General features: G+C 45.9%; 1 protein-coding gene across 1 annotated transcript; it reads left to right on the top strand.

The window, feature by feature from the left end:
- Nucleotides 1-14,422: 14,422 nt before the first annotated feature.
- On the top strand, nucleotides 14,423-83,675 carry LOC142297322 (alpha-1,4-N-acetylglucosaminyltransferase-like). Its single transcript, XM_075341558.1, has 2 exons — nucleotides 14,423-14,941; nucleotides 83,058-83,675. The coding sequence occupies exons 1-2, from the start codon at nucleotides 14,423-14,425 to the stop codon at nucleotides 83,673-83,675; spliced, it is 1,137 nt and encodes a 378-aa protein (XP_075197673.1).
- Nucleotides 83,676-144,179: the final 60,504 nt, after the last annotated feature.

The raw sequence follows: 144,179 nt of genomic DNA on the forward strand, positions 1-144,179 counted from the left end.
CACTCTCTGGGTCCACCTGTTTAACTGCTTTCAGGGCCTCCTGCAAGTTTAAGGCATAGTCCCTTATGCTGTCTGTGGCCCGTTGCTTGCACCCAAAGAATCTCATCTTTATCTCTGCTGCGGTGCGGGTGTCAAAAGTACTTTTTAGCTTGGCCAATATCTGGGTTACTGTCCCTTTATCTGTATCAGGCCAGGACTTCACTTCACGCTGGGCTGCGCCGGCTAGCTGTCCCATTAATATGCCCACCTTCTGGCTCTCAGTCAGAGGATACACCCGGAACAAGCTGTGCAGGCTTTCCCTGAAGTCACTCAAGGTATGGGACTCCCCGGAGTACTGCGGTAGCCATTCTGCTCCCGGGATGTACGGCATTGTGATCGGCATTACCGGCGCTGCAGCGGGGGCTGGGGCGACGGCGACTGGGATTGCTTCGGCTGGTGCTGCGGCGTCTCGGGCTATGGCAGCCACCTGCTCTCCCTCTGAGTCGGACATCTTCTTCCCCCTTAGTGAACCTTACCAGGCTCCGTTCACTTTTCAAATTTCCTTCTGGGTCGCGCGGGGTTAACAGCGCTCTGCTCTGATGGCGCGCTCCCTTCGCGCTCTTTGTCAGGCACGCCCCCCTTCTTCCTGCGCTCAGCGAGGCTAATGGCGGCGGCAGTTTTCAAACAATGAAACATGTAGTAACACAGTCTTTTAAGCGCAATTCTTCAGGCGCACAGTACCCGGTGGGACCGGGCACGAAATCCTGTTCGTGACGCCAAAGTTGACTCGCCCACCCCAGGGCTATGGGACACCCGGTGCCGGGCCGGACTAGTCCGGTGGTAGTCAGTGGTGGCTGGGCCCGGCTCCGTGGCCCTGGTGGGTGTCAGTAGAATATGTGGCTGATGACTTTAAGTTTGTGTTCGTGACGCCACCTGTGGTATGCGGCTATTAAGCCGCCGCTGCTGTGTAAGGCCTCCGGGGTGATGACGTGGCAGCAATGGTGGTACTGCTCCCCACAGGTGGAGCGGTGCCCCGGGACACAGTTGGTGCTTGTGGAAGTCTATGGTGTTGTGTGGATAACACGGTGCAGGGCCGACAAGCAATGAAAGAAACAGGCACAAACAGTAGTCTCTTTACCTTCTCCTCTTTTACTCGGCAGAAGTTTAGTCCAGGGAGACCGTCACAGATGGTAAAGATGATCCGGCCGGCCTGGAAGTGCCTGGGGTGATCTTTGGCCAGTTGAGTATGAGGCCTACTCCTTAATCTTTCTTTGCTGTTTTAGGACACTGCACTTTGGGTTAGCAATTGCCCTCCTGCTGCTGGGACTGGTGGTTCGTCCCTTTTTTCTGTGGGGTAGACTGCGCAGGCCCTCTCTGGTGCTTCTCTGCTGGAGTCCACACCAGGCCCTTGGGATGCAGCTGTACCCTCAGTTTGCTTCTGGGCCAGGGGGCTTGCAGCTCTCCTGCCCTCCGGATTCAGCTACCAGGGATGGATTTTATGCCCTGGCAACTACAGACTCCGATGTCCGAGTCTCTGCTGTGCCTCACTGCTCCCCTTGCTTCACTGGGCCAAGCTATCCCAGCTCTAGGCCCCAGTTTCACAAGGCAGCACTACTCTCAGTCTGTCCTCTTTCACTCCTGTCTCCAGACTCACTACCACTTCCTCCCTTCAGCCAGACTTAAGGAATGCTCCCTGAAGTTCCAGGTTCAGAGCTCCCTCTGCTGGCCGGAGGGAGAACTGTGTTGGGTGTTAACTTACTGGCCAATAGATCTCCCAATTACCTCCAGGCTCAGCATTAACCCTTTGGGAGGGCAATGCTGTTGTGGCGACCAGGTCCTGGGGCGCCACAGGAGCATCACAATCTGAACCCTTTTTTTGTGCAACCAATATAAAATCTGACTTCTTTTTTTGGGTATATTTAATCCCGGGCATTATAGGTACAAAAGGTTAGGGCATCCATGTGGAGCACACGAGGGACCCAGAAAGAGACTGAAAAAAAGAGATAGACAGAAAGTAAAAGCAGGAAAAAAGGATAGCCAAGAAGAACGAACGCTCTTTGAGATAGAGGAAAGTATATCCTCCCTAAATACTTCCATCTAGGGCAGCAACTGTGCTGCAGTTCGTACTGGGGGGAACGAGGAAACACCAGAATGGGACAGAGTCCCATACATCCCGACTGTACCCGATCAGAGCCTACCAGCTCTTACTATCCAAAAACTCTATGCAACAAATAACATATATTGCATTAGATTAACAAATAACAACGCTCATAACTGGGGATATTATGTATGCGCAGGAGATATCGCTACGTGCCCTCAGGCACTTCCTAGGCACACAGAAAAATTAGTCTCACTGAGGGCCACAACTGACCATTAATTCTCATTCATACAGCTGGGAACAACGCCTCTCCTACTTATGGACCAAATGTCCAGGAGGCAACATCTGAATATAATAAGTGATCACAGTCCTGCAGAGGTGGTCAGGTTGTGGGGATAGCAGGAGGGCCTCAATTCCTTCCATCCTCTTGCGGGTAGGTTGCCAAGTTTCTCTAGGTGGTAAGGGAGCCAAGCGGCAAGATGGTGGCCAGTCCGGTAGCTCCAAAATGGGTAACTCGAAGGTCCCCGGGAATTTTGGGAGATTTCCCCAGGAAGCAGGATAGCCGATTTCTCATCTTTTCTGGTGATAAGTTGGAATGGGTAACCCCATCTATAAAGGATGTCTCTGGATCTGAGAATCTTCAGAAGTGGTTTAAGGGCTTTTTGGAGCTGCAGGGTCCTACGAGCTGAGAGGGGGACCTTAGTACGAGCAGGGGCGTTTATCCCTGTATTTCCTCAAGATTGCATCTTTCTTCTTGTAGAAATTAACCCTGCAGATGGGCGTTTAGGGTCAGTGGATTGGGGGCCCAGGGCTCAACGAATCCTATCCAATTCAATGTGTGATCGTGGTTTAGACTAGATCAAGTCCCCAAAAAACTTCTGAGCCCATGCCTCAAGCTATACTGTTTCCACCTCGTAAGTCAAGCCTCTGATCCGCAGATTATTCTGCCTGTGTCGGTTTTCAATGTCGTCAAGATGCTTCAGAATGTCCCCCAGCTGGATGGAATGTGCCTGCAAGGCCTGCTGGTGGTCTTTTAGATAATAATAATAATAATTTTATTCATTTATATAGCGCTATTAATTCCACAGCGCTTTACATACATTGGCATGATAGAATATTTGCTCCTGTGTTGACTCAACAGCTTCTATGTGTCAGCCAATGTGCTGTATTTCCCCGTTAAGTGCAGAAATGTCCTGTTTATTATGTGATGACTCCATTCTGCCCAAGAGGAGATCCATCTCCTGCTTAGTAGGTATGGCCCTTATGTGTGCCTTCCAGTCCCAGTCTTCATCAGCGCTTTGATGTGGCCCCCTCACCCCCGCCTCCAGCCTCCCTCACCTCCTGGCTCGCAGTCTGTGTGTTGATTTGAGGAGGAGAGTGCCTGCTTCTTGGGGAGTTCTGGTGAGAGAGTGGGGGGGAACACAGATGTTGTGAGGAACTTACAGACCTCTGCCCGCAGTCCGCTGGCTTGCACAGGTCCTGCTTGTGATCTGTAGCGTGGGCCGCAGCCTTCACCACTATCTGCACTGCAGCCGCAGGATGCTGTAGCACCATCTTGGATCCTGCACCAGCACCCGGGCCTGGAGATTCAAAAAAGCAGGTGATATCGTCTCCCTCACCCTGTGCAGTTGCCCCCTCACCCTCCTGCTTCTTCTTGCAGACCATCACTGGAAAATTGCAGGTAAGGTAGCCTTTGATGGTGGTATTGCCCGTTGGGATGCAGGAGCTCAGAGCTTCTTCTTCCTACCGGGCCATGCGCAAGCCAACAGTAGCATTTAAATGGTTAACAGCTGCGGTCATAGCACGTTGCTGGCCATGACTGTTAGAGTCAAATACTGTCTATTTAATATAGCCAGTATCTGCTGCATGAGGAAGGAGCTCCTGAGCCCCCGTCACAGGTGAGGACCCCTTCACAGGATGTTAACATTTCCATTTAGTGGAAAAAAGAATAATTTCCAGACCATGATAAAGTACCGTACATCAATTTTATATTTCAATCTCGACTCATGCGATCCTCTTATTACATACAAGTGCATCTCAATAAATTAGAATATCATCAAAAAGTTTATTTCAGTAATTCAATACAAGACAAAACAATCACTGATCTCGGGGAGACCAGCGAGAGTGTTTTCTCTTGCTGGTCTCACCGAGATCAGTGATTGTTTTGTCTGGTTACTAGTTTCTGAATCGAGACGCCTAACAGAGGCTCCACAGACTTTTTTGATTTGCATATTTCCCAGGGGGCAATGCACCTAGGATTTCACTGAGTTGAGTGTCCTTTTTGGCTGCCGACATTGTTTTTTCTGGATGGTCTCCCTGAGATCAGTGATTGTTTTGTCTTGTTAATGATGAGGGGCAATACCCCGAAACAGCTGTCTGTGGATGGATACCTGGCCTTGGTATTTCCCTTGTCATATCTTTAAACTTGTCAAAGAGTTGGATATTGACTAAAAGGGCCACTTAATATGGTGGTTATGGTGGTCTCCTAAAAAGAGCCATTCCTTGGCTGGGTCCTTCCTGGAGGGATATCTGGCTAGTTTCTGTGTCGAGATTCCTAACAGAGGCTCTACTGACTTTTTTGATTTGCAGTAATTCAATACAAAAAGGGAAACATATTGTATAGAGTCATTAGAAACAAAGTGATTTATTTCAAGTGGGTTTTTTTCTGTTAATGTTGATGATTATGGCTTACAGCCAATGAAAACACAAAAGTCATTATCTCTGAAAATTAGAATATTATGTAAGGCCAAATAAAAAAAATATTTTACAATTTATTTTATTATTTTAAATGTTGGCCTACTGAAAAGTCTGTACAGTAAATGCACTCAATAGTTGGTCGGGGCTTTTTTTGCATGAATTACTGCATCAATGTGGCGTGGCATGTAGGCGATCAGCCTGTGGCACTGCTGAGGTGTTATGGAAGCCCAGGTTGCTTTGATAGCAGCCTTCAGCTCATCTGCATTGTTGGGTCTGGTGTTTCATCTTGCTCTTGACCATACCCCATAGATTCTTTATGGGGTTTAGGTCAAGCAAGTTTCCCTGCCAATCAAGCACAGCGATGGTATGGTTATTAAACCAGGTATTGGTACTTTTGGCAGTGTGGACAGGTGCCAAGTTCTGTGGGAAAATGAAATTTCCATCTCCAAAAATCTTGTTGGAAGAGGGAAGCAGGAAGTGCTCTAAAATTTCCTGGTAGATGACTGCACTGACTTTGGTTTTGATATAACAAAGTGGACTTACACCAGCAGATGACATGGTTCCCCAAACCATCACTGATTGTGGAAATTTCACACTAGATATCAAGCAGCTTGGATTGTGGCCTCTCCACCCTTCCTCCAGTTTCCGGGACCTTGATTTCCAAATAAAATGCAAAATTTTCTTTCATCTGGAAACAACACCTTGGACCACTAAGCAACAGTCCAGTTCTTTTTCTCTTTGGCTCAGATAAGACACTTCTGGCAATGTCTATTGGTCATGAGTGGCTTGACATAAGTGTAGCTCCCCTGAGAGACTCAGGGCACTACAGGGAACTGCATCCTCTTGGAGACGCAGGACCTACCCCCTGAGACCTGGAGTACCAGTGCCAATACTACCAAAGCACACCCAAAATCCTAGTTCTCCACTCCACACTGGGCATAGAGGGTTAACCTTGTAAAGGGATGGTTGCCATGGGATTGAGTCCCGGGGTTAGACAGCCTAGTGAGAGGGGTCAGCAGTCAGTTAGGAGAGTATGGCACACATAAGAGGTGTGCGGACGTGCCTGAGCTGGGTCTGTGCAACGGTGACCCCGGGGGCACGGGAGAGAGGTTGCCAGAACAGTTACCGGAGCACGAACTGGGCACAGGGCCCTAGATCAGGTGCCAGTTTTACACGGCTTGATAAATACCTGCCCGGTGAGGACAGCTTCATGGACTTCACCGAACCAAATAATCCGGGGGAATCAGCAGTAAACTAGGATCGGGGTTCGGACACTTACCTCCCCACAGGGTCCACACTGCCCGCCATATGGAGGAGGTTGTAGCCCAAAAGGGACAGTCGGGCCCCAAACTTTCCACACTATGGGGACCCAACCAACAGAGTGCCGGGGACAGAGCAACTAGGGTCACTACATTGGCACTGATACTCCTAGGACCTGAACCAGCAATCCCTGGGTCTGAGTGAGTAAAGACTGTTCATTACAACCTGTGTGGTCTCCATTATACCCCGTTACATCTCCCAGGCACGGCCCTCCCTGCGGAGGGCCTAATACCATTGATGAAATCACCACCACCTCTGGGAGTACTCACATTCAGCAGCGGCGGTTGTCCATCCTTAACCGCAACCCGCAGGTGGCGTCACATGACAATAACTCTTATCACCCCTGTAAATATTAGGCATTACAAAAGGGACCCAGGGCACGGGACCGGGCAATGGCCACCAGAGTGACATTCCCATTTGCAACCGCCCGGGACCAAGTAATTCCTTCCCTGGGCGACACACAAGGAATGCAACATTTGTAGCTCATGTTCTAGATACATCTGTGTGGTGACTCTTGAAGCACTGACACCAGCAGCCGTCCACTCCTTGTGAATCTCCCCCTTATTTTTGAATGGCCTTTTCTTAACAAAGCTATAAAGGCTGCAGTTGCTTATGCACCTTTTTCTACCACACCTTTTCCTTCCACTCAACTTTCCATTATTATGCTTGGATACACCACTCTGTGAACAGAGGCTTACCCTCCTTGTGGAGTGTGTCAATGACTGCCTTCTAGACATCTGTGAAGTCAGCAATCTTTTTCATGATTGTGTAGCCTACAGAACCAAACTAAGAGACCATTTAAAACACTTAGGAAACCTTTGCAGGTGTTTTGTGGTAATTATTCTAATTTTCTGAGATAATGACTTTTATGTTTTAATTGGCTATAAACCTTAATCAGCAACATTAACAGAAATAAACACTTGAAATAGATCACTCGGTGTATAATGACTCTATATTATATACCGTATTTTTCGGACTATAAGACGCACCGGACTATAAGACGCACCCTTGTTTTAGAGGAGGAAAAAATAGAAAAAAATAAAATAAAATTAAAGTAAAAGAATGTGGTCATGACACACTGTTATTTTACTGCTGACAGTGTTATTGAGGTAATAATATCCCCAAATTCTGTCCTAATATCCCCCATTCTGGGTACCTTCCAGGTATATATGGCCCCCATCGTGGAATATGTATGTTCCCCATCATTATATGTGTGATCCTCCAACCTGGTGTGTGTGTGTGTGTGTGTGTGTATATAGTTATACTGTGTGTGTGTGTGTATATAGTTATACTGTGTATGTGTGTGTATATATATATATATAGTTATATACTGTCTGTGTGTGTGTGTATATAGTTATATTGTGTGTGTGTGTATATAGAGTTATATACTGTCTGTGTGTGTATATAGTTATATTGTGTGTGTGTGTGTGTGTGTGTGTATATATATAGAGTTATATACTGTGTGTGTGTGTGTGTGTGTGTGTGTGTGTGTGTGTGTGTGTGTGAGTTATACACTGTCTGTGTGTGTGTGTGTGTGTGTGTGTGTGTATATAGTTCTAAACTGTGTGTGTGTGTGTGTGTGTGTGTGTGTGTGTATAAATCTAATATATAAAGCTGAATGTGTGTATGTGTGTATGTATGTATGTATGTCCTGGATTGGCATCTGCACCGTCGCAGCTACAGCCACAAAATTTTGCACACTCACACTTCTGGACCCCAAGAGTGTCATAGGCTATGTTTTTAGGGGAAATTGTAACCCCGCGCTTTACAGTTATTCACCAAAAAACCTGCCTCCATTAAAGTGAATGGAGCTGGGAGCCACAGTGCAGCCAGAACTACAGAAAAATGCGCAGCCACTCCCTTATATGGAATGTTGGTGTGTCACAATGCAGCCAGGGAAAGAGACAGACACAGACAGGGAAAGAGGCAGACACAGACAGGGTAAGAGACAGACTCAAAGAGACAGACACAGACAAAGAGACAGACTGACAGGGAAAGAGACAGACAGGGAAAGAGAGAGAAATAGAGAGACAGGTTAAGAGACAGACACAGACAGGTAAAGAGACAGACAAAGACAAATAAACAGAGACAGACAAAGGGAAACAGACAGACAGGGAAAGAGGGAAAGCGACAGACAGGGTAAGAGACAGACAAAGACAGGTAAAGAGACAGACACAGGGAAAGAGACAGAGGGAAAGAGAGGGAAAGAGACAGATAGGGAAAGAGAGGGAAAGACAGACAGGGAAAGAGACAGACAGGGAAAGTGACAAATATAGATAGACAGACAGGGAAAGAGATAGATAGACAGATAGGGAAAGAGATTGAGACAGACGGAGAAAGAGACAGAGACAGACAGGGAAAGAGACAGACAAAGAGATAGAGAGACAGAGAGATATATACAGAGGGGGAGACAGACAGAGAATGGGAGAGAAACAGAGAGACAGTTACTATCCCGGGCTGCGCCAGGTGCTATGTTGTGAGGCGAAATTTTAACCCAGCGCGTTCCAATTTACCAATCAATTTTGCCCCTATCTACATAATGGGGAAAAAGTGAAATGAAAAGTGTTGGGGGCAAATTGACAGCTGCCAGATGTGAACAAGAGGGACTTAAAGAATGAGAGCGATGGCGCCAAAGAGTATATACCGTACAGTTGCTAAGGTGGGGCCCCGACATGGGATACTCACCACACTCGGGGATATGAACACACACACAAAATGCGCCACACACTACCACGTGCTTGAACACATATACCACCCTCAGCACAAATTTCACCACACATACACCAACCTCGCCACATAATCGCCCTAAAACACACACAAGTCTGGTATTATCCTTCAAAAATAAAAATCTGATTAATAAGCAGCCAAACTACAAGAACAACAAATGTACCATATAGGAAATACGGCAGTTGTCAGTCACATGATCTGTCTATTATGTGCATGTGTGAGCTAATATATACTATCAGGGGGAAGGCTTTCTGTTGCCTGGAGATTTATCAGGGTGGCAATAGCAACCAATCACAGCTTAGCTTCTATTTTGCTACAGTTAATTAATCTGAACTCTGATTGGTTAATATAGGCAACAATTTAATAATTACATTTCTATCTATTTGTTTTGTGGCTTTTGTGTGCAGAATACATTTTTGTTAATACATTCTATTTTGTTAACAGTAGTTATTAACCCGGGCGAAGCCGGGTAGTACAGCTAGTATATATATATATATGATCCAACCCCATCCAGGTGTACAGTTGTAAGGGGTGGGCAGACCCCTTACAATGAGGTACAGTTTCCCCGGAATGTTAATGTGATTTAATAAAAATGTTTTATTGTTAAATGCTTTTACTGTTTTAGGGGATCCCTAGTGGCCGGGTGGGACGGCTGTCACCACAGAAACAGGGCAGAGGAAAGGAGGAGCCGGCAGCAGAAAGGGGAGGGAGAAGGAGAGTGGAAAAGGAAAAAAGTAGATCCAGAAGGGAGTTGTGTCTGGGACGGGAGAGAAGAAGCAGAGAAGGGGCAGAGTGTGGGAGCTGGGTGTATAGGAAAGCCGGAGAGAAGAGGAGAAGGCGGAACCTCAAGTGCGAAGCAGTACCGGTGTGGGCCCGGTCTGTGGGTAGCCGTAGTGGGAGCCAGGTGAAGCGGATTAGCCGGGCACATCCCCACTGGAGGAGACGTCAGGACAGGTTTTCCCCCAGCTAAAGGAAGTGTGAAGTCATCTGTAACTGCTGGTTGTGTGAAGAACTGTGTAATAAAGAATGCCTTTTGATTGCACCGAATCATGCCTGGAAAGTGTTTGTACGTCGGACGACATCTGCACCACCACACTCTGCCCCACCAAGTCATCTCCTGTCCCGATAGTGACGGCGGAGCCAGGGGTAAGCCTGAGAGAAAAAGGGGCCATGACTACAACCCCCGAGGCACCCCTGGCACCCCGTTACACAGTAATGCCTTATGACTATATTATTTATTGCCTTACTTTTACAGATGTGCTGCTCACCATGCTTCAGTTTGGTCCTGGCATTACAAAGTCTCCCATATCTCAAGGACCTGCAGTGATGTAATGAAGAGGTGGGCACTGTGCTGTTCTGGCCCACCCCTCTGCATTACATCACTGCAGGTCCTGCTGTTACGAGAGACTTAAGCTGGTGTCACACACAGCGACAACGACAACGACGTCGCTGCTACGTCACCATTTTCTGTGACGTTGCAGCGACGTCCCGTCGCTGTCGCTGTGTGTGACATCCAGCAACGACCTGGCCCCTGCTGTGAGGTCGCCGGTCGTTGCTGAATGTCCAGCTTCATTTTTTGGTCGTCACTCTCCCGCTGTGACACACACATCGCTGTGTGTGACAGCGAGAGAGCGACGAAATGAAGCGATCAGGAGCCGGCACTGGCAGCTGCGGTAAGCTGTAACCAGCGTAAACATCGGGTAACCAAGGGAAGACCTTTCCCTGGTTACCCGATGTTTACGCTGGTTACCAGCCTCCGCCCTTGCTGCCAGTGCCGGCTCCTGCACTGTGACATGTGGCTGCAGTATGCATCGGTTAATTAACCCGATGTATACTGTAGCAAGGAGAGCAGGGAGCCAGCGCTAAGCAGTGCGCGCGGCTCCCTGCTCTCTGAACTGTGACATGTAGCTGCAGCACACATCGGGTTAATTAACCCGATGTGTGCTGCAGGAGAGCAAGGAGCCAGCGCTAAGCAGTGCACGCGGCTCCCTGCTCTCTGCACTGTGACATGTAGCTGCAGCACACATCGGGTTAATTAACCCGATGTGTGCTGCAGGAGAGCAAGGAGCCAGCGCTAAGCGCGGCTCCCTGCTCTCTGCACATGTAGCACAGCGACGTTATGATCGCTGCTTCTGCTGTGTTTGACAGCTAAGCAGCGATCATAACAGCGACTTACAAGGTCGCTGTTACGTCACCGAAAATGGTGACGTAACAGCGACGTCGTTGTCGCTGTCGTTTAGTGTGAACCCAGCTCTAGTTTCTAGTGCAGAGGCAGGAGCAAAGTGAAAGCAATGTGAGCCCTCAGCACAGAGACTGCGGGCTGTGCTGTGAAGGCATGCCATGCTCTGGCCCGGACACTGCAGTGATCTGCACTTCCCCCGGGCCAGACATGACAGCAGCGGCACCCTGCTCCTGCCTAATAAACAGCGGACACACAGTCTCCGCAGCCGCTGCATGAAGCCGGCGTCTGGAGCTCCCACGTGTCTACTGTTTACATTAAACAAGTATTCATTAGCTGCTCCTCACACCCGCTGACTGCAGAGAGAGGTGGGCGGGGAGCAGCTAATGAATATTCCTTTACTTTAAGCAGCGGGCACACGTGGTTTCTCCAGCCGCCGGCTTCCTGCAGCAGCGACCCTCCCTGCCTCCTGTGATCCCACTACATAGCGCAGACTCCCCACAGCTCCCTACCCCACAGCTTCAGACCATAAGACGCACCCCACACTTTCTTGCCAAATTTGGAGGAAAAAAAGTGCGTCTTATGGTCCGAAAAATACGGTATGCGTTTTCTTTTTTGTCTTGAATAACTGAAATAAATTAACTTTTTGATAATATTCTAATTTATTGAGATGTACCTGTAGCATTGATTTGGTCCCTCTCCTCTCCCAGCCTGTTTCCACCTCCCTGACCAAGACAAATGTTATAATTCTGACCGCTGTCAATTTATGTGGTAATATTTGAGTAACGCTTCAACATATCTCGGTCAATTTTCTGAATGTTTTTTCATGACATTGTACTTCATGTTACTGGTAAATTGTTGTCGATATGATTTGCCTTTAATTATGAAAATGTCAAAGATTTTACAAAAAAAATGTTAAACATTCACAATATTTCAACTTTGAGGTTTTTATGGCCTTAAACCACATCTACCCCACAAAAAAGTTATTAAATAACATTTGTCACATGTCTACTTTTCACCAGCACTATTTCTGAAACCTAATTTTTTTTTGTTAGTAAGTTAGAAGGGAGAAGAGATTATTAGCATTTTTTTTACAACAAAAATTACAAAAACAACTTTTTTAAGGAAACATCACATGTGACAAGAAATATCTAAACTTGAAACCATTATAAAACCAATCACCTCTCAAACTGCTCAAAATTAAAGATGAGCGAACCCGAGGTTTTGTTTTTCGAACTGAAGACTGACTTAAAAAACAGAATTCAGGTTCGGAGTTGGGATGCTTGGTGTTCAGACCTGTGCAAGCCTCTTGCAGCGTTTGAATAACTCATACTGGAGGTAACAATAGTGTAAATAGGTGTAGTGTGCAACAACAAAAAAATAATAATAATAATTGGAAAAGCCTACCCACCCTCCCCTGGAAGGAATCTGCTTATGGCTGGATACATGTGGGCGGAGAGGTAATCTGCCAATCAGTGATTTCAAACCGGGCTTGGGCCAAGTTTGCACCAGTAGAGATTTGGTTCGACGACAGTCAGCGAACCGAACCTTCAAAAATTCGCTCATCTCTACTCAAAATCACATTCAAAAAGTTTATTTACCCTTCACAGTAATTGAAGAAATGTGGAAGGAGAATATGAAAAGTTTCCTTTTCATAGGAATTGTATTGACTCCACATGTATTTATACATACAGTGGGTACGCAAAGTATTCAGACCCCTTTACATTTTTCTCTCTTTGTTTAATTGCAGCCATTTGGTAAATTCAAAAAAGTTCATTTTTTTTCTCATTAATCTACACTCTGCATCCCATCTTGACAGAAAAAAAACAGAAATGTAGAAATTTTTGCAAATTTATTAAACAAGAAAAACTGAAATATCACATGGTCATAAGCATTCAGATTCTTTGCTTAGACACCCATATATAAGTCACATGCTATCCATTTCCTTGTATGTAAAGCGCTGTGGAATTAATAGCGCTATATAAATGAATAAAATTATTATTAATTATTATTATTATCCTCCTTGAGATGGTTCTACTCCTTCATTGGAGGCCAGCTGTGTTTTATTATACTGATAAGACTTGATTTCTAAAGGCATACAATTATTTATATAAGACCTCACAGCTCATGGTGCATGTCAAACTAAATGGGAATTATGAGATCAAAGGAACTGCCCAAGGAGCTCAGAGACAGAATTGTGGCAAGGCACAGGATCTGGCCAAGGTTACAAAATAATTCCTGCAGTACTCAAGGTTCCTAAGAGCACAGTGGCCTCCATAATCCTTAAATGGAAGAAGTTTGTAACCACCAGAACTTTTCGTAAACCTGGCCGTCCAGCCAAACTGAGCAATTGTGGGAAAAGAGACTTGGTGAGAGAGGTAAAGAAGAACCCCAAGATCACTGTGGCTGAGCTCCAGAGATGCAGTAGGGGGATGGGAGAAAGTTCCACAAAGTCAGCTATCACTGCAGACCTCCACCAGTTGGGCCTTTATGGCAGAGTGGCCCTACTGAAGCCTCTCCTTAGTACAAGACATATGAAAGCCCATATAGAGTTAACAAAAAAACACATGAAGGACTCCCAGACTATGAGAAATGTGATTCTCTGGTCTGATGGGTTGAAGATAGAAATTTTTGCTAATAATTCTAAGCGGTATGTGTGGAGAAAACCAGGCAATCCTCATCATCTGCCCAATAAAATCCCAACAGTGAAACATGGTGGTGGCAGTATCATGCTATGGGGGTGTTTTTCAGGTGTAGGGAAAGGATGACTGGTTGCAATTGAAGGAAAGATCAATGCTGCGAAGTACAGAGATATGCTGGAAGAAAACCTCTTCCAGAGTGCTCTGGAACGCAGACTTGGCCAGAGGTTCATCTTCCAACAAGACAATGACCCTAACCACACAGCTAAAATAACAAAGGAGCGGCTTCAGAACAACTCGTGACCATTCTTGACTGGATCAGCCAGAGCCCTGACCTAAATCCATTTGAGCATCTCTGGAGAAAACTGAAAATGGCTGTCCACCAATGTTCACCATTCAACCTGACAGAACTAGAGAGGATCTGCAAGGAAGACTAGCAGAGGATCACCAAATCCAGGTGTGGTCCCCAATTCTCACAGTACATATCCTTGTGGTCCCCACTGCTGACTTTAAAGAATCTACTATTAACAACAACTCTGTGTTTTCTAAGAGCAGACTCCTCTCTAGCAGCCTAATTTTTGCCATATGTAACATATTTCTAGATTTCTTTTTGTTTGCAAATATAAAAAAAGTCAAGTTGGGTTTTTTTAAAATAATTTGCTTTTGTTATGTCATTTGTTGCATTCCTGTATGTGTTGTATGGTTTTTAACTGAAACATTTTTTTAATTACTTTATTTTGTGATTTCTTTTTGTTTTGCAGTCCGACCACATATGCTTCAGTAATGCTAAAGATATTGAGGATAGTAGTGCTTTTTCTTCTAGTGTTATCCATCGGCTTCTTTTATGGAATCAACAGAAAGTATATTTCTACGTATATGTCTTTTATCTCTCGAGCTAAAATATTAAATAAAATTGAATCATTTCTTCAAATGAGTAAAGGATCCATTCCCTTAAATGGTTGTTCAAATAAAACTGAACTGGAGACCGCCAATACACCATCCAGCACAATTACTCTCAGGTCTCCATCTGAAGTATTAAAAAATGGTGATGGGATCATATTAGTGGAAACATCAGATCGAATGCAACCCCCTTCATTAGTGTTATGTGCTATAGAATCAGCAGCTCGTGTGTATAAGAACCGACCAGTGGCCTTCTTCATGAAGGGATTAAATAACTCCAATATTGAAGAAACAGTGAGGAGACATTTCTCAGTGCTCTCATCCTTGAAGAACGTTTACTTCTTTCCTCTGGTTTTCGAGGACGTGTATGCTGGCACACCACTTCAATCCTGGTATCTGAAGGTAAAGTGCTCAGCATCTGATTTTTACTAACAGTGAAATGTAAACTAGTCTACTACTGTATCTGTCTATGGCAAACCATGGAGGCACACAACCTGTGCATGGAATATGTCAGTTGCCTCTTCTGAAGGTGTCTCTTCAGAAGAGTTCACAAGAGTTCACAACTTATCCAGCTAAACATAAACAAATTCCATAAACCCCCTGTATACCTTTAATTGCTGAAGCCTCACAGAGAAGGCAGATGGAAAAAGTGGGAAGGCAAACCACACAGCTCAGCTTCACAGTCCTGGAAATTATATAGCGCAACAGTCAATACAAACGTGTGGCGCTGTCCCTTTAAGGTTTTAAATGTAACTGTAAACTGACACAGCAGAGGCGGCAAGTCTTATTGTGTGTGTCTAAAGCAGGCCTAACCAGGACAGATAGGTGTTTTGATACCAAAACAAAGTGTAGTATGCACGCAGTCCTGGGCCCAGCCTACCGTACCTGGGTACTATGATGTCCAGCTACCATAATAAAAGACTTGCAGTTCCTCTCACGGTGAACCACTATAGCTAGCAACTGCAGAATGGTGATTTCCGCCATAGGATGCTACTCACAGGTGTCGCAGTCCTCTTGGCTAAACTCGAACACCAATCTTCTTCCAATTCACTTAAATATTTCTGCGGCGGCTACTCAGCCCTCGAAGTCTAGTGAAATCATCAGTTGAGCTTTTGCTATAGTAACCAAATTGTTGAATGCAGATGCAAAGCAGCAGCCTCTTGTGGCTGGTCAGTACCAATGCATACAATGAACAGTAAATAAGTGTTTTGCAGCATTTCACAGTGGATAAAGGTCACTAAAGCCAGCTTTACACCTTACAATTAGGGATGCGATCTCGTATGCGATGTGACACGCCCAGGTCGCATATGCGATCTAATGAGATTGCACGTAGGTCGTTCATTTGCTGTCACACGTGCGTTAGTAGCCTATGTTAAATTGGTCAATTTTGTGTGCGATCCTTTAGATCATGTGTTCTGTGACGTATGCATTGGGCACCCTTTTTTTTTTTATTTATTGTCTTGACAAGCGTGTGTAATGTGTAGGGATGCGGTTTCACTATGTCATCTGCCGTTCAGCTCTGCTACATGGCCGCTGACAGCAGACACAGACAGCCATGTAGCAGAGCTGAATGGTAGTTCACAGCAGACACAGACAGAGCCGCACTGTCAGAATGAACTCGGGTGAACCTCACCCGACTTCACGGTCATGCTGCGGCTCTGTCTGTGTCGTGTCCTGATTAGCGGTCACCAGTGAAGACTCACCGGTGACCGCTAAACTCCTGAGTAAGTGAATTGAGCAGCCCTCTCTCATACTCACCGATCCCCGGCGCTGCACGGCGTTCACACTGCTCCGGCGGCTTTTACTGTTTTGAAAAAGCCGGCCGCCCATTAAACAATCTCCTATTCCCTGCTTTCCCCGCCCACCGGCGCCTATGATTGGTTACAGTGAGACACGCCCCCACGCTGAGTGACAGGTGTCACACTGCACCCAATCACAGCAGCCGGTGGGCGTGTCTATACTGTGTAGTGAAATAAATAATTAAATAATTAAAAAAAACGGCGTGCGGTCCCCCCCAATTTTAAAACCAGCCAGATAAAGCCATACGGCTGAAGGCTGGTATTCTCAGGATGGGGAGCTCCACGTTATGGGGAGCCCCCCACCCTAACAATATCAGCCAACAGCCGCCCAGAATTGCCGCATACATTATATGCGACAGTTCTGGGACTGTACCCGGCTCTTCCCGATTTGCCCTGGTGCGTTGGCAAATCGGGGTAATAAGGAGTTATTGGCAGCCCATAGCTGCCAATAAGTCCTAGATTAATCATGTCAGGCGTCTATGAGACACCCTCCATGATTAATCTGTAAATTACAGTAAATAAACACAGACACGCCCGAAAAAATCCTTTATTAGAAATAAAACACACACACACATTCCCTGGTTCACCACTTTAATCTGCCCCAAAAAGCCCTCCATGTCCGGCGTACTCCAGGATGGTCCAGCGTCGCTTCCAGCGCTGCTGCATGGAGGTGACCGGAGCTGCAGCAGACACAGCCGCTCCGGTCACCTCCACGCAGCTAATGAAGACAGCCGCGCTATCGGCTGAGCTGTCAGTGAGGTTACCCGCTGTCACTGGATCGCAGCGGTGGCCGCGGGTAACCTCAGTGACAGCTCAGCTGATCGCGCTACTCACCGCCGCTCCGGTCAGCAACTGAGGTGAGTAGCGCGATCAGCTGAGCTGTCACTGAGGTTACCCGCGGCCACCGCTGCATCCACCGCTGGATCCAGTGACAGCGGGTAACCTCACTGACAGCAGCTGATCGCCGGCTGTCTTCATTACCTGCGTGGAGGTGACCGGAGCGGCGGTGTCTTCTGCAGCTCCGGACACCTCCATGCAGCAGCGCTGGATGCGACGCTGGACCATCCTGGAGTACGCCGGACATGGAGGGCTTTTTGGGGCAGATTAAAGTGGTGAACCAGGGTATATGTGTGTGTTTTTATTTCTAATAAAGGATTTTTCGGGTGTGTGTGTTTATTTACTGTAATTTACAGATTAATCATGGAGGGTGTCTCATAGACGCCTGACATGATTAATCTAGGACTTATTGGCAGCTATGGGCTGCCAATAACTCCTTATTACCCCGATTTGCCAACGCACCAGGGCAAATCGGGAAGAGCCGGGTACAGTCCCAGAACTGTCGCATATAATGTATGCGGCAATTCTGGGCGGCTGTTGGCTGATATTGTTAGGGTGGGGGGCTCCCCATAACGTGGAGCTCCCCATCCTGAGAATACCAGCCTTCAGCCGTATGGCTTTATCTGGCTGGTTTTAAAATTGGGGGGGACTGCACGCCGTTTTTTTTAATTATTTAATTATTTATTTCACTACACAGTATAGACACGCCCACCGGCTGCTGTGATTGGGTGCAGTGTGACACCTGTCACTCAGTGTGGGGGCGTGTCTCACTGCAACCAATCATAGGCGCCGGTGGGCGGGGAAAGCAGGGAATAGGAGATTGTTTAATGGGCGGCCGGCTTTTTCAAAACAGTAAAAGCCGCCGGAGCAGTGTGAATGCCGTGCAGCGCCGGGGATCGGGGATCGGTGAGTATATGAGAGAGGGGGATAGACTGACATGGACAGAGAGAGAGAGGACAGAGATAGTGACGGACTGACAGAGATTAGTGCATGACAGACATTGTGAGGCGCTTCAGATCGCAGCTTTTCAGCTGCGCTCTGAAGCAGACCTTTGTTAAGCTGCGGTGCAGAGCGCACACCTGCGCTCATAGCATCAGACACCGAAATCGTATGAGGGATGTCACACGTTACAATTCACTAGTTTCGTACAACAAAACGTCCAATGTATGAGGAATAAACGACGTGTACGCGATCACCGTATTTTCGTTCAATATCGATCGCATGTAGGTTTCACACACAAATATATCACGAACGATGCCGGATGTGCGTCACTTACAACTTGACCCCGACGACGGATTGAAAGATCTATTGAAGTGTGTAAAGCAGGCTTAATACACTCTCGCAGGGCACAAAAATCATATTCCACAATGTTGCAGCCCTTACAAGGTAATGTTGCTCCTAATGAAGCCCCCTTCATGTTTCCATGCACTAGGGTACCACACTCATGGTCCCCATGAAGTATGATGTCAACTTAATTGCCCCTCATACACAAGAAGATATAATGATTTCCTCCTCAGTATCATCCACAGGCACAGTATGCTGACCCTACAGGACACCCCTGCAAAGTAAAATACCCTCACAGTGATCCAGCACAGAATAACAGCTGGACTCAGCCCTTCACACAATATGGGGGCCCCTACACAATATGATTGCCCCACATATTTCATACAGTATAATGGTCTTCCATACAGAATAATAGCCCTCCATACAGCAGTGGCCCTCCATCTAATATATAAAGCTGAATGTGTGTATGTATGTGTGTATGTCCGGGATTGGCCTCTGCACCGTCGCAGCTACAGCCATAAAATTTTGCACACTCACACGTCTGGACCCCGAGAGCGTCATAGGTTATGTTGCGAGGCGAAATTTTAAGCCCGTGCGTACCAAGTGAAATGAAAAGTGTATCCGCACCGTCGCATTTACAATCACGAAATTTTGCACAGACACCTCATGTGACCCAGGGAACGTCGTAGACTATGTTTTAACAGGAAAATGTAACCCCGTGCTTTACAGTTACTCTCCAAAAAACATGCCTCCATTAAAGTAAATGGAGCCTGGAACTACAGGTTATTAGTAGGAGCTGTGATTGGTTACTATAGGAACAAAAGACATTCATAGAATAAGAAGCTTATATGTGAGGTAAGAAGATGTTAGTGGGGAGACGGATAGAGACTAGAGATGAGCGAACCGGTCCCGGTTCGGCTCGAGGTCGGTTCGCCGAACGGAGGTCCCGTTCGAGTTCGGCTCGTCGAACGTTCGACGAACCGAACTCGAACTGCATAGGAAACAATGGCAGGCAATCACAAACACATAAAAACACCTAGAAAACACCCTCAAAGGTGTCCAAAAGGTGACAAACAACTCACAACACAAACACATGGGAAAGTGACAAGGACATATACTCATGCGAAAACAAAAGAGCTGGACAAGGAAAAAGAGGAGGACACACAGATATAGGCATGGCACGCCCTTCTAAAATCATGTAAAACACCGCAAGGTGACTCCAAGCGTAGTCTCCCTTTTTTTCCAAAAATTGGGCTCCACACACACCCACCCATTCAGTGGCAGCACTTGTGCCCTAGTTGTACACTTCACAGCTAGATTTGCATCAAGCACATTCAAAAATACGCCATACTTAACCGTCCCCAGGATGACTCCGGGGTAGGTAGCAAAGTCTTTGCTGAACCATGACTTGTTCATCTTGGCTCCTTTTAAAAAACACAGCAAGCAAGGGTTACTCCAAGCGGAGTCTCCCTTTTTTTCCAAAAATTGTGCCCCACACACACCCACCCATTCAGTGGCAGCACTTGTGCCCTAGTTGTACACTTCACAGCTAGATTTGCATCAAGCACATTCAAAAATACGCCATTCTTATCCGTCCCCAGGATGACACCGGGGTAGGTAGCAAAGTCTTTCCTGACCCCAGCTCTGTTCATCTTGGATCATTTTTAAAAAACACAGCAAGCAAGGGTTACTCCAAGTGGAGTCTCCCTTTTTTCCAAAAATTGGGCCCCACACACACCCACCCCTTCAGTGGCAGCAGTTGTGCCCCAGTTGTACAATTCACAGCTAGATTTGCATCAAGCACATTCAAAAATACGCCATAATTAACCGTCCCCAGGATGACACCAGGGTAGGTAGCAAAGTCTTTCCTGATCCCAGCTCTGTTCATCTTGGCTTCTTTTAAAAACAATGTAAGCAAGGGTTACTCCAAGCGGAGTCTCCCTTTTTTCCAAAAATTGGGCCCCACACACACCCACCCCTTCAGTGGCAGCAGTTGTGCCCCAGTTGTACACTTCACAGCTAGATTTGCATCAAGCACATTCAAAAATACGCTATTCTTAACCGTCCCCAGGATGACACCAGGGTAGGTAGCAAAGTCTTTCCTGATCCAAGCTCTGTTCATCTTGGCTTCTTTTAAAAACAATGTAAGCAAGGGTTACTCCAAGCGGAGTCTTTCTTTTTTCCAAAAATTGGGCCCCACACACACCCACCCATTCAGTGGCAGCAGTTGTGCCCTAGTTGTACACTTCACAGCTAGATTTGCATCAAGCACATTCAAAAATACGCCATTCTTATCCGTCCCAGGATGACACCGGGGTAGGTAGCAAAGTCTTTCCTGATCCCAGCTCTGTTCATCTTGGCTTCTTTTAAAAACAATGTAAGCAAGGGTTACTCCAAGCGGAGTCTCCCTTTTTTCCAAAAATTGGGCCACACAGACACCCCATCAGTGGCAGCACTTGTGCCCTAGTTGCAAACATGATGTTTTGATTTGCATCAAGCACATTCAAAAATACGGCCTAATTAACCGTCCCCAGGATGACACCGGGGTAGGTAGCAAAGTCTTTCCTGATCCCAGCTCTGTTCATCTTGGCTTCTTTTAAAAACACAGCAAGCAAGGGTTACTCCAAGCGGAGTCTCCCTTTTTTCCAAAAATTGGGCCACACAGACACCCCATCAGTGGCAGCACTTGTGCCCTAGTTGCAAACATGATGTTTTGATTTGCATCAAGCACATTCAAAAATACGCCATTCTTATCCGTCCCCAGGATGACACCGGGGTAGGTAGCAAAGTCTTTCCTGACCCCAGCTCTGTTCATCTTGGATCATTTTTAAAAAACACAGCAAGCAAGGGTTACTCCAAGCGGAGTCTCCCTTTTTTCCAAAAATTGGGCCCCACACACACCCACCCCTTCAGTGGCAGCAGTTGTGCCCCAGTTGTACAATTCACAGCTAGATTTGCATCAAGCACATTCAAAAATACGCCATAATTAACCGTCCCCAGGATGACACCAGGGTAGGTAGCAAAGTCTTTCCTGATCCCAGCTCTGTTCATATTGGCTTCTTTTAAAAACAATGTAAGCAAGGGTTACTCCAAGCGGAGTCTCCCTTTTTTCCAAAAATTGGGCCACACAGACACCCCATCAGTGGCAGCACATGTGCCCTAGTTGCAAACATGATGTTTTGATTTGCATCAAGCACATTCAAAAATACGGCCTAATTAACCGTCCCCAGGATGACACCAGGGTAGGTAGCAAAGTCTTTCCTGATCCCAGCTCTGTTCATCTTGGCTTCTTTTAAAAACACAGCAAGCAAGGGTTACTCCAAGCGGAGTCTCCCTTTTTTCCAAAAATTGGGCCCCACACACACCCACCCCTTCAGTGGCAGCAGTTGTGCCCCAGTTGTACACTTCACAGCTAGATTTGCATCAAGCACATTTAAAAATACGCCATTCTTATCCGTCCCCAGGATGACACCGGGGTAGGTAGCAAAGTCTTTCCTGATCCCAGCTCTGTTCATCTTGGCTTCTTTTAAAAACAATGTAAGCAAGGGTTTCTCCAAGCGGAGTCTCCCTTTTTTCCAAAAATTGGGCCCCACACACACCCACCCATTCAGTGGCAGCACTTGTGCCCTAGTTGTACACTTCACAGCTAGATTTGCATCAAGCACATTCCAAATCCACAAGCATTTACTCTCCCCAGGATGACACAGGGGTAGTAAATTCCTTCTGGATCCATGACTTGTTCATTTTGATGAACGTCAGTCTGTCCACATTGTCACTGGACAGACGCGTGCGCTTATCTGTCAGCACACACCGAGCAGCACTGAAGACACGTTCAGAGACAACGCTGGCAGCTGGACACGACAAAATCTCCAAGGCGTAACTGGATAGCTCTGGCCATTTTTCTAGATTTGAAGCCCAAAAGGAGCAAGGCTCCATTTGCAAAGTCATGGCATCGATGTTCATTTGGAGATACTCCTGTATCATCCTCTCCAGCCGTTGACTATGTGTCAGACTTGTTGTCTCTGGTGGCCTTGCAAAGGAGGGTCTAAAAAAATTATGAAAAGATTCCATAAAATTGCTGTTACCAGCACCAGATACGGTCCTACTGGTACGGGTAGACTGTTGAAGATGACGAGACCGTCCCATGTTTGTCAAGTTACAACTGGGAGATTCACTCCCTGCACCTGCATGGTTGTTTGGTGGAAAAGCCGATCTAAGATCGAGTAACATTTTCTGTTGATACTCCTGCATACGTGCGTCCCTTTCTATGGCTGGAATTATGTCACAAAATTTGGACTTGTACCGGGGATCTAATAGTGTGGCAAGCCAGTAGTCATCATCACTTCTAATTTTGACAATACGAGGGTCATGTTGGAGGTAGTGCAACAAGAAGGCACTCATGTGTCTTGCGCAGCCATGCGGACCAAGTCCACGCTGTGTTTGTGGCATAGAGGTGCTAACCGTTCTTTCTTCCTCTGACATCTCCCCCCAACCTCTTTCAACTGAAATTTGACCAAGGTCTCCCTCATCTGCTGAGTCTTCCATGTCCATGGACAGTTCGTCCTCCATTTCTTCATGTTCTCCTGCACCTTGTTCAACATCTCGCCTGCTACCATGCGCCCTTGTTGATCCCTGTCCCCCATGGTCCCATGCCTGGCGCCTTGGTGATGATGAACGTCTGGACCTTGGTGATGTTGTTGTGTCTTGCGCATATGAATCCTCCTGTAGTTCATCCCCTTCCTGTTGTCCCACCCCCTGACTCCGAATAGTGTTTAGCGTGTGCTCCAGCATGTAAATGACTGGAATCGTCATGCTGATAATGGCATTGTCAGCGCTAAACATATTCGTCGCCATGTCGAAACTGTGCAGAAGGGTGCATAGGTCCTTGATCTGAGACCACTCCATCAGGGTGATCTGCCCCACCTCTGCATCTCGTTGGCCCAGGCTATACGTCATGACGTATTGCACCAGGGCTCGGCGGTGCTGCCACAGTCGCTGTAACATGTGGAGAGTTGAATTCCAGCGTGTCGCCACATCGCATTTCCGGCGATGAACCGGCAAGCCAAAAGACTTCTGGAGCGATGCAAGTCGCTCAGCTGCGGCGCTTAAACGGCGGAAGTGAGCAGACAGTTTTCATGCCCTGTTCAGAAGGCCATCTAGGCCGGGATACTGTGTTAAAAATTGCTGGACGACAAGGTTCAACACGTGAGCCATACAAGGTACGTGTGTCACCTTGCCCAGGCGAAGGGCCATACCCAGGTTTGCAGCATTGTCGCACACGGCCTTACCAGGCTGCAGGTTGAGTGGAGACAACCATTTAATAAACTCGGACCGCAGAGCTGACCACAACTCCTCAGCTGTGTGACTCTTATTCCCAAGACATGTCAAGCTAAAGACCGCCTGATGCCGTTGCGCTCTGCTGCCAGCATAGTAATGAGGGGTGCGTGATTCCTTCTGTGCAGTGAGAACGCTGGTGGCCTGACCAGGCAGGCTTGGGGCGGAGGTGGAGGACCCAGATGAGGTGGAGGAGGCAGAAGCAGTGGCGGAACTTGGACAGACAGAGGATTGACACACAAGTCGTGGGGACGGCAAGACTTGTGCAGCAGACCCTTCACCATCTATCACCATAGTTACCCAGTGCCCAGTCAGCGACATGTAACGTCCCTGTCCATGCTTACTGGTCCAAGTATCGGTGGTGAAATGCACCCGTTCACACACAGAGTTTCTCAAGGAAGCGGTGATGTTGTGTGCGACATGCTGGTGTAGCGCGGGCACACCTTTCTTAGAGAAGTAGTGGCGACTAGGCATCTGGTACTGGGGCACAGCGACAGACATAAGGTCTCTAAAATCCTGTGTGTCCACTAGGCGGAAAGGCAGCATTTCGGTAGCCAACAGCTTACAGAGGGATAGAGTCAACCTCTTAGCTTTGTCATGGGTCGCAGGAAGTGGCCTTTTATTTGACCACATCTGAGGGACAGAGATCTGGCTGCTGTGTGTAGACGGTGTTGAGTAGGGTGTCCCTGGAAAAATGCAGGTTTGTGAGGAAAGTGCAGGCGGAGACATGATGTTGCCTTCATCCAACGTTGGTGCTATCGATGTCTGAGAGAGCTGTACACACTCACTTGTTTCTCCTTCCAAACCAACTGACGACCTACCAAGCAAACTGCCTGTTGCGGTTACAGTGGTGGAAGTTGTGGGTGGAAAAACAGGTGTGACAGCTGTCCCCACAGTCCTAGAAGATGACGAGTGCGCAAGGATGCACTGGAAGGGGCAGGCGGTGGATGGTTCGCTCCGCTAGGCCGCATTGCAGCACGGTGAGCTTCCCACTGGGCCATATGATATTTATTCATGTGACGATTCATGGAAGAAGTTGTCAAACTGCTGAGGTTTTGACCTCTACTAAGAGAACCATGACAAATTTTACAGATCACATAATTTGGGCGATCTTTTTCTATGTCAAAAAAGGACCAGGCTAGGCAAGGCTTAGAGGCCATGCGACCTGTTGATCCACCCCGAATAATGCTCAGAGGCAGAGTGGTGGCTGAGGATGCAGTTGTAGACGTGCTACCAGTACTCCGACTGTGTCCAGGAAGGCGCAAGGTAACTTCGTCATCAGTTGCATCCTCCTCCACCACCTCGGTTGACCTCCTCAAGTGCCTGACTGTGGGTTGACAGTAGGTGGGATCTAGAACTTCATCATCAATTGTTGTGTTTGCACTCCCCTCTCCCTCAGACCGAGCCTCTTCTTGCCCTGACCGAATATTTAAGTTGTCATCCCAATCGGGTATCTGCGTCTCATCTTCATCAGTATGTTCCTCATTGTCTATAACCACAGGTGTTACAGTTTGTGACAAAGGGTCAACATTATGCTCAGAAACTTGGTCCTCACGGCCTGAATCAGAGTCACAAAGGTTCTGGGCATCACTGCAGACCATTTCCTGTTCTGTACTCACTGTAGCTTGGGAGCAGACCTCTGATTCACAGGCTATAGTGTGACTGAACAGCTCTGCAGACTCAGCCATCTCAGTTCCACCATACTGTGCAGGGCTGATGGAGACTTCAGAGCTGGGAGAAAGCAAGTTTGATTGGGATGACAACTCAGAGGACTGGTGTTTTTTGGATGCGGTACTTGAGAGGGCACTGAGGGCACTTGTTGGACCACTTGAGATCCATTCAAGCATTTTCCTTTTTTGGCCATCATCTACCTTTGTTCCTGTTGTTCGTGTCCTTAAAAAAGGGAGCACATCGGATTGTCCACGGTAAGTAGTAGACATCTTACTTTTGCTGGTAGATGGTCTATCTTCAGCAGATGATAATGGAGCTTTGCCACCTTCCCCACGGACAAAACCTTTTTTGCCTTTTCCACCACGCTTCTTCCCCTTTCCACCAGCATCTGTCATTTTGCCACTCATGTTGATTGCGACAAGATTGTGCACTGAAAATGTGGTAGTAAAAATTGAGAGGTTGGTGTAGATTGCAGTGGTGGTCTAGCTTTATTAACAGCAGAATAATAAAGAATAAATATCCCTGACAATTCAACTACGGCCCTTAAACTGGCAGCAAAAATTGCTAGTATAATGGCTTAGTTATAATGAGTTGGAGTGTGCAATGCAGGTAGAGGTGCTGCAAATGTCTTTGCACTAGTGTGACTAGACAAAAGTCCAATAGCCACGTTTAGGATGCCACTAGGTACACTGAGTGTTTGCTAGTATAATGGCTTAGTTATAATGAGTTGGAGTGTGCAATGCAGGCAGAGGTGCTGCAAATGTCTTTGCACTAGTGGGACTATAGCAAAGTCCAATAGCCACGTTTAGGATGCCACTAGGTACACTGAGTGTTTGCTAGTATAATGGCTTAGTTATAATGAGTTGGAGTGTGCAATGCAGGCAGAGGTGCTGCAAATGTCTTTGCACTAGTGGGACTATAGCAAAGTCCAATAGCCACGTTTAGGATGCCACTAGGTACACTGAGTGTTTGCTAGTATAATGGCTTAGTTATAATGAGTTGGAGTGTGCAATGCAGGTAGAGGTGCTGCAAATGTCTTTGCACTAGTGTGACTAGACAAAAGTCCAATAGCCACGTTTAGGATGCCACTAGGTACACTGAGTGTTTGCTAGTATAATGGCTTAGTTATAATGAGTTGGAGTGTGCAATGCAGGTAGAGGTGCTGCAAATGTCTTTGCACTAGTGTGACTAGACAAAAGTCCAATAGCCACGTTTAGGATGCCACTAGGTACACTGAGTGTTTGCTAGTATAATGGCTTAGTTATAATGAGTTGGAGTGTGCAATGCAGGCAGAGGTGCTGCAAATGTCTTTGCACTAGTGGGACTATAGCAAAGTCGAATAGCCACGTTTAGGATGCCACTAGGTACACTGAGTGTTTGCTAGTATAATGGCTTAGTTATAATGAGTTGGAGTGTGCAATGCAGGCAGAGGTGCTGCAAATGTCTTTGCACTAGTGGGACTATAGCAAAGTCCAATAGCCACGTTTAGGATGCCACTAGGTACACTGAGTGTTTGCTAGTATAATGGCTTAGTTATAATGAGTTGGAGTGTGCAATGCAGGCAGAGGTGCTGCAAATGTCTTTGCACTAGTGGGACTATAGCAAAGTCCAATAGCCACGTTTAGGATGCCACTAGGTACACTGAGTGTTTGCTAGTATAATGGCTTAGTTATAATGAGTTGGAGTGTGCAATGCAGGCAGAGGTGCTGCAAATGTCTTTGCACTAGTGGGACTATAGCAAAGTCCAATAGCCACGTTTAGGATGCCACTAGGTACACTGAGTGTTTGCTAGTATAATGTCTTAGTTATAATGAGTTGGAGTGTGCAATGCAGGTAGAGGTGCTGCAAATGTCTTTGCACTAGTGGGACTATAGCAAAGTCCAATAGCCACGTTTAGGATGCCACTAGGTACACTGAGTGTTTGCTAGTATAATGGCTTAGTTATAATGAGTTGGAGTGTGCAATGCAGGTAGAGGTGCTGCAAATGTCTTTGCACTAGTGTGATTAGACAAAAGTCCAATAGCCACGTTTAGGATGCCACTAGGTACACTGAGTGTTTGCTAGTATAATGGCTTAGTTATAATGAGTTGGAGTGTGCAATGCAGGCAGAGGTGCTGCAAATATCTTTGCACTAGTGTGACTAGACAAAAGTCCAATAGCCACGTTTAGGATGCCACTAGGTACACTGAGTGTTTGCTAGTATAATGGCTTAGTTATAATGAGTTGGAGTGTGCAGAGGACAGGAGGGTACAGTGCCAGGATTGTGGGGCTCTGGGTAGAGGAATGGAAGCCTGCCTTTCTATAACCCTCCTAATGGGGAAATGCAGCGACGAAATCCCTGACCTTAGCTACACAGACGCTGTCGCTGTTTTCAGGACCTGTCACCTATGGCTCTGACCCTGTCGGTACGAGCCCTTAAAAGGACTGATGGAAAGTGCTCTCCCTATGCTGTCCAGCGCTGTGTATGAAGCGCATACAGCTGTATCAGCGATAGGACTCAGGACGGAGCTGCGCCAGTGATGTCTGACACCAAGGACGCAGAAGAGATAATGGCGTCCTGGAGGAAAATGTCCGGTTTTATAATGCAGGGACATGTGACATGGACATCCTATCACACATGCCGTTGCTTCTCTGGCCAAAAGTCCACTTAGCTGTGTGTGTCTGGGATTGGCTGACATGCTGGCCCGCCCCACAAGACGCGCGCGCTTAGGGAAGGAAGACAAGGAAAAAAAAAAAAAATGGCGATCGCCATTATACAAACAGCAGTGATCTGAAGGCGCTGTTCATGCACACTATACACTGAAATGTCATAATAGTGTGAGTCACAGAGTGACTTACACTATTACAGCGGAAAGCCAGCTAGGAATTAGCTGTTTTTTTGCTGCTAGAACCGTTCTCGAACGTTTCTAGAACTATCGAGCTTTTGCAAAAAGCTCGAGTTCTAGTTCGATCTAGAACAGGCCCCAAAATCACTCGAGCCTAGAACTGGAGAACCTCGAACCGCGAACCGCGCTCAACTCTAATAGAGACAGACAGACAGAGACAGACAGAGAGACAGACAGGGGAATATACAGAGAGATAGAGACAGACAGGGAAAGAGACAGAGACAAACGGTGAAAGAGACAGACAGAGAAAGACGGTGAAAGAGACAGAGACAGACGGTGAAAGAGACAGACAGCAACAGATGGTGAAAGAGACAGACAGAGACAGACGGGGAAAGAGACTGACCTGGAAAGAGACTGACCTGGAAAGAGACAGATAGGGAAAGAGACAGACAGACATGCAGACAGGGACAGAGACAGGCAGACAGGGAAGGAGGAGACAGCCAGAGAGACAGACAAAGATAGATAGGGAAAGACACAGACCTTGATAGAGACAGACAAGGAAAGAGACAGACAGAGACAGGCAGACAGGGAAAGAGACAGACAGGAAAAGACACAGATAAAGAGATGGGGAGACAGACGGGGAAAGAGACAGACCTGGGAAAGACACAGACCTAGAAAGAGACAGATGGGGAAAGAAACAGAGAGATAGAGACAGACAAAAAAGAGACAGATACAGGCAGACAGGGCAAGAGACAGACAGGAAAAGAAACAGACGGGGAAAGAGACAGACCTGGAAAGAGACAGACGGAGTACATTACTTGGCCAATTTAGTTAAATCTGTGTGGAATATCTGTGATGTTGAAATATATGTTGTGAAATGCTTCTATTAGCTTAGTTTTTGCCTTTTAATAATTACATTTCTATCTATTTGTTTTGTGTTTTTTTCTGTGCAGAATACATTTTTGTTAATACAGTCTATTTTGTTAACAACAGTTATTAACCTGGGCGAAGCTGGGTAGTACAGCAAGTATAGTATAGTGGCCCTGAATATGGTATAATTGTCCCTCACATAGTCCTTAAAACACTATAATGACCCCCACACAGCCCTACAAACAGGATAATGTCCCCACACATCCAACAAAACATTATAATGGTCTTCACAGGCATTCAAACGGTAAAATTGGCCCACACACAGCCCTTTAAACAGTATAATGGTCCCCAAGTAGTCCTCTAAATAGTATAAAGGCCTCTACATAGCCCTCCAAATACAACAAATAGAGAAAAAACGAGTGTATATGCAGAAATTTATTTATTCAAAAAAAGACAAGCAAAACAGCAATAGAGCAAGGATTAAAAACAACTACCACAAAATCAAGGGGGGCATACATGGTGAAGAAAAATACAGTATGTAGGCCGCAGTAGTCGTGGGAGAGATGAACGTGTGGTAATGTTGTACAAAGAGATACCAAGTTGGTTGGAAAATAGTAATACAATCAAATGTTCATCATCCCTATTAGCCGTGGGAAAAATAGGTGGTCAAAAGAAAAAATACAGTCAACCAGTAATTGGCAATATATAGCCGTGGTCAAGAGGAAATGCAAATTATAGTATCGTTCTCTAGTCGTGACCCAGGCGTATGAAAATTAATGCATATACATAATAACCAAAGGCTTAATACAGTGAGGCTACTTTCACACATCCGGTTTGAGCCGTGCGGCTCAATCCGGCTGTGAAGCCTATGCAACGGATGCGGTGAAAACACCGCATCCTTTGCATAAGTTTTTTACATGCGGCCGGTCCGGTTTTTGTCGCTTGCGGCATGCTACTGAGCATGCGCAGTGGCAAAAACCGCATGCGGCGGCCGGATGCGGTTTTTGCCGCATCGTGCCGCATCCGGCATCCATAGGGATGCATTGGGAAAAGCGCCGCATCGGCCGGATGCGGCGCGATGCGGTTTTTTTTGCCGGAGCAAAAAACGTAGCAGGGAACGTTCCATCCGGCCGCCGCATCGGCTAAATCTGCCGCATGCGGCAAAAACCGGACCGAACGCAAGCCCATGCGGCACAATGCGGCACTAATTAAAGTCTATGCAGGAAAAACGCAACCGGCAGCAAAAAAAAACGGTTGCGGTTTTCCTGCAAAGTGCCGGATTGTGCCGCATTGCAAAAGCCGGAGGTGTGAAAGTAGCCTGAACAGTAATTAATAATATATAGCCGTGGTCAAGAGGAATGCAAAGTCTAGTATCTTTCTCTAGTCATGGCCAGGGCGTATGGAAATTAATGCATACACATAATGACCAAAGGCAATGGATTACCAAAAACATCTTTTTGTGAACATATTATCAAAATTATAAAGTGCAAGTGCACTTACCATTCACAATATCATATGACTCAAGTGTGGTAAAGTACCGCATGACCACAAAAAAAAAAAAAAAAAAATTTTTTTTTGGACTACTGGCAATAGGCGTATACAGGAATCATCACATAATGCACATACCCAAATAGAAGAAAAAAGGGATCACCACCAACGCGCGTTTCACGAGGTTTTGTTGCTTCTTCAAGGAGGAGGAGGGTCTCCTCCTTGAAGAAGCAACAACACCTCGTGAAACGCGCGTTGGTGGTGATCCCTTTTTTCTTCTATTTGGGTATGTGCATTATGTGATGATTCCTGTATACGCCTATTGGCAGTAGTCCCAAAAAAATTTTTTTTTGTGGTCATGCGGTTAATTACCCAATGTCTACTCCAGCTATGTGAGCAGGGAGCCGGCACTGGCAGCGTGAGAGCACTCCGCTTAGCGCTGGCTCCCTGCACACGTAGCCGGAGCACACATCGGGTAGTTAACCTGATGTGTACCTTGGCTAGGAGAGCAGGGTGCCAGCGCTAAGCGTGTGCACTGGTAACCAAGGCAAATATCGGGTAATGGTTACCCGATATTTACCTTAGTTACCAAGTGCAGCATGGTTTCCACTGCGACACGTGTCGTTATGATCGCTGCTGCGTCTGCTGTGTTTGACAGCTAAGCAGCGATCATAACAGCGACTTACTAGGTCGCTGTTGCGTCACAGAAAATGGTGACATAACAGCGACTTCGTTGTCGCTGTCGCTCTGTGTGAACCCAGCTTTACCCACTTTAACTTGCTCTAGCAGCAGCAACATGTTAGTCCTTGCTATCATCTTAATAGGCTTTGCATTGTATTTCCCAGCAGTAACCAGATAACTATAGCCCAGTTTGTCTACTATTATCTGACTCCATCTGATTTGTGGGGTGATTGTCTGTATAGGAGCTTTCTGTTGTCTGCCTCTTGGTACAAGGACTAATGGTATCTGAATTGAGCATTTATTATGTGGCGCCCCTGACCTGGTCAGGCACCACTGAGTACTGCACCCATGCTGGGGACAGTACAATACAGGTAATCCAGATGGCTGACAGGGGTGTGGAACACAGGCGCATAGTGACCAGGTCTCACACATGTACCCATGAGAGGACCCCTGGGGATCCCAGGAGGGGGCAAGCCTTCACCTTCACTGGAATAGTGGAGGGGGTAGAGCCTCCATCTCCTCTCAAGGGGTGTGGTGGAGAGTCTGGTTGCTAGGTGGCGTAGGCAAGAACAGGAGAGGAGGAGCAGTGAGCCAGTGCAGTGTAGAGTCCAGGGAGCTCAAGTGAGGAGCAGATCCCTGGAGCTGTGCAATCTGACAGCGTCCGCGCAGTGGCTATTGACGGGGGAGAACGGTCAACTAGGAGTGCTGCCTGAAAGCCAGCTTCAGCTAGGGAGTGCAACGGAGTGGGAAGTAAGGAGACTGCTAGAGAGCACCAGGCCCAACCGGGCGGCAGATCCCGAAGCGGGGATAGATTCAACTTTCTTCTGCTAAACCTGCCGGTGTGGGGCTCTTAAAGCCCACACCACAACACTACAAAAGCCGCAGCCACGTAACCACAAGTTAGGGCCCATAGGTCATAGGAGGCAAGAGGCTGGAGTGGCCTGGTCCGGGGAACAAGCACACGGCAAAACAAGAAGGGGAGAGAGGCTTGGAGCATCTTCCCTGGGTGACCCCCATAGGGACTCAAAGTCGGGGTTACCCCAAACCACCAAGGGCTAAGGAAGGCGAGTCAGTAGTCACCCTCATAAAGTCAGCCTGAAGGATACCTGGTTCCACCTGGTTCGTCCCAGCTACGCCCGGGTTACTCACCCTGCCATCAAATGTGAGTAAAAACCCTGAAAGACACTCTGCCTGTGTGGTCATTCTGCGACTTGTAGTACTACGCATCTACACCGGGCCCTGGGGCTTGCCTCACTCTCAGGAGGCTATTCCAACTAACTGCACACACCATCATCCCCAGGCGACCCTCAACCTGCAGTGGCGGTCCCTACTGGCCGCAATACTGAGAGTGGCGTCACGATCAAAACCGAAGATTCCCTACCTGTGACCAGCACCAGCTACGTGGAGTCCCTGAAGGTATGCACCGACACAACACCGGTGGGGCTTCACATCTGGCGTCACGAACAGGATAAGGACTAGACCTGTTCAGACAGGTGACCATGTGCCTGGGCGGTCCGCTTGAAAAATTGGAAGCGCCGCCATATTGCCACCATGAAAAGCGCGCTGAAAAACAACAGCAGCCCGCGCTGGAAGAAGTTACCGCCCACGAAGAGGTGTGGCTACCCAGAGATCCCCTGCAGAGTTCTGGCCTTGCCAGCTATGAGAGCGGAGGTGTCCAGAAACGGCGAGAGAGAAGGGAAGCCGCAAACCTGCTGCTGCGGAGAGCAGAAATGGAATCCAGACGCGGATACCCAGAACCAGGCTCTGCTGCCTGGTGGTGCCGGGAGCTTGCCCTCTTCTGTGATCAGCTGGAGGCCAGGATTATGCGACGGCTCTATGAGGAACGCAAGGAGCTTCTAGAGAAGGCTGCAGCGGTCCGGACCTATGAGGAGAGAGCCGCGCGGAGCCTGCCGGATCGAGCGGCGACGACGATTCAGACCCCGATGGGTGAGTCCGGTGTTGCCCCGGCTAGAACAAGAGCCCCGACCCTAGCTGCTACGACCGCGGTCCCAGAGGAGGCGCCCGGTGCGGCGACGCTGAGTGAGGCCGCAGCCACGCTAGGTGCGGCCCGCCAAGCCCAGGCCGCTGCAGCGATGCCCCGCCTGTCCCGCAGGGCTCCGACCACCACGGCAGTGCTCATCCGTGCTGCAGGTGTGACGCTGACCCAGGCTGCCACCCTGCTGAACCCGGTCCGCCAAGACCCCAACGCAGCAGCGACGCTCGTCCGCGCCGCAAGTGATATGCTGAACCAGGCCGCAGCCCCGCCGGGTGCGGCCCGCCAAGCTCCGATCACTGCAGCGACGCCCGGCTCAGCCTGCACGGACCCCATCGAGGCTGCGACGCCAAGTGAGACCGCGGCTGCAGTGTCCAGTCCGGCCCGCCAGGAACCGGCCGCGACAGAAACGCCAATTCAGGCCGCCGCCATACAGGGCGCGGCCCGCCAAGACCAGGCCGCCGCCATACAAGGCGCGGCCCGCCAAGACAAGACAGACGTACCATTTACCCCGGCCTGCGAGGCCAGAGCTGACGCCGCTCCCCAGTCCACGGAGGTCCCTGACAGGAAGCCCATGATAGGAGAGGAGCCCGACTACTGGCGGCTGAAGGCTGACATGGAGGCCAAGTTTCCCCAGTGGTTGGTGGATCTGTGCCTGCGCCCTCCACGCACCTCCAAGGAGATTCAGGCAATCCCTGCAGCCGCGCCAAAGAGTCCCCCACCTGGGCCTGCCGAAGAGCATCCCTCCCCGGCGCTGCCACCGACGGAGTGCCAAGAAGAACTAAGGGGGAGGGGAGGCCAGGAAGCAGAAGGGCTGACTCCGACGCCAACCGCAGCAGACCCCTACCCAGAGCCGGAGATGCTGCCCTATTCCCGCTGGGAGGAGGAAGACTTGACACCGTCAGCAGATGAAGATCAACCCAAAGACCTCACCTGGGAGCCCACAGGCATGAATCCAGCCCGCAAGACACGGCACAGCAGAACACAGGTTGCTCCAGCACCACAATCCCCAGAGCAGAGAGAAGTCACGGTCAGAGACCTGGAGGAGAAAAGGTGCCTAAGAAGGTCCAAAGCCCAGGCCAGAGGACCCTTGTGTTATGGCGTAGTGGAAGATTTCAATCTGAGAAGTGGTTATGGATTCATTGTAGCCCCTGGCATCAAGGAGGGGATATTTGTTAACAGGAGAGATGTAAGCGCTCATCTGCCTAGAGGACACCCTGGCAGAAATCTAAAGATGGGAGACTCAGTTCAATTCACCATGCATCAAGGCGAAAGGGGATTGTATGCCCTGGACGTAGCGCTATGTCCCAGCAAACCTTACAGCCATCCCATGCTACAGGAAAGACAAGAAAGACAAGAAAGAAAAGACAGAGATAAAGAACCAGATGTAGAAACAGACGAAGACCAAGAAAGGAAAGATAAAGAACCTACAGATGAAACAACCACAGACAAAGATCCTACAGATGAAACAACCACGGACGACGACGGAGAGCAAGAAAGTCACAGGTGCCGGTGCCCTACATGCCCACGCCCTGGTGAAATGGAGGAGTAGAGTAGAGAGAAGTAAAGAAATACAGCAAGTTACCAGTTGAAGTTTTGACAAGTTTTGTTTGCAACGTTTAAGAAATGCGCCCACAAAAACTATTGTGAGAAATAAACTTTAAGGCTATGAACTTGCTATAGCCACAAACTCTCGCAGTGTAAATAGTTACACCAGTGGCACCACCACCAGGGCCAGCCTGTTTAGGGGCTTGGCTCGTCTGCAACCAGGGGGCCCGTCCGTAGAAAAGGGCCTTGGCTCACCTGCGACCAGAGAGCACGCCTGTTTATGGGGCCTTGGCTCACCACCACAAAGAGGGTACCTGGTCAGCACCACCTGTGGAGGCCGCCTCTGCATCCTGCCAGAAGAGGCTGAAGGCGCGGATCCACCAGGCCAGGTAGACCCTGAAACCACCAGCCCATGAAAGCCGCCTCTACATCCTGCCAGAAGTGGCTGAAGGCGCGGCCAACGGGAGAGGAAGATTGGAGGAAAGGTCTGGGGAAGTGGATGGCCCAGACCTGGTTACCAACAGGACCGGTGACCTGCCTCCTGAGAGGGTTTGGGTGGGTTAACGGACTTGTGGGTGGAGGGTGGTGATGTCTGATACCTGGTGGTTTTAAAAATGTTTTATATGTTTTAATGTTTTATGCATTTTAAAATGTTGTCTTGCAGCCCGAGGACGTGCTGGTGATAACTAAGGGGGAATGTGGCGCCCCTGACCTGGTCAGGCACCACTGAGTACTGCACCCATGCTGGGGACAGTACAATACAGGTAATCCAGATGGCTGACAGGGGTGTGGAACACAGGCGCATAGTGACCAGGTCTCACACATGTACCCATGAGAGGACCCCTGGGGATCCCAGGAGGGGGCAAGCCTTCACCTTCACTGGAATAGTGGAGGGGGTAGAGCCTCCATCTCCTCTCAAGGGGTGTGGTGGAGAGTCTGGTTGCTAGGTGGCGTAGGCAAGAACAGGAGAGGAGGAGCAGTGAGCCAGTGCAGTGTAGAGTCCAGGGAGCTCAAGTGAGGAGCAGATCCCTGGAGCTGTGCAATCTGACAGCGTCCGCGCAGTGGCTATTGACGGGGGAGAACGGTCAACTAGGAGTGCTGCCTGAAAGCCAGCTTCAGCTAGGGAGTGCAACGGAGTGGGAAGTAAGGAGACTGCTAGAGAGCACCAGGCCCAACCGGGCGGCAGATCCCGAAGCGGGGATAGATTCAACTTTCTTCTGCTAAACCTGCCGGTGTGGGGCTCTTAAAGCCCACACCACAACACTACAAAAGCCGCAGCCACGTAACCACAAGTTAGGGCCCATAGGTCATAGGAGGCAAGAGGCTGGAGTGGCCTGGTCCGGGGAACAAGCACACGGCAAAACAAGAAGGGGAGAGAGGCTTGGAGCATCTTCCCTGGGTGACCCCCATAGGGACTCAAAGTCGGGGTTACCCCAAACCACCAAGGGCTAAGGAAGGCGAGTCAGTAGTCACCCTCATAAAGTCAGCCTGAAGGATACCTGGTTCCACCTGGTTCGTCCCAGCTACGCCCGGGTTACTCACCCTGCCATCAAATGTGAGTAAAAACCCTGAAAGACACTCTGCCTGTGTGGTCATTCTGCGACTTGTAGTACTACGCATCTACACCGGGCCCTGGGGCTTGCCTCACTCTCAGGAGGCTATTCCAACTAACTGCACACACCATCATCCCCAGGCGACCCTCAACCTGCAGTGGCGGTCCCTACTGGCCGCAATACTGAGAGTGGCGTCACGATCAAAACCGAAGATTCCCTACCTGTGACCAGCACCAGCTACGTGGAGTCCCTGAAGGTATGCACCGACACAACACCGGTGGGGCTTCACAATTACATGAATTATAAATAAATCTACACTGTCCTTGTTACCGGAGGGGGGGGGGGGCAGACAGAATACTAAACCCCATAGGCAATTGCATGTGGATTTTTTAACCACATGGGTATATATCATCCAAACAGACTTTTTGCATTGTTTCAGCATTATTTTATTAATTACAACCTAGTCTATTTTCTATTATCTGACTCCATTTGATTTGCGGGTTAATTTTGGTATGGGAGCCTTTTGTTGTCTATCTTTTGGTACAGGGAAAAAAGGTGTTTGAATTGAGCATCTATTATATGAATTATAAACAAATTTACACTGTCCTTGTTACCAGCAGGCAGACAGCATACTAAGCCCCATAGGCAGCTGTATATAGCTTTATCAATCATATGGGAATATGTATGTGATATTTATCCTGAGGCTAATAAATCTATAGATCTTTGTAACGGATATTACGTATGATTGTTGTGGATATTATCCTGGGATCATGTGCTCTACTTTGTGGGTTCTTCCTGTTTTTACTGTTTTGAATTAATATTAATAAAGTTTCTACTTTTATAAAAAACATATGTATACGCTTTCACCTGTGAGACATGTCTGCTCCTTTCCTCTCATGCTGGGCAACTCCCTAAATGTTGTGTTGGCTCCTGACTCCCCCTGCTGGCTGCACCTCCCCCCTTCCAGGTTCTAAGCTAGTGAGACTGGAATCCCTGTATGAGGACATCCTGTAAATGCCACTCTGTAATCAACCCCTTTATTACCCGACCCTAGCCCAGTCCTCAGTGGGCACAGGGCAACCTAGTGCGTATTTGAGTGTGTAAGTTGTGAAACCGGGACTGAACTCCTCAGGATCGGAGTTCAGCATTACTCCCAAATTTGGGTGCAATACTCTGTGGCGACTGAAGCCTCAGGGGTGCCACACAATAAAATTGAATATCATCAAAAAGTTAATTTATTTCAGTAATTCAATACAAAAAGGAAGCACATATATTCTATATAGTCATTACACACAGAGTTATCTATTTCAAGTGTTTATTGTTGTTAATGTTGATGATTATGCCTTACAGCCAATGCAAACTCAAAAGTCATTATCTCCAAATATTAGAATATTATATAAGACCAAGTGAAAAAATGATTTTACACTCAGAAATGTGGCCTACTGAAAAGTTTGTATAGTAAATGGACTCAATACTTGGTTGGGGCTCGTTTTACATGAATTACTGTATCAATGCGACATTGCATGGAGGCAATCAGCCTGTGGGACTGCTGAGGTGTTATGGAAGCCCATGGTGCTTTGATAGCAGCCTTCAGCTCATCTGCACTGTTGGTTCTGGTATCTCTAATCTTCCTCTTGACAATACCCCATAGATTCTCAATGGGGTTTAGGTCAGGCGAGTTTGCTGGCCAATCAAGCACAGTGATACTGTGGTTATTAAACCAGGTATTGGTACTTTTGGCATTGTGGACAGTAGAAATGAGCCACGCCCTTGGAGTTCGAGTTCGGTTCAGTTCGACGAACGGTGCCCCGTTCGACGAGCCGTTCGACGAACCTCTCGAACCCAATCCAAAACAATGGGAAGCAATCACAAACACCTAAAAACACCTTGAAAACACCCTCAAAGTTGTCCAAAAGGTGCCAAACAACTCCCAAGACAACACAAACACATGGGAAAGTAACAAGGACAAATACCCATGCGAAAACTAAACAGCTGGACGAGGAAAAACAGGAGGAGACACAGATATAGGCATGAAAAACTGTGATGGTCTGGCTCACTGTTTAGGCGGTGCTCAGGAGAACACTATGAATAGATTATCAAAAAACTCCGGCACTCGTTTATGATGAAAAGAATTAATTGTTCTTTATTGCATATCATCATATTGATATGCAATAAAGAACAATTAATTCTTTTCATCATAAACGAGTGCCGGAGTTTTTTGATAATCTCTACAGATATAGGCATGGCATGCCCTTCTAAAGTCTTGTAAAACACAGCAAGGGGACTCCAAGCAGACTCTCCCTTTTTTCCAAAAATTGGGCCCCACAGACACCCCTTTAGTGGCAGCACTTAAGCCCCAGTTGCAAACTGTATCTGCTGATTAGCATCAAGCACATTCCAAAATACGCCAGCCTTAACTGTCCCCAGGATGACACCGGGATAGGTAGCAAAGTCTTTGCTGAACCATGACTTGTTCATCTTGGCTCATTTTTAAAAACACAGCAAGGGTTACTCCAAGCGGAGTCTCCCTTTTTTCCAAAAATTGGGTCCCACAGACGCCCCTTCAGTGGCAGCACTTGTGCCCCAGTTGCAAACTTGACAGGTACATTTGCATCAAGCACATTCCAAATCCACAAGCATTTACTCTCCCCAGGATGACACAGGGGTAGTAAAGTCCTTGTGGATCCATGACTTGTTCATTTTGATGAACGTTAGTCTGTCCACATTGTCACTGGACAGACGCGTGCGCTTATCTGTCAGCACACACCCAGCAGCACTGAAGACATGTTCAGAGACAACGCTGACAGGTGGACACGGCAATATCTCCAAGGCTTAAGTGGCGAGCTCAGGCCATTTTTCAAGATTTGAAGCCCAAAATGAGCAAGGCTCCAGTTGCAAAGTCATGGCATCGATGTTCATTTGGAGATACTCCTGTATCATCCTCTGCAGCCGTTGACTATGTGTCAGACTTCTTGTCTCTGTTGGCCTTGCAAAGGATGGTCTAAAAAAATTATGAAACGATTCAATAAAATTGCTGTTACTAGCACCAGATACGTTTCTGCTGGTACGGTTAGACTGTTGATGACGAGAACGTCCCATGTTTGTCAAGTTACAACTGGGAGATTCACTCCGTGCACCACTGGGGTTTGGTGGAAAAGCCGAGCTAAAATTGAGTAACAGCTTCTGCTTATACTCCTGAATACATGCGTCCCTTTCTATGGCTGGAATTATTCACAAAATTTGGACTTGTACCGGGGATATAATAGTGTGGCAACCCAGTAGTCATCATCACTTCTAATTTTGACAATCTGAGGGTCATGTTGGAGGTAGTGCAGCAAGAAGGCGCTCATGTGTCTTGCGCATAAATGAGGACCAAGTCCTTGCTGTGTTTGTGGCATAGAGGTGCTAACCGTTCTTTCTTCCTCTGACATCTCCCCCCAACCTCTTTCAATTGAAATGTGACCAAGGTCTCCCTCATCTGCTGAGTCTTCCATGTCCATTGACAGTTCGTCCTCCATTTCTTCATGTTCTCCTGCACCTTCCTCAACAATTTGCCTGCTACCATGCGCCCTTGTTAATCCCTCTCCCCCACCGTCCCATGCCTGCTGCCTTGGTGATGATGAACGTCTGTACCTTGGTGACGTTGTTATCCCTTGCGCATATGAATCCTCAATTACTTCCTCCCCTTCCTGTTGAACCACCCCCTGACGCCGAATAGTGTTTAGCGTGTGCTCCAGCATGAAAATGACTGGAATTGTTGCCTGCTACCATGCGCCCTTGTTAATCCCTCTCCCCCACCGTCCCATGCCTGCTGCCTTGGTGATGATGAACGTCTGTACCTTGGTGACGTTGTTATCCCTTGCGCATATGAATCCTCAATTACTTCCTCCCCTTCCTGTTGAACCACCCCCTGACGCCGAATAGTGTTTAGCGTGTGCTCCAGCATGAAAATGACTGGAATTGTCATGCTAATAATGGCATTGTCAGCGCTAAACATATTCATCGCCATGTCGAAACTGTGCAGAAGGGTGCATAGGTCCTTGATCTGAGACCACTCCATCAGGGTGATCTACCCCACCTCTGCATCTCGTTGGCCCAGGCTATACGTCATGACGTATTGCACCAGTGCTCGGTGGTGCTGCCACAGTCGCTATAACATGTGGAGAGTCGAATTCCAGCGTGTCGGCACATCGCATTTCAGGCGATCAACCGGCAGGCCGAAAGACTTCTGGAGTGATGCAAGTCGATCTGCTGCGGCGGTTGAACGGCGGAAGTGAGCAGACAGTTCTCGTGCCCTGTGCAGAAGGCCATCTAGGCCGGGATAGTGTGTTAAAAATTGCTGGACAACAAGGTTCAACACGTGAGCCATACAAGGCACGTGTGTCACCTTGCCCAGGTGAAGGGCTGCACCCAGGTTTGCAGCATTATCGCACACGACCTTACCTGGCTGCAGGTTCAGTGGAGACAACCATTTATGAAACTCAGACAGCAGAGCTGCCCACAACTCAGCCGCTGTGTGACTCATATTTCCAAGACATTTCAAGCTAAAGACCGCCTGATGTCGTTGCGCTCTGCTGCCAGCATAGTAAGGAGGTGTGCGTGATTCCTTGTGCGCAGTTACAACGCTGGTGGCCTGACCAGGCAGGCTTGGGGCGGAGGTGGAGGACCTAGACGAGGTTGAGGAGGCAGAAGCGTTGGAGGAACTTATACATACAGAGGATTGACGCACAAGTCGTGGGGACAGCAAGACTTGTTCAGCAGACCCTTCTCCATCTATCACCATAGTTACCCAGTACCCAGTCAGTGACATGTAACGCCCCTGTCCATGCTTACTGGTCCAAGTATCGGTGGTGAAATGCACCCGTTCACACACAGAGTTTCTCAAGGAAGCGGTGATGTTGTGTGCGACATGCTGGTGTAGAGCAGGCACACCTTTCTTGGAGAAGTAGTGGTGACTGGGTATCTGGTACTGGGGCACTGCGACAGACATAAGGTCTCAAAAATCCTCTGTGTCCAACAGGCGGAAAGGCAGCATTTCGGTAGCCAAGAGCTTACAGAGGGATAAAGTCAACCTCTTAGCTTTGTCATGGGTCAGAGGAAATGGCCTTTTATTTGTCCACATCTGAGGGACAAAGATCTGGCTGCTGTGTGTAGACAGTGGTGAGTAGGGTGTCCCTGGAAAAATGCAGGTTTGTGAGAAAAGTGCAGGCGTAGACATGATGTTGCCTTCATCCAACGTTGGTGCTATCGATGTCTGAGAGAGCTATACACCCGCACTTGTTTCCCCTTCCAAACCAACTGACGACCTACCAAGCAAACTGCCTGTTGCGGTTACAGTGGTGAAAGGTGTGCGGGGAAAACCAGGTGTGACAGCTGTCCCGACAATAAAAGAAGATGAAGAGTGCGCGGATGAAGGGGCAGGCGGTGGTTGGCCTGCTATGCTAGGCCACATTGCAGCACAGTGAGCTTCCCACTGGGAATTATGCTTGGTATTCATGTGACGATTCATGGAAGAAGTTGTCAAACTGGGGAGCTTTTTTTTTGCCTCTACTTATAAATTCCCGACAAATTTTACAGATCACATGATTTGGGAGATCCTTTGCAAGGTCAAAAAAGGACCAGGCTAGGCAAGGCTTAGAGGGCATGCGACCTGCAGAGCCACCCCGACTTGTGCTCAGAGGCAGAGTGCTGGCTGAGGATGCAGTTGTAGACGTGCTACCAGTACTCCGACTCTGTCCAGGAAGGCGCAAGGTAACTTCGTCGTCAGTTGCATCCTCCTCCACCGCCTCTGTTGACCTCCTCAAGTGCCTGACTGTGGGTTGGCAGTAAGTGGGATCTAGAACTTCATCATCAAGCGTTGTGTTTGCACTTCCCTCGCCCTCAGACCTAGCCTCTTCCTGCCCTGAATGAATATTTAAGTTGTCATCCCAATCTGGTATCTGCGTCTCATCGTCATCAGTATGTTCCTCATTGCCTCCACCAACAGGTGTTAAACTTTGTGAATAAGGGTCAACATTATGCTCAGAAACTTGGTCATCACGGCCTGAATCTGAGTCACAAAGGTTCTGGGCATCACTGCAGAACATTTCCTGGTCTGTACTCACTGTAGCTTGGGAGCAGACCTCTGATTCCCAGGCTATAGTGTGACTGAACAGCTCTGCAGACTCAGCAATCTCTGGTACACCATACTGTGCAGGGCGGATGGAGACTTGATAGCTGGGAGAAAGCAATTGTGATTGGGATGACAACTCAGGGACTGTTTTTTTTATATGGTAGTTGAGGTGGAGGAGAGGGCACTTGTTGGAGCACTTGAGATCCATTCAAGCATGTTCTTTTTTGTGCATCATCTACCTTTCTTACAGTTGTTCGGGTCCGTAAAAAAGGGAGCGGATTGTCCATGGAAAGTAGTAGACATCTTACTTTTGCTGGAAGATGGCTTATCTTCAGCAGATGTTAATGTAGCTTTGCCACCTTCCCCACGGGCACAAACTTTTTTTTCCTTTTCCAACATGCCTGTTCCCCTTTCCACCAGCATCTGTCCTTTTGCCACTCATTTTGTTAGCAACAAGATTAGTCACTTAAAATGTGGTAGCAAAAATTGAGAGGTGGTGTAGATTTCAGAGGTGGTCTAACTTTAATGACAGCTGAAGAACCAACACTGACTATCCCTGACAATGCAACTATTGCCCTAAAATGGCAGCACTGTTTGCTATAAAAAATAGCATAGCAAAATGTGCATGAGGGTTGAATGCAGAGGTGCTGGAAATTGCTTAGCACCAGTGGGACAACAATGGGGTATCGCAGCGACTTTTTGGATGCCACTTATGTCCAGCACTGTTTGCTATAAAAATAGCGTAGGAAAATGTGCATCACGGTTTATTGCAGAGGTGCTGGGACTTGCTTGGTACAAGTGGGACACAAAATTAGTATAGCAGCCACTGTTTGGATGCCACTTATGTTCAGCACTGTTTGCTATAAAAATAGCGTAACAAAATGTGCATGAGGGTTGAATACAGAGGTGCTAAAAATTGCTTGGCACCAGTGGGACAACAATGGAGTATAGCAGCCACTTTTTGGATGCACTTATATTCAGCACTGTATGCTATAAAAATAGCGTAGCAAAATGTGCATGAGGGTTGAATGCAGAGGTGCTGGGACTTGCTTGGCACAAGTCGGACACAAAATTAGTTTAGCAGCCACATTTTGGATGCCACTTATGTTCAGCACTGTTTGCTATAAAAATAGCGTAGAAAAATGTGCATGAGGGTTGAATTCAGAGGTGCTGGAAATTGCTTGGCACCAGTGGGACAACAATGGAGTATAGCAGCCACTATTTGGATGCCACTTATGTCCAGCACTGTTTGCTATAAAAATAGCGTAGCAAAATGTACATGAGGGTTGAATGCAGAGGTTCTGGAAATTACTTGGCACAAGTGAGACACAAAATTAATATAGCAGCCACTTTTAGGATGCCACTTATGTCCAGCACTGTTTGCTATAAAAATAGCGTAGCAAAATGTGCATCAGTGTTTAATGCAGAGGTGCTGGAAAATGCTTGGCACCGGTGGGACACAAAATTAGTATAGCAGCCACTTTTGGATGCCACTTATGTCCAGCACTGTTTGCTATAAAAATAGCGTGGCAAAAGTGGGCAGGTGGGAACAGTGGCCGGGTTCTCTGGTACAGTGGAAATGAAAGGATGCCTCACTTTCTATCTCTTCTAATGGTGAAATGCAGCAAGGAATTCCCTGAGCTTAGGTACACAGACGCTGTTATCTGAAGCTGTATACAGCGTTTCCACGGACCTGACTGTTACCTATGGCTCTGAGCCCGAGAAAATGAGCCCTGAAAAGGACTGAAATAAACTTCTGTCCCTAATCAGTAAAGCGCTGTGTGTATAGCGTACACAGCCAGAGCGGCGCCAGGAGCTGCTTCAGCGGTGACTGTCACCTACACGCAGAAAGCAGATAATGGTGCCGTGAGAGAAAATGCCTGTATTTATAATGCAAGGACATGTGACATGCACAACCTATGACACATGCCCTTGCTTGTCTGGCAAAAAAGACCACTTACCTGTGTGTGTGTCTGGGATTGTCTGACATGCTGGCCCGCCCCACTGCACGCGAGCTTAGGTAAAAAAAAAAATGTCGATCGCCATTATCCTAGCAGCACTGATCTAAACGAGCCGCCCCCGCACACTATACGCTGAAATTAGATAATAGTGTGAATCACAGAGTGACTCACACTATTACAGTGAAAAGCCAGCTAATAACTAGCTAGGCTTTTTGCTGATCGAACCGTTCTCGAACGTAATTCGAGCTATCGAGCTTTTAGCATAAAGCTCGCGTTCGCGTTTGATCTCAAGTTCCCCCAAAATCACTCGAACATGAAATTGGCGAACCTCGAACATCGCTCAACTCTAGTGGACAGGTGTCAAGTCCTGCTGGAAAATGAAATTTTCATCTCCAAAAAGCTTGTCAGCAGAGGGAAGCAGGAAGTGCTCTAACATTTCCTGGTAGATGGCTGCGTTGACTTTGGTCTTGATAAAACACAGCGGACCTACACCAGCAGATGACGAGGCTCTCCAAACGTCACACTAGACCTCAAGCAGCTTCAATTGTAGTAACTCCACTCTTCCTCCAGACTCTGGGACCTTGATTGCCAAATGAAATGCAAAATTTACTTTCATCTGAAAACAATATCTTGGACCACTGAGCAACAGTCCAGTTCTTTTTCTCCTTGGCCCAGTTAAGACACTTCTGGCGTTGTCTATTGGTCATGAGTGGCTTGACACAAGGAATGTGACAATTGTAGCCCATGTCCTTGATACGTCTGTGTGTGATGGCTCTTTAAGCACTGACTACAGCAGCAGTCCGCTCCATGTGAATCTCCCCCAAATGTTTGAATGGTCTTTTCTTAACAATCCTATCAAGTCTGCGGTTATCCCAACTGCTTGCACAACTTTTTCTACCACACCTTTTCAATCCACTCACCTTTCTAATAATATGCTTGGATATAGCACTCTGTGAACAGCCAGCTTCTTTAGCAATGACCTTTTGTGGCTTACCCTCCCTGTGGAGTGTGTCAATGACTTCTGGACATATGTCAAGTCAGCAATCTTCCTCATCATTGTGTAGCCTACTGAACCAGTCTAAGGGGTACTTCTCAAATAGCGAGATCGCTAGCAAGATCGCTGTTGAACCACGGTTTTTGTGACATACCAGTGACTTCATTAGCGATCTCGCTGTGTGTGACACTAAGCAGTGACCTGGCCCCTGCTGTGAAATTGCTGATCGTTACACACAGTGCTGGTTCATTTTTTGCTCGTTGCTCTCCCGCTGTGAAGCACACATCGCTGTGTTTGACAGCGAGAGAGCAACGATCTGAATGTGCAGGGAGCCGGTGTCTGGAAGCTGCGGACACTGGTAACCAAGGTACACATCAGGTAACAAAGTGAAGCGCTTTGCTTGGTTACCCAATATTTACCTTGGTTACTAGCGTACGTCGATCTCAGGCTGCCAGTGCTGGCTCCCTGCTCCCTGCACACGTAGCCAGAGTACACATCGGGTAACTAAGCGAAGCGCTTTGCTTAGTAACCCGATGTGTACCCTGGCTACTAGTGCAGGGAGCCAGCGCTAAGCGGTGTGCGCTGGTAACCAGTGTAAATATCGGGTAACCAACCAAAGCATTTTGCTTAGTTACCCGATATTTACCTTGGTTACCAAGTGCAGCATCGTTTCCACGAGTTGCTGCGGGCTGGTGGCTGGTCACTAGTCGCTGGTGAGATCTGCCTGATTGACAACTCACCAGCGACCATGTAGCGACGCACCAGCGATCCTGACCAGGTCATATCGTGGTCGAAATCGCTGGTACGTCGTTTAGTGAGACGGTACCCTAAGGATCATTTTAAATCCTTAGGAAGCCTTTGCAGGTGCTTTGTGGTAATTATTCTAATTTTCTGAGATCATGAATTTTGGGTTTTCATTGACTGTAAGCCATAATCATCAACATTAACAGAAATAAACACTTGAAATTGATCACTCTGTTTGTAATGACTCTATATAATATATGTGTTTCTCTTTTTGTATTAAATTATTAAAATAAATTAACGTTTTGACGATATTCTAGTTTATTGAGATACACTTGTATTTGATAAACAGTCACTGAATCAATATTATTGTCCACTGAGGAAAAATAAAAGTAAATCAGCCAAGTGTCCACTAGATGGCAGGAGACTTCACAACTTTATCAAATAGGTAAAAGAAGAGAACCTTGCTAAACAAATCACATGATAAGACAGAAAAAGGGAATCCCAGTCAAAAGAGACTTAAGGCCACGTCTCACTAAGCAACATCGCTAGCAACATCGCTGCTGAGGCACGACTTTTGTGACGCAACAGCGATGTTGCTAGCGATGTTGCTGTGTGTGACATCCAGCAACAACCTGGCCCCTGCTGTGAGGTCGTTGGTTGTTGCTGAATGTCCTGGACCATTTTTTAGTTGTTGCTGTCCTGCTGTGAAGCACACATCGCTGTGTGTGACCGCGAGAGAGCAACAACTGAATGTGCAGTGAGCAGGGAGCCGGCTTCTGCGGACGCTGGTAACAAAGGTAAATATTGGGTAACCAAGAAGCTCTTTCCTTTGTTACCCGATATTTAACTTCGTTACCAGCGTCTGCCGCTCTCACGCTGTCAGTGCCGGCTCCCTGCTCCCTGCACACATAGCCAGACTACACATCGGGTAATTAACCAGATGTGTACTCTGGCTAGGAGTGCAGGGAGCCAGTGCAGCATCGTTTCCACGCGTCGCTGCTGGCTGGGGCCTGGTCACTGGTTGCTGGTGAGATCTGCCTGTGTGACAGCTCACCAGCAACCCGTGTAGCGATGCTCCAGCGATCCCTGCCAGGTCAGGTTGCTGGTGGGATCGTTGGAGCGTCGCTTAGTGTGACGGTACCTTTATGATAAGATACAGTACAATTGTGTAAACAACCTGAGGTCTGAGGGCCCCCATGCAGGCATTTCACACAGGGACTCACACAGTCATCCTACCTCTATTCATGAATTTGTCACGAAACAGCTCTCTGATGCCCCCTTATCGTCAGAACAATTACAGAATTGACACACAATAGGTAAACTAAACCGCTTCTTTTAATGCTTTAAGGCCTAAGCCACACGGCGAGAAAATCGGTGCGAGTGGAGTGTGATAAAACATCGCATTCCACTCGGATCAATATTGGCCTGTGTGTCAGCGCACATGAGCGATTATTTTCTCAGCACTAATCGGACTTAGAAAACAATCGCAGCATGCTGCGATTGTAATGCGAGACTCTTTTCTCTCGCACCCATTCAAGTCTATGGGGCGAGAGAAAAATTGCACTGCACTTGCGGTACACCGGTGTACCGCGCAAGCAGAGCGAGAATTGCTATAGCCGGCCAGGGAGGAGAGAGGGAGAAAAATCCCTCCCTCCCCTCCTCCGTGCTGGCCCGCCCCTCCGCAGCGCCGGCCTGCCCCCCGCAGCTGGGATCCACTCGCACAGTTGGACCTCACGGATACTAGCATGACACTCGGATCTGCTGTACTGCCAGCGTGAGCTGAGTGTCATGCGAGCATCGCACTAGTGCCTTGTGTGGCCCCGATCTAACAATTAATGCATATATAACACCGATTCGCGCTCATGGAATATATACAGTTGAAACCAGATGTTTACATAAACTATCTAAAAAGACACATCTGCATGTTTTTCTCACTATCTGGCATGAAATCAAAATAAACCTTTCCCATTTTAGGTCAATTAGAAACCAAAATTATTTATTTTTGCCAAATACCAGAATAATGAGAGAGAGAATGTTTTAAGGACTTTGCATTACTTTCTGCAAAGTCAAAAGTTTGCATACTATGCCTTTAAACAATATGGCACAGTCCATATGATGATGTCATGTCTTTGGAAGCTATAGAAAGCCTGGATTGCCTGCTCTGTAGAGGCTCAAGGCAGGGCAACAGGACTAAGGAGGGATGCTATGCCTGATGTATAGCAAGGGGTTAAGGTGTAGTGCATTTTGTGCAGAAAAATTAGGAGGTGGAGTTTTAGGATTTGGGGGGCCATGTGATTGGTCAAGGGGAGGTCTGTTGTAGGGTAGTATATAGGGCAGGGCTGTGGGGTGGGGTGGTCATTTGGCACCTAGAAGACGTCTGGAATCGTGGCTGACGGCTAGGATTGTCTGAAGATGGAGACACTACTCCAGAGGAGGAAGGCTATGGCGGATCAGCAGGGGCAACATTGGCTGCAGGAGCAGCTGTAGCAGTGTAGCAGTGGATGGCAGACGAACCAAGGCAACTGAGCTTCCAGTGCCTCCGAAATGGCTATGGATATCTGGGCCCCTCAGCAGCTGAGTCCTGATGGGGCCCCCCAGCGAGGCATGGTATTCAGAGCCTAGCAGGACCCATTCGGTGCTGTCAGCAGGATCCAGGACAGCGCCAGCAGAACAGGACGTCAGGCGGAAGTCACGTGGGATGGAGCCTCGAGGAGATTGCAGGCAGTATCATCTCGCTCTCACAAGTGTTGCGGGGTTCTAATAATAGTGGCTATGCTTGTAGGGGGAGGAGGCATCTTATTTTAGCTCGGCGTAGTTTTTGATTAGACCCTATAGAGGAGTTTTGAATGTCTGGTGGTAATGTTTGGCTGTGCGTAGTGAGTAATTCAGGGAGAAGACGGCCGGGAGGTGGCACTTGAGGTGGGGTCGAGGGATGTTGGTGGGAGATGCGGCTGATAGCCGTATCTACGACAGTTTCGTAGTCCATTCAGATAGTCCTGGGGGTTTTGTAGGAGGGTCAGCAACCCTCATTTGGATTGGAATATGGATCACGATGTTAGTTCACTGACATGGTAGGCCATTTCGGGGGGTGCATCCAGCCTGTTTAAGCATCAATGCTGCAGTTGGGGTGGGTCCCACGGTTGCTTTGGGGTAAAGTGGAAGGCGGCTGTGTTCTCACAGTATGTGCACTTGTACCGCCCCCATGTCAGCAGTCGGAACCGCTGCTCGGATCCAGATCCGCGGTGGCTCGAGGGGTCTCTGGACCCAAGGGTCGTGCGGCCACTCAAAACAAAAAGGGGGTATTTACAGGGGGGTAGTGTATGTAAAGTTCGTGACGCCACCCACAGTGTGTGGTAAGGTGGAGTACTACCGCTGCCATTAGGAGCACCTGGTGGCGATGGGATGGCAGCCAGGTGTTTAACACCTCCGTGGGTAGGGGGAATGCCCCGGGGCTCGGGGATGCTGGCGGAGACATACTGTTGGGGAGGTAAGGGGCACTGCATACTCACTCAGTCCAATAATGCTGACACCGACAACTTGTAAACCAAAGTTCTTAGCACCGCTGCAGCAGGGAGGGAACACGCCTGGATCCCGTGCCCATTGGTGTTGCTTGTTAGCCTGTGGCCTTTTCCTTGGCACCTTTCTACTGATCGGCCCCTGTAGTGTAGAACTAGTCGGGTCCCGCTCACCCGTATGGCTAACGGAGTGAGCTTGCTCTCAGGGTTCACGCTTGGGATTTTCTGGACTGTGTATTGGGAAAGTCCTATCCCCCTCGTTGCGCTAGTACCCCCGATTTTGGAGCAGGTGGAGAATGGCTCTTGAAGACTCTGTCCTCATTGAGTGAATTACCAGGACGCTTCAAGCTACTTCCCGGCCTAGGGTCCACATACCCTGTCGTGCCCTGGCCCCTGCCCAGAGACGGCACAAGGCCGCCGGGTCCCCTCCTCAGCAGTACCGTGCCCCTAGTCACGATTCCCTGCGACCGGGGTTCCAGCTCCTACCAGGCCCAGACCAACGCCTGCCACCTAGGAGTAACATGGAGCCCAGCTCCTAACCTCCTCCAACTGGCTTCTGACCTCTCCTCACGAGAGTCACCACACAACTCACTTGCTCCTCACACTCCTGATCATCCCTTACCAACCCCCCAAGTAGGCGGCCCTATTCCCTTCATTGGTGTGTCTGGTGGGTGTGGTGCAGAGTGTTTCTAGGATTTTGATTAGCTTGTTCTTAGCAACACCAAAGGCCAGGGACCCGTAACCAAGGAGGATGTGGATACTGTGAAGAAGGGCAGATTGCATAAAACCCTGTGACGACTTCATAGGCCAGGGCATCACATTCCCCCTTGGTTAAACGTAGCTCGTCCCCGAGCTACAGGACACCAGAGGTTTATTTTTATTTATTTTTTTAACTGTAAGAAAATAGAAAAACAAGGTTAACATTTTTATTTATGTTTTCATCCCACGCAGGGGAGGCACTTTTCTTAAACGTTACTAAACTTTTTAAAGAGTTCGTCGCCCAACGATGGGACGCTACTGGTTTTCATGGTAATGGAGACTCAACCTGTTCCATTGCAGCCTCTTCGTGTGACAGTCCAGTCCCAATGTCACGGATCCCATTGACCCGCCACCCAAACAACCTGAACCCCTGGAAAGCTATCTGCGGTTCCGTGACCAGGTTAAGGTCCCGGGCCTGGTCTTTAGACGAATCTGGTAGGCACAGGAGGTCAACTATATAGTTTGTGTTGGTCCCACCAGTCATATGACCATGGTCCATTTTTACTAACTATAAAGAATCAACGGAGTCCATGTACCGAGTGTACACACTGTAAAAGAATCTGGTTGTCAATCAAGTAACTTTTTCATTCATTTGCAATTGGTTACTTAAACATTTACTTGCTAATATCTCTATATGACAAATAACAAACTGGGGAAAATAACAACCGAAAACACTGATACCCAACAGTTCTATGGCATCGTAAAACTACTGACATTATGAATATTCTTAATACTCTTCCCTATACCTCCGTGGAGGCTGACCAAGGTTAACACGGGTTGATCTCCTCAATGTTGGACTCTCATCCCCTTCTGATGACATGGCTACACTCCCTGCATGTTTCTCGCCCTCAGTGCTGGGTGTAACTGGCAAGACCCTTCGTGTGCGTGGCAAGGAGACAGGCGCTACCCTAGGTGCTGGAGTGGGTGCAGTGTCAGTAAGCCTTTCCTGTTCTGGTTCTTCCACGGGTTGTGGGAATGTTAACACAGGGATTATTACTGCTCCATTCTGCAGAGGCCAATCTTCTAGAAAATCACCTAGAACGGTATGGATCACCCTTTTTCTTCCTTTCACCACTTGAGGCTGGGGCTGAGGTTCTTCTGCTATCCTTAAAGGTTCTGGGCACTTCTTCAGATGGTCCAGAGATATCATAGCTGTAGTTCTTCCGTGATCCTTGCTGATCAAATAGGTCTTTTGGTTGTCAAAGTTGGATAGCTGTATCACATATGGCTCCTTCTCCCACTGATGATCCAACTTGTGTTGTTTCCTCTTTCTTTTTAACACGATTTCACCAGGGGCAAAGGGAGCTTGCTTTAGCTTGTTTGTTATTTTCTTTCTTGCCGTTCCCGAGTTTGATTCAAACTTTCCTCAACGCACTTCTGAATCGGTTTGTACTGGGCTTGGCAACGTGAATCCCAATCTTCTCTGCGTGTGTAGGTTTCAAGCAATTCAACCTCCATTTCCAAGTCCACTGGTAGTCTTCCAGGTTGAGCTCTCAGCAGGTATGCTAGGGTACACTTAGTGGATCCCACTGGAATGTTGATGTAAGTGTCCACCAGGTCCGGTAGTTTTTCAGGCCACTGGTTCTGCTCCTCTAGAGGAAGGGTTTTTAGCAGATTGATTACCAGGTGATTCATCTTCTCGCACATCCTATTCGTCTGAGCATGATAGGGTGTAGTGCGGATCATTTTGCACCCGTAGAGACTGCAGAACTCTTGGAAGATCTCAGCCTCGAACGCAGGACCTTGATCCGTCAAGACTCGGTCGGGATACCCATGCGGCCTACAGAAGTGTGCCTGGAATGCCTTGGCGACAGTACTGGCAGTTAAATATTTAAAGGGTACCACCACCAGAAACCAGGAGTAATGGTCAACCATTGTGAGCGTGTACGTGTACCCACTTTGGCTGGGGGTCAGCTTGACATGGTCCAGAGCCACGATCTCCAGGGGTTGTTTGGTGACAATCGGCTGATGTGGCGCTTGCTGACTAGTGCCATCTTGCCTCCTCAAGATACAAGGGCCGCAATTCCTACACCAGGTTTCTATGGAGTCTCTCATCCCTATCCAATAGAAGCGACTTCTCAGCAACATCTCCAGCTTCTTCCATCCAAAGTGCCCGGCACCATCATGGTATGCTTCCAGCACCACTGGGACATACGCCCGGGGTACCACAATCTGGCAGATCCTCTCATGGGTTTTGGGGTTGGTCAAGCTCCTGCATAGCTTGCCTTGGTGAAGATAAAGCCGACTCCGGTCTTGCCACAATTTTCTGGCCTCCTCTGAAGCACCTGGTTCAAGACGAGCATCAGCTCTGGCCAGCAACACTTTAACTAATTTAATCACAGGGTCCCATTCCTGGGCTTCTTGCCGGCCATGGTGAGGCAATGGGTCACAGGTTATCTCTTGTTGATGGGCACTTGATCGCGACCGTTCCTCAGACAGGGGCTGATGGGACGCAGTTCAACTTTTTCCAGGTCATCTTCATCCCTACCATCATCAAACAAATGGGGCATCCTGGACAGCGCATCTGCGTTGGTGTTCTTGTGACCAGCCCTTTATTTGATAACAAAATCATAATTTGCTAACCTTGCAACCCATCGTTGTTCCAAGGCTCCCAGCTTCGCTGTATCCAGGTGAGTCAATGGATTATTGTCTGTGTACACCGTGAACTTGGAAGTGGCAAGGTAATGCTTGAACCTTTCTGTCACAGCCCATACAAGCACCAGGAACTCCAACTTGAAGGAGCTATAATTTTCCGGATTCCTCTCCGTAGGCCTTAACTTCCGGCTGGCATAGGCAATCACCTTCCCCTTGCCCTTCTGCACCTGTGACAGGACGGCACCTAACCCCACATTACTGGCATCTGTGTACAACACGAATGGGAGACCGTAATCGGGATAAGCCAGTATTTCGTTCCCAGTCAGGACAGACTTCATCCGTTCAAAGGAGTCCTCTTGTTCCTTACCCTATTTGAATGGAGGCCCTGAGGATTTTCCCACGAACAGGCTGCCCCACCAGAAGGTCCTGCAAAGGGGCCGCCATTTGGGTATACCCCTTGACAAACCTCCGGTAGTACCCCATCAGGCCCAGGAACTGCCGCACTTCTCTGAAGTAGTGGGCCACGGCCAGTTCTGTATGGCTGTGATCTTCTCGTGCTCCGGCGCAAAACCTTCGGCACTCACCACATGCCCTAGGTACTACACCTTTGGCTTCAACAAGTGGAACTTGGATGGCTTGAGCTTCATCCCGTATTTGGACAGGGCATCAAACACCTCAGCCAGATGCTCCAGGTGTGCTTCGTATGTTTTGGAGTAAACGATGACGTTATCCAGATACAACAGGACTGTTTCAAAGTTGCAGTGGCCCAAGCAGCACTCCATTAACCTCTGGAAGTTCCCCAGTGTGTTACACAGCCCAAATGGCATGCTATTAAACTCCCACAGGCCCATCGGGGTAGCGAACGCGGTCTTCCTCGGCGACTGCCACCTGCCAGTATCCGCTGGTGAGATCAAGGGTGGAAAAGTAAGTAGCAGACTTTAAAGTGGCTAACGACTTCATAATCTTGGGCAAAGGGTAGGCGTCTTTGTGTGTGATTTTGTTAATCTGTCGGTAGTCTACACACATGGTACCATCTTTTTTTCTCACAAGTACCAGTGGGGCCGCCCAGGGACTGCAGCTGTCACGGATCACTCCTGCTTCCTTCATGCTTCTGAGCATGTCTTTGGCACATTGGTAATGGGCAGGTGGTATGGGCCTATACCTCTCCTTGATAAGTGGGTGTGTGCCTGTGGGTATATGATGTTGTATCCCCTTAATCCGCCCAAAATCCAATGGGTGTTTGCGAAAGATCTGCTCATACTCCTTGACAACCCTGTAGACCCCTTGTTTATGATGTGCAGGTGTAGATTCGGTGCCCACAGGTAATTCCTGACACTACTTCTCTACCAGGTCCTGGGGGCTGTTACTAGTCTGACTTAAGGAACCTGTTGCATGGATGTCATCTGTGTTAACTACAAACAGCTTAGCTAGGGTGGCGTATCTGGGAGTGTGACTTCCTCCTCCCCACAATTCAACACTTGCACAGGCACTCTCCCCTTCTGGACATCAACTACCCCTCTGGCCGTGAACACGGTGGGCCAATGCTCTGAGGGTAGCGGCTCTACCACTGCCTGATAGTCCTGTCTCTGGGAGCCTACAGCTGCCCTGCACCATATCATCATTTCACTTCATGGGGGCACTACAAGGGGGGCCACATCCATCACCCGTACACCACCTATCTCACCTCCAGAGATATTTACCTGTTGCCGCTGCATGAGGGCTTGGATCTAACGTTGCAGGACTCTCTGCCGCCCTGCTCCTGCAGTCTCAGACAGCTGATGAAGCAAGAACAACACTTCTCCCATACAATTCTCAATGACATTTGTACCTAAAATTATCTTTGGGTTCCGATCACTAGGGTCATTGTCATTTTGTACTACTATGAGGCCTTTCCTCGGCAATTCTACATGGCTCATCTTAACGGTCACCTTCTTGAACCCAATTTGAGTCACAGCTAACCCGTTGACAGCATAAATGGTCAGGCTGTCGTCCGGTGGGGTTAGATCATCAAGTCAGAACTTCTTATATAGTACATAGGGAATAGTCGTTACCTGGGAGGCGGTATCAAGAAGTGCAGAGGTCGGGATCCCATCCAGGGTGATGGAAACAATGGGTCGTCCCCCTACATACCGTTCTCCAGTCTTCTGGGCCTTGGCAATTTATTCCTGGGGATTGGCCCTAGGCCCCAGGGGTTGCCAGTTTAAAGGACAGCTTCTTGCATAATGGCCGATCTTGTTGCATTTATAACAAACAGGTGAGCCATACCGACTGCTTCCTCATCCAAGGGACATCCTCTGGGCAGTCGGCCAATTGGATTTCCCTTGACAAAGTGGTTTTGGACTTGAGCTGCATTGCCTCCAGAATCAGGGAGACAACTTTACTTAGTTGCTGTACTTGGGTAGGCAAATTGCTTGTTCCGCTCCCAGACGTTGTTAAAGGGATCAGGCAGTGCCAAGGCAGGGGGTTTCACTTGTAATGGGGACGTACCAGCTTGTCAAGTCGTGAGTGGAGAGTCAGGGGCCTCTGGGCGCTGCAGGGCTTTAATTGCCCATTCCTTCAGGGTAGCAAAGTCCAAAGCAGGATGTTCCAGGGCCCACAGCCGGAGCTGCTTGCGGTCCTCCACTGAGCCAAGGCCTTGCAGGAACTGCTCCACCAGCATCTTGTTCCCCTCTGGCTCTCCGATGTCGTTGATCAGTCTTAAGGTCCGCAGCACCGCTTGTAGCTTTAATGCGTAATCTCGGATGCTGTCTTGGGGCCGTTGCTTGCAGCTGTAGAATCTCATCCTCAGCTCTGCTTCCGTGCGGGTTTCAAATGCGGCTTCCAGTCTCCTAAAAATAAATCTCATTAGCGATGTGAAATTCTAGATCGCAAGTGCGATCTTTTGAGATCGCACTTGCGATCTAGAATTTCACATCGCTAATGAGATCGCTAGCGATGTTGCAGTGTGTAAAGTACCCTTAAGGCGCAAGTCACACAGGTTAGTGGGTCCTGCTCGTATCCTGTTCGTGACGCCAAAGGTTTTGGTTGGTGTACCGCCCACATGTCAGCAGTTGGAACCGCTGCTCGGATCCGGATCCGCGGTGGCTCGAGGGGTCTCCAGACCCGGGGGTCGTGCGGCCACTCAAAACAAAAAGAGGTATTTACAGAGGGGTAGTATGTGTAAAGTTCTTGATGCCACCCACGGTGTGTGGTAAGGTGGAGTACCATCGATGCTATTAGGAGCACCCGGTGGCGATGGGATAGCAGCCAGATGTTTAATCCCTCTGTGGGTAGGGGGAATGCCCCGGGGCTCGGTGATGCTGGCGGAGAGATACTGTTTGGGCGGTAAGGGGCACTGCGTACTCACTCAGTCCAATAACGCTGACACCGACAACTTGTAAACCAAAGTTCTTAGCACCGCTGCAGCAAGGAGGGAGCACGCCTGGATCCTGTGCCCATTGGTGTTTCTTGTTAGCCTGTTTTCCTTGGCACCTTTCTACTGATCGGCCCCTGTAGTGTACAACTAGTCGGGTCCCGCTCACCCGTATGGCTAACGGAGTGAGCTTGCTCTCAGGGTTCATGCTTGGGATTTTCTGGACTGTGTATTGGGAAAGTCCTATCCCCCTCGTTGCGCTAGTATCCCGATTTTGGAGCGGGTGGAGAACGGCTCTTGAAGACTCCGTCCTCGTCGGGTGAATTACCAGGACGCTTGAAGCTACTTCCCGGCCTAGGGTCCACGTACCCCGTCATGCCCTGGCACCTGCCCGAAGATGGCACAAGGCCGCCGGCTGCCCTCCTCGGCAGTGCCCCTTGCCTTGTCATGATCCCCTGTGACCAGGGTTCCAGCTCCTACCAGGCCCAGACCAACGTCTGCCACCTAGCAGTAACAAGGAGCCCAGCTCCTAACCTCCTCCAGCTGGCTTGTGACCTCGCCTCATGAGAGTCACCACACAACTCACTTGCTCCTGACACTTCTGACGCTCACCTATCAACACCCCAAGTTGACAGCCCTATACACCAATTGGTAGCCTGAAGGGTGTCTGGTGGGTGTGGTTCAGAGTGTTTCTAGGATTTTGATTAGCTTGTTCTTAGCAACACCAAAGGTCAGGGACCCGTAACTAAGGAAGATGTGGATACTGTGCAGAAGGGCAGATTGCTCAGTGGGCAGGTGGCTCAGTGGTTAGCACTACAGTCTTGCAGCGCTAGGGTTCTGGGTTCAAATCCCACCAAGGACACTATCTGCAAGGAGTTTGTATGTTCTCCCCGTGTTTGCCTGGGTTTCCTCAGGGTACTCCGGTTTCCTCCCACACTCCAAAAGACATACAGATAGGGACTCTAGACTCTATTGCCAATGTGCCAAATCTAAAGCACTGTGGAATTAATAGCGCTATATAAATAAATAAAATTATTATTATTATTACCGTATTTTTTGGACTATAAGATGCACCAGACCATAATTCGCACCCTGGTTTTAGAGAAGGAAAATAGAAAAATAAAATTTTAAGCAAAAAATGTGGTCATGACACACTGTTATGGGGTGAGGATCTGCTGCTGCTGACACTGTTATGGGGGTAATGTCCCCAAATTCTCTACTAAGGTACCCCATCCTGGTAATGATCCTCCTCCCATCCTGCTATATACCCCATCCTGGCATATGGCTGCATCCTGCTATATACCCCCATCCTGGTATGTGCTCCCATCCTGCTATGTACGCCATCATCCTACTATATACACCATCATCCTGCTATATACGCCATCATTCTACTATATATGCCATCATCCTGCTATATACGCCATCATCCTACTATATACACCATCATCCTGCTATATACGCCATCATTCTACTATATATGCCATCATCCTGCTATATACGCCATCATCCTACTATATACACCATCATCCTGCTATATACGCCATCATCCTACTATATACGCCATCATCCTGCTATATACGCCATCATCCTGCTATATACGCTATCATTCTGCTATATATGCCATCATCCTGCTCATATTCCATCATCCTGCTCATATACCCCCATCCTGTTCATATACCCCCATCCTGCTATATGTCCTGCATCCTGTGGCACACAAAAAAAATAAATAAACGTTTATACTCACCTTTCCTCGCTCCACGCAGCATCGCTTTTCCTCCTGTCTGTGCCGGCAGCTCTGTGTGGAGCCAGCCACGATCCATGCAGATGTCCTCCTGTCTGTGCCGGCGGCGTGGCTGTGTGGAGACTAGCGGTGCTCACAGCGATAACGTCATCGCTGTGCGCACGTGTCCACATGCAGCCATGCCACCGCCACAGACAGGAGGGCATCGCGATGCTGCAGGGAAGTGACCGGTGAGTTATACTGATTCACTGCCCCCCGCACTGATGATGGTGTGCGGGGAGCAGTGAATACAGCCGCACATGATCACTCCAGGCTGTAGTAGCCAGGGGTGATCATGCGGCCGGCTCTTTAATATGCGCGCATCCCCCGCCCACCTGTCAGCGCCGGCTTCAGCGCTGAGAGATGGGCAGGAGGATGGGCGTGCATATAGTGCACGTGGTCATTGCAGGCGCTGCTGCAGCCTGCTCGTGCCCCCGATGACCCGCTCCACCGCAGCACCCTCATTCCCTGCAGCCCTACATTCAGACTATAAGACACACCCCCCACTTTCCCCCAACATTTGGGGGAAAACAATGTGCGTCTTATAGTCCGAAAAATACAGTAGTGCTGAAGGCACTGAAAGTTTATCGGCAGACTGGGGTAACGGACTTCGCGAGTTGATGGGGGTTGGGCGTTATTTGGGGCGTTTAGGTGGCAAGTTTGCTCGTTTGATCAGAGTATGTGTCCAAGTCAGCAATCGTGTTAGCCTCCCTGGTGGTGGGCCTTTAGGATCGGGGAGTTGGTTTTAAGTTGCTCAGGTGCCTTTATATGATTGCTGCTAGTGGATGTAATTGGTGAAGTGAATAAGGTCTGGTGTTGCTTGCAGCGGTTAAAGCTGAGTTGCAGGGAAGAGGTTGGTGTTGGGCAACTGGTTAGTGCATGGTTCGGCGGAAAGTCCGGGGTTAGGGTATCATCAGTTCTGAATGAGTGCAGAGTGTGTCCGGATTCCTTCGGGACACACTCACACTAGTGTGAGTGTTCGATGAACCCGCATTATAGAGGTTTTTGACGGTGTGGTACATATGGGTGGAGTGGTAGTGTAGCACTGGGGTTTGGAGTCTCCATCTGGTGAGTTGTAAAGTCCAATGGGGTTCATTTGAGACCGATTGGTATTGCTTCATGATATTGGTGTTAATGGAGGCCATGGAGAATGCCCTGCTTGGTCCTTGGTAGTGGGACTCGCACGTACAAGGTGTCATACGTGTTTGCTGTGGTGGAAAGGAGGGGGTATTTGAAGTCAGTGGATTGAACAAAGAGTGAGGGTGGGTGAACCCAGTGCAGGAACGGGTTACCCCTGGTGGTGTAATGGTATAGTTGCTTAAGGTGGGTCCATGCTGTGCTGGGTCACAGCAGGACATGTTAATGTGGGTCCCTGCTGGGCTGGGTCCCAGCAGGACATTGGTTGGGCAACACTCAGCTGGGTGAACTCGAGCCGGTGTGGTGCGGCTTAGGACACGTGGTGGAGCTGGTGTTGCAATCATGTACAAGGGGATGCTTCATTTACCCCCCCTCCTTTGCTGGTGGTTATGTTTTATGGAGTTCTTACTATGTTTATGGTTAAAATGTTATTGATTATTTGTTGATAATAAACGAGGCTGCTGTGGCCTTTTATATCCAATGTTACGCAGTCTGTCTTATTTTAGGTTAAGAAGGGGGAAAGGTGGGTTTTCCGGTTACGGTCAGTACGGCAAGGTAAGGCCGTCAGTCAGACTTTCCTAAGTCAAGCAAGCCCGGACTGCCTGCCCCGAAAGGGCTCAAGGGAGGGCAACATGACTAAAGAGGGATGCTAGGCCTGATGTATAGCAAGGGGTTAAGGTGTAGTGCATTTTGTGCAGGAAAATTGGGAGGTGGAGTTTTAGGGTTTATGCAATCTATTGTGGACACAGCGAATCACTCTGCGAAACATCAATTTAAATAACCAGTACTCAATCTTAGTACCTGCGAGGGGGGGAGGAAGGTATTTATCCATAAATGATCATAGTTAGTCAAAATATCCAACCATTTATAAAGATAGAACAAATCGGTCTTATAATTCAAACCACCTGGATATCTGGTATCAAGCTTCAATATCCAAAAGGCTTCTCTTTTATATAACAGTCTAATCCAGTCACCACCCCTGGGTGGTCTAGATACTTTCTCAATGCCATTCACAGAAAAAGATAAATTCATCCCCTGGTGCTGCTCTAACAAATGTTGTAACAGACCTGACATAGATTCCTTTACTCCCAATGATTGCGGTACCGCATCCCGTATGTGCTCAGCAATGCGAGTTTTAAACCTACAGCCCACATACCTCAAATTACAACTGCTGCATGAGGCCAAATAGATCAGATGTGTTGTATTACAATTAATGTGTTTCTTGATATTGTATGCGCAGGTACTATCAAAATTACTAAACGTGGCTACAGATGACAAATAGCGACACAGATTACATTTGTTCTGAACACATTTAGAATTCTCACTCTAGTTAGTTTGATTTGAGCCCTCAGCTCGTGTGGAAACAAAAAGACTCGGGAATACCAGATTACCTATAGACCTAGCTCCACGAGCTGAATGTCTAACACCTGAACACAAAACGTTTTGTAGCTTTACATCCTGAAATAGTATTGTAATAGTATTGGATTATTTTTTATTAAAGATGGAAATGATATTAAAGTAATCAGTACTAAACTATGTAACAAAAGCAATTTTGTGCTCATTTCCCAAATCAGCTAATTTCTGAGCAGAATCATTGTTCAAAAGGGAAGATCTAGATTGGGCAGCAGCTATCTACCCTGTTTAAGTTAACATTAGTGTAAGGGGTGCTTCACACACAGCGAGATCGCTGCTGAGTCACGGTTTTTGTGACGCAGCAGTGACCTCATTAGCGATCTCGCTGTGTGTGACACTGAGCAGCGATCTGGCCCCTGCTGTGAGATCGCTGCTCGTTACACACAGCCCTGGTTCATTTTATTATTGTTGCTCTCCCGCTGATAAGCACACATCGCTGTGTGTGACAGCGAGAGAGCGACGAAATGAAGCGAGCAGGGAGCAGGAGCTGGCGTCTGGCAGCTGTGGTAAGCTGTAACCAGGGTAAACATCGGGTAACCAAGGTGGTTACCCGATATTTACCTTCGTTACCAGCCTCCGATGCTCTCACGCTGCCTGTGCTGCCAGCTCCTGCTGTCTGCACATGTAGATGCAGTACACATCGGGTTAATTAACCCGATGTGTACTGTAGCTAGGAGAGCAGGGAGCCAGCGCTAAGTAGTGTGCGCGGCTCCCTGCTCTCTGCACATATAGCGACGTTATGATCGCTGCTGCATCGCTGTGTTTGACAGCTAAGCAGCGATCATAACAGCGACATACAAGGTCGCTGTTACGTCACAGAAAATGATGACGTAACAGCGACGTCGTTGTCGCTGTTGCTATGTGTGAACCCAGCCTAACCCCTAAATGGTAACATTTATCTTAGTTTACCACATTCCACAGAGAAAAAAGAATCATTAGAACATGCACATCGTGCATGGATATATTGTATTCTCCAACCGGTAAATTAAAAACATACAAAAATCTGTTAAGGATTTGAATTCAACAAATCAACCTATGGACCTTCAAAAAGAGATTCAGAATCATCTGGAAAAATTGGAGGATTCAATCATTTGTCTTAAAAAGAAAAAATTTGACCGTGATTTGAAGGATTATAGAGAAGACATGGTTTATACCTGGCATGAGATGCAGAAAGTGTCTGCGCTGCAATCCATTCAAAAATCCTCACTTGGCAGACAGCGTTCATCTTCTAATAGGGTTAGTTTTAGTTCCTCTGACTCAGAGTTCTTCAATGGTATCTCTAGTAATGATGAATCTCAACCCTTTAGGAGATCACCTTGGTTTTTGTCTCAGACTGGGGGGGGGCTAAAAAATGGCCGGGACCAGGGCAGTCAAAAGCACCGTAAGGAAAAATATGGTGTTTTACTTCCGCAAGAAAAATGAATAATTTTACCTGAGGAAGAGCTGAATTCTTTCAAATGTTTTGAATCTATCAGCCGCTATTATATCATCTGACCAATGTGCTCTGTTGTCAAAAGGATTGAACATTTTGCCGGGCCAACAAGCTAATCTGCTTGATACGTTGCTTGATATTAATACATTTATCAGGACATTAACGGTGAAAAGACATTTTTTTTACCGACAATGAATTTTCATCTGAATCTGCACCATCTGTTGCTATTGCCATCTAATGAATGTGACTGTTTGAATTTATTACCTGCACAGGGTGCATCTGGAAATTTCATTAATCTTAACTTTTTTCTTTCAGGAACAGGTTGCAGTTACTACCTTAATGGATTTGAACGATACTCCGTAGTCTTCCGCCATGTCTGAGATTCCTGAATTTAAAATTTCTAATCCTACTTTTTACCCTAAACAGGCTCGTGTTCTTGCTATGGATTCCTTTTAGCAGGTAATGGAGCGGGACCTGACTCAGCTATTGACCACTGACAGACCTAAAAACCACAATATCTCATTCAGACATAGACAAGCTTTGTTACAGCTTAAGGACAATCCTCATATTGTCATCTGGCCCTCTGACAAAGGGTGGTTGGTTGTAATATTGGATAGCTGTCTATACAAAAATTGGATTATGGACTTGCTGTCTGATAATGTCACACATAAACAGGTTTAATCTGATCCTACTAATAAAGTCTCACAGGCAGTGTCTGATCTTGATGCTGAGGGTGTGAACCAGGGTTTATTTTCTAATAAAGAAAGGGATTTTTTTTGCTGTTATCGTCCCCTGTGTGTTCTATCTTCCATGCACTTCCTGAGGTTCACAAGGGTGTTTTTCCGCCACCCTTGAGACCCATTGTGGTGGTTATTAATTCTTTGACTGAAAATCTTTCCTTGTGGCTGGATAATATCCTGCAGCCTTATGTTAGATTAACACTTAGTTATATTAAAGACACAAAGCATTTTTTGTCTTCCCTGAAAAGAGTAATTGGGTTACTGCAGATGTAATTGCACTTTATTCAAGCATTCTACATTCCAAAGCTATAGATGCACTTGCATTTCATTTATATGGACAAACCGAATTATCACCGGATTTTATCGAGTTTGTTTTACAGGTCACGAAATTTTTACTCATTAAAGAGAACCTGTCATCAGAAATTTAGCTATAAAGCTAAAAGTTCCCCCCTCTGCAGCTCCTGGGCTGCATTCTAGGAAGCTTCCTATAGTTCTTGTGGCCCCTTTTATACCAAAATAAACACTTTGTAAACTTGTACCTTTTCTTATGCAAATTTCGTAAATCTTCCATGGGGGCGGGCTGCCTGGGGTCCGTTGCTGTCCTCCTGCCGATTTACGCCGCCCCCGAACGCTGAATTTCAAAGCTCAGGACGCCGCCCCTGGGTGCCCGTGGTCCCGCGCATGCGCTGTTCCACTGTAGCGGTGCCGTGCACTGTGTGCACGTGTGACCGCTGGTGACGCTTTGCGCGGGCACGAGGTTATGGGCGGCGCTGTGAGTGTCATCAGCAAGTGCCGCCCATCACCTCGTGACCGCACTTTCCCCTATTACTCCAGCGTTATGCGCAAGCGCTCGCTGGCCAGATGACCGGACGTCACCTGCTGCTGAGCAGGATGGGAAAGAGGTGACGTCCAGAGTAATAGGGGAAAGTGCGGTCACGAGGTTATAGGCGGCACTTGCTGATGACACTCACAGCGCTGCCCATAACATCGTGCCCGCGCAAAGCGTCACCAGCGGTCACACGTGCACACATTGCACGGCACCGCTACAGTGGAACAGCGCATGCGCGGGACCACGGGCACCCAGGGGTGGCGTCCTGAGCTTTGAAATTCAGCGTTCGGGGGCGGCGTAAATCGGCAGGAGGACAGCAACAGACCCCAGGCAGCCCGCCCTCATGGAAGATTTACGAAATTTGCATAAGAAAAGGTACAAGTTTACAAAGTGTTTATTTTGGTATAAAAGGGGCCACAAGAACTATAGGAAGCTTCCTAGAATGCAGCCCAGGAGCTGCAGAGGGGGGAACTTTTAGCTTTACAGCTAAATTTCTGATGACAGGTTCACTTTAACAATTGTTTTTTCTTTCGCCGGAAAATAATTTTTTTCAGGTTCTTGGTTGCCCGATGGGGGCCAAGTTCTCACCATTTCTCACCAATTTTTACATGATATGTGGGAGCGTGTCACTATGCCAACTAATCCATTTATGTCACACATTAAATGGTACGGCAGATACATAGATGACCTGATCTTTATTTGGACTAATGCAGACCATCATTCACACCCGGACCTCTTTTTGAAATTTTTGAACTTCAATTATTTGAATCTTAAATTTACTGGGTGTTTTTCTATTTTCCTCACCATCATTTTAAGATGTTTCATTGTTCGGTGACAGTACTGAAAATTGCATTTCTACTTCTGTGTACAGAAAACCCATTAGTGGGAAATCAGTGCTGCACGCATCTAGTTGCCATCCGTCACACACAATAAAAGAATTACCAGTTTGGAGAATATATCTATACATGACTAGAGTTGAGCGCGGTTCGTGGTTCGTGGTTCTCCAGTTCGTGGTTCGAGTGATTTTGGGGGCTGTTCTAGATCGAACTAGAACTCGAGCTTTTTGCTAAAGCTCGATAGTTCTAGTTACGTTCGAGAATGGTTCTAGCAGCAAAAAGCCAAGCTAGCTGGCTTTCTGCTGTAATAGTGTGAGTCACTCTGTGACTCACACTATTATGAAATTTCAGCGTATAGTGTGCGGGAACAGCGCATTCAGATCACTGCTGCTGGGATAATGGTGATCGCCATTTTTTTTTTTTTTCCTTGTCTTCCTTCCCTAAGCGCGCGCGTGTAGTGGGGCGGACCAGCATGTCAGCCAATCCCAGACAAACACAGCTAAGTGGACTTTTAGCCAGAGAAGCAACGGCATGTGTGATAGGATGTCTATGTCACATGTCCCTGCATTATAAAAACGGGTATCTGCCCGTCCGGACGCCATTATCTCTTCTGCGTCTGGGTGTCAGTCACCGCTGGCGTAGCTCCTGTCTCAGATACTGCTGTGTACGCTCTACACACAGCGCTATACAGAATAGGGATAGAAGTTTCTTTTAGCCCTTGTAAGGGCTAATAACAGCAGGCTCAGAGCCATAGGTGACAGTAAGGTCCATGGAAACAGATTTTAACAGCTACAGATAAGAGCGTCTGTGTAGCTAAGGTCAGGGACTTCCTCGCTGCATTTCCCCATTAGGAGGGATATAAAGTGAGGCTTCCTTTCCTCTACACAGACCAACAAGCCTGCCACTGTACCCTCCTGCCCTTTGCACACTCCAGCTCATTGTTACTAAGCCATTATACTAGCAAACACTGAGTAAACTTAGTGGCATCCTAAAAGTAACTGTTGGACTTCCATTAGTGTCCCACTAGTGCAAATCTATTTGCAGCACCTCTGCATTGCACACTCAAGCTCATTGTTACTAAGCTATTATACTAGCAAACACTGAGGAAACTTAGTGGCATCCTAAAAGTGGCTGTTTGACTTCATTATTGTCCCACTGGTGCAAAGATATTTGCGGCACCTCTGCATTGCACACTGAAACTCATTGATACTAAGCCATTCTAATAGCAAACTATGCTGCCAGTTTAAGGGCCGTAGTTGCATTGTCAGGGATAGTTATTGTTGTTTATTCTGCTGTTAATAAAGCTAGACCACTGCTGCAATCTACACCACCTCTCAATTTTTACTACCACATTTTAAGTGCACAATCTTGTCGCAATCAAAATGAGTGGCAAAATTACAGATGCTGGTGGAAAGGGGAATAGGCGTGTTGGAAAAGGAAAAAAAGGGTTTGTCCGTGGGGAAGGTGGCAAAGCTCCATTAACATCTGCTGAAGATAGACCATCTTCCAGCAAAAGTAAGATGTCTACTACTTACCGTGGACAATCCGATGTGCTCTCTTTTTTACGGACACGAACAACTGGAACAAAGGTAGATGATGGCCAAAAAAAGAAAATGCTTGAATGGATCTCAAGTGGTCCAACAAGTGCCCTCTCCACCACCTCAACTACTGCATCCAAAAAACACCAGTTCTCTGAGTTGTCATCCCAATCACACTTGCTTTCTCCCAGCTCTGAAGTCTCCATCCGCCCTGCACAGTAAGATGGAACTGAGATGGCTGAGTCTGCAGAGCTGTTCAGTCACACTATAGCCTGAGAATCAGAGGTCTGCTCCCAAGCTACAGTGAGTACAGACCAGGAAATGGTCTGCAGTGATGCCCAGAACCTTTGTGACTCTGATTCAGGCCGTGAGGACCAAGTTTCTGAGCATAATGTTGACCCTTATTCACAAACTGTAACACCTGTTGTAATAGACAATGAGGAACATACTGATGACGATGAGACGCAGATACCAGATTGGGATGACAACTTAAATATTCGTTCACGTCAGGAAGAGGCTCGGTCTGAGGGTGAGGGGAGTGCAAACACAACAATTGATGAGGAAGTTCTAGATCCCACCTACTGTCAACCCACAGTCAGGCACTCGAGAAGGTCAACAGAGGCGGTGGAGGAGGATGCTACTGACGACGAAGTTACCTTGCGCCTTCCTGGACAGAGGAGTAGTACTGGTAGCACATCTACAACTGCATCCTCAGCCACCACTCTGCCTCTGAGCACTAGTCGGGGTGGATCAGCAGGTCGCATGCCCTCTAAGCCTTGCCTAGCCTGGACCTTTTTTGACATAGCAAAAGATCTCCCAAATTATGTGATCTGTAAAATTTGTCGTGATTCTGTTAGTAGAGGGCAAAACCTCAGGAGTTTGACAATTTCTTCCATGAATTGTCACATGAATAAATATCATATGTCCCAGTGGGAAGCTCACCGTGCTGCAATGCGGTCTAGCGGAGCGAACCATCCACCGCCTGCCCCTTCAAGTGCATCCGCGTGCTCTTCATCTTCTAGGACTGTGGGGACAGCTGTCACACCTTGTTTTCCACGCACAACTTCCACCACTGTAACCGCAACAGGCAGTTTGCTTGGTAGGTCGTCAGTTGGTTTGGAAGGGGAAACAAGTGCGTGTGTACAGCTCTCTCAGACATCGATAGCACCAACGTTGGATGAAGGCAACATCATGTCTACGCCTGCACTTTCCTCACAAACCTGCATTTTTCCAGGGACACCCTACTCAACACCGCCTACACACAGCAGCCAGATCTCTGTCCTTCAAATGTGGACAACTAAAAGGCCATTTCCTGCGACCCATGACAAAGCTAAGAGGTTGACTTTATCCCTCTGTAAGCTCTTGGCTACCGAAATGCTGCCTCTCCGCCTGGTGGACACACAGGATTTTAGAGACCTTATGTCTGTCGCTGTGCCCCAGTACAACATGAACAGTCGCCACTACTTCTCCAAGAAAGGTGTGCCTGTGCTACACCAGCATGTCACACACAACATCACCGCTTCCTTGAGACACTCTGTGTGTGAACGGGTGCATTTTTTCATTCTATCCCTCTATCACTAAATCTCCTAATCACAAAATCGGAAGCAAATTCAGAGGAAAAAAAAAAAAAAATCCCCTTATAATAGAATTTATTTCTCTAAGAATTCTTTTCTATAATATTTTTCATAAACTTCTAACAAACTTTTAATTGTCCTTTTTCTGATTGAGAAAAAAGTGGGCTTTATTAAAAGTTTGTTAGAAGTTTATGAAAAATATTATAGAAAAGAATTCTTAGAGAAATAAATTCTATTATAAGGGGATTTTTTTTTTTTTTTCCTCTGAATTTGCTTCCGATTTTGTGATTAGGAGATTTAGTGATAGAGGGATAGAATGATAGAATGAGAAAACATAAATATATAAAAATATAAAAATATAAACAGAAATAAAAATTAATTAAAACAAACTAGAAGTTGGACATATGGGAATTAGTGCTATGGGAGACTGTGGGTAGTTTTCTCTGGGATCCTGGACATGTAGGGTTAATAGGAGAACTTCTTTGCTGCACCTTCTAAACTTTTCACTGGTTAATGACGTTCATGTTGGGGTTTCAGCCCTTTTTAATGAGTCCATTTTTTTTCTCAAAAGAATTAGAGACGGATTAAGAACTCAGTCGTTCGAAACGCGTCCTCTGTTGGGGCAGTTGTGATAACATGGACTGTTTTATAAGTTTTGATAAATAAAATATGAATTTTTAATGAAGATTTTTTCATGGACTTGTTTGCTGGAAATTTTTTTCTAACGGTGGGCACTGGGTAACTATGGTGATAGATGGTGAATGGTCTGCTGCACAAGTCTTGCCATCCCCACGACTTGTGTTCCAATCCTCTGTCTGTCCAAGTTCCGCCACTGCTTCTGCCTCCTCCACTTCGTCTGGGTCCTCCACCTCCGCCCCAAGCCTGCCTGGTCAGCCCACCAGCGTTCTAACTGCGCAGAAGGAATCACGCACACCTCATTACTATGCTGGCAGCAGAGCGCAATGGCATCAGGCAGTCTTTAGCTTGAAATGTCTTGGAAATAAGAGTCACACAGCGGCTGAGTTGTGGGCAGCTCTGGAGACTGAGTTTAATAAATGGTTGTCTCCACTCAACCTGCTGCCTGGTAAGGCCGTGTGCGACAATGCTGAAAACCTGGGTGCGGCCCTTCACATGGGCAAGGTGACACACGTGCCTTGTATGGCTCACGTGTTGAACCTTGTTGTCCAGCAATTTTTAACACACTATCCCGGCCTAGATGGCCTTATGAACAGGGTACGAAAACTGTCTGCTCACTTCCGCCGTTCAACCACCGCTGCTGAGCGACTTGCATTGCTCCAGAAGTCTTTCGGCCTGCCGGTTCATCGCCTGAAATGCGATGTGCCGACACGCTGGAATTCGACTCTCCACATGTTACAGCGACTGTGGCAGCACCGCCGAGCCCTGGTGCAATACGTCATGACGTATAGCCTAGGCCAACGAGATGCAGAGGTGGGGCAGATCACCCTGATGGAGTGGTCTCAGATCAAGGACCTATGCACCCTTCTGCACAGTTTCGACATGACGACGAATATGTTTAGCGCTGACAATGCCATTATCAGCATGACAATTCCAGTCATTTTCATGCTGGAGCACACGCTAAACACTATTCGGAGTCAGGGGGTGGGACAACAGGAAGGGGAGGAACTACAGGAGGATTCATATGCGCAAGAGACAACAACATCACCAAGGTCCAGACGTTCATCATCACCAACACGGCAGGCATGGGACCATGGGGGACAGGGATCAACAAGGGCGCATGGTAGCAGGCGAAATGTTGAGGAAGGTGCAGGAGAACATGAAGAAATGGAGGAGAACTGTCCATGGACATGGAAGACTCAGCGGATGAGGGAGACCTTGGTCAAATTTCAGTTGAAAGAGGTTGGGGGGAGAGGTCAGAGGAAGAAAGCACGGTTAGCACCTCTATGCCACAAACACAGTGTGGACTTGGTCCGCATGGCTGCGCAAGACACATGAGCGCCTTCTTGCTGCACTACCTCCAACATGACCCTCGTATTGTCAAAATTAGAAGTGATGATGACTACTGGCTTGCCACACTATTAGATCCCCGGTACAAGTCCAAATTTTGTGACATAATTCCAGCCATAGAAAGGGACGCACGTATGCAGGAGTATCAGCAAAAGCTGTTACTCGATCTTAGCTCGGCTTTTCCACCAAACAACCGTGGTGCAGGGAGTGAATCTCCCAGTTGTAACTTGACAAACATGGGACGGTCTCGTCATCTTCAACAGTCTACCAGTACCAGCAGCACCGTAACTGGTGCTGGTAACAGCAATTTTATTGAATCTTTTCATAATTTTTTTAGACCATCCTTTGCAAGGCCACCAGAGACAACAAGTCTGACACATAGTCAACGGCTGGAGAGGATGATACAGGAGTATCTCCAAATGAACATCGATGCCATGACTTTGCAAATGGAGCCTTGCTCATTTTGGGCTTCAAATCTTGAAAAATGGCCAGAGCTCTCCACTTACGCCTTGGAGATTTTGTCGTGTCCAGCTGCCAGTGTTGTCTCTGAACGTGTCTTCAGTGCTGCTGGGTGTGTGCTGACAGATAAGCGCACGCGTCTGTCCAGTGACAATGTGGACAGACTAACGTTCATCAAAATGAACAAGTCATGGATCCACAAGGAATTTACTACCCCTGTGTCATCCTGGGGAGAGTAAATGCTTGTGGATTTTGAATGTGCTTGATGCAAATCTACCTGTGAAGTGTACAACTGGGGCACAAGTGCTGCCAGTGAAGGGGTGGGTGTGAGTGTGGCCCAATTTTTGGAAAAAAGGGAGACTCCACTTGGAGTAACCTTGTGGTGTTTTACATGATTTTAGAAGGGCATGCCATGCCTATATCTGTGTCTCATCCTCTTTTCCTTGTAATGCTGTTTTGTTTTCGCATGAGAATTTGTTCTTGTCACTTTCCCATGTGTTTGTGATGTGTTGTGAGTTGTTTGTCACCTTTTGGACACCTTTGATGGTGTTTTCTAGGTGTTTTTATGTGTTTCTGATTGCCTCCTATTGTTTCCTATGTGGTTCGAGTGGTTCGCCGAACCGGTTCGCCGAACCAATCTCGGACGAGACCTCCGTTCGGCGAACCGAACTCGAGCCGAACCACGGCTGGTTCGCTCATCTCTATACACGACGTGCATGTTCTAATGATTCTTTTTTCTCTGTGGAATAAACTAAGACAGGTTAACATCTAGGGGTTACTGCTAACTTGAACAGGGCAGAAGAAATAGCTGCTGCCAAATCACTTTTGAACAATGATTCTGCTCAGAATTTAGCTGATTTGGGAAATGTGCATTGCTTTTGTTAAATCGTATAGTACTGATTACTCTAATATCATTTCCATCTTTAATACAAATATTCCAATACTATTTCGGGATGTAAAGCTACAAAAAGTTTTGTGTTCAGGTGTTGGACATTCAGCTCTTAGGCGGGGTTTGCACACTACGACATCGCAGGCCGATGCTGCGATGCCGAGTGTGATAGTCCCCGCCCCGTCGCAGCAGCGATATGTGGGGATAGCTGGCGTAGCGAAAATTATCGCTACGCCAGCTTCACACACACACTCACCTGCTGTGCGACGTCCCTGTGGCCGGCGACCCGCCTCCTTGTTAAGGGGGCGGGTCGTGCGGCGTCATTGTGACGTCACACGGCAGGCGGCCAATCGGAGCGGAGGGGCGGAGATGAGCAGGATGTAAACATCCTGCCCACCTCCTTCCTTCCGCATATCCTACGGAAGCCGCAGTGAGGCCGGTAGGAGACGTTCCTCGCTCCTGCGACTTCACACACAGCGATGTGTGCTGCCGCAGGAGCGAGGAACAACATCGGACCGTCGCGTCAGCGTAATCATGGATTACGCCGACGCTGCACCGATGATACGATTACGACGCTTTTGCGCTCGTTAATCGTATCATCCAGGCTTTACACACTGCGATGTCGCATGAAGTGCGTCATTTTCAATTTGACCCCACCGACATCGCACCTGCGATGTCGCAGTGTGCAAAGTGCCCCTTAGAGCTAGGTCTATAGGTAATCTGGTATCCAGGCTCAAATCAAACTAACTATAGTGGGAATTCTAAATGTGGTCAGAACAAATGTAATCTGTGTCGCTATTTGTCATGTGTAGCCACGTTTAGTTATTTTGATTCATCTTTTTCTCTGAAGGGCATTGAGAAAGTATCTAGACCACTCAGTGGTGGTGACTGGATTAGACTGTTGCATAAAAAGAAGCCTTTTGGATATTGAAGCTCGGTGCCAGATATCAGGTGGTTTAAACTATAAGACTGATTTTTTTCTATCTTTATTGATGGTTGGATATTTTGACTAAAGGCCACTTTACACACAGCAACATCGCTAGCGATATCGCTGGTGAAAGCACCCGCCCCCGTCGGTTGTGCGTCACGGGCAAATTGCTGCCTGTGGCACACATCGTTAGTCCCCGTCACATATACTTACCTGCCTAGCGACATCGCTGTGGCCGGCGAACCACCTCCTTTCTAAGAGGGAGGTTCGTTCGGCATCACAGCGGCGTCACTAAGCAGCCGCCCAATAGAAGCGGAGGGCTGGAGATGAGCGGCCGGAACATCCTGCCCACCTCCTTCCTTCCTCATTGCCGGCGGCCGCAGGTACGATGTTGTTCCTCGTTCCTGCAGTGTCACACATAGCGATGTGTGCTGCCGCAGGAACGACGAACAACCTGCATCCAAAAGCAGCAACGATATTTGAGATTAGAACGACGAGTCAACAATCAACGATAGGGTGAGCAATTTTGACCGTTAGCGGTCGTTCGTGCGTTTCACATGCAAAGACGCCGCTAACGAGGCCGGATGTGCGTCACGAATTCCGTGACCCCAACGACATCTCGTTAGCGAAGTCGTTGCATGTAAAGCCCCCTTAACTATGATCATTTATGGATAAAAACCTTCCCCCCTTTGGAGGTACTAAGATTGAGTACTTGTTATTTAAATGGATGTTTAGCAGAGTAATTCGCTGGGTCCACAATAGATTGCATAAAATAAGGGTATTTTTAAAATATTAAATATTTTTTTTTGTTTTTTTGCAGATATTTGTGCAAATGATATAAGTGTAATGACTTGGTTGTATATTTTTTTATGGTATATTGCACAATTTCCCCAATTAATTCTCCTCCACATTGTTGTATTATGTTATTATGTAAATTTTGTGATTAATGAGCGGTGTTTTAGCTCCACCCTTTTGGGTTGGGGATATATTAACTTGTAAAGTTGTGTAAGATGTTGTCATAAGTAAGAACAGTTAACCTGTTTGAAACGCGTAGACAGACCTCTGGTCTACCCCTAACGGTTATCATGGTTTTTCTATGTTTTTTTTAAAAAGAATTAAATAAAGCCAGCCATGTTTTAACTTGTGAAGCTGTTGCTGGATCTACGTTCGATTTGATTTACACTATACAAACTGATTTTTGGTTGATTGAGCTAATAGATTACACCGCCTTTAAGTTACCATTTTAAAGCAGTACACTAAGCTTTGTAATGCAATGCAGTATATGGTGGCAGACATTACACAGCAAGGTACACTATACACAGTCTGTTTTTGCTAGATTGAGTCAACAGATTATCCTGCCAGTAAGCTACTGTTTTGGAGCGGTACGCGAAGCTAAGAGATGCAACGCAGTACAAGATTGCAGAGATATTCACACAGCAAAGCACACTGTACAGACTATGATTTTTGGAAGTTTGGCCCAACATATTACACCACCTGTAAGCAACTGTTTTAGTGCGCTATGCCAAGCTACACGATGCAACACAGTATGAGGTTGTAGAGATATTCACACAGCAAGGCACGCTGTGCACAGTCTCTTTTTTGCTAGATTGAGCTAACAGATTACATGGCCTGTAAGCTACTAATTTGTTGTGGTACATTAAGCTACATCATGTGTGAAGCCCTACGGGTGTGGTGGTGTTGGTGCATTACCATTAGGGACTCCACGTGATGGGACGGTTCTGGTCACAGGTAGGGAACCTTCTTGGGATTGTCGTGACGCCACTCTCAGAATTGCGGTCAATGTGGACCGCCACTGCAGATTAAGGGATGCCTGGGGCTGATGGTGGGTGCAGTCAGATGTAGTGGCCTCCCGAGAGTGAGGCAAGCCCCAGGGCCATGTGTAGGTGTGTGGAACCACAAGTCGCAGAATGACTCACACGCACAAGCAGAATGTCTTTCAGGGGTTTTACTCACTGATGGTGGCAGGGTGAGTAACCCGGGCGTAGCTGGGATGAACCAGGCTGGAACCAGGCGTCCTTCAGGCTGCCTTGTGAGGGTGGCTACTGACTCGCCTTCCTTAGCCCTTCTGTTGTTTGTGATGACCCCGACTTGCAATGCCTACGGGGTCACCCAGGGAAGTTGCTGCTCCACTCGTTTCGGCCCGTTTGCTTGTAGCCTGGACCAGGTCACTCCGGCTGCTTGCCTCTTGTGAACTATAGGCCCTGACTTTGCTATGTGGCTGCAGACTCTGTGGTGTTGTCTTGGGGGTTTGAAGTGCCCCCCCAGGCAGGTTTGGCAGAAGAAAGGTGAATCTATTTCTGCACTGGGACCTGTCACCTGTTTGCGGGCCTGGTACCTCCCCAGCAGTCTCCTTATGCTGCCACCTGTTTGCTCTCTTTTTAGCCTTGGGTGGATTTCGGGTGGCACTACTAGGTGACCGACTCCCCCGTCAGTAGTCACTGCGCGGACGCTGTTAGACTGAAACAACTCCAGGGTCTGCTTCTGCTCTCCCCGAGGTGCGCACTAACCTTCTCACTCGTGGAACCTGCACGTCTGCTCTCTCTGCTGTCCTCTCACTAACTGCCTAACTCCTCCTCCTCTTTACTTCCTTTCCCCACTCGTGCCTGCCTACGCCACCTAGCAACCAGGCTCTCTACCACACCCCTTGAGAGGACATGGAGGGCACCCCCCCCCTGAAAGCTCTCAGGAGTCCTCCCAAAAGGTACATGTGTGAGACCTGATTACTATGCGCCTGTATAACCACACCTCGGTCAGCCTTCTGGATTACCTGTATTGTGCTGCCCCCAGCATGGGTGCAGTACTCAGTGGTGCCTGACCAGGTCAGGGGCGCCACATTCCCCCTTAGTTATCACCAGCACGTCCTTGGGCTGCAAGACAACGTTTTTAAAATGCATAAAACATTAAAACATTTAAAACTTTTTAAAAACCACCAGGTACCATACATCACCACCCTCCACCCACAAGTCCGTTAACCCACCCAAAACCCTCTCAGGAGGCAGGTCACCTGTCCTTTTGGTAACCAGGTCTGGGCAATCCGCTTCCCCAGACCTTTCCTCCAATCTTCCTCTCCCGTCGGCCGCGCCTTCAGCCACTTCTGGCAGGGTGTAGAGGCGGCTTTCGTGGTCTGGTGGTTTCAAGGTATACCTGGCCTGGTGGAGCCGCGCCTTCAGCCTCTTCTGGCAGGATGTAGAGGCGGCCTCCACAGTTGGTGCTGACCAGATACCCTCTTTGTGGTGGAGAGCCAGGCCCCTAAACAGGCGTGCTCCCTGGTTGCAGGTGAGCCATGCCCCTCAACAGGCTGGCTCTGGTGGTGGTACCGCTGGGGTAACTATATAGAATAGAGAAACTTCGGCACACGGGGTAACTATATACACTTCGAGACTTTGTGGCTATAGCCAGTTTATAGCCTTAAGGTTCATAGGTTAAAGTGCAAAAGGGTTTCTCACATAAGTTCATGTGGGCACGTCTCTTGAACATGTAAACGTTGCAAAACTGTAACTTTAACTTGCTGTACTTCTTACTTTACTTTACATGGACTTCGCTCCTTCTTCCTCCTCACCAGGGCTTGGGCCTGCAGGGCTGTGGCACCTGTCGTCATCATCTGTAGTGGTCTCATCAATGGGTTCTTTGTCTTTTCTTTCCTCTTCTTCTGTGTCTGGTTCCTTTTCTCTTTCTTTATCTTGTAGTGTTGAAATAGCAGGGTTACTGTAGGGATTTCTGGGACATGGTTTGACATCTAGTGCGTACCATCCGCGTTCTCCTTGGTGTTAGGTGAATTCTGCTACGTCTCCCATTTGTAAGTTTCTTTCTGGATGTCCTCAGGGTAAATATGCTCTTACATCCCTTCTGTTCACAAATATGCCTTCTTTTACTCCAGGTGCAATTATAAAGCCATATCCTGATTTCAAGCTGAAGTCTTCTACTACACCACGACAAAGGATTCCCCTTTCTTGGAAGCGAGTCTTTCTTTGGTGTTGCTTATCTTCAAGGTCTTTAGCTGTTACATCATACCTGTCAGGAGATTGCTGGGTTGCGGCTCGTCTTGCGCGGGCACGGCGTGAAGCTCTAGTTGCGGGGCTCCTCTTTACCGCAAGCTCCCAGGTCAAGTACATACTTGGTATGGTGATGGCTAGAGGTTCTTCTTCTGAGGGTGTTGGGCTCTCCTCCCAGCAAGAATACGGCAGCATCTCTGGCTCTTGGTCAGCTCCTCAGCCTCCTGGCTTCCCCTCCCCCTTAGTTCTTCTTAGCACTCCTCTAGCGGCAGCGCTGGGGACGGATTTTTGTCAGCAGGCCAGGGTGGTAGACTCTTTAGCGTGGATGTTGCAGGAGTCTTCCTGTGGGTATGTGGAGGGAGCAGATACTGGTTCACTATCTCCTTTGGGAAGTGAGCCTCCAGATCGGCCTTCAGCCACCAGTATTCGGGGTCCTCTCCCAGTAGGGACGGGGGGGTCCACTTCCTTGGGCTGGGGAGTGGTGTCTGCTCTGGCCTTGCAGGTCGGGGTAGATAATTGTACAGTCTTGGCGGGCCGCGCCCAGCATGGCGGCGGCCTGGTCTTGGCGGGCCGAGCCTGCCGTGGCTGCGGCCTGGTCTTGGCGGGCTGCGGCCTGGGTTGGAGTCACTGCAGTGACCGGTTCTTAGCGGGCCGGGCCTAGCATGGTGGCGGCCTGGGTCAGCGTCACTCCTGCGGCATGGATTAGCATCACAGCTGCGGCGAGATCTTGCTTGGCCGAGCGGGGCATCGCTGCTGCATCCTGAGCTGGACGGGCGTCGCTGCTGCGGTGTGGATGGGCATCGCTCCTGCGGCGGAACCTTGGCGGGCTGCACCTGGCGTGGCTGCGGCCTGGATCGGTGTTGCTCCTGCGGTGGGGATGGGAATCGCTTCTGTGTTGTGGATTGGCGTCTCTCCGTCGGTGCAGATGGGCATTGCGGCGGCGGCGGGATCTTGGCGGGCCGAGCCTGGCGTGGCTGCGGCCTTGGCTTGGCGGGCCGCACCTGGCGTGGCTGCGGCCTGGTTCAGCATCACTGCGCCGGGCGTCTCTCCAGGGACCGCGGGCATGGCAGCTGGGGTCGGGGCACTCGCGCTGGCAGGGCTTTAGATGACTCACCCCTCAGCAGCATCTACGGTGTTCGGGCGGTCGCTGCTCTTCACGTCGCTTGCCTCGCCGTCCACTTCTCATGGGCCCGAGCGATTCCAGCCATCTCGCTGAGTTCTGCGCGTGCTTCCCGGATCTGATGCAGCACCTTCGCCTCCAGCCTCTCACACCACTGGTCCAGCTCCCAGTTCCACCAGGCAGCGGAGCCCATCTCTGGATCGCTGTGTGTGAACGCCATGTTCTCTGCATTGTCGCTGCTCTCCTAATCTTCTCTCAGCAGCAGCAGGCTTGTGACTTCTTCTTGCAGCTTAAGCGTCAGTCTCTTCACTTCTCCAGAGCATTCCCAGCGTTCAGGGTCAGAACCTTCCTCCTTTCCTCTCACCAGGTCAGGACGCTGCAGGGGATCTCTGGGTAGCCACACCTCTTCGTGGGCGGTAACTTCTTCCAGCGCGGGCTTCTGTTGTTTTTCAGCGTGCTTTTCATGGTGGCAATATGGCGGCGCTTCAAACTTTTTAAGCGGACCGCCCAGGCACATGGTCACCTGTCTGTACAGGTCTAGTTCTTATCCTGTTCGTGACGCCAGATGTGAAGCCCTACAGGTGGGGTGGTGTTGGTGCATTATCTTTAGGGATGCCACGTGATGGGACGGTTCTGGTCACAGGTAGGGAACCTTCTTGGGATTGTCGTGACGCCACTCTCAGAATTGCGGTCAATGGGGACCGCCACTGCAGATTAAGGGATGCCTGGGGCTGATGGTGGGTGCAGTCAGATGTAGTGGCCTAGTGGCCTCCCGAGAGTGAGGCAAGCCCCAGGGCCCTGTGCAGGTGTGTGGAACCACAAGTCGCAGAATGACTCACACGCACAAGCAGAATGTCTTTCAGGGGTTTTACTCACTGATGGTGGCAGGGTGAGTAACCTGGGCGTAGCTGGGATGAACCAGGCTGGAATCAGGCGTCCTTCAGGCTGAGTTGTGAGGGTGGCTACTGACTCGGCTTCCTTAGCCCTTCTGTTGTTTGTGATGACCCCGACTTGCAATCCCTACGGGGGTCACCCAGGGAAGTTGCTGCTCCACTCATTTCGGCCCGTTTGCTTGTAGCCTGGACCAGATCACTCCGGCTGCTTGCCTCTTGTGAACTATGGGCCCTCACTTTGCTTCGTGGCTGCGGACACTGTGGTGTTCAGGGCCGGATTATAGGCGGGGCAGGCGGGGCTCCAGCCCAGGGGCCCCCACCAAAAGAGCTTCTAAGGGGGCCCCCACCACCAGGGCCATACTTGTCAGCATTTTTTTTTTCTTCACACCCTCTCCCCCTCCGTAAAGACAGTCTAATAAATCAGCTGTGTTTTCGGAGGGGGGGGGAGTGGGGCGGTGCACCGGCATTTATTTGTATCTGCGTCTTTAAGACACAAAAACAAACTGCGGGCACAGGACGCTGAATGATCCCGGAAGTACCAGTGCTTGCACTTCCGGGGTCAGAGGTGTGCCAATGAGCTCCCTATGTGCTGCGGCCGTCATGGGCGTACCCAGCGAGGGGCGGGGGGGCACCTTCTCCCCCCCCTTCCTACAAGCAGGATAACAGTGTAATGGGCCGCTGTATGTGCAGCCACGCTCCTCCGCAGTGTGTGCATGCAGGCCCGACACACTAGCTGCAGCAGGAGGCAGCGCTGTGCTGTGCCGGCTCTGCTGTGTGCTGTGTGTCCGGCATGCACACAATGAGGAGTGCAGCGGAGCCGGTGCTCGCAGCTTCGTCCTTCTTCCTATTCAAATGTATTTGCGTCTTTCAGATGTAAATACATTTGAACAGCGCGCCAGGACTGGGCCCCGCCCCCGACGTGCAGCAACGTGATGAGATCAGCACCTTGCTGACGTCATCACAGTGCTGCGGGCGCCGGCACACGGGACATCAGATGGTAAGCGCTCCATGAAGGAGCCAAAGAGACAGGTTTAATTAATGATGATGAGTGGGGAGGGGCTGAGGACACATAACGGGGAACATCTGTGAAGGAAGTGGAACACAGCTTTGTGGCAGGCAGAGGAGGAGTACTGTATTCCGAGGGGGGAGGCAGGAGTGTGTAGGGATGGGGCAGTGTGATTTGTGTGTGTAGGGGGTGATGAGGGTTGCATTGTATTGTGTGTGGGGGGAGGGGTAATGGGGGGGTGCATTGTGTGTGTGTGTGTGTGTGTGTGTGTAGAGGTGATGGGGGGTGCATTGTGTGTGTGTGTGTGGGGGGGTGATGGGGGGATGCATTGTGTGTAGGGGGTGATGGGGAGATGCATTTTGTGTGTGTAGGGGGTGATGGGTGGGTGCATTGTGTGTGTGTGTGTGTGTGTGTAGGGGGTGATGGGTGGGTGCATTGTATGTGTGTTTTGTGTGGGGGGAGTTATTGGGGGTGCATTGTATTTGTGTGTGTGTAGGGAGGAATGGTGGGTGCATTGTATTTGAGTGTGTGTGTGTGTGTGTGTGTAGAGGGTGATGGGGGGTGCATTGTGTGTGTGTGTGTTTGTAGGGTGTGATGGATGCATTGTGTGTGTAGGGGGTGATGGGGGATGCATTGTGTGTGTAGGGGGTGATGGGGGATGCATTGTGCGTGTGTGTTTTCTGTGTGTGTGTAGGGGGTGATGGGGGGTGCATTGTGTGTGTGTGTGTGTAGAGGTAAAGGGGGGTGCATTGTGTGTGTGTGTAGGGGGTGATGGGGGTGCATTTTGTGTGTGTGTGTAGGGGTAAAGGGGGGTGCATTGTGTGTGTGTAGGGGGTGATGGGGGGTGCATTGTGTGTGTGTGTGTGTGTGGGCGGTAAAGGGGGGTGCATTGTGTGTGTGTGTGTGTGGGGGGGTGATGGGTGGGTGCATTGTGTGTGTCAGAGCTGTGTGTGTGTGTCAGAGCTGTGTGTGTGTCAGAGCTGTGTGTGTGTGTGTCAGAGCTGTGTGTGTCAGAGCTGTGTGTGTCAGAGCTGTGTGTGTCAGAGCTGTGTGTGTGTATGTGTGTCAGAGATGTGTGTGTGTCTGAGCTGTGTGTGTGTGTGTCTGAGCTGTGTGTGTGTGTCAGAGCTGTGTGTGTGTGTGTCAGAGCTGTGTGTGTATCAGAGCTGTGTGTGTGTGTGTGTGTCAGAGCTGTGTGTGTCAGAGCTGTGTATGTGTGTCAGAGCTGTGTGTGTGTGTGTGTGTGTATGTGTGTCAGAGATGTGTGTGTGTGTCAGAGGTGTGTATGTCAGAGCTGTGTGTGTGTGTCAGAGCTGTGTGTGTGTGTGTGTGTGTCAGAGCTGTGTGTGTGTGTCAGAGCTGTGTGTGTGTGTGTGTGTGTGTGTCAGAGCTGTGTGTGTGTGTGTGTGTCAGAGCTGTGTGTGTAAGAATCAGTCTGTGCAGCACCCCAGAACTATATGGGTCCCCCAGAGCGCTATGTCACCTATCCCAGTAATGAGTACACCACCAGAGCTGTTTGCCACTCCAGTAACGTCTATGCCCCCTGCCCCTCCTGTAATGTATATATTGTAGCCCCCAGCCCCTCCTGTGATGTATATACAGCAGTGCTGTCAGTGTGCAGTCATGTCTGTTAGTGACAGCCATCGTGAAACACAGCCACATGTCCAAAAGGAGCTGGACGGAAACAAGCGGGAGAGGTGAGTGAGGCTGCTGGCGATTTCCCCATATTAATACCTGTAAAGGCTCATGCACACGTAACTGCTGAATATTCTGCAGCGATTTGACAGCACATGCGCGCGTCAAATCGCTGCAGAAACACTGCATAATGGATGCAGTTTTTCTTTACAAAAAATGCCGATTTCATGCGCTCTGGCTGCTGCCCCCACCATAGACAGAGCGGGAGCTGCATCCATAGTGCACGGAATAATTGACATGCTCATTTTATGAACTCACAGATTTGGGTCAACATTTTAGCACCCAAATCGCTGCGTTCATAAAAGCAACGTGCGCACGTGGCATGCACAATCTACATAGATCGTGCTGGGGATGCAGGACGCATGCATTTACACTGCAGTGCTATACGCAGTGTAAATGCATGGAATTACGCAACGTGCGCACGAGCCCTAATGCGTCTGTGTCTGCATGTATGTTAGTGTATATGACTGTGCATATATTTGTCTTTGTATATGTATTTTTCTGAATTTGTCTTCAAATATGTATATATACGTATGCCTGTATGTGTATGTGTGTGTCTGTGTGTGGATGGGGCACACTGAGACTCTTTCACCCGGAGGCCACAAAAACCTGGAGCCGGCCCTGGCTGCCTTAACATTGGGATCAATAAAAAGTATGTGAGTAAGGTTCTGTACGCACGTTGCGTATTTGCATGCAGTTACGCTGCGATCTGCACCTCAGCGTAACTGCATGCGTCCTGCGTCCCCAGCACAATCTATGAAGATTATGCAGGAGCCGTGTGCACGTGGTGTATTAGAGTGTAGCGATTCGGCTGCTGCCTAAAGTGCTGCGTTCTAAGAAGTGACGTGTCACTTCTTTCATGTGCTTTGGATGCAGCCCCCGCTCTGTCTATGGGAGGGGCTGCACTCAGAGCGCATGAAATTGGCTTTTCATTACGGACTCTTTCTGTAGCGATTTGAAGCGCATGTGTGCTGTTCAAATTGCTGCAGAAATTTCTGCAGAGACAAACGCAACGTGCGCACATAGCCTAACTCTACTATCTGTGTATAAGTGACGGATGTGAGTGATCCTGGACTGTGTCTGTATTGTAGTACTGGAAATCTGAATGTGGCAGAACAGGATAAGATAAATGTTCATTAGATTTATATCTAAATGCTACGGTTCACGCTCTACTGTTATGGCTAAAAATGTTAACGTTATGGGGCCCCCACCAGATTTTCTGCCCAGGGGCCCCCACCAACCTTAATCCGACCCTGGTGGTGTTGTCTTGGGGGTTTGAAGTGGCCCCTCAGGCAGGTTTGGCAGAAGAAAGGTGAATCTATCTCTCTCTCTCTGCTGTCCTCTCACTAACTGCCTAACTCCTCCTCCTCTTTACTTCCTTTCCCCACTCGTGCCTGTCTACGCTAACTAGCAAACAGGCTCTCTACCACACCCCTTGAGTGGACATGGAGGGCACGCCCCCTCCTGGAAGCTCTCAGGAGTCCTCCCAAAGGTACATGTGTGAGACCTGATTACTATGCGTCTGTGTAACCACACCTCGGTCAGCCTTCTGGATTACCTGTATTGTACTGCCCCCAGCATGGGTGCAGTACTCAGTGGTGCCTGACCAGGTCAGGGGCGCCACACATGCAGCACAGTATAAGGTTACAGTGATATTCACACAGCAATGCACACTGTACACAGTTTTTTTTTCAAGATTGAGTTAACAGATTATACCGCCTGTTAGCTACTGTTTCGGAGCTGTACGCCAAGTTACATAATGCAACACAGTATAAGGTTGCAAACATATTCACACAGCCAAGAATGCTGTACACACTATGATTTTTGGTAGACTGAGCTAACAGATTACACCACTTGGAAGCTGCTGTTTTGTTGCACTATACAAAGCTGTGTGATGCAGCGCTGTATTGGATTTTAATTTTCATGCAACTATCACTGTGTCTCACTTCTACAGCGTCCTATCCCTACAATGTATTTATTTTTGGACAATATGCGCCTATCACTGTCCCTCACTCAAACATCATACTCTCCCTATTATAGTGAATGCAAAATGGCGGCCTTTATATAGGCCAAGTCACAGGTTGCACCTGCCAATCATAGCCATACTAATACATAGCATGGCTGCGATGGCTCCGGAAGTGCCCACAGCCTAAAATCTTGCTGATTGTCTGCTTTACAACCTGTCAGCAAGCTTTATTTGAGTGACAAAACTGAACAACAACCTGAAAAACAGTAAAATGTTTGTGCCTAGGTCTAGTACATGGACACCATATGTTCAGTACGGATACCGAACATTCGCTCATCCCTACTCTTAATGTATCTATTTTGCTTTCAGATTGAACCAAAGAAGGAGCGCTACTGGAAGAACAACAGTTCTAATGGCTGCAGAATAGTTCTGATATGGAAGTATGGTGGCGTATATCTGGATACAGACATGATCTCAACACGAGCCATTCCGATTAAAGACTTTCTAGCTGCAGAACACTCTAAATCTACTGGCAACAGTGTTTTGGGGTTTTCTACTCATCATTATTTTACTCTGAAATGTATGGAGGACTTTGTTGAGAACTATAATGGCGGAATATGGGGTCAGCAGGGGCCAAGTCTCTTTACCCGTATTTTAAAAACATTTTGTGATTTACCCAAGTTTAATAGAACTGAAGATGCCATGTGTGGAAACATTACTTACGTCAATCCCCAACGCTTCTACCCTATATCGTACTCTTCGTGGAGAGAATATTACAAGGTTTGGGACAAAATGCCAACTTTCAATGACTCCTATGCTTTGCATCTCTGGAACTACATGAACTCAGATGCAAAACTTACTATGGTACCTGGTAGTAACACTTTAGTAGAACATCTCTACAAAGAATACTGTCCTTCTGTATATAATGAAATATTTAGGAATGAAACCACTATGAATGTAACCACCAATGAAAATTACCCGCTGTGACGATATATATTTGAATGTTTGCAAACAATTTTGTATCTCAATTTTGCACATACTGTAATTCAGGTTAGGCAAAACTAGCAAAACATCTTCAGTTAACATTTGTCTAACATATTCATAAGGATCAATATCTAAATGTGTAATAAAAACTGCACCCAAATGTTTTATTTCTCTATTACAGTGTATATATTAGAACATCCTGAAATGTCAATAAAGTATCAGATTAATGTAAAATTGGAAGTTTCTAAATTCACAGATGTAATATAAACCTATTGTTACCGAATACTACAAAAATGTATAATTGCTGACACATGCAAAGTAAAAGCTATGGACTTGTTTATAATTAAATATAGTTTAAAAAAATTCTCTAAGTTTCAATTTTCCATTCCTATTCCTTCACTAATTTTAAGACAACATGATATGCAATTTATAGCAACTAAAGTCCTATAATAATGATGAGCATGGCACATGTAATTCCAGAACCCTTGGTTTAGTACAGAAACCCATGGGTAAAAAAAAGTGATTCATACTTCATAAATAATATCAATAAATTGTATTTAATCATATATTAAAAAACAAAAGGGACTAAAATCTATCTGGGTATTTTTAGGGGGCATAGATATAGTGAAAATTGACAAATAAATTAGAATGGTACTGTATTAGTATAAATACATTACAGAGTGCTCACAATTACTACTGAATTATATTAAATATATATTACACTGCACCCCTCAAACTGCTAAAAATCACATCTAAAAAGCTTAACTCTTTAGGTGCTTCCCAAGAACTAAAGCAATGTAGAAGGGAAAAATAAAACATTTTTAGTAATTTTTCCCACAAATATGTTACTTTAGCCTCAAATTTTGAATTTTCACAGGAGTAGGAGGAGCAAATGCACCATAAAATTTGTTGTGCAATATATTCTAAATGTGCTGATACCTTGGAAGTGGTGGAAATCTACTATCTACTGTTTGGGCGCAAGACAGGACTCTGAAACGAAGAAGCGCCATTTGAATTTTAGAGCACAAAATTGTAATCGATAGCACATTTGGAGAGCCCCTGAGATGCCTAAACAGTAGAACTTCTTAACATGGACACTATACCCCTCAAGGAATTTATCTAGATCTTTGGTGAGCACCTTTAAGCACCAGGTGATTCATAGAATTTTATAGCGTTGAGCCATGAAAATAATAAAAAAAAAAAATACATTTTTCCCCCAAAACGGTTACTTTAATGCCAATCATTTTATTTTCACAAGGATAGCAGGAGAAACTGCAACACACAAATTTGTTGTGCAATTTCTCCTCAGTACGATGATATCTCATATGTGGTGGAAATCAACTGTCTGGGCGCATGGCAGAGATAGAAAGGCAGGAGTGCCATTTGAATTTTAGAGCACAAAGTTGTCTGGAATTGATAGCAGAAGCCATGTCACATTTGGACAGCCCCTGATGTCCTAAATAAGGGAACTCCCCCACAAGTGAGCCCCCCATTGGAAACTGGATCCCTCAAGGAAATTTTCTAGATGTTTGGCTAATATCTTGAACCCCCAGATGTTTCACACAATTTTGTAACATTGAGCTGTGAAAATAAAAACATACATTTTTAGGTATTAAAGTCCAGCTTACTGTACATATGGTGTTCCCTAGTGGGAAGAGTTCTGTGGTCTCCTGTCCCCATTTTGGGACACAATGCGTAAGCTGGACTTCAATACCTATTTAATGTTACTTACACTGACATGCACGGTTGCATAGGTTTAATTTGCTTTTACACTATACCTCACTTGCTGACATTACTATATACATACTGTCATTAATACGTTGTTGTGATCTTAAGCTAGGCTTTACACGCTACAATTTATCCAACGATGTGTCGGCGGGGTCACGTCGTAAGTGACGCACATCCGGCATCATTAGTTACATTGTAGTGTGTGAAACCTCCATGCGATTGCGATTGAACGTTAAAACGTTGATCGCATGCACGTCGTTCAATTACTAAAAATTGAACGTCAGGTTGTTCAATGTTACCGAGGCAGCACACATCGCTGTCTGTGACACCCCGAGAACGATGAACTGCAGCTTACCTGCGTCCCGTGGCTCCCGCCGGCAATGCGGAAGGAAGGAGGTGGGCGGGATGTCTACATCCCGCTCCTCTCCACCCCTCCGCTTCTATTTGCCGGCAGCCGCGTGACGTCGCGGTGACGCCGAACGTCCCTCCCGCTCCAGGAAGTGGATGTTCACCGCCCATATTGAGGTCGTATGGAAGGGTAAGTACGTGTGATGGGAAATAATAGTTTGTGCGACACGGTCAACAAATTGAACGTGCCGCACATACGATGGGGGCCGGTCACATCGCATACGATATCGTATGCGAAATTGTAAGGTGTAAAGCAGCCTTTAGTATCACACAAGGATTTTAAAGGACTGCTTACATAATTATTTATTACGTTGCATAAACCCTCTCCTTACTATGCCTTGGTGGGTGTTTGATCCACTTATTTATCATACCTGCACCCAGGTCTCTCTTTTAAATTATTAAATAACTTTTTTTTGTTACTGGATTGGTTTTTAATAAAATGAATGTTTATTTTTTCATATTATTCTGTATTTTTTGGATATTTTTACTCCATATTTGGCATTGTAAGAAATACGGTATTATTTATTGTGCAATTTCTCCTAAGTACACCAATACCCGATATACGGTTGAATACTTTTGAGACAGTGCAAAGTGAAGGAGAGAAGAAATGCCATATCTGAGTGACACACTGTGTCTGGCTCAAAACGTTCAGAGTGTCAGGACTACTTTTGACGCTGTTCACACAGAAGAGTCAGAAACTCCACACGATGCTGCTTTTGAGTTGAAAAGACAGGTTTGGTTGTCGACCAGCTATGCTCCTGTTAATAATTTGGCTTGCAGAAGTTAATTTCTGCTAGCCTGTGGATTATGGCTTGAGTCACATGTTCCAGGAAATCTATCACAGTCACTTCCCTTGTTAAGATGGTGATGCCTGGTCTTCCATGCCGATGATAGCTTGTGCTTTGATATCGAATAGTTGGTGAACTTCTGTGTGCGCTTTGGTGTGTTGTGGAAATACTCTTGTTGGATTATATCCTCTATTCCTTTAGCTTCCTCCTGAAACATATTGTCTATAACTCTGTGAGTGATTTCTGTGAGATTGAGTTTTGTTTTTTGTCCCGTCTTTTTATTTGTGAGGGATTTATCACTCCTATCCCAACCCTCTCCAGGGTTTATGGAGGGGGGGCATTAGACCAGGGTTGTTAAGGAGTTAAAATTAGGAAGGCGGCTCAAATATTGTCACCTTCAGATGTACAGTCATGGCCAAAAGTTTTGAGAATGCTACAAATATTAATTTTTACAATGTCTACTGCTTAAGTTTTTCTAATGGCAATTTGCATAAACTCCAGAATGTCATAAAGAGTGATCAGCTTAACAGCAATTACTTGCAAAGTTAATATTGGCAAAGAAAATGAACTTTAACCCCCAAAACACATTTCAACATCATTGCATTCCTGCTTTAAAAGGAGCAGCTAACATTGTTTTACTGATTGTTCCATTAACACAGGTGTGGGTGTTGATGAGGACAGGGCTGGTGATCAATCAGTCATGATTAAGTAAGAATGACACCACTGGACACTTTAAAAGGAGGCTGGTGCTTGGTATCATTGTTTCTCTTCAGTTAACCATGGTTATCTCTAAAGAAACACGTGCAGCCATCATTGCTCTGCACAAAAATGGCCTAACAGGGAAGAGTATCGCAGCTACAAAGATTGCACCTCAGTCAACAATCTATCGCATCATCAAGAACTTCAAGGAGAGAGCATCCATTGTTGACAAAAAGGCTCCAGGGCGCCCAAGAAGGACCAGAAAATGCCAGGACCGTATCTTAAAATTGTTTCAGCTGCGGGATCGGACTACCAGCAGTGCCGAGCTAGCTCAGGAATGGCAGCAGGCTGGTGTGAGTGCTTCTGCACGCACTGTGAGGCGGAGACTGCTTGAGCAAGGCCTGGTTTCAAGGAGGGTAGCAAAGAAGCCACTTCTCTCCAGAAAAAACATCAGGGACCGACTGATATTCTGCAAAAGGTACAGGGAGTGGACTGCTGAGGACTGGGGTAAAGTCATTCTCTCAGATGAATCCCCTTTTTGATTGTTTTTGACATCTGGAAAACAGCTTATTAGGAGAAGAGGTGAGCGCTACCACCAGTCTTGTCTCATGCCAACTGTTTTAAGCATCCTGAAATGATTCATTTGTGTGGGGTTGCTTCTCAGCCAAGGGAATCGGCTCACTCAAAGTCTTGCCTACAAACACAGCCATGAATAAAGAATGGTACCAGAATGTCCTCCAAGAGCAACTTCTCCCAAATGTCCAAGAGCAGTTTGGCGCCAAACAATGCCTTTTCCAGCATGATGGAGCACCTTGCCATAAAGCAAAGGTGATCACTAAATGGCTCATGGAACAAAACATAGAGATTTTGGGTCCATGGCCTGGAAACTCCCCAGATCTTAATCCCATTGAGAACTTGTGGGCAATCAAGAGACGGGTCGACAAACAAAAACCAACAAATTCTGGCAAAATGCAAGCATTGCTTATGCAAGAATGGACAGCTATCAGTCAGGATTTGGTCCAGAAGTTGATTGAGAGCATGCCAGGGAGAATTGCAGAGGTCCTGAAGAAGAAGGGTCAACACTGCAAATATTGACTTGCTGCATTAACTCATTCTAACTGTCAATATAACCTTTTGGTACTCATAATATGATTGCAATTATATTTCTGTATGTGATGAAAACATCAGACAAACACAATTAAAAACCAGAGGGCAACAGATCATGTGAAAATATAATTTTGGTGTCATTATCAAAACTTTTGGCCATGACTGTACAGTGCCTTGCAAAAGTATTCAGCCCCCTTGATGTTTTTCAACCTTTTCCCACATTTCAGGCTTCAAACATAAAGATAAAAAGAATCAACAATCCGTGGGAAACCATTGTGAAGTTGAATGAAATGTATTGCTTATTTTAAACTTTTTTAAAAAATAAAAAACTGAAAATTGGGGTGTGCAATATTATTCGTTCCCTTAAAGTTAATACTTTGTAGCGCCACCTTTTGCTGTGTTTACAGCTGCAAGTCGCTTGGGATATGTCTCTATCAGTTTTGCACATCGAGAGAATGAAATTCTTGCGCATTCTTCCTTTGCAAACAGCTGGAGCTGAGTGAGGTTGGATGGAGAGTGTTTGTGAACAGCAGTTTTCATCTCTTTCCACAGATTCTCGATTGGATTCAGGTCTAGACTGTGACTTGGCCATTCTAACACCTGGATATGTTTATTTGTGAACCATTCCATTGTAGATTTTGCTGTATGTTTGGGATAATTTTCTTGTTGAAAGACAAATCTCCATCCCAGTCTCAGGTCTTTTGCAGAATCCAACAAGTTTTCTTCAAGAATGGTCCTGTAGTTGGCTCCATCCATCTTTCCATCAATTTTAACTATCTTCCCTGTCCCTGCTGAAGAAAAGCAGGCCCAAACCATGTTGCTGCCACCACCATGTTTGACAGTTGGGATGGTGTGTTCAGGGTGATGAGCTGTGTTGCTTTTACACCAAACATATCGTTTGGCATAGTGCCCAAAAAGTTAAATTTTTGTTTCATCTGACCAGAGCACCTTCTTCCACATGTTTGGTGTGTCTCCCTGGTGGCTTGTGGCAAACTTTAAACAATACTTTTTATGGATATCTTTGAGAAATGGCTTTCTTCTTGCCACTCTTCCATAAACCCAGATTTGTGCAGTGTACGACTGATTGTTGTCCTATGGACAGACTCTCCCACCTCAGCTGTAGATCTCTGCAGTTCATCCAGAGTGATCATGCGCCTCTTGGCTGCATCTCTGATCAGTCTTCTTGTTTGAGATGAAAGTTTGGATGGACGGCCGGGTCTTGGTAGATTTGCAGTGGTATGATACTCCTTCCATTTCAATATGATCGCTTGCACAATGCTTCTTGGAATGTTTAAAGTTTTGAAAAAATGTTTGTAACCAAATCTGGCTTCAAACTTCTCCATAACAGTATCACGGACCTGCCTGTTGTGTTCCTTGGTCTTCATGATGCTATCTGTGCTTTAAACAGAACACTGAGACCATCACAGAGCAGATGCATTTATACAGAGACTTGATTAAACACAGGTGGCTTATATTTATCGTCATCAGTCATTTAGGACAACATTGGATCATTCAGAGATCCTCAATGAACTTCTGGAGTGAGTTTGCTGCACTGAAAGTAAAGAGGACGAATAATATTGCACGCCCCACTTTTCAGTTATTTATTTTTTTACAAAGTTTAAAATAAGCAATACATTTCGTTCAACTTCACAATTGTGTCCCACTTGTTGATTCTTCACCATAAAATTTACATTTTATCTTTGAAGCCTGAAATGTGGGAAAAGGTTGAAAAAAAATCAAGGAGGCCGAATACTTTCGCAAGGCACTGTATCTTTGGTATCAGGATCAGCCAGGGATCTCCTAGCCTGAGGGGAAGTTAGGCTCCCCTGTTCCTATTGATCTCTTTACACTCTGTAACATTAAATTCAGATTTATTTAAAATGGTTTGCTGGTGCCATGTCACATTGACAAAGCCCCTGAGGTGCCTAAACAATGGAGCTCCCACACAAGTGACCCTATTTTGGAAACTAGATGCCTCAAGAAATTTATTTAGATGTTTGGTGAGTACCTTGAATGCCCAGGTGCTTCACAGAATTTTATACCATTGAGCCTTGAAAATGAAAAAAATACATTTTAACCACAAAAATGTTGCTTTAACTCCAAATTTTTCAAATTCATTAGGGTAACAGAAGATAATGGAACATACAATTTGTTGTGCAATTTCTACTGAGTATGGCAAAACCCCATATGTGGTCAAAAACTACTTTTGAGGCACAATACTAAGTGAAGAAGGGAAGGAGAGCCATATATGAGTTCAGATTTAGTTGGAATAGTTTGCGGGTGCCATGTCACATTGGCTAAACCCCTGAGGTCCAGGACAGCAGAAATCCCCCACATGTGACCCATTCTACAAACTCCACTCCGCAATGAATTCATCTAGAGGTGCAGTGAACATATTTACACTATATAGATTGTATTTGGCAATTAGCAAGTTTAGGTTTTGTGCCTGTGGGTATTTATGCTTCCTTTCCAAGATCTCACGCATGGGCAACTGCACGCTTTCCTGGGACAAGAAAGTGGATGATATTTGCTTTGTCTGTGCAATTGCACCTTGTGGGCAAGATGTATGATTGCCTGCTTCCTGGACAGCAGTCTGAGAAGGACGCAGCCCTGGTGACATGGCAGTAGATTGACCTGAAGACATAAATTTGGTACCCTGGTGTTCTGCACACATACTGCGGTGCTTGGCTGCCATGTGGTTCCACAAACTGGTGGTGCTCAGGTTGCCGTTACCTTGACCTCTGCTTAACCTGGTATGTCAGATGCTACAGATTACAATGTTTTTCTCTGAAGGACTTTTAGGAAAAAAATTCCAGACAGTGGCTGAACGCTCCCTTGCCCTGACCTGGGCCACAGAGGGGGTGCTCTTGGGCACAGTTGACCTAGTTCTCACTCTGGGCAAACCACTACCACTTGGTTCCTGTGTTGGTGCTACATATCTGTCTTCCTCTGTGTTGCTGTGCTGGCTATGCATGTCAATAGTCCAGGTTGGATCAGTGGACTCATCATTGACCACCTCTTCTTCCATTTCATCCTACTTCCCACTGGAGATTATAGGCTGACCTGATGGCAACTGAGTCTCATCCTCATCAGCCGCCACCTCTGAGGACAGTAAATCATCTTCCTCAAATTGGCTTTCTTCTGGCCGTAGGTCCTCAAATATTTGCAGATCAATGCATGCCACCTCTTCACGTCCCTCTTCAATGCTGCAAAGTGAGAGGCCTGAGCCAACCACAGGATACGTACAAAACAGATCCTGCTTTATATTTGCAAAAACTAGCAACGTATTAATGTGGCTGATCTGGATGACAAAAGGCAGGATGTGAACCCCTAAATATTGTGGAAACATGACAGGTGCGTTTACTTTATCAGGCAGCACTAAATGGTAGAGTCTTGCTTTGTAACTATTTGCAAAGGCCACTAGCAATGTATTAATGTGGCTGATGTGGATGGATGGCACAAGTCAGGCTGTGAACCCCTAAAGATGGAAACAGGAACGGTGCTTTACTGTATCAGGCAGCAGTAAATGCTAGAGTACTTCTTTGTAACTATTTGCAAAAGCCACAAGCAACGTATTAATGTGGCTGATGTGGGTGGACGGTAAAAGTCAAGCTGTGAAAACCCTAAATATTGTGGAAATAAGTATCAGGCAGCTCAAAATGGTAGTCCTACTTTGTATTTGCAAAGGCCACTAACAACTTATTAATGTGGTGACTGTGGACGGACAGCAGAAGTCAGGCTGTGAGCTATTAATTATTGTGTAAACAGGACCTGTGCATTTATTGTATCAGGCAGCACTGATTGCTAGTCTACTGCTTTGTATTTATTTGCAATAGCCATTAACGTGATAATGTGGCTTGTCTGGTAGCTGCAAGGCAGGCTGTGAACTCCTAAATATTGTGAAACCAGGTCCCGATTAACTACCTAATCCACAATCTCTCCCTCCCTGGTGTGACTATGTTCAGTGCTATCAGCTCTTAAAAGAGCTATTGTATTCAGGTTTCGGGAAAGTATTATGGAGGTGACACACACTGCTTTAAACACTGTCTCTGCTCAGAAATCTGTCCCTCCTTACACTACACTGACCTACACTGCAGGTAGTCCTGAAAATGGCTTTTTGTGTTATTAAAAGGTCTACACTCTCCCTAGCAGCTGTTTGCTATATCCCTACAACACTAGCTCCAGAGGCAATGTGCAGAAAATGGCGGTGGAAAGTCTTTTATAGACCCCATGACGCTGAGCGGCTAGCCAATCATAGTAATGCCACAACCAAGAGGGCTGCAGCATTACTGTGATTGGTTAAGAAGCCCAGCATGCTTATTGGCTGCAAAGCAGGTGCCAAAATAGCTAGGCGGAACATCTGAATATAGTGAGGTAAATACACCATTACTCACAATATAATGGATAGCCAGAATACCGTACTATTCTGCGAATAGCGAATCGTGACAAATACATTCACAAATCACTAATCACAAGCTCCCAATACATCTCTATGAAGCCAGAACAAGGCCAGAATGAGGCTCTCATAGAAAAGTATTGATTTGTGACCTCCATGAAACACTGGATCTCCCAGTAGGTCATTTTTCACCGCAGACTGATTGGAGTGCCACTGGAAAAAGCTAACCACTAAAGTGGTGCAATAATGAAAATGCTGGAGTGGTGTTTTAAAGCATTATCCCAAAAAATTGTACATTGTACTTAGCAATCCCATAAACAGAACTGTGTCTGGTATGGTATGGTATGGTATGGTATGGACAGGAGCAAAGGTGGAGCATGCGCACCTTCAGTCCATTCAGGATGGGGTTGCAGAGAATCATTTTCAGAATTGGTGGAGGTCTCAATAGTCAGACCCCCAGCAATCATCAAGTTATCTCCTATTCAATGGATAGCATTATTTTTTGGGAATAACTGTCTAATCACTCCATACGTCAAATTAAAATAACATCACGAACAGGACAATTCTATTGTGTATGTATGTATGTATGTATATACACACACATTTTACCAAAATTAATTGCTATATTCCCATCCCAAAAGATCTAGAGAGCTGCTGAGCCTCTTTACTAGAGAGGAACAAACCTGATGTTCGATTTTCGAACAGAACATAGACTTTAAAAAAAACGAGTTCGGGTTCAGAGTTTGGATGATTTACGTGCGAACTCCACTCAAGCGAGCATCGCTCATTGTGCTCAGGTACACATGGTGCTCAGCCCTGTGAGAGCCTCTTGCAGTGTTTGATAAATAGATAGATAGAAAGAGGGATAGATGATAGATAGATATATAGATAAATAGATAGAAAGAGGGATAGATAATTTATGAAAGAGGGATAGATGATAGATTATTTTGCTCCTATAAAACTACTATAAAGAAATTAAAAAATAAACAGTCAAAAATATAATTTTATGTTTCACTCTCTCCCTTGGATTCAGACCAGCAACTTTCAAACACATAACAGCAGCCCTAGCTGTCCTAGCTGTTGAGCCACCAGCTTTGATGTTGCCAGAGGAAGGATTTTATATAGATGAACCTGCATTGAAGCCTGTGATTACACAGTACACAGAGATCCATTGTACAGAGCAGAGCATCTCTAGGTCCTGTATTCTAAAGGGAGAGTAATTATTTATTTCTTCTAATAATAAAATGACTAAAAGTAATTCAAAAATAGAATAACATGATTTTTATTCTGAGTTTTTAAAAAAATAATAAACATTACAAATCAGCAAATAACATATTTAGTGTCCCTATAATCATAACAACTAGAAAACAGTGATCAGATTATTTATGGGGATCGGTAAATGGCGAAAAAAATGGTGCAATTAATTATTTTTCTCTATCAAAACCCATAAAAAATGTAATAATAATTTATCACTAAGGCCGTGTACACATGTAGCATGTGTTACATTTTTTCTGGACACCAAGCATCACAATACCAATCTTCTCTGATTTGCGTGTTTGCTGCGTTTTTAATGCGTTTCCCAGATATTTGATACATGTTTGGTGCAGATGCGAATCCAGGTTTTTAACCCCTTAACGACTGCGGGCCATAAAATTACGTCCTAAATGACATAATCTTACTGCCCGCGGTCCTCCGGCGGCAGCATGCCGCGATCGGCACACATCTCAGCTGATTTTCACAGCTGAGATGTGTGCCTGCTAGGCACGAGCAGAATCGTTATCTGCTCGTGCCGATTAACCCCTTATATGGCGCTGTCAATACATGACAGCGCCATTATAAGCGCGATTGCGGTAAGCATTTACTTACCGCCCGAAACCGGAAGTCACGTGACGCGATCACGTGACTCCCGATAGTTGTCATGGTAGCACAGGGTCATGTGATGACTCCTGTACTACACATGACTTGGTTTCACTTTCGCTGTGCCCGGGGCACAGCAAAAGAGAAAGACAGCGTATCTGCTGTTTACAGCCTTCCAGCTGTGATCAGCAGATACTGCAGAGCGATCGGAATGCTGATCGCAATAGCCCCCTAGGGGGACTAGTAAAATAAAAAAAAAAAGTTAAAAAATAAGTTTTAAAAAATTAAAAAAAAACAAAAAAACCTAAAAGTTCAAATCACCCCCCATTCGCCCCATTGAAAATTAAAGGGTTAAAAAAATAAAAAATATACACACATTTGGTATCGCCGCGTTCAGAAACGCCCGATCTATCAAAATATAAAATCAATTAATCTGATCAGTAAATGGCGTAGCGGCAAAAAAATTCCAAACGCCAAAACGACGTTTTTTTGTCGCCACAACTTTTGCGCAAAATGCAATAAGAGGCGATCAAAACGTAGCATCTGCGCAAAAATGGTACCGTTAAAAACGTCAGCTCGAGACGCAAAAAATAAGCCGTCATTGAGCATAAGATCCCGAAAAATGAGAACGCTACGGGTCACGGAATATGGCGTAAAACGTGCGCCACTTTTTTCGGACAAACTTCCGATTTTTTTTTAACCCCTTATATAAAAGTAAACCTATACATGTTTGGTGTCTACGAACTCGCACTGACCTGAGGCATCACACCCACACATCAGTTTTACCATATAGTGAACACAGTGAATAAAATATCTCAAAAACCATAGTGCTATCGCACTTTTTTTGCAATTTTTCAGCATTTGGAATTTTTTTGCCATTTTCTAGTATACAATATGGTAAAACTGATGGTTTCATTTAAAAGTACAGCTCGTTCCGCAAAAAATGAGCCCTCACATGACCATATTGACTGAAAAATAAAAAAGTTACGTCTCTCAGAAAAAGAATGGCGAAAAAAAAAAACGGAAAGCGAAAAATCGGCCGGTCGTGAAGGGGTTAATGCTTCTTTTCATAAACAAATTTTTATTGAAAATAGAAAGTGTAAATTACATCAAGACATATCAATATTCAGTTGTAAATGTATTCATTGCAAATCATGCCTAAAAGGATATCAACAATACAGTTAAGAATCGTTTAACATCACATATAAAGTGCTATGCTTTCCTTATGTTGTGTCGTTAGTCCCATAACAGAATCGTAAAAAAAAAAAAAATATATCAAAAGAAAAAGCCAAGGTTTAGGAAAAAAGAACACGGAGATAAAGACATTAATAGAAAGGGAAAGAGAAAAGAAGAAATAGAGACGGGTTAGGGTGGAAACACATCTATGCGAGTAAAATCGGTCCGACTGGGCTGAAAAAAACTCGGCTGATTTTAGTTCACGTTAGGTGCGAGTGCAACAAAAGTGCGATGCTTTTTGCTCGCGTGTGTGTTGCGATTGCGATGCTAGTTTCATGCAACATCTTAATTAGATAAAAGCTATTACACATGTGTCATTTAATTAACCTATGGGAATGTGCTGTCACATTCATCTAATGAGCGAAGTTACTGCCACACTCGCAAATGTGAACGGTGGTGCGCGTGTGTGATGCTACTTTTAATCCCCTTCCATAGGAAATCATTGGGACAAATGGTGCGAGAAACTCGCAAAAAAGCAGCATGCTGCGATTTTTTTCTCGGTCCAATTTGGACTGAGAAAAAAATCGCAGATGAGAGCTGAATCATTGACTAACATGTGTCCGATTTCAATGCGAGTTTTTCTCGCATTGCTCTACTGCGAGAAACTCGCAAGTGAGAAGCAGCCCTTAAGAGAAGGCATGGGGTGGGGGGAGTGGAGGGGGGAGAGAGCTTAAATATCTCAATCTGAGTAATTTAGTCCAATCTGAAGCATCTGACCTCTTTATGAGGAGTAACGTTAAACGAACCAAGGGAAATCAGGTGAGTCTCGGAACATAATCCAGCTTTGCCAAACCAAGTAGTATCTGTCCAGGTGCAATTTACTGTAGGAGGTAAGCCGCTCCATTCTACTCAAAACGTCCATTTCTGTGATCTATTCCTTCAAAGTGGGGGCATTGGATGATCACCATTGCCTTGGGAATATAGTATGGGCTGCTGTCACACAATATTTCAAGTGACCTTGTTTAACTGCCTTAATTGATGCTGGAATCATGGAAAGCAGACCTATCGGGGGGTTGTGCACTCTCACTCCCGTCACTCTAGCAAAAACCTCAAAAATCTTGTTCCACAGCTGTTGGATGGGTGAGCAATCCCACCATCAGGGCCGGATTATAGGCGGGGCAGGCGGGGCTTCAGCCCCGGGGTCCCCACCAAAAGAGCTTCCAAGGGGGCCCCCACCACCAGGGCCATACTTGCCACCCGTCAGCAATTTTTTTTTTTCTTCACACCCGCTCCCCCTCCGTAAAGACAGTCTAATAAATCATAAATCAGCTGTGTTTTCGGCGGGAGGGGGCGGACCTACATTTATTTGTATCTGCGTCTCTAAGACGCAAAAACAAACTGCGGCGCAGGACGCTGATTGACCCCGGAAGTAACAGCGCTTGTACTTCCGGGGTCAGAGGTGTGCCTGCTCCCTGCTCTGCTGCGGCGTCCAATGCTGCGGACGTCACAGCAGGACGCCGCGGACGTCACAACAGGACGCCGTGGCCGCGGAGGAGAAGACCGGCGCCGCGGAGGAGAAGATGGACGCCGCGGCCACGGAGGAGAAGATGGATGCCGCGGCCGCGGAGGAGAAGACCAATGCCGCGGCCAGGAGAGGAGACTCACCGGAGTAGCAGCAGGAGGATGGCAGCCTATACCGGAGCAGCAGGAGGATGGCATCAGAGCAGGTAAGGGCAGAGCCGAAGAAAGATGTGTGGTGTGTGTGTGTGTGTGTGTGTGTGTGTGTGAAGCAGAGCTGAAGAAAGATGTGTGTGTGTGTGAGAAACAGAGCTGTGTGTGTGTGTGTGTGTGAAGCAGAGTTGAAGAAAGATGTGTGGTGTGTGTGTGTGTGTGTGTGTGTGAGAAACAGTTGTGTGTGTGAGAAACAGCTGTGTGTGTGCGTGTGAAACAGAGCTGTGTGTGTGTGTGAGAAACAGAGCTGTGTGTGTGTGAAGCAGAGCTGAAGAAAGATGTGTGTGTGAGAGAAACAGCTGTGTGTGAGTGTGTGTGTGTGTGAGAAACAGAGCTGTGTGTGTGTGTGTGTGTGTGTGTGTGTGAAGCAGAGCTGAAGAAAGATGCGTGTGTGAGAGAAACAGAGCTGTGTGTGAGTGTGTGTGTGAAGCAGAGCTGTGTGTGTGTGTGTGTGTGAGAAACAGAGCTGCGTGTGTGTGTGTGTGAAGCAGAGCTGAAGAAAGATGTGTGTGTGTGTGAGAAACAGAGCTGTGTGTGTGTGAGAAACAGAGCTGTGTGTGTGTGTGTAAAGCAGAGCTGAAGAAAGATGTGTGTGTGAGAGAAACAGAGCTGTGTGTGAGTGTGTGTGTGTGTGTGTGTGTGTGAGAAACAGAGCTGTGTGTGTGAAGCAGAGCTGAAGAAAGATGTGTGGTGTGTGTGTGTGTGAGAAACAGAGCTGTGTGTGTGTGTGTGTGTGTGAGAAACAGGTGTGTGTGTAACAGAGCTGTGTGTGTGTGTGAAACAGAGCTGTGTGTGTGTGTGTGAAACAGAGCTGTGTGTGTGTGTGTGTGAAGCAGAGCTGAAGAAAGATGTGTGGTGTGTGTGTGTGTGAGAAACAGAGCTGTGTGTGTGTTTGTGTGTGTGAAACAGAGCTGTGTGTGTGTGTGTGTGTGAGAAACAGAGCTGTGTGTGTGTGTGTGTGTGTGAAGCAGAGCTGAAGAAAGATGTGTGTGTGAGAGAAACAGAGCTGTGTGTGTGTGTGTCTGTGTGTGAGAAACAGAGCTGTGTGTGTGTGTGTGTGTGTGTGTGTGTGAAGCAGAGCTGAAGAAAGATGTGTGGTGTGTGTGTGTGAGAAACAGAGCTGTGTGTGTGTGAGAAACAGAGCTGTGTGTGTGTGTATGTGAGTGAAACAGAGCTGTGTGTGAGAAACAGAGGTGTGAGTGTGTGTGTGTGTGTGTGTGTGAAACAGAGCTGTGTGTGTGTGAGAGAAACAGAGCTGTGTGTGTGTGTGTGAAGCAGAGCTGAAGATAGGTGTGTGTGTGTGTGTGTGAGAGAGAAACAGAGCTGTGTGTGTGTGTGTGTGTGTGTGTGTGTGTGAAGCAGAGCTGAAGAAAGATGTGTGTGTGTGTGTGTGTGAAGCAGAGCTGAAGAAAGATGTGTGGTGTGAAGCAGAGCTGTGTGTGTGTGAAACAGAGCTGTGTGTGAAGCAGAGCTGTGTGTGTGTGTGTGAAGCAGAGCTGTGTGTGTGAAGCAGAGCTGTGTGTGTGCGAAGCAGAGCTGTGTGTGTGTGAAGCAGAGCTGTATGTGTGTGTGTGTGTGTGTGTGTGAAGAGGAGCTGTGTGTGTGTGTGTGTGTGAAGCAGAGCTGTGTGTGTGTGTGTGCGTGAAGCAGAGCTGTGTGTGTGTGTGAAGCAGAGCTGTGTGTGTGTGTGTGAAGCAGAGCTGAAGAAAGATGTGTGGTGTGAAGCAGAGCTGTGTGTGTGTGAAGCAGAGCTGTGTGTGTGTGTGTGAAGCAGAGCTGTGTGTGTGAAGCAGAGCTGTGTGTGTGTGTGTGAAGCAGTGCTGTGTGTGTGAAGCAGAGCTGTGTGTGTGTGTGAAGCAGAGCTGTGTGTGTGTGTGTGTGTGTGTGTGAAGCAGAGCTGAAGAAAGATGTGTGGTGTGAAGCAGACCTGTATGTGTGAAGCAGAGTTGTGTGTGTGTGTGTGTGAAGCAGAGCTATGTGTGTGTGAAGCAGAGCTGTGTGTGTGTGAAGCAGAGCTGTGTGTGTGAAGCAGAGCTGTGTGTGAAATAGAGCTGTGTGTGTGTGTGTGTGTGTGTGTGAAGCAGAGCTGTGTGTGTGTGTGTGTGTGAAGCAGAGCTGTGTGTGTGTATATATGAATCAGAGCAGTCTGTGCGGCACCCCAGAGCGCTAAGCCACCCATCCCAGTAATGTGTACGCCACCAGAGCTGTTTGCCACTCCAGTAACATCTATGCCCCCCCCAGTAACGTCTATGCCCCCTGCCCCTCCTGTAATGTATATATTGTAGGCCCCAGCCCCTCCTGTGATGTATATACAGCAGTGCTGTGTCAGTGTGCACGGTGTGCAGTGATGACTGTTAGTGATAGCCATCATGCAACACAGCCACATGTCCTGGAGGAGCTGGACGGAAACAAGCGGGGGAGGTGAGTGATGCTGCTTGTGACTTCTCCATATTAACACCTGTAATGCGTCTGTGTCTGCATGTATGTCAGTGCATGTATGTCATATGTGCATATATTTGTCCGTTTAAATGTATTTTTGTGAATTTGTCTTCAAATATGTATATGTACGTATGCCTGTATGTGTATGTGCGTGTCTGCATGTGGATGGGGCCCACTGAGACTCAACCGGGGACCACAAAAACCTGGAGCGGCCCTGGCTGCTTAAAGGGGTGGTTCACCCATTTTTTTTATTTTCTGTAGGAGTTCTACTTACCTTTCTAGGCGTTTTCTCCATTGGCTTCTGTTTCCAGTTCTGGCACTGAGCGGCGCAATCCTGCACGCTCAGTGCCGGTCACATGACCCCCTGGAGCTGTGGCCGCCGGCATCCTCTGACGTCCCGGCATTTCCGGGCTCTCAAACAAGACGGGTACGTCAGAGGAGGCTGGCACCACTCACACTGAGTGACAGGGCTGTGGGCGGTGACTACCGCACATCACAGCCCAGTATCGAGGGGAGGATCCGGAGGACGTCAGTGTGGAGCCGGCGTCCTGCAGATGGTGAGGCACGGGGCGCCAGTGTGCAGTACGGGGGGGGGGGGTTCTTCAGCTGAATCCCCCCCTGCACGTAAGTATGTGCTCACACTTTCCACCCGCCCGCTCTGCTGCGATGTCAGGAGAGCGTCCGGTGTCGGGCAGTGTGATCATCTGCTCCTCCCAGCAGCAAGATACTGACAGGCATGTCACCGCTGTGCTCTGCCACCTGTCCTGCTGCATGGGACCAACTGTCTACACTCTGTCACCTGCACCACAAGTCACAGAGTGGAGACAGTGAAATGCTCTGCTCTGACACATAGTGTGCTTTATGTCACTAACTGTCTCCACTCTGGGACTTGTTGTGCAGGTGTCCGGATGATACATGTCACTGTATCCACTCTGGGACTTGTTGTGCAGGTGACCGGATGATACATGTCACTAACTGCCCCACTCTGTGACTTCTGCTGCATAGTACCAACTGTATACACTCTCACCTGCACAACAAGTCCCAGAGTGGAGACAGTTAGTGACATGTAGCACCCGGTCACCTGCACAACAAGTCCCAGAGTGGAGACAATGACATGCTCTGCTCTGACACATAGTGTGCTGCATGTCACTATCTTTCTCCACTCTGGGACTTGTTGTGCAGGTGAGAGTGTATACAGTTGGTACTATGCAGCAGAAATCACAGAGTGGGGCAGTTAGTGACATGTATCATCCGGTCACCTGCACAACAAGTCCCAGAGTGGAGACAGTGACATGTAGCATCCGGTCACCTGCACAACAAGTCCCAGAGTGGAGACAGTGACATGCTTTGCTCTGACACATAGTGTGCTGCATGTCACTATCTGTCTCCACTCTGGGACTTGTTGTGCAGGTGACCGGATGATACATGTCACTAACTGCCCCACTCTGTGACTTGTTGTGCAGGTGAGAGTGTATACAGTTGGTACTATGCAGCAGAAATCACAAAGTGGGGCAGTTAGTGATGTATCATCCGGTCACCTGCACAACAAGTCCCAGAGTGGAGACAGTGACATGTAGCATCCGGTCACCTGCACAACAAGTCCCTGAGTGGAGACAGTGACATGTAGCATCCGGTCACCTGCACAACAAGTCCGAGAGTGGAGACAGTGACATGCTTTGCTCTGACACATAGTGTGCTGCATGTCACTATCTGTCTCCACTCTGGGACTTGTTGTGCAGGTGACCGGATGATACATGTCAATAACTGCCCCACTCTGAGACTTGTTCAGGTGAGAGTGTATACAGTTGGAACAATGCAGCAGAAGTCACAGAGTGGAGCAAGTTAGTGACATCTATCATCCGGTCACCTGCACAACAAGTCCCAGAGTGGATACAGTGACATGCAGCACACTATGTGTCAGAGCAGAGCATGTCACCAACTTGCTCTGCTCTGTCATCTGCGGTGCTGCATGTCACGTTTTTGCCGCGATTTGGTGCGTTTTGTGCTGCGTTTTTGCTCACTGCGTTTTTAATCAGTGCACAATGCCATTAAAGATTGTTGATGAAAAAAAAAAAAGGTCTGATGTCATTTCCTTATTCAAAATGTTCATTGTATGCAGGAGAGCAGACAGCAGCTGCAGAACTACAAGGCTCAGCATCCTCCATTCACTAGTGTATGCAGGAGAGCAGACAGCAGCTGCAGAACTACAAGGCTCAGCATCCTCCATTCACTAGTGTATGCAGGAGAGCAGACAGAAGCTGCAGAACTACAAGGCTCAGCATCCTCCATCCAGGATTATGCAGTTTTTTACCCAAAAAGAAAAAAAAATGACATGGGCTTCGCCATATTTTTGTATGCTAGCTGGGTACAGCAGGCAGGTACGGGCTGCCCCCAACCCCCAGCTGCCTATTTGTACCTGGCTGAGAACAAAAAATATAGAGAAGCCCTTTTTTTTTTTAATTATTTCATGAATTTCATGAAATAATTTAAAAAAAAAAATGACGTGAGCTTCGCCTTATTTTGGTGTCCAGCCGGGTACAACTAGGCAGCTGGGGATTGGAATCCACAGTGAAGGGTGCCCAAGCTTTCTGGGCACCCCCACTGCGAATTGCAGTCCGCAGCCACCCCAGAAAATGGCGCTTTCATAGAAGCGCCATCTTCTGGCGCTGTATCCATCTCTTCCAGCTGCCCTGATGCCGGGTGGCTAGCTGGGTAATAATGGAGTTAGGGCTAGCTGTATATTATCAGCTAGCCGTAAGCCCGAAATTCATGGTGTCACGCCAATATTAGACATGGCCACCATGAATTTCTAGTAATGATAAAAAAAAAAAACACAACACACAGAAAAATATTTTTATTAGAAATAAAACACAACACAATTAGTGACTCCATCTTTATTGAAATAAACCCCCCTCCGCAGTAATCCTGGGTCAAGGGTCCCGCGCCGTCCAATCCGGATCCAATATCATCTCATCGGTTTGCTGGAAGGCAAAGTGATCAGATGATGTGTCAGGATCAAGGATGTGAATCACATCACACATCAGCTGATTGTATAAAAGCTGATTATACAATCAGCTGATGCATCAGTAGAAAAAAAAAATAAATAAATAAATAAATACTCACTTATGTGCTGATTACCGGCAGCTCCTGCAGCGGAGTCTGATCCTGGCCGATCACTGCAGCAGCTGCCGGTAATCAGCTGATGAAGTCCCCTGACGGCAGGATCAGCTGATAGCCGGCCACCGGCACCGCGAGAATCGATCAGCTGATGCGTCAGGTGACTGCATCAGGTGATCCACCGCCAGGTCCTGCAAGCTTTGTACGTGCCCCGGGGAGACTGCACACAGCCAAAGCGGCGGTACCGAGACAGGGGCTGGAAGCAGGCATGGCACCGGGACCCTGCAGACAGGTGAGTATGACATACACACACACATACACACACACACACACACACTGTATATACGCACACACACTGTATATACGCGCACACACTGTATATACGCGCACACACTGTATATACGCGCACACATACACACACACTGTATATACGCACACACACTGTATATACGCACACACACTGTATATACGCGCACACATACACACACACTGTATATACGCGCACACATACACATACACTGTATATACGCACACATACACATACACTGTATATACGCGCACACACAAAACATAATAGATGTGTTGAGGGGCACATATTAGCAAGATTTATCAGAAAAAAAAAAATCAGTTTTGGTAACTGGACAACTTCTTTAACATTGGGATGAATAAAAAATATGTGAGTAACTCTACTTTCTGTGTATAAGTGACTGCTGTGAGTGATCCTTGACTGTGTCTGTATTGTAGTCCTGTAAATCTGAATGTGGCAGAAGAGGCAGAAGATAACTGTTCATTGGATTTATATCTAAATGCTACAGTTCGTGCTCTACTGTTATGGCTAAAAATGTTAACGTTTATGGGGCCCCCACCAGATTTTCTGCCCAGGGGCCCCCACCAACCTTAATCCAGCCCTGCCCACCATATATGTAGCACACTGCCAGATGCAGCACCACATCTCCAACAGGTTTCTGCAATTGAAGGGTAAATTTTGTGGAGATCCTCTGGACGCTTATACCACCTGGTAATAAGTTTATAATTTGGTTCTTGAGCTTTACACGCCATCGGAAGTCTGTGTGCACAAAACAAAGCCCTCTCCCACTGATCCCTTGACAACACCTCACATCCAGCTTGGTTTTCACCTTGATGACCGGGCAAATTTTTCAATGCTGACTAGTGTCGCTTTAAGAGTTAATAACTCTGGAACGCTTCAGCAGATCCCAGTGATTCTGAGACTTTTTTTTTTTAGGGACATATTGTACTACATGATGGTCATAAATGTAGGACAATGTTTTCTGCATTTATTTGTGAAAATATTGGAAATTTGGCAAAGATGTTAAAAATTTTGCAATTTTCAAACTTTGAGTTTTTATGCCCTTAAACCAGAGAGTTATGTCACATAGAATTATTAATAAATAAAATCTCCTACATATTTACTTTGCATGAGCAGAATTTTTGAAACATTACTTTTTTGTTAGAAAAGTAGAAGAGTTTAAAGTTTATCACGAATTTTTTTTTGCAACAAATTGTACAAAACAATTTTTTTCAAGACTACATCACATTTGAAGTGACTTTGAGGGGCCTAGGTGACAGAAAATACCCAAAGTGACAAGGTTTAAAAACTGCACCCCTCAACTTGCTCCAAGAAATGTACTCTCACTCCCGTCACTCTAGCAAAAACCTCAAAAATCTTGTTCCACAGTTGTTGGATGGGTGAGCAATCCCACCAAATATGTAGCATACTGGCAGATGCAGCACCACATCTCCAAAAGGTTTCTGCAATTGAAGGGTAAATTTTGTGGAGATCCTCTGGACACTTATACCATCTGGTAATAAGTTTATAATTTTGTTCTTGAGCTTTACACGCCATCGGAAGTTTGTGTGCTCAAAACAAAGCCCTCTCCCAATGATCCCTTGACAACACCTCTCCCAGTTCCCGTTCTCATTCTTTTTTAAACCAAGGCTCAAAATCATCATGGTGCTGAGTAAGAATTAAGTACACTGGAGTAGAAAAGAGTCAAATGGACTCAAATCAGAATTCTGCGCCTGTGTCAACCGTAGGAGGACAGCCACAAAAGACTGAAGCAGAAGGTAAGACTGATCTGGAAAGTCGTCCCTTAAGCTTGAGAGGGTAGGGAATGGCTGGGAGGCCGACACAACCCGACCAAGTCTAAATCCATGGCTAGATGGCCATACCAAAAATTTGTCCACCTTCATCCCTGGAGGAAAGTTTGGATTGTCAAATATTGGTGTCATGGGCCCTGGTATATAAGATAAGACCTGTTTTCTGTTAAGAGTATCCCAAATCCTAACTACATCCCGAGTCAATGAAACTGTAAGTGTGGTATTTTGAAGGGTTTTTTTGGAAATTCAGGGCAGCGAAGTTAATGAAAACTGTTGAGAGGTTGTTCTCAAGGGAGACCTAACTCTTTCCGGCTCCCGGATGGAACCAGTCTATAATCCTGACAAGTACGGGTGCTCTATGGTAACTTTTAAAGTCCGGAAGGCCTTCACCCCCCTTACTTTATGTCTACATAAAAATCTACAAGCCAAAACATGGCCTTTTTTGTCCCCAAACCAAGCTGGAACATGCTGCATTGAGTTGTTTGAAGAAGTTATTTGGTACCACTTTTGGGACCGCCTGGAAAATATAAAGCAGCTTAGGAAGGATATCCATCTTGATGGCATTCATTTTGCCAAACCACGATAGTTTCGCCCCTTTGTACTTCTGGATGTCAGTCAACACTTTATCAGGAATCGGTTTATAGTTAAGTCGATAGAGTTGTGTGGGATCTGATGTTAATCGTACCCCCAGATACTGCTTGTAAGAAGCGCACCACTTGAAAGGAAATAAATTCTGCAAGGCTACTAGTTCTGATGATAGTAAATTAATATTTAAGATTTCGGATTTAGAAAGGTTGACGTTAAAATTGATCACATCACTGTACATATCAAACTCCTTCAGGACCACCGGAAAGGACACTCTTGGATTAGTGACATAACAACAAGTCATCTACGTATAAAGACAATTTATAATTGTTTTGGCCGACAGAGATGCCTTTGATACTAGGATTGTTCCTCAAAGCCACCGCCAGATGCTCCATCACAATAGAATACAGCAATGGGGATAAAGGGCATCCCTGTCTGGTCCCATTCGTGATCCCAAAGGGGCCCGAGTGCATCCCATTACATCTAACCCTTGCCGACGGATTATGATATAGGACCATTATTTTATCGAGAAGCTTTGGGCCAATATAAATCTGCTTTAGGGTGCTCTGTAAAAATCACCAATTCACACAGTCGAATGCCTTTTCGGCATGAATAGATAAAATACATGAGGGTATTTAGTTGAATTTGACATGGGACAAAAGCAGAAGTGTTTTTATAGTGTTGTCTCTTGCTTCCCTCATTGGGATAAAACCCACTTGATCGTTATGGCTCAGATATGGCAAATGGGTAGTCAATCTCAAGGCTATAATTTTAGAAAACAATTTTATATCCAGATTGATTAATGAAATGGGTCTGTAGTTGGGGCAAGATTTGGGTCTTTCCCTGACTTTTGAATAAAGGATATGTGGGCCTCTAGTGTTTGGTTAGGAAATGCACATGTCGGTGAAACCTCATTGAACACTTTGACCAGGAAGGGCACTAGGATCGGGACAGTAGTTTACAAAATTTGACCGAAAACCCGTCAAGGCCCGGGCATTTGTTAGGTGGTGCCAATTGTATTGCCTATTTTACCATTGCTAACGTTATTGGCTGATCCAAGTCGTCCTTAACCTCCTCCGATAGCTGAGGTAATGCTGTTCTATGAATATACTGATTGATTTTCATCTGTTGCCGTGCTGGAGACATTGCTGTATATTTTCCTTTGATATTATAAAGAGACTCATATTAATCTTTAAATGCCTGAGATATCTGACCAGATGCAGGGACCAAATTTCCTCTAGTGTTTCGGATCTGTGGGATATATGAATTGGGTGCCCTTGGATGAAGATGTCTTGCCAAAGGTCCCTCACACTTGTTTGCAAACTCATAGAAGAAGCCTTGTATTTTTTTTTCCCTGGATGAGAGATATATCTGATCAATAAGCTGCTTCAAATCCTCCCTAGTTTTGCTCAATTTAACCATGACTTTTTGTCTACTGGGTTTTGTTTATGTAGCCCTTCAAGCTCTCTAATTTGGTCTAAAAGACTGGAAATATGTGCCGACCGTTCTTTATTTAGCCTTGTCCCTTCTCTTATTAGGATGCCACGAATCACACATTTTAAGGCTTCCCATTGGGTAGGGCATGCAGTTTCATCATGCTCATGGATGTGTATAAATTCTTCAATCGTTTGTTTAACTTCAGTTATCGTGGTTTCATTTTGTAAAAGATTAGCATTTAGGTGCCAGTTCCAAGTTTTGGCACCATAGGCTGGTGGTTGGAAGGAAATGAAAATAGGATCATGATCCAACCAGGTCATAGTGCCAATGGAAGCAGTAGGACTCCATCCGAGAAGATGATGAGAAATGAAAAAATTGTCAATTTTACTGTATGTGTTATGGAGGGGTGAATAAAAAGTGTAATCCCTATCTCTCAGGTGAAGCATCTGCCAAATATCCACCGCCTGTAATCGGGTCAAGTGAGATTTCAAGTTGAACATTTGCGAGGGGGAGATTGCTGACTTACCGGAGGAGGAATCCATGGTCAGATTGAGGTCCCCTCCCATTTAATGCTTTTTTAATACTACAGGAAAGCTTTGATTCTGTTTAAAAATTAAACAGCATTTTTTTACTTGCATTTTTTTCAAGCTCCACAAAGACATGTATGGAGAAAAAAACCACCAAAACTGCACAGTTCAGCAGCATATATAGATTCACAGAGGGCGGAGATTTCATGACGTCTCATCCACTTTGCATGGACCTTTAGTCCGTGTTCACATGTAGCGTAAATGCCGGATCTTTCTACTGATTTTCTTGCACATAAATTCTGCTGTTTAATTGTCCAAGCAAAGTGGTTGTGATTTCATGAAAAGACGCCACTGAACTCAGTGAACTGAACACGCAGTTATTTTCCTCTTGAGGTGGAGCTTAAAAAATGCATGTAAAAAAACTGCAGTTACTTGTGTAGGTGCAGTATCCAAGCTTTTCTGTACTAAAAAAAACCCCACAAAAACTGAAGAAATAATGGGGAAAAGGCATAAAAAATGCAGCAAAAATGCAATAATCAGAGAAGATTGTTACTGTATGATTTGGCACAGATCCTGTAAAAAACACCAAATCTCTGCAATGTGTGAACACAGACACAAAAAAGCCAAGTCATATAGTGACGCTTATATAAAGATGAGAAAGTTCTGGCTGATACGACTATGAATGAATGATGAGTCCGAGACGTCTGCTAAACATCCATCACTGCCAAATGGGTGTAGTTTGGGGGCATGGCTAGGGGCATGGCCAAAATATGCCATGATGTGCACGCTGCATACTTTTTCCACTCTTTCTATTCTTCAAAAGTTGGGAGGTACGAGTACATGCTCTTCAGCCTCTGTATATAGTCTCAATATGCACTACACGACCCACCCTCTGTCTGCACCTCAGCCTTCTCTCTCGATCCCCTGCTCTTTTTTGGCCTGTCAGGTAGGAGGAGGGGTCCTCAGAGTCTCTCTGCGTGAGCATGTCTTGCTCTTCTTACTGCAACTGGAATTGTAAAGGTATAGCTCTGCTGGGTCAGGTGAATTCCCAGAATTGGGGCATATAATGGATGTGCACACTTTTGGGGCGGCTGCGGGGTGTTATTTTCAGGCTTTCAAGAGCACAATAACCATGGCTCAAGCCTGGTAATATGAGCTCAAAGCCGTCTGTTTTGCTAGTTATCAAAAATAGGAGGAACCAGTGGTGTGGCCTAGGCAGAAGCAAGAAAAGACAAGCATGTAAAGAGCTCCTGTCCCTAGGCCATCACAAAAGGGATTTATTTGCCCCAAACTATCCCTTCAAACTCCTTTGAACCCCCTCAGCAACCTCTTGTAACTCCTTCACTTACCTGGTGGGGCACAGGAGATGTCTACTGCTGGAGGTTAGCTCTAGTGGGGGGATGCCTGGAGTGGCCGCCAGAAGTAGAGACTTGGTTGTTGCGGAATGAGCCCTGGGATCAGGAGGATGTAGTTCTCTCCCCCCAGATGAGAGACCAACTCCGGGGAGCCCCTGGTTTGTGGGGAGTAAAGACTGGAAGATCGGAGGTGACAGCCAGGTGGTGCGCGCTGCTACCGCCATACCCTACATGAAAGGTGCACACGGCAGGTGTCCAGGAGACATTACAGGAGAGGAGGTACGGGAGGTAAGTCCCCATAATCCAAAAAGCCTCAGCATTAGCACCGATGGAGCAGTTGAGTTGAAACTGCAAATCCAGTGCTAAATGCAAGAATCCAGTGGTTCCACAATTTCACTTCACTAACTTCTTTGTTATCAAAATCCACCATTTTAAGGCTATACAAAGAAATCACCTCTTCAGCGTTCCTTGCCACCATTCCCACCTCCTACATTCCATCAGCACAAACTTTACTTAGAAACTTTAGTAACTGTAAGTAATCTAGTCCGATTTCAACCGCACCAGGGCAATTGGAATTAGCTGGGTAATGGATGTGACAATTCTGGGCAGCTGCGAGCTGGTATTCTTCCGAGACTCCTCTCATCCTAATAATACTTGCCCCCACCTGCCTGCTTTAACATGGCTGGATATCAAAAATGGGGGAACCCTACGTCATTTTTTCCCTCTCCATTTTGATATCCAGCCACGGTAATGCTCACAGGTGTGGGGCTGCAGCCTGCAGCTATTGTTTTATCCATGCTGGCTATCATGTTCTTACAACCATTTAACTTCCATTCGCAGCCCCAAGCGCTGTTCTGGGTCATCAAAGTTAGAGATGGGTGAACCTGCAGATGTTGGAGTCCGGCCGGGCTTAAAAAAACTTCTACACCAAAATTTATATATCAAACAAATTCTTTCATCAAATCTGCATCTTTTGATGAGATTGTATGAAAGTCTTTTCATCTTGTGTATGAAAATCATATTGTGTTTTGAAGCATTTCGGGGGGTTTTGCCAGGAGATGCAGTATTGGTGCAGGAATTTAGTGTATAAATTTTGGAGTATACATTTGTTTTTTTTAAGTCCAGCCGGACCCGCCGAACTCGAACATCTGTTTGATCGCTCATCTCTAACTACTCATTAGTATTTCAATCTAATTTGTTTTTGCCTACATGTAAATTGTATTGTTACATTGATTGTTGTCCACATTTATTGTCATTTAACATATAGCTGTTAATATAATATCACTTTGTTAAATAAAGAATAAAAGAAAAAATAGAAGGGACACCACGTCTGGTTTTTTTTTTCTATTTATTTAGTAATTAAAAAAACCTTACCAAAACAAGTAATTAGGAGCAATTTTATTGTATGTTGGGGGTTGTGCAATTATATGTCTATATATCTGTTTGTCTATATATACCAGTTGAAATCAGAGGTTTACATACACTATCTAAAAAGACACATCTGCTCGTTTTTTTATTATATGACATGAATTCAGAATAAACCTTTCCCGTCTTAGGTCAATTAAGATTATCAAAATTATTTATATTTGCCAAATGCCAGAATAGTGACAGAGAGAATGTTTTACGCCATTTGTATTACTTTATGCAAAGTTAAAAGTTTACATACATTTCATTACTATCATTGCCTATAAACTGTGTGACTTGGGTCAAACATTTTGGATGTCCTTACACAAGCTTCTCGCAATAGTTGTAGGAATTTGGGCCCATTCCTCCTGACAGAGCTGGTGTAACTGAGCCATGTTTGTAGGTCACCTTGCTCACACCTGCCTTTTCAGCTTTGCCGATGTCTGTGACCGGCCCGCCCATCTTAGCTCACAGTTGGAGGCGTGGCCTGATCTATGCCTCAGCCCCGCTCTCACTGCCGGGAGCTATGTATCCCGCAGTGCAGTGATAGGCAGCTGCTACACCCCCCCACTCTGCCGGTCACACCCCCTCTTGCTGCCAGTTATGCCCCTCTGGATGCTGGTCACAGTCTCTGGATGCCTTCCATGGCATCTATGCTGCTAGCCACGCCCCTTTTGCGGTCATCCACACCCCCTCTGAATGCTGGACACACACACTGCTCGGATGGCCTTTTTGGTCCCCTCCTGCTGCTGTCGATGCTGGCCACGCCCCCTTTGCCTGCCCCTTCTACCCAGGGATCCTCACATGTGACCGACTCAGCTGCATAGCGGCCACTTCAAAAATGTCTGTTCTGCAACTGAGGTAAGTGTACCAGTAGCAGCAGCCAGAGAGCAGAGTGCATGCAGGAGGGGAGAGACCAGCACTTGTGTCTTCTCAGGTCCCCCCTGTGCCTGCAATAGAAGAAGCAGACACACAGAGGACTCAGAGAAGGCAGCCAGAGGAGCCCTTAGGCTCTGCTGCTGCAGTGCTGCCTGCCTGTGCCCTCAGCACCGTCAGTATATATGCTCCCCACTGGCCACCAGGGCCAGTATGCTCCCCACTGGCCACCAGGGCCAGTATGTATTCTCCCCACTGGCCACCAGGGCCAGTATGTATGCTTCCCACTGGCCACCAGGGCCATTATGTATGCTCCCCACTGGCCACCGGGCCCAGTATGTATGCTCCCCACTGGCCACCGGGCCCAGTATGTATGCTCCCCACTGGCCACCGGGCCCAGTATGTATGCTCCCCACTGGCCACCGGGGCCAGTATGTATGCTCCCCACTGGCCACCGGGGCCAGTATGTATGCTCCCCACTGGCCACCAGGGCCAGTATGTATGCTCCCCACTGGCCACCAGGGCCAGTATGTATTCTCCCCACTGGCCACCAGGGCCAGTATGTATGCTTCCCACTGGCCACCAGGGCCATTATGTATGCTCCCCACTGGCCACCGGGCCCAGTATGTATGCTCCCCACTGGCCACCGGGCCCAGTATGTATGCTCCCCACTGGCCACCGGGCCCAGTATGTATGCTCCCCACTGGCCACCGGGGCCAGTATGTATGCTCCCCACTGGCCACCGGGGCCAGTATGTATGCTCCCCACTGGCCACCAGGGCCAGTATGTATGCTCCCCACTGGCCACCAGGGCCAGTATGTATGTATGCTCCCCACCAGGGCCAGTATGTATGCTCCCTACTTGCCACCAGGGCCAGTATGTATGCTTCCCACTCGCCACCAGGGCCAGTAAGTATGCTGCCCACTCGCCACCAGGGCCAGTAAGTATGCTCCCCATTCGCCACCAGGGCCAGTATGTATGCTCCCCACTCGCCACCAGGGCCAGTATGTATGCTCCCACTGACCTCCATATTTTTATTGAATCTTTATATTAACTTACTGTTTGTTTATGGAGGGTTAGTGTATATACTATATACATGATTGGGTATAACTGAGTTAATTATATTAGTCTGGCCCTCTAAAACCATCCCAATTTCTCATGTGGCTCCATGGGAAAATTAATTGCCCACCCCTGGTTTAGGGCTTTGTGATGGCCACTGTAAAACACTGACTTTGTTATACTTACACTTTGTAACCAGTTTGGCAGTATGCTTCAGGTCATTGTCCATTTGGAAAACCCATTTTGCCCAAGCTTTAAGTTCCTGGCTGATGTCTTGAGATATTGCGTCAGTATTGCTACACAATCTTTTTTCCTGATGCCATCTATTTTGTGAAGTCCATGAGTCCCTGCTGCAGAAAAACAACCCCACAGCATGATGCTGCCACCCCCATGTTTCACAGTTGGTATGGTATTCTTACGCTTCAAAGCTTCTCCCTTTTTCCTCCAAAACGTAATGATGGTCATTATGGCCAAACAGTACAATTTTAGTTTCGCCAGAACACATGGCATGTATGCAAAAATTAAAGTCTTTGTTCCTGTGTGCATTTGCAAACATTACTCTGGCTTTCTTTTGGAGTAATGTCTGTTTCCTGGCAGAGTGGCCTATAAGCCCATGTTGATACAGTAATTGTTTCATTGTGGATAATATTACTGTCAGAAGTGAATATTGTGGAGAAAAAAAGCGCAATAGGGTTTTACCCGAGTAATATGGGGTGAAACAAGAGCAAATGCACTCACCGAATCGAGTTGTGAAAGTCACAACTACTATACACGCATGATAATCCAGGCCACGGCAGCAGCACCCAAGATGTGTGATAAAGGAGAGTAGTAGAATAGGGTTTTAACACCGCGCCAATGACCGCTATGGACGTCTGTAAGATTATGTTACTTTTTATTTCATTTAGTAACCATATTAACACAGGGGTTCGAGACTGATTCACAGTGATGAATAATAATGATTTTTCATGTATTGTGACATATCGGAGCAATATTTTTATTTGTGAGTTTCTGTATTTTTTGTCCAAATCATTGTACTACGTCATGTTTAGTCTTGTATGTATGTTTTTCCCGCGGATTTTTTTAAAGGAGGCTGGCTCTTGACGTCAATGTGACGGAGTGTATATATATCCTGTGTGCCCCGTCTTTTCAGTAGATTTGATGTACTTTTTTCCTGCATGTCCTGAGGAAGGGAGCAGAGACTCCAGAAACGCGTTGACCTGTAAATTAAATAAAAAGTAACATTAATCTTACAGACATCCATAGCGGTCATTGGCGCGGTGTTAAAACCATATTCTACTACTCTCCTTTATCATTGTGGATAATGACACAATCTTACCAACTTCTTCACAAGGTCTTTGCTTTTGTTCTGGGGCTGATATGCACATGTATGACCAAAGCACATTCATCTCTAGTACACAGAACCAGTCTCCTTCCTGAGCAATATGATTGCTGGCCTCTACCATATTGTTTGTACTTGTGTATAATTGTTTGTACAGATGAATGAGACGTCAGGTATTTGAAAATTGCCCTGAAAGATGAACCAGAACTGTGTAAGTCCATAATTCTCTTCCTGAGATCTTGGCTGATTTCTTTTGACTTCCCCATGATGCTACACACAGAAGCAGTGTGTTTCAGTTCTGCAGTAAAACACATCCACAGGTGAGTCTCTAATTAACTCAGATGTTGCCAATAAACCTATGAGAAGCTTCCAAACACATGACATCATATGGGCTGTGCCATATTGTTTAAAGTCTAAGAGTACTCTTAATGTATGTAAACTTTTCCCTTTGCAGAAAATAATAAAAGTAGCCTTAAAACATTATCTCTCTCCCATTATTCTGGTCTAGGGCAAATTTAAATAATTTTGGTAATCATAACTAGAGTTGAGCGCGGTTCGCGGTTCTCCAGTTCGCGGTTCGAGTGATTTTGGGGCTGCTCTAGATCGAACTAGAACTCGAGCTTTTTTGCTAAAATTCGATAGTTCTAGATACGTTCGAGAATGGTTCTAGCAGCAAAAAGCAGGGCTTTTTACAGCTACAGTGTGCAGGGAGCAATCCTGGCAGCCTGCCAGAAGCTAGTAACCAAGATAAACATCGGGTATCCAACCAAAGCGCTTTGGTTAGTAACCCGATGTTTATCCTAGTTACGTGCAGGAAGCCCACACTTCCCCGCTCAGCTCGCTCCGCCCCCTCCTGCCCGCGGCATGTACACACACACTCACACACACACACACTCTGCACACATGGCCCCGCTCGGCTTACCTGCGGTGATGAAGTCCCGCCATCCCGACCTCAGCGCTGTCACTGTCCTCCATGGCCGCCGCTTGTCACATCACCTTCTCTCGCTTCCGACCCGAGACTGACTAGCGGTGACGTCACGGGCCTCTCGCGATACTTGGTGTGAAGGCGGCGGTCATTGAACTCAGTGACAGGTGCTGTCAGTGTGCTGGAGATCAGCGCAGGTAATGTACCTCGCTTACAGCAGCACTTGTCATCCCCTGCAGTGACCTGGGCTGACCCATTGATGTTAGCTCAGGTCACTGCATTGCTCTCCCAGCCAATAGGGAACATGCTGCTCTTCATTGACTGGGACAGTGTGGATCGTCATGGCAACCCCTTGGATTACACCAGACCTGGATTTCTTTTTCTTTCTAATAAATTGGTTAAAGAGGGAATGTTTTGGGGAGTGTTTTTTCAAATAAAAATGTGTTTGTCGTCTATTTTTTTTTATTACTGACTGGGTTGGTGATGTCGGGTATCTGATAGACGCCTGACCTCACCAACCCCAGGGCTTGATGCCAGGTGACATTACACATCTGGTATTAACCCCATATATTACCCCGTTTGCCACCGCACCAGGGCGCGGGATGAGCTGGGGCGAAGCACCAGGATTGGCGCATCTAATGGATGCGCCACTTCTGGGGCGGCTGCGGCCTGCTATTTTTAGGCTGGGGAGGGTCCAATAACCATGGACCTCCCTAGTCTGAGAATATCAGACCCCAGCTGTCTGCTATACCTTGGCTGGTGATCCAATTTTGGGGGGACCCCTACGTGTTTTTTTTTTTAATTATTTATTTAATTTAAAATAACAGCGTGGGGTGCCCTCAGTTTTGGATTACCAGCCAAGGTGAGGTTGCCAGCTGTGGTCTGCAGGCTGCAGCCGTCTGCTTTACCCTAGCTGGCTACAAAACTAGGGGGAACCCTACGTCATTTTTTTTTTTTCATTTTTTTGGCTAAATACAGAGCTAAGCACCCCTTAGTGCCACATGAAAGGCACCAAAGGGTGCAAAATTACAAAATGCAGGAGAGTGGGACATTATGTGTCTTTCTGCCATTATAATGACAGAAAAGACTGATATGAAGTGCACATGCACAAGAAAATCACCAGAGTGCTCTACGCTGTGAAAAGCAGTAGAAAGTGGCACTGGAGTGAACATGTGACCTCCTCATGTAGGTTGAAGCTATGGATCCTGGGTAAATTTATGCATTTACCCTCCTTCAGTTTTTTTGCAGTACACAAAAAAAACGGAAGGCACACGGATGACAAACAGATGACATACGGACCGTCTACGGAACGGAAACGGATGCCACACGGATGCACCCGTGAAAAAAAACGGACTGTTTTTTGCAGACCGCAAAAATGGATCGGTCGTGTTAATGTAGCCTTATTGTGATCTGCCGTTTATAAACAGCAGGCAGAAATAAGTGAATAACGCCCCCCAGTGTCAGAAAATCTCCGGGGTTTCAGGGCTAGCTGAGACCCTGGAGATCATGATTCAGGACGGTTTTTCCGGTCCCCGCTCACGTGATCACAGGTATACACCGTACACTGATGATCACGTTACAGTAAATGACAGCGCCGGTAAAAAATTATTTATCTCCCATCTGGCATGAACAAACACTTCTTCTCCACTTCTTCTCCACTTTTTTTCCACTTTTTCTCCGTTCTTTTTCTATGGTCGGTCTACCCATTAGCTCTGCCATGCATAGTGTAGCTCTACACCTACTGCACATGTTACTTTATGATTGACATCTCTTTCGTACCAGAGCTGTCTAAGCCTACTCTGACCCCATATTTGTCATTACTATATTGTCCTTGTACTGTATTATGACATTTGTATCATGTGTTTCATTTCTTGCTGTGTTGCAATTTTTTTGCTGCATCCCAATTGTACCTCTACATTGTTCGAGTTTATGTTATTGTTCTCTCACTCTTATGTGATACTGATTATTGTCATTTTTCATGATTACATGCAGATAAGTCCAATCTGACGAAGGCTCAGGCCGAAACGTCATTTGTAACTTGTTTTGGACAAAAACATATATGCTTATGAAAATTTTTTTTTTCTTAATACGGACCAATAAAGAGTGATTTTGCATTACTATCCGTTGTGACTTACTGACTTAGTCTGGGAGATTTAGAGTGCCGAGGTTACTCACTAATTTTATCTATTATTACCTCTGAGCACCTATATACCAGTGAGCAGAGCTTCCTCTACAGTAGTTCTCCTGATTAGGCATGCCCTTACCTCATGAGCAGGGCATTGCAGCTTTGGTAGCAACTATTACGACATGGACTCTGCTGCTGTGGACCCGGATGAGTGAGTGCAGATTCATTGTACCCACACTCCTCACATGAAGGGTCCGCACTCCTAGAAAATGGGGGATACGTTCCCTGAGTGTCTCCCCCCCATATTCTAGACGGTCCAGAGTCGTCGTGGGACCCCTTTATTTTTTTTCTTACAATAAATTGGTGAAAGAGGAAATGTTTTGTCAAATAAATTTCTTTTGTCGATTTTTTTTTTTTGTTAGTACTGACAGTTTATGATGTTGGGTATTTAATAGACGCCATGACATCACAAACTGCTGCGCTTGATCTCAGGTGACTTTACAGCTAGTATCAACCCGATTTATTACCCCGTTTGCCACTGCACCAGGGCACGGGATGAGCTGGGGTGAAGCGCCAGGATTGGCGCATCTAGTGGATGCGCCACGTCTGGGGTGCCTGCGGCCTGCTATTTTTAGGCTGTGAAGGCCCAATAACTATGGACCTTCCAACCCTAAGAATACCAGACCACAGCTGTCCGCTTTACCTTGGCTGGTGATCCAATTTGGGGGGGACCCTACCTTTTTTGTGTAATTATTAATATTTATAAAATAATTATAAAAAAAGAGCCTGGGGGGACCTCCACATTGGATCCCCAACCACGGTAAAGCTGCCAGCTGTGGTTTTCAGGCTACAGCCGTCTGCTTTACCCTAGCTGGCTATCAAAAATGGGGGGACCCAACGTCATTTTTTTTTTTAACTATTTTTTAAATAGAAAAAATTAATGGGCTTCCCTGTATTTTGATTGCCAACCAAGGTAACGGCAGGCAGATGGGGGTGGCAACCCATAGCTGTCTGCTTTATCTGCGCTGAGAATCAAAAATACCGTGGAGCGCTACGTCATTTTTTTAAAGATTTATTTTTACAGCACTGTGATGTCCAGCAATCAAAATACAGGGAAGCCCATTTTGTTTTTAGTTATTTAAATAAATAATTAAAAAAAATATATATGGGCTCCCGCTGCATTTTTTGTATTGCTAGCTAAGGGTAATCCAAGCAGCTACTGGCTGCTAACCCCCACTGCTTGGTGTTACCTTCACTGGCAATGGAGAATCCAGGGAAGCATTTTTTATTTTTTTTGCCAAAAAACAACAATAAAAGGACGTGAGCTTCGCCATATTTTTGTATGCTAGCCAGGTATAGCAGGCAGGTGCTGGAAGAATTGGATACAGCGCCAGAAGATGGCGCTTCTATGAAAATGCCATTTTCTGAGGCGGCTGCAGACTGCAATTCGCAGCAGTGGGGCCCAGAAAGCTCAGGCCAACCTGTGCTGCGGATTCCAATCCCCAGCTGCCTAGTTGTACCTGGCTGGACACAAAAATGGGGCGAAGCCTACGTCATTTGTTTTCTAATTATTTCATGAAATTCATGAAATGATAAAAAAGGGCTTCCCTTTATTTTTGGTTCCCAGCCGGGTACAAATAGGCAACTGGGGGTTGGGGGCAGCCGTACCTGCCTTCTGTACCTGGCTAGCATACAAAAATATGGCGAAGCCCACATAATTTTTTCAGGGGGCAAAAAACTTCTGCATACAGTCCTGGATGGAGTATGCTGAGCCTTGTAGTTCTGCAGCTGCTATCTGTCTGTATGGAGAAGAGCAGACAGCAGCTGCAGAACTACAAGGCTCAGCATACTCCATCCAGGACTGTATGCAGAAGTTTTTTGCCCACCGAAAAAATGACGTGGGCTTCGCCATATATTTGTATGCTAGCCAGGTACAGCAGGCAGCCATGGGCTGCCTCCAACCCCCAGTTGCCTATTTGTATCCGGCTGGGAACCAAAAATATAGGAAAGCCCGTTTTTTTTAATTATTTCACTTATTTCATGAAATAATTAAAAAACAAATGACGTGGGCTTCGCCCCATTTTTGTGTCCAGCCAGGTACAACTAGACAGCTGGGGATTGGAATCCGCAGCACAGGTTAGCCCGAGGTTTCTGGGCGCCTCTGCTGCGAATTTCAGTCCGCAGCCGTCCCAGAAAATGGCGCTCTCATAGAAGCGCCATCATCTGGCGCTGTATGCAACTCTTCCAACAGCCCTGGAGCCGGGTGGCTTGTTGGGTAATAATGAGTTAATACTAGCTTTGTTTTACTAGCTAGTATTAAGCCAGAGATTCTTAATGTCAGGCACGTTTGACCCGGCCATTAAGAATCTCCAATAAAGGGTTAAAAAAAAGACACCACACAGAGAAAAAATACTTTAATAGAAATAAATACACAGACACATTAGAGACTCCATCTTTATTACCCCCTATCAGCCCTCCACGATCCTGCTCTTCTGTCTTTCTCGTTCAACAAATGCAGCTCTGCTACATCACTGCTGCATGGGGGAAGACGCTGCTTCCCGTGCAGCCTTCACTCCGTGAGTGATCAGTGCTGCTAGCAGTAACAGCGGTAACGCTGACAGACGTGTTACCATAGCAACGGTGCTCCCGGAGCCGCGGTTAGCGGTGACGTCACCGCTAACTGCGTTGCTATGGCAACGGTGATCTCCGTTAATGACCGGCTGTGTCAGCCGATCCCTAACGGAACGGGGAGTCGACCGTGTGCTAGAGCATGTCGCCGGTACACGGCGATACACAAATGTGCACCGTGTACCGGAGAGATGCACTCGCAGGTCCTACATGACGCAACATAGTCATGTGACCAGTCTGTAGCCAATGAGATAATAGCCACGTGACTGGTCACATGGCTATTTTGACGTCACGATAGGTCCTGCATCTCTGCTGGCAGTGCCAGTCACTGGGAGGATTCAGCGATCATCGGATGGAATAGCGGCAGGAGACAGAGTGCAGGAGGGATCGTGGGGACCGGTAAGTGTTATGGCAATGTTTATTAACTTTATGTGTACATTTATAATGCATTTTTATGTGTTTGTGATTGCCTCCCATTATAGCCTATTGGTTCGAGTTCGGTTCGTCGAACGTTCGACGAACCGAACTCGAACGGGAGCTCCGTTCGGTGAACCGACCTCGAGCCGAACCGCCACCGGTTCGCTCATCTCTAATCATAACTGACCTAAAACAGGAAAGGTTTATTCTGATGTCATGTCAGGTAGTGAGGAAAACATGTATATGTGTCTTTTTAGATAAAGTATGTAAACTTCTGGTTTGAATTGTATTTTTTATCTATCTATATTATCTATATAGTATTTATTGGTGTCCAAAAACACTACAAAAACGTAGATGAAAGATGAACGAAAAACTTAGCAAAAAAGCACATTTTTCTGCTGTTTTTACTTCCACGAGATGCAGAAATGGTGCATCTAAATACTTAATGTGTACACACACCATTAGGGCTTGTTAAGTTTCAGTTGTTTACATTGTACATCTAGTGTCTGATACAAGCTGCCCTAGGAAAAAGCACTCATTCAAGATTCATTGATGCTTTGGTACTTGATTTTTGCCCTTTTGTTCAGTGTAATACCGGCTAGTTCCTACTCTTATTGTATGGATCTTCATTGAAATTCCATGCTTAAAACATTAAGAAAATCATAGAACAAAACAACTGCAGCACAAAAATGAATATTTTCAAACTCAAATATCCTTTATATAATAAGTACAATGATTACAACAGAATATAAATCAAAATATGATGAAACAATACAAACTCGCCTAGGTGACATAGGTCACTTGTAGAAGATTAGATTTATTTTCCCTGTCTAATAAATGTAACAATTAAGTGACTCCTATAAGGTTACTCTAAGCTCTATAAAGACTATTCCAACATATAAATCATAACTTTAACAAAGAATCTAAAATAAACTAGGTCACTGGGCCTAGCTGGTTTTTTTGTTTTTTATAACCTCTTCACCTCCAGCTTGGTTTTCACCTTGATGACAGGGCAAATGTTTCAATACTGTCTAGTGTCGCTTTAAGAGTTAATAACTCTGGAATAATTCAGCCGATCCCAGTGATTCTGAGACTTTTTTTTTTAGGGACATATTGTACTACATGATGGTCATAAATGTAGGACAATGTTTTCTGCATTTATTTGTGAAAATATTGGAAATTTGGCAAAGATGTTAAAAATTTTGCAATTTTCAAACTTTGAGTTTTTATGCCCTTAAACCAGAGAGTTATGTCACATAGAATTATTAATAAATAAAATCTCCTACATATTTACTTTGCATGAGCAGAATTTTTGAAACATTATTTTTTTGTTAGAAAATTAGAAGGGTTCAAAGTTTATCAGGAATTTTTTTTTGCAACAAATTGTACAAAACAATTTTTTTCAAGACTACATCACATTTGAAGTGACTTTGAGGGGCCTAGGTGACAGAAAATACCCAAAGTGACACAGTTTTAAAAACTGCACCCCTCAACTTGCTCCAAGAAATGTACTCTCACTCCCGTCACTCTAGCAAAAACCTCAAAAATCTTGTTCCACAGTTGTTGGATGGGTGAGCAATCCCACCATATATGTAGCATACTGCCAGATGCAGCACCACATCTCTAACAGGTTTCTGCAATTTAAGGGTAAATTTTGTGGAGATCCTCTGGACACTTATACCATCTGGTAATAAGTTTATAATTTTGTTCTTGAGCTTTACACGCCATCGGAAGTTTGTGTGCACAAAACAAAGCCCTCTCCCAATGATCCCTTGACAAACACCTCTCCCAGTTCCCGTTCTCATTCTTTTTTAAACCAAGGCTCAAAATCATCATGGTGCTGAGTAAGAATTAAGTACACTGGAGTAGAAAAGAGTCAAATGGACTCAAATCAGAATTCTGCGCCTGTGTTAACCGTAGGAGGGCAGCCACAAAGGACTGAAGCAGAAGGTAAGACTGATCTGGAAAGTCGTCCCTTAAGCTTGAGAGGGTAGGGAATGGCTGGGAGGCCGACACAACCCGACCAAGTCTAAATCCATGGCTAGATGGCCATACCAAAAATTTGTCCACCTTCATCCCTGGAGGAAAGTTTGGATTGTCAAATATTGGTGTCATGGGCCCTGGTAAATAAGATAAGACCTGTTTTCTGTTAAGAGTATCCCAAATCCTAACTACATCCCGAGTCAATGAAACTGTAAGTGTGGTATTTTGAAGGGTTTTTTTGGAAATCCATGGCAGCGAAGTTAATGACAACTGTTGAGAGGTCGTTCTCAAGGGAGACCCAACTCTTTCCGGCTCCCGGATGGAACCAGTCTATAATCCTGACAAGTACGGGTGCTCTATGGTAACTTTTAAAGTCCGGAAGGCCTACACCCCCCTTACTTTATGCCTACATAAAAATCTACAAGCCAAAACATGGCCTTTCTTGTCCCCAAACCAAGCTGGAACATGCTGCATTGAATTGTTTGAAGAAGTTATTTGGTACCACTTTTGGGACCGCCTGGAAAATATAAAGCAGCTTAGGAAGGATATCCATCTTGATGGCATTCATTTTGCCAAACCACGATAGTTTCGCCCCTTTGTACTTCTGGATGTCAGTCAACACTTTATCAGGAATCGGTTTATAGTTAAGTCGATAGAGTTGTGTGGGATCTGATGTTAATCGTACCCCCAGATACTGCTTGTAAGAAGCGCACCACTTGAAAGGAAATACATTCTGCAAGGCTACTTGTTCTGATGTTGGTAAATTAATATTTAAGATTTCGGATTTAGAAAGGTTGATGTTAAAATTGCTCACGTCACTGTACATATCAAACTTCTTCAGGACCACCAGTAAGGACACTCTTGGATTAGTGACATAACAACAAGTCATCTGCGTATAAAGACAATTTATAATTGTTTTGGCCGACAGAGATGCCTTTGATACTAGGATTGTTCCTCAAAGCCACCGCCAGATGCTCCATCACAATAGAATACAGCAATGGGGATAAAGGGCATCCCTGTCTGGTACCATTCGTGATCCCAAAGGGGCCCGAGTGCATCCCATTACATCTAACCCTTGCCGACGGATTATGATATAGGACCATTATTTTATCGAGAAGCTTTGGGCCAATATTAATCTGCTTTAGGGTGCTCTGTATAAATCACCAATTCACACAGTCGAATGCCTTTTCGGTATGAATAGATAAAATACATGAGGGTATTTGGTTGAATTTGACATGGGACAAAAGCAGAAGTGTTTTTATAGTGTTGTCTCTTGCTTCCCTCGTTGGGATAAAACCCACTTGATCGTTATGGATCAGATATGGCAAATGGGTAGCCAATCTCAAGGCTATAATTTTAGAAAACAATTTTATATCCAGATTGATTAATGAAATGGGTCTGTAGTTGGGGCAAGATTTGGGTCTTTCCGTGACTTTTGAATAAAGGATATGTGGGCCTCTAGTGTTTGGTTAGGAAATGCACATGTCGGTGAAACCTCATTGAACACTTTGACCAGAAAGGGCACTAGGATCGGGACAGTAGTTTATAAAAATTTGACCGAAAACCCGTCAAGGCCCGGGCATTTGTTAGGTGGTGCCAATTGTATTGCCTCATTTACCATTGCTAACGTTATTGGCTGATCCAAGTCGTCCTTAACCTCCTCCGATAGCTGAGGTAATGCTGTTCTATGAATATACTCATTGATTTTCATCTGTTGCCGTGCTGGAGACATAGCTGTATATTTTCCTTTGATATTATAAAGAGACTCATATTAATCTTTAAATGCCTGAGATATCTGACCAGATGCAGGGACCTCATTTCCTCTAGTGTTTCGGATCTGTGGGATATATGAATTGGGTGCCCTCGGATGAAGATGTCTTGCCAAAGGTCCCTCACACTTGTTTGCAAACTCATAGAATAAGCCTTGTATTTTTTTTTCCCTGGATGAGAGATATATCTGATCAATAAGCTGCTTCAAATCCTCCCTAGTTTTGCTCAATTTAACCATGACTTTTTGTCTACTGGGTTTTGTTTATGTAGCCCTTCAAGCTCTCTAATTTGGTCGAAAAGACTTGAAATATGTGCCGACCGTTCTTTATTTAGCCTTGTCCCTTCTCTTATTAAGATGCCACGAATCACACATTTTAAGGCTTCCCATTGGGTAGGGCATGCAGTTTCATCATGCTCATGGATGTGTATAAATTCTTCAATCGTTTGTTTAACTTCAGTTATTGTGGTTTCATTTTGTAAAAGATTAGCATTTAGGTGCCAGTTCCAAGTTTTGGCACCATGGGCTAGTGGATGGAAGGAAATGAAAATAGGATCATGATCCAACCAGGTCATAGTGCCAATGGAAGCAGTAGGACCCCATCCGAGAAGATGATGAGAAATGAAAAAATTGTCAATTTTACTGTATGTGTTATGGAGGGGTGAATAAAAAGTGTAATCCCTATCTCTCAGGTGAAGTATCCGCCAAATATCCACCGCCTGTAGTCGGGTCAAGTGAGATTTCAAGTTGAACATTTGCGAGGGGGAGATTGCTGACTTACCGGAGGAGGAATCCATGGTCAGATTGAAGTCCCCTCCCATTTAATACTTTTTTAATACTACAGGAAAGCTTTGATTCTATTTAAAAATTAAACAGCATTTTTTTACTTGCATTTTTTTTCAAGCTCCACAAAGACATGTATGGAGAAAAAAACCACCAAAACTGCACAGTTCAGCAGCATATATAGATTCACAGAGGGCGGAGATTTCATGACGTCTCATCCACTTTGCATGGACCTTTAGTCCGTGTTCACATGTAGCGTAAATGCCGGATCTTTCTACTGATTTTTTTGCACAGAAATTCTGCTGTGTTTAATGGTCCAAGCAAAGTGGTTGTGATTTCATGAAAAGACGCCACTGAACTCCGCAGTTATTTTCCTCTTGAGGTGGAGCTTAAAAAAATGCATGTAAAAAAACTGCAGTTACTTGTGTAGGTGCAGTATCCAAGCTTTTCTGTACTAAAAAAAAACCCACAAAAACTGAAGAAATAATGGGGAAAAGGCATAAAAAAATGCAGCAAAAATGCAATAATCAGACAAGATTGTTACTGTATGATTTGGTACAAATCCTGCAAAAAACACCAAATCTCTGCAATGTGTGAACACAGACACAAAAAAGCCACGTCATATAGTGACGCTTATATAAAGATGAGAAAGTTCTGGCTGATACGACTATGAATGAATGAAGAGTCCGAGACGTCTGCTGAACATCCATCACTGCCAAATGGGTGTAGTTTGGGGGCATGGCTAGGGGCATGGCCAAAATATGCCATGATGTGCACGCTGCATACTTTTTCCACTCTTTCTATTAGTCAAAAGTTGAGAGGTACGAGTACATGCTCTTCAGCCTCTGTATATAGTCTCAATATGCACTACACGACCCACCCTCTGTCTGCACCTCAGCCTTCTCTCTCGATCCCCTGCTCTTTTTTGGCCTGTCAGGTCGGAGGAGGGGTCCTCAGAGTCTCTCTGCGTGAGCATGTCTTGCTCTTCTTACTGCAACTGGAATTGTAAAGGCATAGCTCTGCTGGGTCAGGTGAATTCCCAGAATTGGGGCATATAATGGATGTGCCACTTCTGGGGCGGCTGCGGGGTGTTATTTTCAGGCTTTCAAGAGCACAATAACCATGGCTCAAGCCTGGTAATATGAGCTCAAAGCCGTCTGTTTTGCTAGTTATCAAAAATAGGAGGGACCAGTGGTGTGGCCTAAGCAGAAGCAAGAAAAGACAAGCATGTAAAGAGCTCCTGTCCCTAGGCCATCACAAAAAGGATTTATTTGCCCCAAACTATCCCTTCAAACTCATTTGAACCCCCTCAGCAACCTCTTGTAACTCCTTCACTTACCTGGTGGGGCACAGGAGATGTCTACTGCTGGAGGTGAGCTCTAGTGGGGGGATGCCTGGAGTGGCCGGCAGAAGTAGAGACTTGGTTGTTGCGGAATGAGCCCTGGGATCAGGAGGATGTAGTTCTCTCCCCCCAGATGAGAGACCAACTCCGGGGAGCCCCTGGTTTGTGGGGAGTAAAGACTGGAAGATCGGAGGTGACAGCCAGGTGGTGCGCGCTGCTACCGCCATACCCTACATGAAAGGTGCACACGGCAGGTGTCCAGGAGACATTACAGGAGAGGAGGTACGGGAGGGAAGTCCCCATAATCCAGAAAGCCTCAGCATTAGCACCGATGGAGCAGTTGAGTTGAAACTGCAAATCCAGTGCTAAATGCAAGAATCCAGTGGTTCCACAATTTCACTTCACTAACTTTTTTGCTATCAAAATCCACCATTTTAAGGCTATACAAAGAAATCACCTCTTCAGCGTTCCTTGCCACCATTCCCACCTCCTACATTCCATCAGCACAAACTTTACTTAGAAACTTTAGTAACCGTAAGTAATCTAGTCCGATTTCAACCGCACCAGGGCAATTGGAATTAGCTGGGTAATGGATGTGACAATTCTGGGCAGCTGCGAGCTGGTATTCTTCCGAGACTCCTCTCATCCTAATAATACTTGCCCCCACCTGCCTGCTTTAACATGGCTGGATATCAAAAATGGGGGAACCCTACGTCATTTTTTCCCTCTCCATTTTGATATCCAGCCACGGTAATGCTCACAGGTGTGGGGCTGCAGCCTGCAGCTATTGTTTTATCCATGCTGGCTATCATGTTCTTACAACCATTTAATTTCCATTCGCAGCCCCAAGCGCTTACTATTTCCATTTTACAGCCCCGAACGTCTCATCTTCATTTACTTTTATGCGGTTCATTGTTCTGGGTCATCAAAGTTAGAGATGGGTGAACCTGCAGATGTTGGAGTCCGGCCGGGCTTAAAAAATTTCTACACCAAAATTTATAAATCAAACAAATTCTTTCATCAAATCTGCATCTTTTGATGAGATTGTATGAAAATCTTTTCATCTTGTGTATGAAAATCATATTGTGTTTTGAAGCATTTCGGGGGGTTTTGCCAGGAGATGCAGTATTGGTGCAGGAATTTAGTGTATAAATTTTGGAGTATACATTTGGTTTTTTTAAGTCCAGCCGGACCCGCCGAACTCGAACATCTGTTTGATCGCTCATCTCTAACTACTCATTAGTATTTCAATCTAATTTGTTTTTGCCTACTTGTAAATTGTATTGTTACATTGATTGTTGTCCACATTTATTGTCAATTAAAATATAGCTGTTAATATAATATCACTTTGATAAATAAAGAATAAAAGAAAAAATAGAAGGGACACCACGTCTGTTTTTTTTTTCTATTTATTTAATAATTAAAAAAACCTTACCAAAACAAGTAATTAGGAGCAATTTTATTGTATGTTGGGGGTTGTGCAATTATATGTCTATATATCTGTTTGTCTATATATACCAGTTGAAATCAGAGGTTTACATACACTATCTAAAAAGACACATCTGCTCGTTTTTTTATTATATGACATGAATTCAGAATAAACCTTTCCCGTCTTAGGTCAATTAAGATTATCAACATTATTTATATTTGCCAAATGCCAGAATAGTGACAGAGAGAATGTTTTACGCCATTTGTATTACTTTATGCAAAGTTAAAAGTTTACATACATTTCATTACTATTATTGCCTATAAACTAAAAACCAAGAAACGATGCGATCAGACTTCCTATATAAGTAAAGTATTTATTGACGCATAGTGCAAGGTACAATGATAGACATATAAAAAGGGTGCAAAATCCAGTGTGGACCACTAGGTAATAACAACCAATGTATGGATCTCATCCAAAAATGGAAAGTGTGAGCAGTAACCATATCACTGCATGTGAAATAATGTCCTCATGTTAGAATAAGATCCATGTGCGCCCAAGGCAGGAGACAGCAAATAATTGCATATTAAGGCATGTATAAATAATGATATTGCTTACCAATAGTTGTCTCACCACACACACAGGACGCCACCCCACCCGACGAACATGCGTTTTGGCGGATGCCTACGTCAGGGGTGGTGTTCACACTATGCGTCAATAAATACTTTACTTATATAGGAAGTCTGATCGCATCGTTTCTTGGTTTTTGGGTTCTGCTGGGCGATTTTTCCATGGTCCTTATATATCACATATTAGGGTAACCACATGCATTGTAGCAATTATTATTTTGATTATGGCAGTGTGGATGTTGAAAAGTAATCATATTGCCTATAAACTGTGTGACTTGGGTCAAACATTTTGGATGTCCTTCCACAAGCTTCTCGCAATAGTTGTAGGAATTTGGGCCCATTCCTCCTGACAGAGCTGGTGTAACTGAGCCATGTTTGTAGGTCGCCTTGCTCACACCTGCCTTTCCAGATTTGCCCATGTCTGTGACCGGCCCGCCCATCTTAGCTCACAGTTGGAGGCGTGGCCTGATCTATGCCTCAGCCCCGCTCTCACTGCCGGGAGCTATGTATCCCGCAGTGCAGTGATAAGCAGCTGCCACACCTCCCCACTCTGCCGGTCACACCCCCTCTTGCTGCCAGTTATGCCCCTCTGGATGCTGGTTACAGTCTCTGGATGCCTTCCATGGCATCTATGCTGCTAGCCACGCCCCTTTTGTGGTCATCCACACCCCCTCTGAATGCTGGACACACACACTGCTCGGATGGCCTTTTTGGTCCCCTCCTGCTGCTGTCGGTGCTGGCCACGCCCCCTGTGCCTACCCCTTCTACCCAGGGATCCTCATATGTGACCGGCTCATCTTCACAGAGGCCACTTCAAAAATGTCTGTTCTGCAACTCAGGCAAGTGTACCTTTAGCAGCAGCCAGAGAGCAGAGTGCATGCAGGAGGGGACAGACCAGCACTTGTGTCTTCTCAGGTACCCCCTGTGCCTGCAATAGAAGAAGCAAACACACAGGGGACTCAGAGAAGGCAGCCAGAGGAGCCCTCAGGCTCTGCTGCTGTAGTGCTGCCTGCCTGTGCCCTCAGCACCATCAGTATATATGCTCCCCACTGGCCACCAGGGCCAGTATGTATGCTCCCCACTGGCCACCAGGGCCAGTATGTATTCTCCCCACTGGCCACGAGGGCCAGTATGTATGCTTCCCACTGGCCACCAGGGCCATTATGTATGCTCCCCACTGGCCACCGGGCCCAGTATGTATGCTCCCCACTGGCCACCGGGGCCAGTATGTATGCTCCCCACTGGCCACCGGGACCAGTATGTATGCTCCCCACTGGCCACCGGGGCCAGTATGTATGCTCCCCACTGGCCACCGGGCCAGTATGTATGCTCCTCACTGGCCACTGGGGCCAGTATGTATGCTCCCCACTGGCCACCGGGGCCAGTATGTATGCTCCCCACTGGCCACTAGGGCCAGTATGTATGTATGCTCCCCACCAGGGCCAGTATGTATGTATGCTCCCCACCAGGGCCAGTATGTATGTATGCTCCCCACCAGGGCCAGTATGTATGCTCCCTACTTGCCACCAGGGCCAGTATATATGCTTCCCACTCGCCACCAGGGCCAGTAAGTATGCACCCCACTCGCCACCAGGGCCAGTAAGTATGCTCCCCACTTGCCACCAGGGCCAGTATGTATGCTCCCCACTCGCCACCAGGGCCAGTATGTATGTTCCCCACTCGCCACCAGGGCCAGTATGTATGCTCCCACTGACCTCCATATTTTTAATGAATCTTTGTATTAGCTTACTGTTTGTTTATGGAGGGTTAGTGTAAATACTATGTACATGATTGGGTATAACTGAGTTAATTATATTAGTCTGGCCCTCTAAAACCATCCCAATTTCTCATGTGGCTCCATGGAAAAAAAATTGCCCACCCCTGGTTTAGGGCTTTGTGATGGCCACTGTAAAACACTGACTTTGTTATACTTACACTTTGTAACCAGTTTGGCAGTATGCTTCAGGTCATTGTCCATTTGGAAAACCCATTTTGCCCAAGCTTTAAGTTCCTGGCTGATGTCTTGAGATATTGCGTCAGTATTGCTACACAATCTTTTTTCCTGATGCCATCTATTTTGTGAAGTCCATGAGTCCCTGCTGCAGAAAATTAACCCCACAGCATGATGCTGCCATCCCCTTGTTTCACAGTTGGTATGGTATTCTTACGCTTCAAAGCTTCTCCCTTTTTCCTCCAAAACGTAATGATGGTCATTATGGCCAAACAGTACAATTTTAGTTTCGCCAGAACACAGGGCATGTATGCAAAAATTAAAGTCTTTGTTCCTGTGTGCATTTGCAAACATTACTCTGGCTTTCTTTTGGAGTAATGTCTGTTTCCTGGCAGAGTGGCCTATAAGCCCATGTTGATACAGTAATTGTTTCATTGTGGATAATATTACTGTCAGAAGTGAATACTGTGGAGAAAAAAAGCGCAATAGGGTTTTACCCGTGTAATATGGGGTGAAACAAGAGCAAATGCACTCACCGAATCGAGTTGTGAAAGTCACAACTACTATGCACGCATGATAATCCAGGCCACGGCAGCAGCACCCAAGATGGCTGATAAAGGAGAGTAGTAGAATAGGGTTTTAACACCGCGCCAATGACCGCTATGGACGTTTGTAAGATTAATGTTACTTTTTATTTCATTTAGTAACCATATTAACACAGGGGTTCGAGACTGATTCACAGTGATGAATAATAATGATTTTTCATGTATTGTGACATATTAGAGCAATATTTTTATTTGTGAGTTTCTGTATTTTTTGTCCAAATCATTGTACTACGTCATGTTTAGTCTTGTATGTATGTTTTTCCCGCGGATTTTTTTTAAAGGAGGCCGGCTCTTGACGTCAATGTGACGGAGTGTATATATATCCTGTGTGCCCCGTCTTTTCAGTAGATTTGATGTACTTTTTTCCTGCATGTCCTGAGGAAGGGAGCAGAGACTCCAGAAACGCATTGACCTGTAAATGAAATAAAAAGTAACATTAATCTTACAGACGTCCATAGAGGTCATTGGCGCGGTGTTAAAACCCTATTTTACTACTCTCTTTTATCATTGTGGATAATGACACAATCTTACCAACTTCTTCACAAGGTCTTTGCTTTTGTTCTTGGGCTGATATGCACATGTATGACCAAAGCACATTCATCTCTAGTACACAGAACCAGTCTCCTTCCTGAGCAATATGATTGCTGGCCTCTCCCATATTGTTTGTACTTGTGTATAATTGTTTGTACAGATGAATGAGACGTCAGGTATTTGAAAATTGCCCTGAAAGATGAACCAGAACTGTGTAAGTCCATAATTCTCTTCCTGAGATCTTGGCTGATTTCTTTTGACTTCCCCATGATGCTACACACAGAAGCAGTGTGTTTCAGTTCTGCAGTAAAACACATCCACAGGTGAGTCTCTAATTAACTCAGATGTTGCCAATAAACCTATGAGAAGCTTCCAAACACATGACATCATATGGGCTGTGCCATATTGTTTAAAGTCTAAGAGTACACTTAATGTATGTAAACTTTTCCCTTTGCAGAAAATAATAAAAGTAGCCTTAAAACATTATCTCTCTCCCAGTATTCTGGTCTATGGCAAATTTAAATAATTTTGGTAATCATAACTGACCTAAAACAGGAAAGGTTTATTCTGATGTCATGTCAGGTAGTGAGGAAAACATGCATATGTGTCTTTTCAGATAAAGTATGTAAACTTCTGGTTTGAATTGTATTTTTTATCTATCTATATTATCTATATAGCATTAATTGGTGTCCAAAAACACTACAAAAACGTAGATGAAAGATGAACGAAAAACTTGGCAAAAAAGCACATTTTTCTGCTGTGTTTTTACTTCCACGAGATGCAGAAAGGGTGCATCCAAATACTCAATGTGTACACACACCCTTAGGGCTTGTTAAGTTTCAGTTGTTTACATTGTACATCTAGTGTCTGATACAAGCTGCCCTAGGAAGAAGCACTCATTCAAGATTCATTGATGCTTTGGTACTTGATTTTTGCCCTTTTGTTCAGTGTAATACCGGCTAGTTCCTACTCTTATTGTATGGATCTTCATTGAAATTCCATGCTTAAAACATTAAGAAAATCATAGAACAAAACAACTGCAGCACAAAAATGAATATTTTCAAACTCAAATATCCTTTATATAATAAGTACAATGATCACAACAGAATATAAATCAGAATATGATGAAACAATACAAACTCGCCTAGGTGACATAGGTCACTTGTAGAAGATTAGATTTATTTTCCCTGTCTAATAAAAGTAACAATTAAGTGACTCCTATAAGGTTACTCTAAGCTCTATAAAGACTATTTCAACATATAAATCATAACTTTAACAAAGAATCTAAAATAAACTAGGTCACTGGGCCTAGCAGTTATTTTTTGTTTTTTTTAACCTCTTCACCTCCAGCTTGGTTTTCACCTTGATGACTGGGCAAATTTTTCAATACTGACTAGTGTCGCTTTAAGAGTTAATAACTCTGGAACGCCTCAGCAGATCCCAGTGATTGAGACTTTTTTTTTTAGGGACATATTGTACTACATGATGGTCATAAATGTAGGACAATGTTTTCTGCATTTATTTGTGAAAATATTGGAAATTTGGCAAAGATGTTAAAATTTTTGCAATTTTCAAACTTTGAGTTTTTATGCCCTTTAACCAGAGAGTTATGTCACATAGAGTTATTAATAAATAAAATCTCCTACATATTTACTTTGCATCAGCATAATTTTTGAAACATTATTTTTTTGTTAGAAAATTAGAAGGGTTCAAAGTTTATCAGGAATTTTTTTTTGCAACAAATTGTACAAAACAATTTTTTTCAAGACTACATCACATTTGAAGTGACTTTGAGGGGCCTAGGTGACAGAAAATACCCAAAGTGACACAGTTTTAAAAACTGCACACCTCAACTTGCTCCAAGAAATGTACTCTCACTCCCGTCACTCTAGCAAAAACCTCAAAAATCTTGTTCCACAGTTGTTGGATGGGTGAGCAATCCCACCAAATATGTAGCATACTGCCAGATGCAGCACCACATCTCCAACAGGTTTCTGCAATTGAAGGGTAAATTTTGTGGAGATCCTCTGGACACTTATACCATCTGGTAATAAGTTTATAATTTTGTTCTTGAGCTTTACACGCCATCGGAAGTTTGTGTGCACAAAACAAAGCCCTCTCCCACTGATCCCTTGACAACACCTCTCCCAGTTCCCGTTCTCATTCTTTTTTAAACCAAGGCTCAAAATCATCATGGTGCTGAGTAAGAACTAAGTACACTGGAGTAGAAAAGAGTCAAATGGACTCAAATCAGAATTCTGCGCCTGTGTCAACCGTAGGAGGGCAGCCACAAAGGACTGAAGCAGAAGGTAAGACTGATCTGGAAAGTCGTCCCTTAAGAATGAGAGGGTAGGGAATGGCTGGGAGGCCGACACAACCCGACCAAGTCTAAATCCATGGCTAGATGGCCATACCAAAAATTTGTCCACATTCATCCCTGGAGGAAAGTTTGGATTGTCAAATATTGGTGTCATGGGCCCTGGTATATAAGATAAGACCTGTTTTCTGTTAAGAGTATCCCAAATCCTAACTACATCCCGAGTCAATGAAACTGTAAGTGTGGTATTTTGAAGGGTTTTTTTGGAAATCCAGGGCAGCGAAGTTAATGACAACTGTTGAGAGGTCGTTCTCTAGGGAGACCCAACTCTTTCCGGCTCCCTAATGGAACCAGTCTATAATCCTGACAAGTACGGGTGCTCTATGGTAACTTTTAAAGTCCGGAAGGCCTGCACCCCCCTTACCTTATGTCTACATAAAAATCTACAAGCCAAAACATGGCCTTTTTTGTCCCCAAACCAAGCTGGAACATGCTGCATTGAGTTGTTTGAAGAAGTTATTTGGTACCACTATTGGGACCGCCTGGAAAATATAAAGCAGGTTAGGAAGGATATCCATCTTGATGGCATTAATTTTGCCAAACCACGATAGTTTCGCCTCTTTGTACTTCTGGATGTCAGTCAACACTTTATCAGGAATCGGTTTATAGTTAAGTCGGAAGAGTTGTGTGGGATCTGATGTTAATCGTACCCCCAGATACTGCTTGTAAGAAGCGCACCACTTGAAAGGAAATAAATTCTGCAAGGCTACTTGTTCTGATGATGGTAAATTAATATTTAAGATTTCGGATTTAGAAAGGTTGACGTTAAAATTGCTCACGTCACTGTACATATCAAACTCCTTAAGTCCACCGGTAAGGACACTCTTGGATTAGTGCCATAACAACAAGTCATCTGCGTATAAAGACAATTTATAATTGTTTTGGCCGACAGAGATGCCTTTGATACTAGGATTGTTCCTCAGAGCCACCGCCAGATGCTCCATCACAATAGAATACAGCAATGGGGATAAAGGGCATCCCTGTCTGGTTCCATTCGTGATCCCAAAGGGGCCCGAGTGCATCCCATTACATCTAACCCTTGCCGACGGATTATGATATAGGACCATTATTTTATCGAGAAGCTTTGGGCCAATATTAATCTGCTTTAGGGTGCTCTGTAAAAATCACCAATTCACACAGTCGAATGCCTTTTCGGCATGAATAGATAAAATACATGAGGGTATTTGGTTGAATTTGACATGGGACAAAAGCAGAAGTGTTTTTATAGTGTTGTCTCTTGCTTCCCTCGTTGGGATAAAACCCACTTGATCGTTATGGATCAGATATGGCAAATGGGTAGCTAATCTCAAGGCTATAATTTTAGAAAACAATTTTATATCCAGATTGATTAATGAAATGGGTCTGTAGTTGGGGCAAGATTTGGGTCTTTCCCTGACTTTTGAATAAAGGATTAGAGATGAGCGAACCAGTCGTGGTTCGGCTCGAGTTCGGTTCGTCGAACGGAGGTCTCGTTCGAGTTCATTTCGTCGAACGTTCAACGAACCGAACTCGAACCGCATAGGAAACAATGGCAGACAATCACAAACACAAGGTGTCCAAAAGGTGACAAACAACTCACAACACAACACAAACACATGGGAAAGTGACAAGAACATATACTCATGCGAAAACAAAAGAGCTGGGCAAGGAAAATAGAGGAGACACAGATATAGGAATCGCACGCCCTTCTAAAATCATGTAAAACACCACAAGGTGACTCCAAGCGGAGTTCTCCCTTTTTTCCAAAAATTGGGCCACACAAACACCCACCCCTTCAGTGGCAGCACTTGTGCCCCAGTTGTACACTTCACAGCTAGAGTTGCATCAAGCACATTCAAAAATACGCCATTCTTAACCGTCCCCAGGATGACACCGGGGTAGGTAGCAAAGTCTTTCCTGAGCCCAGCTCTGTTCATCTTGGATCATTTTTAAAAACAATATAAGCAAGGGTTCCTCCAAGCGGAGTCTCCCTTTTTTTCCAAAAATTGGGCCCCACACACACCCACCCCTTCAGTGGCAGCAGTTGTGCCCCAGTTGTACACTTCACAGCTAGATTTGCATCAAGCACATTCAAAAATACGCCATTCTTAACCGTCTCCAGGATGACACCGGGGTAGGTAGCAAAGTCTTTGCTGAACCATGACTTGTTCATCTTGGCTCCTTTTAAAAAACACGGCAAGCAAGGGTTACTCCAAGCAGAGTCTCCCTTTTTTCCAAAAATTGGGCCCCACACACACCCACCCCTTCAGTGGCAGCAGTTGTGCCCCAGTTGTACACTTCACAACTAGATTTGCATCAAGCACATTCAAAAATACGCCATTCTTAACCGTCCCCAGGATGACACCGGGGTAGGTAGCAAAGTCTTTGCTGAACCATGACTTGTTCATCTTGGCTCCTTTTAAAAAACACGGCAAGCAAGGGTTACTCCAAGCGGAGTCTCCCTTTTTTCCAAAAATTGGGCCCCACACACACCCACCCCTTCAGTGGCAGCAGTTGTGCCCCAGTTGTACACTTCACAGCTAGATTTGCATCAAGCACATTCAAAAATACGCCATTCTTAACCATCCCCAGGGTGACACCGGGGTAGGTAGCAAAGTCTTTGCTGAACCATGACTTGTTCATCTTGGCTCCTTTTAAAAAACACAGCAAGCAAGGGTTACTCCAAGCGGAGTCTCCCTTTTTTCAAAAAATTGGGCCACACAGACACCCCATCAGTGGCAGCACTTGTGCCCTAGTTGCAAACAGGATGTTTTGATTTGCTTCAAGCACATTCCAAATCCACAAGCATTTACTCTCCCCAGGATGACACAGGGGTAGTATATTCCTTGTGGATCCATGACTTGTTCATTTTGATGAACGTTAGTCTGTCCACATTGTCACTGGACAGACGCGTGCGCTTATCTGTCAGCACACATCCAGCAGCACTGAAGACACGTTCAGAGACAACGCTGGCAGCTGGACACGACAAAATCTCCAAGGCGTAAGTTGAGAGCCCTGGCCATTTTTCAAGATTTGAAGCCCAAAATGAGCAAAGCTCCATTTGCAAAGTCATGGCATCAATGTTCATTTGGAGATACTCCTGTATCATCCTCTCCAGCCGTTGACTATGTGTCAGACTTGTTGTCTCTGGTGGCCTTGCAAAGGACGGTCTAAAAAAAATTATGAAAAGATTCCATAAAATTGCTGTTACCAGCACCAGATACGGTGCTACTGGTACGGGTAGACTGTTGAAGATGACGATACCGCCCCATGTTTGTCAAGTTACAACTGGGAGATTCACTACCTGCACGGTTGTTTGGTGGAAAAGCCGAGCTAAGATCGAGGAACAGCTTCTGCTGATACTCCTGCATACGTGCGTCTCTTTCTATGGCTGGAATTATGTCACAAAATTTGGACTTGTACCGGGGATCTAATAGTGTGGCAAGCCAGTAGTCATCATCACTTCTAATTTTGACAATACGAGGGTCATGTTGGAGGTAGTGCAGCAAGAAGGCGCTCATGTGTCTTGCGCAGCCATGCGGACCAAGTCCACGCTGTGTTTGTGGCATAGAGGTGCTAACCGTTCTTTCTTCCTCTGACATCTCCCCCCAACCTCTTTCAACAGAAATTTGACCAAGGTCTCCCTCATCCGCTGAGTCTTCCATGTCCATGGACAGTTCGTCCTCCATTTCTTCATGTTCTCTTGCACCTTCCTCAACATTTCGCCTGCTACCATACGCCCTTGTTGATCCCTGTCCCCCATGGTCCCATGCCTACCGCGTTGGTGATGATGAACGTCTGGACCTTGGTGATGTTCATAGTATCATAGTATCATAGTTTTTAAGGTTGAAGGGAGACTCTAAGTCCATCTAGTTCAACCCGTAGCCTAACATGTTGATCCAGAGGAAGGCAAAAAAAACCCCAATGTGGCAAACAAGTTCCAATGGGGAAAAAATTTCCTTCCTGACTCCACATCCGGCAATCAGACTAGTTCCCTGGATCAATACCCTGTCATAAAATCTAATATACATAACTGGTAATATTAAATTTTTCAAGAAAGGCATCCAGGCTCTGCTTAAATGTTAGTAGTGAATCACTCATTACAACATCATGCGGCAGAGAGTTCCATAGTCTCACTGCTCGTACAGTAAAGAATCCTCGTCTGTGATTATGATTAAACCTTCTTTCCTCAAGACGTAATGGATGCCCCCGTGTTCCAGTCGCAGGCCTAGGTGTAAAAAGATCTTTGGAAAGGTCTCTGTACTGTCCCCTCATATATTTATACATTGTGATTAGATCCCCCCTAAGCCTTCGTTTTTCCAAACTAAATAACCCCAAGTTTAATAACCTGTCTTGGTATTGCAGCCCAACCATTCCTCTAATAATCTTGGTTGCTCTTCTCTGCACCCTCTCCAGTTCAGCTATGTCCTTCTTATATATCGGTGACCAGAATTGTACACAGTATTCTAAGTGCGGTCGCACTAGTGACTTGTACAGAGGTAGAACTATATTTTTTTCATGAACGAGCGAGGTGCTGAACTGAAGTAAAGTGCTGAATTTAAGATAAGTGCATAGTTTCAACACAATTACATAGTTTGACACAAGAACATAGTTTGAATTTATCCTTATACGTTTCCCATTGGGTTTTTTTCTTTTTTTTTCTCTTTGTTTTTCTACTTTACTGTTTATCCCCATTTGATAGGTGCTCCATGGACAATGCTACCAGGTGTGTATCTTGTCAGATGTATGCATGCCTTGAGCAGCCGTTCGAGGGTGACTATGTCTGCACTCGATGCAAGCATGTTGCGTATTTGGAAGCCAAGGTAACTGATCTAAATAAGCAGCTTGCAACACTAAGGGGCATTGCAAACCTGGAGAGGAGTTTAGAGCTCACTGAGCTTTCTCTGGCTGGGGCCAGTGATATGGAGGAGGGTGGAAGTGGGGAAGATCAGGACCCAGAGGTAGGTAGCTGGGTAACAGTTAGAAGAAGAGGTAGGGGGAAAAGTGTCAGGGAGCCTAGTCCTGACCTGGCACAACCTGGTAAATATGCCTGTTTGGCTGATATTAGGAATGAAGGGCCTGGACTAGGGTCACTACAGCAGGATGTTGCTCCTAGCAACCAGGAAAACAACTGCTGTAGGAAGGAGGGAAATAGGAGTGCAGCAAAGCCCAGACAGATGTTGGTGGTAGGGGACTCTATAATTAGGCGGACAGACATGGTCATCTGTCGCCGAGACCGTGAATGCCGAACAGTGTGTTGTCTGCCGGGTGCTCGGGTTCGGCATATTGTGGATCGGATAGACAGATTGCTGGGTGGGGCTGGGGAAAACCCAGCGGTCATGGTGCACATTGGTACTAATGACAAAGTTAGAGGCAGGTGGAAGGTCCTTAAAAATGATTACAGGGAACTAGGAGAGAAGCTGAAGTCCAGGAACTCCAAGGTGGTGTTTTCAGAAATACTACCGGTGCCACGAGCGTCACTAGAAAGACAGCGGGAGCTTAGGGAGATAAATATGTGGCTTAGAAATTGGTGCAGGAAGGAAGGGTTCGGGTTCATGGAGAACTGGGCCGACTTCTCAGTCGGCTACAGGCTCTACGGTAGGGACGGGCTGCACCTCAATGGGGAAGGTGCAGCTGTGCTGGGGGAGAAAATGGTCAGACGGATGGAGGAGCTTTTAAACTAGGATCGGGGGGGAGGGAGGGTAGTGGAGCAAATAAGGAGATAGATAGAGCAGATAGAGACAGGGAGACGGTAGGGGTCAATGAAGGATTAGGGGGGGATGGGACATACAAGGAACGTAGGGAGGCTAGGAGTAATAAAGGTGTTAATAGGATTAAATGTCTACTGGCAAATGCAAGAAGTCTTGCAAACAAAATGAATGAATTGGAGACTCTTATGTCAACCATGGATTATGATGTGGTGGGCATTACGGAAACCTGGCTGGATGAAAGCCATGACTGGGTGACAAACATACAGGGTTATAGTACATTTAGGAAGGACAGGAAAGGCCAAAAAGGTGGTGGGGTGTGTATATTTATTAAATCTAACCTAAAACCTGTGTTGTATGATGACATTGAGGGGAACAGCAACAATGTAGAGTCAGTATGGGTAAATGTACATGGGGAGGGGAATAATGGAAAAATGCTAATTGGAGTTTGCTATAAGCCTCCTAACATACCTGAACAAATAGACAAAAAAGAGAGAGAAATCAGCTCACCGAGTTGCTGTGATCCGCTGTATATCCAGGGCTGCGCACGGAAGGCTGGGCTGCCATATAGAAATCAAGGAAGAAAAATATCCAGCGCGGTCCAAATTCTCGTATAAAAAATCATCTTTATTGTTTAATCCTTAAAAATAGGAGTTTACAGGCGGTCAGCAAAATACATGGATGTTAATAGGACCCCACAAAGCTACGCGTTTCGACGTGAGTCTTAATCATGCTCTGGGGAGGAAGAGATGTCGGCTTCCTATATCGTGCAACACACACCCTCCCAAATTAAAAACACATGTTGTCTTCAAAGGAACATTCACAATACAACACATCACATTGGGAGATTATAGACATTGCGGTTTTTCCATGATAGGAAAGAAAAAGAGAAAGAAATAGAGGAAAAGGGAGAGAAAGATGCAAAAGAAAAAGAAAAAGGAAAAGAAGAAAAGGGGGAGGAAGGAAAAGAGAAGAAAAATAGAAAAAGATTATGTGGAAAAATGAGGAGAAAGCTGGGAGAATGAGAAGAAAAGAAAAGGAGGGAGATAAAGTATGTGAAAAAAGTGGAAGCAAGAAAAGAAAAGGGAAAAGAGGGTGTTAAATGGAAAAAACCGTTAGGGAGGGAGTTGGAAGGGTTAAAAATGAATAGTTAAAAAAATAATCATATCATATGAATTATTATAATATAATCATATAATACATTAATGCATGATTATATAGAACAGTCATTAAATAATCATAATAGAAAAAGTCAAAACCATATAGGTATCTTTCATCACTCATTAGCGTTCTATATAGAAAAGCATCGATAAAATAGACCCCTATCAGTGTGCATTATAAGAGAAAATGAGAGTGCAGAAGAATGTGTTTGTGCTCATCCAGTTATGTTAATCGTCCCAAAAAGGAAATCTTTTAAAGGTAGCAGTGCCAATACACATGCTGAGATCGTAAAGTAAGTATGTGAATCCTTGTAGAAAATTAAATAGATCGACAAATCTCCATACTACTTTAGTCATTAATATAATCCACATCGTGGGATATTCTTTATTATTGTGATCGATTTTTTTATGTCACTATTTCCTTCACCCTCATCGGTTTTATATTTTTCATGACTAATTATTGTTATCCATGACACAGATATCAGGATATATATCAAAGAAAAAGGTTTTTTTTGTATTCATGACTGTCCATGGAATTTATATGATATATATCTGTTACCTAAATATGTGCTATTAAAGTCGGAAAATATTTATTTATATTTATCCCATTTATTTATATATGGTTATTTATCATTTCATTTTATTTCAGTTGTTTGTTTGTAATTATAGTTTTTATGTATATATATGTACAAGCTGAGATCGTAAAGTAGGTATATGAAACCCTATGGAGAATAAGTAGATCAACAGATATCAGTATTATTTTGGTCATTTATATAGTCCACATCGTAGTATGTTCTTTATTATTAAGATAGATTTTTTTCATGTTACTATTTCCTACACCCTCATCAATCTTATATTTTTGGCACTGCTACCTTTAAAAGATTTCCTTTTTGGGACGATTAACATAACTGGATGAGCACAAACACATTCTTCTGCACTCTCTCATTTTCTCTTATAATGCACACTGATAGGGGTCTATTTTATCGATGCTTTTCTATATAGAACGCTAATGAGTGATGAAAGATACCTATATGGTTTTGACTTTTTCTATTATGATTATTTAATGACTGTTCTATATAATCATGCATTAATGTATTATATGATTATATTATAATAATTCATATGATATGATTATTTTTTTAACTATTCATTTTTAACCCTTCCAACTCCCTCCCTAACGGTTTTTTCCATTTAACACCCTCTTTTCCCTTTTCTTTTCTTGCTTCCACTTTTTTCACATACTTTATCTCCCTCCTTTTCTTTTCTTCTCATTCTCCCAGCTTTCTCCTCATTTTTCCACATAATCTTTTTCTATTTTTCTTCTCTTTTCCTTCCTCCCCCTTTTCTTCTTTTCCTTTTTCTTTTTCTTTTGCATCTTTCTCTCCCTTTTCCTCTATTTCTTTCTCTTTTTCTTTCCTATCATGGAAAAACCGCAATGTCTATAATCTCCCAATGTGATGTGTTGTATTGTGAATGTTCCTTTGAAGACAACATGTGTTTTTAATTTGGGAGGGTGTGTGTTGCACGATATAGGAAGCCGACATCTCTTCCTCCCCAGAGCATGATTAAGACTCACGTCGAAACGCGTAGCTTTGTGGGGTCCTATTAACATCCATGTATTTTGCTGACCGCCTGTAAACTCCTATTTTTAAGGATTAAACAATAAAGATGATTTTTTATACGAGAATTTGGACCGCGCTGGATATTTTTCTTCCTTGAACAAATAGAGGGTGAAATGCTGGAACAAATTGAAAAGGCAGCTAATAATAATAATCGGGTTCTTATTATGGGGGATTTCAACTATCCAGACATTCAGTGGGACATAGAATCTTCTGGTTCTGCTAAAAGCTGTAAGTTCTTATCTACTATTCAAGACCATTTCATCTCTCAGATGGTAGATGAACCGACGAGGGGAGATAATTTGCTAGATCTGGTCCTGTCAAACAGACCGGATACAATTTCAGATCTACAGGTCCGGGAGCACTTGGGCACCAGCGATCATAATATGGTAAGCTTCAACATAATATTCAATAGAACATTTCAAAGGGGGAATGCTAAAACCTGGAATTTTAGGAAAGCTGATTTCAACAAATTAAGGGAAGAGCTTAAATGTGTGGATTGGGACAAAGTCATGGTAACTGGGGATACCGAACATAAATGGGGTAAGTTTAAGGATATACTACTAGAGTCCTGTAAAAAACGTATACCCTCTGGTAATAAAATGTCTAGGAATAAAAAGAAACCACTATGGATAAATAAGACTGTAAAAAGTATAATAAAACAAAAACAAAGGGCATTTAAAATCTTAAAGGCTGAGAATACAGAAATAGCATTGCAGGAGTATAAAGATATCAATAGGAAATGTAAAAAAGAAATCAAACAAGCAAAATTAGCTACTGAAACAAAAATCGCCAATGACATTAAAATAAATCCCAAAATCTTTTATAAATACATTAATGCCAAAAGGAAAACAAAGGATAGTATCGGCCCCTTAAAATATAATAACAAGTTAGTTATAGAGGACAAACAAAAGACTGAGATATTAAATAGGCATTTCTCATCTGTATTCACCAAGGAACTGACTGTACCAGGGATCATTCAACAAGTGAAAAATCAAAGTCCACCACCCGATATAATTAATTTAACACAAGATGAAGTACGCCTAGGTCTGAGTAAATTAAACATTGACAAATCCCCAGGGCAAGATGGCATTCATCCACGAATATTGAGGGAATTGAGCTCCGTAATCGACAGACCGCTGTATCTCATCTTTTTAGACTCACTTGTAACAGGGTTGGTGCCTCAGGATTGGAAGATTGCTGATGTGGTACCGATATTTAAGAAAGGTAAGAGAGTAGACCAGGCAACTACCGTCCAGTAAGCCTGACATCAGTAGTATGCAAAGTTTTTGAGGGCATTTTAAGGGATGACATGCAAAAATATATTGCAGAAAATAATATGATAACTGACAAACAGCATGGATTCATGAAAGATAAGTCGTGTCTAACCAACCTGTTGGGGTTCTATGAGGGGGTAAGTTCAAACCTGGATATTGGTAATGCAGCTGATGTGATTTATTTGGACTTTGCAAAGGCATTTGATACTGTACCACATAATAGCCTTATACTAAAGCTCCAGAAGCAAGGACTAGGGGAAACTATATGCAACTGGGTAAGGAATTGGCTAAAAGATAGGAAACAAAGAGTAGTCATAAATGGTACATTCTCTAAATGGGCTATAGTCAGCAGTGGGGTGCCGCAGGGATCTGTGCTTGGACCGATTCTTTTTACTCTCTTTATTAATGACCTTGTGGATGGGATTGATAGTACAGTGTCAGTCTTTGCCGATGACACCAAACTATGTAGGATATTAAAAACTGACCTGGATAGTACAATATTACAAAAAGATCTGGATAAGATGTCAGAATGGGCAGATACTTGGCAAATGAGATTTAATGTTGATAAATGTAAAGTAATGCACCTAGGACGGAGTAATCCTATAGCTGCGTATACATTAAATGGAAGTAAACTCGGGACTACAGAACAGGAGAAGGACTTGGGTATTCTCATTACAAATAAGCTGAGCAGCAGCACTCAATGTCAGGCAGCAGCTGCTAAAGCAAACAAGATTTTAGGGTGTATAAAAAGAGAGATTAGATCCCGTGATCCCAACGTATTGTTACCCCTCTATAAATCACTTGTAAGGCCACATCTGGAATATGGGATCCAGTTTTGGGCTACACATTTTAAAAAGGACATTCAGAAGTTAAAGTCAGTTCAAAGGCGGGCAACTAGACTATTACAAGGAATGGAAGGCCTCCCATATGATGACAGGTTGAAAAAGTTAGATATGTTTAGCTTAGAAAAAAGACGTCTCAGAGGAGATCTCATTTATATGTATAAATACATGTGTGGTCAATATAAAGGACTGGCACATGACTTATTTCTTCCAAAGACAGTACTAAGGACCAGGGGGCACTCACTGCGAGTTGAAGAAAAGCGATTCCGACAGCTAAATAGGAAAG

Source organism: Anomaloglossus baeobatrachus, chromosome 3, assembly GCF_048569485.1.
Source record: "Anomaloglossus baeobatrachus isolate aAnoBae1 chromosome 3, aAnoBae1.hap1, whole genome shotgun sequence".
NCBI classification, from domain to species: Eukaryota; Metazoa; Chordata; class Amphibia; order Anura; family Aromobatidae; genus Anomaloglossus; species Anomaloglossus baeobatrachus.

Coding starts and splice junctions, on each gene's coding strand:
- LOC142297322 (XM_075341558.1), top strand. CDS start 14,423: ATGCTAAAGATATTGAGGATAGTAGTGCTTTTTCTTCTAGTGTTATCC. Junction 14,942..83,057: donor TTCAATCCTGGTATCTGAAG/GTAAAGTGCTCA, acceptor TTTTGCTTTCAG/ATTGAACCAAAGAAGGAGCG.